Source organism: Barbatula barbatula, assembly GCF_947034865.1.
Source record: "Barbatula barbatula genome assembly, chromosome: 24".
NCBI lineage: Eukaryota > Metazoa > Chordata > Actinopteri > Cypriniformes > Nemacheilidae > Barbatula > Barbatula barbatula.
Genome location: NC_136787.1, coordinates 6,299,972 through 6,402,961, shown reverse-complemented (window position 1 = coordinate 6,402,961; position 102,990 = coordinate 6,299,972). Strand labels below are relative to the sequence as shown.

Genomic DNA, 102,990 nt, shown 5'->3' with positions numbered 1-102,990 from the left:
GTGCATTTATTAGAAAAATTCAACACAGAAACCCCTTAACCTAGCGTCACTGATGCAAAGCAAATTGTACTAAAACGTACGAATAAGATCCCACGAATTCACACTTCATAAAATAGGTATGAATTTCAGTGAGTTGGTAAATTTGACTGATTTGTAATATTTTATAGCTGCAGTTGTGGGGAGCTTGCATTGCAGTTATCCTATTATTTGGATTTTAACGTGATGCTCACTTTATTTATTTTTTTCAATTTATTGTCATTGTACACTAATCCCGCTGTTTGAAAAAATGACTTTTCAATACTATAAGAGAATTGCTAGGAATTGCTGACGTGAATGGTGCTTTGTTTTAGGCAACAAATCGGAAATAAAAATTCTATTGGATTAGTTGACGTAACCGAATAACAATACAAAAAATGAATAAGATAGGTTACTTCCCTACCACCAAAAGTCAAACTCGTTCAACCCTGTATATCTATGGACTATAGAATGTCAATGTTACAATTAACCTCACATACAGTACTAACCCAGAAGTCACAATAGATGCTTTTCCACCGTTAGGCCAAATGGTCCTAAAAACAGTAAGGAACCGTTTACAACAGCACAATTACAAACTGTTACGAGTCTAGAATTACCAACACTGTTGATCTGCATAGAGGCGGTCATACAGCAGGAACACTTTCAATGCGAACGCTCAACGCCATTTGTTGCATCTACTGCGGTGTGAAACAAGCCTTGTTTGGTGCAGCAGCACAAGGTTGCTATTTATTATCTCTGCGTTTTTCTTCAGCGTGTGTGTTGTAGCGCAACTTTAGGCGAACTAATTAAAAACAATCAAAATACTCCCAGTTATCAACCACAGAGCACAGTACCGGCAAAAGAAGTGATTGGAGAAGCGTTTTCACATCCTTCTGAATGTTAAACTATAGTCCGAATGCTTCGCTAAAAGTACAAAAAAATGTATTTTATATACAGTATTTCCTTATACACCTGTGAAATAATGAGTAATTCTTTCACTGGTATTGTATTGATGCGTGTATGTCAAAATAATTTTACTACTGCAATTTCTGAATAATCATCTTAGAACAACAATTTTGGATTTCACTAAGAGATGCAGCTCACCAACTTCAACACCCAGCTCACGTAAATGAATATATATTAAACCCGTCCCCTTACATACGTAAATCTTCCCATGTATTTAGTAATACGTTAGCCGTTGTGTTTGGATGTGAAGTATCGTAGCTTTTAAAATAGGAAAGATGGGATATAATCAATAGTACAGTATAAGTTAGGAACAGCAAGCGTCAATGTCCTTGTTTGTCATAACATGATTTTTTTTCTTCCTGTGCTTCTTAAAATTTCCTTTACAAAAGAAATGAGTTTTTGTCCTTCCCAACCAGACGAGACTTGGGTTATTTTTGAATTAGAGATGGTAAGTCTTGTATGGGTAAGTTTTATGTGGAAATGCAATAGATAGAGACAAGGTTTGTCTTTTTTTAGCTCTTTGAATGGTTGTCAAACACACAAGCTCCTTTCCGTGATCTGCGCTGAACAAGTCAATGCACCGCGTAGCAATAAAAATGCGATAGGGAGTAAGATGGAGGAATTTTAAAGTGTAGCTGATAATACTTCAATTAAAAATCATGTCATAGTTTTCCATGTAGTCGTTTCGTTAAATGTTTATTAAAATGTAGCGCTATAGTTCAGAAAGGATGAGCCGTCTTTTAAAGCCATTCAAATGCTGAAAACGCACATTGTTGCTATATTGCTTTGCATACATAAACAACCTGAAGCTTAAAAAATACGCAACGGTTAATAACTGACTTTTTATTGAACACTGATGTCCTCTATATGATGTTTAGTAATCCACTCAAGACAATGCGTCAAAGCAATGTATCAGATTGTTGTCAACAAGGACAGGGATGTTTCATTAATGTAAAACTACAAAACTAAGCCATATACAGTAGTCTGTCTCTATAAGCATAGGAAGTAGCCCTGTTGTTTTGCTGCGATGCTTTAGAAGCAATAAAATATCTCCTGAAGTGCCAGCCTGCCTCCCCAGGTGGTGTTGGCAAGCAGATGGTCTTCATAAATATGTTGTGAGGAATCATGTTTTAGTTGAGTTTAAGTACGAATTCTGCTCATCAGAGTCTTGCGGAGCTCATCCGCTTGTGTTTGGAATATCGGTGGGGGGAACGCATATGCACAGCTGCTTCAAGTCTGAAGATGACGTCTGAAATGAAACTGCAATAAAAGAACCAGAGGGGTTTGCGATCACATAGGATTCAAATGACATAAGCTTGGTGCAAAAGGTGCGGTCATAAGTCGCAGATACAGCAGACAGGCCCTTCCAAGTAACCGACCGGAAAATAATGTCTGCGTCATTTTGTTATTGAAATAAGAAAAACAGTGCCGAGGTTTTGCGGTTAGCACAGTGGTGTGTTCGTTTTGAGGCTAATGGTGCTTCTGCACGTTATGCGGGTTCGAGTACTCGGTCTCCATTGTGTCAAGAGCCACTTAAGGAAGTTTTGAATGATACGAATACTTTCTCTGACTGTTTAAATTGTGCACCATTGTCCAGTCATTATATTTGGGATTATCAATGTTAGATCCATTATATATTGATATTCCAATGATGAAACAAGCATCATTTTGAAATGGTAGCCGGTGTTGGACAACCAAGCTACACTTAATGAAAAAGTTCACCTTCAAAATACAAATTCTGTTATCATTTACCCACCCTGTCGTCATTTTTAACGTGGGATTTTTCTTTCTTCTGCAAAACACAAATGATTATATTGAAAAATAACGTTGGTCCCCTTTTTGACTTCTATTGTTTGGATAGAAAACCAATGCAAGTCAATTGGTTTTCTGGTAACTACATATCTTCTTTTGTGTTTGCAGAGAGTAGAAAGTCATACAGGTTTGAAATGAGAAGACGGCGTGTAAATAATGACATCATTTTCAATTTGAGTGTGCACTATTCCTTTAATGTGTGATGTCATTACATCTATTCAAATACCAAACCAAATAGCAGCAAAACAAATGATGTTTTTAAACTTTTCGGTGAGCCATTCGTTTTGGCAGATCAGATTGTTGTGGGGTCTGACAAGTGTGGTTCAGCATGTCAGGCCAATAATGGCATATTTTTTATCCTTTACTGTTCCTTACAAGTGAATCAAAGGCGTCAGCAACACTGCTGTGACAGGTCTCCATCCACTTTCATATTATAAGCAAAGATTCTGCTAATCATCACATTTTGAGATTTATGTAAGAGACAAAATTTAAAGTATGATTTGCCCCGAAAGTAAATCATATTTGTATTTATATAGAAAATATCTATATTTATAATTTTGTGTTTTCTGTAGTTTTTGGGGGCTGTCATTTTTACAAGTACATTACAATAATTCCTTGACAAACATTTACTTGTTTTGTCACACTGGTGCTCAAAGCAGCAGGCTTGTACAATATTTCGAAAGTAAAATTGACCTTGTTATGAAGGAAAGGGACTTGTGTGTGGGACTAGAATCAGAAAAAGCTGCTAATCCAGTATGCGAGCTTGCAATCCACTTCCAAAAATAAAGATCCAGTTTGAGCCTAAACAAGCTTTGCGAAATAAATTGCTGAAGCGAATGTTGTTGTTTTTTCCAAGTCTCCGATCTTCTCCCACATATAGCCGGGGCAGATGTGCACAGATGTCATTTGATCTGGTTCATGCGTAAACTGGGATCTTTACTTTCCTGTAGACTGAACCAGCGATAGAGCCATTTTTAGGTTTGGAATGTATTCTGTAGTTGAATGTAGTTTAATAGAAAAGCTGCTGTAACGGATTAATAATCGATCTTTTTTATTTTTGGAGCGGGATTTTATTGCTCTGCCACGACTCTGTAAATACTCCTCTTGAGTTGGACTGCAGGGGAAAGCGGTCCAAGGGAATTTATTTATCAATTTCACAACTTTTATGTAATTTGACAAAATATATAAACAAACGAAACAAAAAATACATATCTACATTTGAGATATTATCGAGTATAATAATATAATGTGAATTGGTGATTGTGCACAACTTCTGTAAGCAAGCAGTGCTTGAACATGACAGCAGTAGATGTTTGCTAGCCGTGGTATCAAATGATGAAATTATAGTGGTTTGTCTGTCATTTTATCGCCACAATTTATGCTTTCCAAATAAAGTGCTGAATCTCTATAAAGTGTAAACCTTTTTAAAAAAATAAATCTATATCTATAAAGAATATGAAACCTTGATGTGTTGTGTTTTTCCTCCTTGTCAATCTTTATCTGTTTAGGCCAAGCACACTCCATCACGACATGCTTTTAGTGTGTACGTCTGTAGCGATAGTAGCGTGAAAGTTCACCCAAACATGTACATCCTGTCGTCATTTACCTCTTACTTTAACGGTATCGACACAACACCAATGCAAGTCAATGGGTAGCGCCGGTTGCTAACATTCTTCAAAATATATTTTTTTGTGTTCTGAATGAAAGATGACGATTCTGTCCTAATTTACTCGACCTCAGATAGTTTAAAACCTGTATAAATGTCTTTGTTCTGCTAAACACAAAGAAAGATATATTAAAGAATGCCAGTAGCCGAACAGATCTCAACCTCTATTGACTCGCATGGTACAGGTGCATCTCAATTTATACGAATATCACGAAAATTGTCAATATTTTTTGTTCCTCATTTCAGAAAGTAAAACCAATATATGATAGATTCATTACACATCAAGTGAAATATTTCAAGCCTTTATTTCTTGAAATTCTGATGATTGTGGCTTACAGATAATGAAAACCCAAAATTCAGTGTCTCAGAAAAAATTATATTTTAAACAGAAATGTCAGGCTTCTGAAAAGTATGTTCATGTCTATGCACTCAATACTCAGTTGGGCTTCCTTTTGCATGAATTACTGCAATAAATATTCACCTTTTTCACAATATTCTAATTATTTGAGATGAACCTGTATTTATTTCCCTACTATGGCAGTAAAAGCGGTATAAGATCTGTTTGGTTACTGACATTCTTCCAAAAATCGCACACAAGACTTGTGAAAAAAACAAGCTAATGATCTGTGCACCATTAATGAGCGTGCAAAGGTCCAACGTCTGTTTCACACACTTCTACTTTTGCATTGTGTGTGCGGTGAATGTTCATCAACTGTTCAAAAACGTTACTACACCTTTAGAAATGAACCAGTTTTATTAAAGTAAAGAGATTTTTTATGGCATTAATTTTGCAACTAGTTTGGCTTTTTTAAATTTTTCATCACAGCATTCAGTTAATATAATTGAAGAAAAGTTCAAGTTATTCTATGTAATTTATGGTGAAATTACTACATTTTCCTGTCCATCAATTTTTGTTGTCATACTGAATTCATCAGATACTGAACTCATCACTGCACTGCACCGTTCCTGCAGTGCACCGACCGCACAGCATCTGTGTGAATGTTCTAACCTAACGCGTCACAGAAAAATACATGCACTGCAGATGGAGTATGTGTAAAATTCACTTTTTTTGTTGAACACATTTCACAATCGTAGCTAACTTCCAGATGAAGATCGCTTATCATTTCACTCACTGCTACACTGCTGTGGACTTTTTGACTACTGTGTTTTTAAATGACAATGTCTTATAAATGACACATCTGGACTAAAAGTACAGTAGTCAAAAATGACATGATTGTCTTGTAGCAGTGAGTGAAGTTAAAAGCGATCTTCAGAAATCGATGATGAGCAAACGGTCTCGTAAATTTAACACCAGTTAGACTGGAGTGTGTGAAACACCATTAGATCAGATGACAATGATATTTTACGACTGCGATGACCGCTCACTGTAAACTGCTGGCTTTGGGTTCATGAGGGGTCAGAATTACAAGAGTAATTGGCACCTTTCAACAATATTAAATGAACGCTGGCATTGAGTTACGATACTCCAGAACAAAGCAGCTACACACAGAACCTGCCAGGCAAATGAGTGCGGTTAGCTACAGTTAGTTGAATATGTATTACTGTATATGGACATGTGTGGTCTCGTGACGTGGTTCAAAGGGTTTAGCCCCTAATCTGTAACACACTTGGATGGGGCAGTTTGGAACGAACATTCTGGGTAATGTTGGTGTTCTATGACTTGCTGTGATGTAGATGGTTAATCCTGCCGGCGACGCCAAGTGTAATCATTTCAACTCGCTGCTACCGTGGCCTACAACTCGAATCTTGTTCATTAATGGCCTTTAAACTAATGGCAGGGAGAGTAAACCAAATCTGATTATTTATATATTTGTAGATGATTTTATCGACACTTTGTATCGCTACTGTTATATTGTCAGATATTATTTGTGTCAGGAGGTGCGGTTTTCTTTGCCTCGATTCCTTTGAATCGATTTGAAACCTTAATGACTGTAGCTTGAGACATTTGTAAAACTTGTCATTTATAATGTTCATTTGTAATCTATAATTTTTATTTAAAATGTGTCTTTCCTGTGGCTCAGTGGTTGGAGCGTGGCGCCAGCAACGCCAAGGTCAAGGTTTGGATCCCAGGGGATCGCACATAGTCAGAAACAAATGTGTAGTACAATGCAATGTAAGTCGCTTTGTATAAAAGCGTCTGCCAAATGCGTAAATATAATTGTATTTTTTTTTTTGCTGTTCACATTTGCTAAATATAATCCGCTTCTATTTGTACATGCACAAAAATAGGCTGCGTTCACACTGACAGCCCAAATCCTAAATGGCCGACTAGACCCACATGACTGCCCTCCTATAGGCTGTTAACAAGCTTTGAGCCGTTAGGTAAGACTAAATATTCTTGAGCATGACAGTCTGCTTTACTGCCAAAATGTAAAAGATCCAAGTTGTTAATTGGACACCTCATCTGGGAAAACCATTACAGGTTTTTAGAGGCAACTGTTCTGGTTATTCATTAAAAGCTATTTTAGATGACTTAGCAAGCACAAGACCTCAGGCCTGTGTCAGCGAAACCTGGAACCCGGAGTCGAGCTGGGTCATCTATACGTGTCCGGTAAGACTCAATGCCTTTAACATTCCACCTGCTCTCTGCCAGTGTGTCTGAAATGCTAGGAAGGTTTGAGCGATCTGTGGGGTTTTATGTTTGACTCCGCACTGATGACAGGTTACTGTGTGTAACAGGATTCCCAAACTTGCTTAACACCTCTCAACATCTCATCCCACGGTGCTATTTAAAGAGTTAAGGTATCGTGTGTACACAGGCATAATTATATTAAGGGTCTTGCTTTAGCGCAACTGTTTCACTTGTGACTGTGTTTATTGACTTTGTTTACCATGACTTGTTTGGCTGTCAGTCGTTTGATGTATTAATGAGAAATAATAAGGGTGACGTCATTGGGACTCCAGGTTGAGGTAAGAGGTTCATATCAATTTTTCCATCGATTTAACCTTCATAGACCTCTTAGTGCAGAGATTATTTCAATGTTTTAAAGTGACGGATCACCAATATCAAAATACATCGTCATATCAAACCTGTTTTTCGTTCTTCTGTAGTACAGAAGATATTTTGAAGAATGTTGGTAGCCATTGACATTCTTCAAAATATCTTCTTTTGTGTTCCAACATAAAGGCGAATAAATTATACCAAATTTTTATTTTGGGCTAAACTATCCCCTCAAAGTATTTAAGACATCTTGGCAGGCACAGAAACTACACAATTTAAAAATGTAAAATCACAATGATCAGGAAATTAATCTGTATATTTAACAATTACAATTCAAGTATTTTAACGTGACCAGAGCTGTAAATGGTGTTTGGACCTACAAATGTTTCAAAATTGTATATCGAATCACATTAATCATATTTTTGGTCAAGGTGTGTAAAGACACTGTGACTATATATAAAGCATCATAAGAGAAATCTGGACATAAATCTTAATATTTCACAACATTTGCAGAAACACTATACACGTGTCTGAAATCGTATACGTACATACACACATACATACATACACAAGACCATGACACATGTTCAGATGTTTATATTGAAATTCATGGAAGTACACAATGTTACCTACACTATTACAATGGTCACACAAATGTAATGCTTGCTAAAGGTACATTTGGCATGTAATAATGAGACAGCAGTTTGAAATTGAAGACAAAAGCAAAATAAGTCATCTCCTATGAACACAGTACAATTCGGCAACATTAGTACAGTTACCAGGTAGTGTTAAAATATAAAATTAATCCAAAAACAAAACATACGCTTATTTACAACCCAGTGCACAGGGCCCCGTTTAACAAAAACTCTAGTAAGCCAGATGTTCATATAAATATGACTGTAAGGTGCAAACACCTTCCCCGCAGAATATTCTTCTTTACACTTACACACGTTTCTCGCACATATACGTGCACACAGTGAATGTCCAAACTCGATGCCTAAGTGCTTCAGAGAGCCTTTCCTGTTACCCATGATGCAAAGTTACAAGTAAAGGACCGTTCACAATCTTTAAGTTACACAATTTCTATATCCCACTGTTCCATACTCATATACACACACACACAGTTAACTTTTGTTCTTGGCAGAAAGGCGCCAGCTTCTGGCCAGAGGAGGAACATGAAAGTTCACTGTACAATCTATGTACAGTGTGCTACCTGTCTACTTCCCTTTTCTAGTCTTCCTCCGCAACCATGATATTTGCCAATAAACACGCTTTGTACAATAAAAGTCGAATGTTTCCGTCATACACGTGCACACACACACATCTGTACGTTTGCCTTCACCTCGCACAGAAAGCCAACCGGCGTTACATAAAAGTTAAACAGCAAGGTTTTTATCAGGGAGCACTCGTACCTTACGTTGAATCCGACTCTGTGTTTGTGCAAGGAAATCTCGAGAAGGACAGTGGTTGAAATGTTAATATTCCCCAGAAGATCAGCTATAACCCCCCAGTCCATTGTTTAATATCAGTAGTAGAAAGACTAGCGTTAAAGCCTCTTTTCAATCAGGGTGGTTGGTACCCTAAATAAAGTTTTTTTATACAAAAGGATAAACGGAAGAGAACATGTTGTTCACTCTGTTCCAGCTTGAAGGTAAGAGCACTGGACATGAACGCGAGGAGTGTTGTCTTAGACGCCCTCTTTGCCTTGAGCTCCTGTGACAGTCTTGATGGAGCTTAACGTCCGGTTGAACCACGTCTTTTTGGCTGCTTGGACTTCGTTCAGTGCCAGACCGAGATGGTGCTCCAGGTCCTGAGGAAAGAAAAGCATTTACTACTTCGTTACTCATGTAATGGGTTTGTAACACGGTTAAGTGTCTTGATCGAAGGCTTTACGGTGTGAGTTGAGCGACCACTAGAAAATATATTAGTCAAATATATAAAGAATGCAAAACACTTCATGTATTTGATGATATCGGGTCGACTATAAAAATTCTGTACCATCAAGGTTAAACATCTTTTACAGACCATTTCATATTTATATTACTGACCTTACAGTTTTCCAAAGTGTCAATTTATTATGCAAATTAAAGTTGTTTTCAGCAAAATGCTCGACTTTTATTTTATATTTGATCATATATTGTATAAAAAATATATTTCACTATTACCTAAGGATTTGTATTAATGTTTGCACTGTAAGCAAGGAGTCAGGAAGGGTTTGGGGCATTGAACGTCTTTTAAAAGGTTTGGAATAACGCATCCTATAAGAAATCAAACCTTTTTGAAAAAAAATGCTTCAGCATCTTCACAGTAGTCAAGTGTTTAATAACATTATAAAATAAAAAATGATTTATTATAAGTTTTTTCAAACCTACAACTAAAGATTTAAAGGTCATGAGAAGTAGTTTGAACGGTACTGTAAATAAATAAAAAGTCTGAGACGGGCAAGTGACTGGGTTCAGGTACCTGGATCTTGCATTCGGCCTCCACCAGCTGTAGTTTGGTCTGAGCGAGCTCCAGCTCCATCTCTCTCAGCTGGTTCTTCAGCGCCTCCTTCTCTTCATCGGTCTCCTCCTCGCTGCCCTCCTTTGAAGCGCTCAGCACCTTCAGACGGCCTTCCTTATTGAAGAGAATGCTGCATTTCTCACAGCCCTCCACCTTCACCTATACAACCCACACACAAACATGTTGACCTGACCTTTTAAACCACAAACTCACAATTGAAGTGTTGCAGTCTGTGAACACTGTGGATTACATGCAACACCCTGTAACGGTATATTATAACAGTACGTGTACAGTCAAGATGGTCATCATTATCATACTCGCACGCCCTTTATGCTGAAAAGCACCTGTCGTCTTTATAAATGCCCTTGGTCTTATGGTTTATGATTTTACCTTATCTGTCTTTATACCCTTATCAAAATGTTAAACAAACCAAATATACGAATTATATTATCATGCACAACATGTTAAACTGTAATAAAAAAAACTTATGAAAGAATGTCCCTATTTCCATCCATTTATTCCTTTTCACAAAATGCTGATCAGAAAAAGAGATTAGTTCTGCATTAACCGATTCACTGAAATGATCAAACTGGCTAGAACAAATCTGACATCAGTACCTCCATATGAACTTTTTAAGCAAAGGTGCGAGAAACAAAAAAGATGATAAACTTATACTGGATGTAAGGACCAGTTTTATGATACAATTCTGTCCTTTTGCATCTTAAAATCGAGTTGTGTTACCCAAAAATTAGGAAAACTCTTTGAAAACATTGGTACCCAGTTAGAACCCAAACTGCTAATGAAACGTGACGTGCTGTTTGTCGAAATGCAGTCTGTGCGTGCGAGAGTCTCACCCGGATCTTCTCTAGTTCTCCTTTGTTGGACGTCTGCTGTTTCTCCAGCCGCTCGCTGAGCTGAGAGCAGATCTGAAACGCAGACACGCAGAGGTAAAGCTAACGCCAGACACTATTCATGTGTTGTGTTCAAGACGGAGACATGGAGAAAACGAAGCTTAAGGAGTACAGAAGGTCCACCATCAATACTGTTACAAGATAACACTCAGGTCAGTAGCACGTCACCAACTATAATAGTGTTTAATTCAAGGAATTATCATTTGTAAATGCTTTTAATGTTTTATTTACAGTAAACCATAATAACCACAAATTGGTTTTACTATAGTAGCAGTAGTTTAATAGTTGATATTTGTAATTTAACTTCTGTATCATTTTTAAGGGTCTTCTAATCCATTTCTGATTGGACGCCTTTCTGAAATATGATACAATGTGACGCGTTTCAAAACTAAGCTGTTCCGTAGACCAGGTATTTTCATACTGGGGTCTTTCAACCACCAGTGGGTCGCAAGAAAAAATGAGGGGAAAAAATGTATAAAATAATTTGCATAAATTGAGTAAAAATAAATTTGATTCAAATAATAAGTTATTAAAATGAACAAAACATTGCTAATATATTAAAAAAGTTATATTCGATTAAATGAACTGATTAAATGATCGATGTCAATACAAATCAGATTAAAATTAAATGAATACAATTAATTACTACATTTAACAATACCAAATAAAATTCATTTAAAATGCATAATATTTATATTCCCGAGTGTTTATATAAGAGTTATGCATTTTATGTCTTATTTTGGGAGGATGAGACCCCTGCTATAAGCAAATTCAAATAAAACACCAAACTAAACCACGTTGCAAGACGTTTGCTCACGTAAAAAGGCACAATTCTAAAATGTTTAAAGCAGAAAATAAATCAGTCATGGAGACATGGGCCACTCGTGTTTATGTATGTTACATTGCTGCTTTAGAAGGGAGCTGCTTATGTAGGCCGCACACCAGCTTCTACTTGAACTAAACTGCACTGTTTAAAGTCCCTTTTCATCGTAGAGAAGAAATCTTTTGTGTTTCAAGGACAAAACAAAGTCATATGGGTTTGTATACAGTATGTTCATTACTGGCTGTTCCGTCCCTTTAAGCTCAAGAGTGACTGTTTTCGGTTCACATCAGGAGATCATCCAGCGTGATGATACCTGCAGACCTCAGTCACTCGTGCGGTGTCTGGCTCACACGAAATAAAAACAGAGCACCAGTAAGTGTGTGAGAGAGGCGCTTGAGCTCAGAGGACACGGTTATCATGCTCAACCATCACTCACGCTGTCAGCTGCCCCATTAAAATGAGCTCCACAGGGACGAGCGCTCAACTATTTTTACAGAGAAGCTCTCATACTGCACCGAACGATCAGCCCTTCTTTACGCATCTTACTGAAATATGCTAAAAATTGTGTGTGTATACTGAACCATTTGGTCTATTTATTGTATTTTCAGCTGTTCTTGAAAAATCGTCCATAACATCCAAAGTAAGAGATAAAAATAAGACCTAGTGGGAAGTAAACACACAACACGGATGCTTGTGTTGATGATTTTAAGTTGGGCTTGTGCAGTTGTTCAACCCTTGTTCATTTTTGTAGCATTAAAAACCCACTGTTTTTTTATTGCTCTTATTTAAAGATCCAGTGTATGAAATTTGCAACCAACAGCTCACTCCAACCCTTACCCGTCTTTTTTGAGACACTACGGTGGCTCACACAGGACCAAAATAATAAAGCTTTAATAGACATCTCTTTAAAAATCGAATGCTGCGTGTGTGCGCGTTTACCTGTTTGTATTCTCCAATGATGGAGCCGTTCTTCTTGATCTCAGACTCTGATTTCTCTAGTTCTCGCCGACACATCTCCTTCAGCTGAGAAAACACAAAGATTTAGACGCAGGTTGAGCTTCTTTCATCCATCTCATTTAGCTCAAGCGTCCCCTCTGGGAGACATCTATCCAGTCTATCCGGGACAACTGTGTCTACTGGCTTTTTAATATAAGAGCCGTCTCTCAGGGGAACCTCAGCAATCGACTGAAACACACGCCAACCACAATGCCAGTCTGCCCTCGCCCGCGGGCCGTTACTTCATATCACTTTCAAAAAAATAACATTAATATAGAATATATGGACATGAAGTCCATCATGAGATACAAAGGCATTGACTAAAGGCTCACTCACACAAAGAACAATGATGACTATAAAGATAACTAAATACAGCTTAAGTGGGCGGAGTCGGTCGTCGCCATTATGTTAGCGTGTCACCGCGCATCACCCCCGGTGTCATGACAAATCAATCTCATCTCGGAATCGGAAAATTACATCGCGATTTATGTCACTAGTCATTTGTTAAAATGACCATTATTTTATTTTTCACTAAATGCTTCTTATAATAGTACAGAAATGAGGCAATGGGTAGTGAAATCAAACAAATCTCATTCTTACCGTTTTACTTATTTAAAACCATGTTAATGTTAAAATATCAGAAGTGATGCTTTTTGTTTGTTAAGCAGATGTTGACCCTGAAATATACTGGTGTGTGCAACATCGAGCTTTTATGCTCAAATGTTTTTCCTAAACTTAAATTTTAACATTTAATTTGAATGCTTTACCTAGCGTATTTAGCTAGCTAAAAGCTAACGCAGCTTCGGTTAGCCATACAACAACATTTCGAGATAAACACTTTGTGATCAGTTATTACACCCACCAACTAGATTGAGAGAGCGAACACAATTCACACGGGGGCCGAATTTCATGCCACCGGATAATAATAAATAGGGAAACATGCGGGATGTGAGTGAAGCTGAGGTGCCTGGTTCCTGAAACCACCTGTCACTCAAGTGACCACGCCCTTCATTATGTAGAATTTTTATAGAGTGTTCACACCAAACGCGGTAAATCACGCTACTCGCATCATTCGCACGTGAAATTCGCTTCATTACAGACGCGAATTCGCTCGATCCACACAGATGGCCGATAACATGAAGAAACTAGGTGCTAGTATCTGTGAGAATCAGGAGGTGGAGGTGCCCAACCTGTGCGGACTCTTCCTCCAACCGTCTCTTCTCGTCCTCAGAGTCCACAAGCTTCTGTTTGGTGATAAGAAGCTCTTTGTTGAGTGCGTCAGCTTTCTCCTCCGCCTGAAGATAAAGCGACAGATTTTTAATACTCATATACAGCAGGGGGGAAAAAATCTCACACTTCCCCACAACTTACATTGTCCAAATCTTTCCTCAGTGCGATCTTACTGCTGACCAGCTCGTGTGCCAAGTCATCATTTTCCTGTTCCAGACGCATGTTGGCTTCCTGTAGCCGCCGGTTCTCTCTCTGCAAAACAGACAAGGATCGGTGTGTTTTTAGTGTGTGTGTCTCGTGACAGTCTGTATAATGGTTAACTGTTCTGGGAATATGAGGAACTTTGGAGATGAGACCTGATTAAAAATTGACCAGCTACAGGGAAATACAGCTATTAACACAATAACTAGACTTGAATTTCTCAGTCATTGTCATGTTACCTTAAAAGCCTATCTAAGCATATATACAAACTCTTAAGTTAAAATAATGCGATATACCTTCTCTGTTTCTGTCTTTCTGAGGTAGTAAACAGACTAGGATAGGCAACTACTCTGCACATCAGATGAGATACAACTGATTTCAATAAGGTCTGAAGTTAGCAACCATGTTGCTCCCTAAATGTTTTATGACATATGATGCCATAAAAAGTTTATTACAGTTTGCATTTGTCAATGCAAGTGAGCAGAATGTGTCATTTATTATTCTAATTGTTCAACGGTTTACATTTGTTTATGCAAATCAAATGATCAATTCCATGCAAATGTCAGTTTATTTAAGCATTGTTTAGTAGCATAGTGAATTGTCACAACCGTAACGGTCCATACTCCTCATAAATGGCACATGAAAACTCAAATAAAGAACTATTTGGTGGTCATCCTTAAAATAAACACCATTCAGTATGTTGGTAATAAAAACATTCTCTGACAATTTGTATTTTAAGTTTTGACTGAAAATGTAACATCCATACCGCTGGAATTGCCCAAATGTGGAAAACCGTTTCATCAGACACATGCCTGGACTGCGGTTAACTTCCGGTCTGTGTTTGGTTAGTGTATAATAATATAACTATACCTGCATATCTCACGGAGGAGATCGGGAGCTTAATAGGACGAGCGGCAGGACTGTTGACGAGAGAGGACCGGGCCTGGACATATGTTAAGTTTGTATTGATGTTCTTGTGTTATTGTTTGTATATTATGATTAAAGTTTGTTGTACGTTTGCCGGTTCCCGCCTCCTCCCTTCCCTTTCATGGATCTTCATTACAAACACATTTTGAGTTGATTTTGTATTGAATAAAAGAATAAAAGTGATTGTAATTTGACTTCTAAAATAGATGGTAGTGGTTGACATGCCAACGCATGACTGACACCTCACATGAGATCATGGTAATTCCTCATGAGCTGGGCTTAGAGCTGCAGCTATCAGAAATCCATCTGGCCATCATTTCCTCATCTGTCTGAGGCTACTGCCGACATCTCGGTTATATCTGCTCATTATAAGCACAAAGCACATATGCTAATGGCAGCATGCACAGAATGAAAATGCATGAGAAGTTATTTGGAAACCGAATTTGGTTCTGACTCGGGGGAGATGGAGATCTTAGCGTAGATTAGACATACACGCCCAAATGCACGCGTGCCCAAATGGATCATGTAAATATTCATACACACATAGCCGTGAATGCAGATGTGTAAATCAAGAAGAGGGATAAAATGACCTCGTATCTCTCGATCGGCGCCTCCTGCTGTTCCTGCTGCTCTCGGATGGTGTGATATTCCTTCTCATACTTCTTTAACTTCTTCTGGCTGATCTGTGACGTATAAAAACAAACATATTATTAGATATTGTTTTTTCAAACTGCTCATTATAAATAACTAGAACTATGGAATGATTTTGCGGACTTTTTAAAAAGGAATTGCCTTTCCTTTCAGAGGGGCCGTTTACACGAGACTGTCAAGTGAAAGCGCAAAACAATTATTGCGATTATGCTGCCGTTTACACGGAAGCTGGGTTTTCGCGGACTGATAATGCAAACTTTTGAAAACGGGTTTGTTTCAAAGTGCAAAAAACCCACGGCGTTCTCATCTCCGTGTAAACCCTGAAGTACGCAAGAATGAGAAAACGACATTGTGCGCATGTGTATTAGGTGGGGGGGGGGCGAGGGGTGGTATGCGCGTGTACACCTAAACACAACGAAGAAGAAACAAATACATCAATGGATTAGCTTTTTAAACAGCGCTTTAATACAACGAAGGGTTTTTAAACAGCGCTTTTGGATCAGACCCGGGAGGACGAGAAGATGGTGGGATAACTGTGTCGATGGTGTTATTGAGGAGCTTCAATGGAAGGAAAACTTTTGAATGTCCAAACTTTTCGCCATCATGTGCGCACGCTTCTCTTCACTATGAATGAGAAGAAATGCGGCGCTTTGTATTGTAAGGTCTCTTTAGCGACGGAAGTCCGCCTTTCAAAAAACCATCAATCGTCAGGGATAATTTTTTCTTTACAAAGTGATGTCGCTTACTACTGGCTAACTTTGTCGTTTTTGCGGATCTGTGTAAACGCGGATTGTTCTGATAACGTTGTCATGTGTACCGTAAACTTTTCAGTTTTTCATCGTGCAAACGTGGCCTGAATTTCAAACCTGAAAAATCGGAGAATCAAAGCATCTTTGAATTAGTTTGCTCAACTACATGGTACAAGACTAACGGCTTATTCATTTAACAGGATTTGTTTTCATGCCCTTCCTACACAGCAGACACACAAGCAGTGCCGCATTTATGCCTGTAGCTCAATACACCGACCCAATTGCTGTAAGACTGAGTGTGTTTTGGGTGTAACACCGGCCCTTTCTCCTCAGAACATGTGCAGGTAGATGCAGGTTTGTAAATGAGCTCAATTTAACACAGAGACAGAAACAGAGTCTGTTCAATATGTGACCTGTATTCCTTCCACAGATGAAACCTTGTCCGGCCGAAATGAGGTCTGAGTAAAACCTCTCAACGTCAAGACAAGTTCATCAGTCAGCGTGTTTTTAGCGACACCCCGGGGATCAATTAGGTTAAGGTGTAGAGAAATGAAAGCGCGTGTGTAGTGCGATGTTGTGGAAGCTGCTTTGAATTATGAGTAGCTTGCAGCCGGGGAAGCTACGGTGGTTTTAGACAAGTATAAATAAATACATAAAACGGTTAGATCATGAGGGCACACGAATTGGTAAAAGAGAATGACACACATTGATGAATTATTAACAATAAACGCTCCAATAAATCATGAAAATTAGTGTATAAAGACCTTAGGAAATAAACCGTTATGTTTGTAATATCATAGAATAAGCTTTTATATCTTAGAATATATCTACATAGGGACTACATGCATTGAATTCGGCTGCCCTAAACGGACAGACAACTCTTCATCGCGGTATACAGCTGAAATGGATCACGTACAGATGGTTCGGAACGATTGTGACCTGAAAACTACACCTTTAAGCTATTCCTTATGCGGGAGACAATGCTTAACGTGAGAATATTCACTTTATCCATGTTTATTACAAGTATTTGACATTTAGACAGAAATTCGTCGTTGTTTAGGTCACGTTAAGTCGTTTTAGAATGGCAATGCGAAAGTAAACCGGAAATCCCGACTTCCAAGTTCGTCACTACACTTGTGCAAAAAAACGTTTCTGGAAAAGCTACACAACATTGCTGTCGCAATATAAGATTTCCACTACACCAACCTCATGGCCAAGAGAATTCACCATTACAACATTATTACGTTTCCGATCTGAAAAATAAATACGTATAAATGTACATACATTTTATTTAGATGATGATTCACACTCAAACTGTATGGAGGCAAAGAGAGTGTTTTAAAGCACTGGAAATAAATGATTTACCATATGTGTACTATTTACACAATATCGATAAATATTGTTATGCATTTGACAGTTATTGTCAATAGCAGTATATTGTCCATCTCAACATTGATCATGTTTGCTTTTAAACTAAAGTGCGTCTGTTAAACTGTGCTGAAGTTCGGATGTGCCCATCATACTAGCACAGGAACCCACCCGAGCTAGGTAGTAAAAGTGAGCTTTCAGTGTTGTGTTTGAATCATGCGAGAATTTGATGTACAGTCATGTTTTGACAGCGATCATGTCCCGATACGAAAACACTGACACAAACTGACAGGTAAAAACATGTATCTGAGTCTGAAAGAGCTGACACCACAACAAAAGACAAGCACGGAAAAGAAAGAAAATACAGAAATTTCAGTTCTCATTTGACAAAAACTACTTCCAAGTCTGCAGCATCTGTCAGACTTGCTAGTTTGACTCTTTATAATGCCCAAATCGTGATAATATTATAAGTGGATCATAGAGACCGTTGTCAAATATAAAGCAGTTTATGACACCTATAAAACAATCAAAATGCTTTTGTGTAATTCACTCCAACAGTGCCCTCTGCTGGTCACTTAAGATAACACACTTCATTCCAGATACTTTAGTCGCTTTAGCAACTTTAGTTTCACACTTACGCTACAACAGAGGTTAAACTAATGGTATAATGCACAATATCTGAGAGAAATAGAGCAGTGTGGGGTAAAAAACATATTATCCAAATGTACTACCCAGTCTAAAGATATATTTTAAACATGCTGGTGATTTGTAAATGTACCTGTAAAACCATCTGAATTATTTATCTTTTATAACCTTAACAATTTTCACCAGAATATAACCTGCAGGGTATGCAGGCGTGGAAGTATGCATTCAAATGCAAGACTGGAATATTTTTTATATGATTTTATAATAGGTCCTATAGTATGTAAATGATAGAAACACACCCAGACCCCCTACTGCAGTCTGCTACAGCTATTTGAAATGTTTGATTTATTTTCATTTAAGTAGGGTGATATTTTGGTAGAATGTGATGACTTTACAACCACTAAATATGTGAAATTGTAGTTTGTAATACATTTCCCTCTCCAAGCTTAGTGTCAGCTTTTATGTTTAGGTAACACATATTTAACACAAAAAAGGCCCAACTTTCACATGCCTGAGAAAGGCCATCTTTGGGGTCTTTAAAAGGATAATTGCTTACCTTAATACTACAAGCTAGCTCCATGAGTTTCTTGGCGTTTTCCTCTGAGCGATAGCGCTTGGGCACAGGCACTCGAAAGAACTTCAACGCACCCTCAAAGTCCGTCTGTAACAGGTCATCTCTTGACGTCTGTGGGGACAGAGAGCTTTAAAATAGTTGAACCGGAAGTTGCGATCGTTTTTACTTCCGTTTTCTGATGAGAAAAACAGTGGCCGTGGCTTTTGTCTTTCTCTGCGATTTGATTGGATGTATAAAAAAAGGCATTGCCTTTTGAAATGGAACGGTAGACTGACAGTAGAAGGGGAGGAGTTAACGGACGCTCCGCCCAAGCCGTCTAAGATACCTCATCTAAGATAGATAGTCATTACTCCTATTAAGATATGAAGTGCATTTTCAGATTTTAACTAAAGATTATGAGGGCAGACGGATTTTCAAAAGAGAATGACCCACATTGATGAACTATTAACAATAAACGCTCAAGAAAATATTTTTTGATTTCACTGGGACTTTAACGACGATCATTCTATTATTTTCTGATGAAAAGACACTTAATCTCATTCCTGGATGAAATGTCAGCAGCGCTTCACTAAGTGTGATCACAATGTGTAGTTGCAAATGATCAAATGGGCCGAATGAGTCCAACATCCTTTCATCAGCAGTAACCATGGCGATGTAGAACAGGTGGTTTGCAGGTTTCTTTTCAGAAAACAATATGAGCTTGTATGTTCACTATGATCTCATGGTGAAACCTGTGTGAAATCAGCAAAAAGTGGCGAAAAACTTCCTCACCTTCAGTAACGCAAGAGCAACATTGAAGATTACACTGATTCCCTGAAAGAAAACAAGAACAAGATTGTGTGAAAACTCCGGGTCACTACAACTATTCAAGCACATTTTCATGCCCCCATGTGCCAATGTATTACACAAAATATATAACTAACAAGTTTTCTTACAATCAATTAGTGTAAAAGTTGTATAATTGAGAATATAACCGTGCGATTCAGATGGAAACCTAGTTTCTAATCAAAATATTTCAAACAAAACATATTAACTTGGTCATTTTAATGGTTTTACTGTATTCTCATTGTCCATTTTTACCATGTTTAACTTGTATTATCCCTTTAACAAACCATTCTGTGGCAATTAATTGAATAAACTGGTATGACAAATGAACAAATGTTGGAAAAATATGAAAAGCATACTCGTGTAGAGTAAAACGAACTTGATGTCTGTTCATATCTAGAAATATGTTACACTTTATTATCCCCCAACAGGGGCCTATACATTGTTTAAGGTGAGAAATACTGTATAACGTGAATGTTTGATTCCTTACATTACATTCAGTCCATTCCCAGTTGTAAATGTGATGTTTGTGTCAAGCAGGTAGGAATAAAACATACCTCACACAGCAGAAGGTCAATGATATGAAAAACCATGTAGAGAGGAAATTTGGCTGTGAAGAGCGTGAGGAACCATTGTGAGGCGTACATGTGCGCTTCCAAACCCAGGTTTAGAAAATGTGCATACAGGTCTGGAATGTATTCCTACAAAAAACATCATTATTTTGATGTCAATTTGTCGTCATTTCAATTAAACAATAAATCAATGATAAACAAATATATACTTTTTGAAGCTGCAATAACTTTCTATTGCAGCCTGCTGCATTTTATCTTTACGTATGTTGAAAAGCGACTGACCATTTACGCAAAATCCAATCAAAAAATGTTTGGTTTATTCTTGCACAAAAAATGCAGTTTTAATAAAACAATCATTTATATATGGGAAAGTTCCAGGATGTGCTAAATAACAGGCTTTACTTCTGATTGCTCTCAAATAATCTGTATGTAACCAAATTCGTGCAAATGATTAATTTCTTGTGGAAATGATGCCTCAATAAAACATCACAAACTGACACTGACCTGCATGAGTCTCTCAAGCTGAAAAAACTTGCAGTGCAGGTCTTCAAAGTTCTGTTTAAAGAGCTCTCTGAGACCATATTCAAACATGATCTTCACCAGCACGCTGAACGCCTGCTCCTCTGGCATCTGCCACACACAAACAATGTCATATAAACATAAAACAAATCATTTACATTATGATTTAAAGGGATAGTTCAACCAAAAATGAATATTCTGCAATGAATTACTTCGTTGTTCCAAATCTGTATACATTTCTTTGTTTGGTTGAACACCGAGAAAGATATTTGGATGAATGATTGTAACCAAACAGATCTCAACACCCATTGACTACAATTGTAGGAAAGATTATTATGGGAGTCAAAAGTGCCCCAGAACTTCAAAATATCTCCTTTTTTGTTCAATAGAACAAAGGTCAAACTCGAAAGTGAGTAAATGATGACAGAATTTCTATTTTTGGGTGAAGTATCCCTTTAATGATTTATTCACACGGACAATATCCAAGCAAGAATGAGGTGTAATTCAGTAATGCAGCTGATGGCCGGAAACCACCACTAGATGGCACTAGCTGTCATCTCATCCAACACATTATCTCAAACCAAGCAGTCGGTTAACCTCCACATGTACTGTGGTTTTCTCTTTTAAACCTACTCTTATGCTACAGAACATGGTCTAGTGTTCAGAAAAAAGTGAAAGACCACGCACAACTTTACTTTAATCGGCGTTTTTACATGTAAGATGGCTATTCCAGCGTTGAAAGAAAAGTTGTGATTAAAAATCTAATTAATGATGAAATATTTATAAAAAATAAAAGACTTATTACATCAATTATCAATAATTCATGAAAAACATTACTATTGGATTGTTTGAAAATAAATGTTATCAATATTAATAAAACATATACATTTAATAATATTTTCTTTCCAGTTTCCCTTTTCAAATAAATAACAATATACATTAGTTCACAGAATAAAACAAAAATTATCATTTTGCTTCAACTACACATAGCTATGAATAGTAAACACAGAAAGACTTTTTTAAGTCGTATACATCTGATCACAAACAATATTGACTGTGTTCTTTGATCTGTGCAACACTCACGTGTAATAGCAGCACAGCGGCAAGGAAAGACTGTCCCTGACAGTAACCAATTTCTTCATCATAAACAGAATACGCCTGCAAGAAATAAGACAAGTGTTACCGTGGAATTATGGGTAATGGCGTTATACATCTAGTAATGAACGCCTTTAAGAAATGCAATAGATTTATTCAGAAATACAACACGCATTATGCATTTAGCAGACACTTTTATTCAACTTGCAGTGCATTTAAGTTACATTTTATCCGAATGTGTGTTTCTTGGGCCGCCCAACACATGACATACTCGCTGCTTACATAATCTCTACCGACTGGACCACAACTACCAAATGACGTTGCAGTCGGCTTGCAGACGTAAGAACGGTGAATTCTGTCCTCACTTCTTATGTCTTCTTTAAAAGAGGAAGAAACAGCAATGTCTTTGCGTCCCACATAAGAAGGAACTCGTGGGAATTCGCAATTTCGGGTGCAAAATTCTATTCCGATTGACCTACAAAGCTCACAAAACTGTGTTAGAAATGTCAGCTCAGATTGCGACAAACACAAATTGGAGTCCTGATAAACTTTGTTGTGCTGGTTTGAGGCCAGCACTGAGAGAACTGGATCACAGTGTGTGGTCGATAGGAGAAATCCATAGTGCTGTATGAATGATGGCAGCACTGAATTATTAAGAGATGGAAACACACCCATCAATCTTCTTATTAAACCCACTGACCCTGTTATTTACCGAAAGTTTGGGAGAAAGTAAGTTTACTAGTATATTGTTCTGTCAAGTGACCTCTCTGTAAGACAGTGTCTGTAAAGTCCATATATCTGTCTGATAGAGCAGCTTTATGCATTAAGCATTTCATACAATAGCATAAAAAACCTTTAAAATTACAGCCAGTCCAATGTCCGAAAGTGCTCATTTAACCTCTCTCAGATATGTATTGATTTGGCAGTGCTGAGGATGAGAAATATACAAAAGAGAATCATCTCTGCTGTGTGCCAATATTCCCATATATTGGGAATATATCTGCTTACCTTACAGATCTTATATAGAGAGTCTTGCCCGTCGCCTCCTGTGTCTTTAAAGTAGTCGTGTGCGGGAAACGTGCGGTTAATGTCTCGTGTGATGGCACTGTCTTGTGGAGATTCCTAAAACGTAAAGAGATCAATATTAGCACGATATACAGCTTGTAGACCATACTGCAGATAAATCCCCAAAATACAGATTGTTGATAGAAGAAATAACAAAAAATGTGTTTAAAAAGTTTGATATTAAAATTGATAGGTGACACACATGGAAACTATAGTAGAAGAACAAGATTCAGATCGGAGAAAATAAGCTGGTTTATCATACTTACACGTTCTGTCTATCAAGATAATCATTACAAATGAACATAACATGTTACTTTTCGAATCAAATCAGAAGTAAAAAGCATATGAGGCTATAAACACAATACACTACGGTTCCTCGATATCAACGTCACCACCACCAAACCTCCGACAACTCTTTTAAACTGAAAAAAAAACGTGTTTTCTAGTAAATGAATACTTTGTGCGTGAATGAATATCCATCCAGATGATTATCAGACATCTTTTTCATGAACTGGTTGATATATAGTTTTGGTCTCACAGGACAAAGCTATCCCATACATACAACTAAGGCGGCACAATAAATAGCCAAAGCAAAAAACATTGGTATCAGCATTGCCAGTATATTTCTCTTCCACAAGGCACAGCTTCCTACAAATACTTAAAATTAGTTTTTAAGTTGCAAACTTAAGCTCTGTCATATATGCCTCCAATATTTAGTGCTGCTGAAAGAACAAATAAGACACTTTTGACTACCAGCCACTAGGATTGTTTTTAGCAGTGTCACAGTATGAAAGACCCCAGTGGCCGACATCATACATACACTGTAGAAGACCTCAGAGCTCAGTCAGTGGATGAATAGTGCGGGTCCTTATAGGAGTTTTGTGATACGGATTGTGTACGAGTGGATTGATGACTTACAGCTGACTTTGAGACCGATAATTCCAGCTGTCTTTTCTAATGCCCTCAGTGCTTGATCTACCAACACCTCCCTAGGATCTACCTTCATGGACACAACACAGATGTTTTCAGTCGAAACACATCTCTTGGCAGCAACTATTACATCCTAAAAATAGAGCTGGGTTAATATCAGCTGGTCTCCGTTTACCTACAGCATATTCCCTATATTATCATCCTCGACCTAATAAAAATAACACTTTCTCAGCCCTCAAATCTTGTTTTTATATACTATCAATATTCATATACATGGTGAGCAAACCGTTTTCAATATTTCGGTTGATCTGATTCTAACACAAATCTATTGAAGGTATTGTTTTTAAAATACTTAAAGGGATAGCTTACCAAAAACATGACATTTTTCATCAGTTATTCACCCTGTAAACCTGTACTGCCTTCTTTCTTCTGCAGAACACAAAATAAGTTATTTCCAAGAACGGCGGTAACCAAAACTCATTCAACCCCGATGACTTTCATTGTATGAAAACAAAACAAAGAAAACATTTCTCAAAATATCTTCTTCTGTTCTGTCCCACAGAAGAAAGAGTCATATACAGGTTATGAGCGACATGAGGGTGAATAAACGGTCTTTTTTACATTTTTATGAATTGCCCTTGAACCATAAAAGGAAATAAGATTTGCACACTGTTCGTTTTAACCACCGCACTTAAACAGCCAATAACAGGCAAAAAAATGCAGTAATTTTGCGAACATCATCACATGACTGAGACGTGGGGACTGAAGAAAGAGAGATGAACAGAGAGATAGACGGAGCCGTGTACAAAACGTCTTTTCACAACACTCCAGAAGCACATGACCAAGGCTCTGAGAAGATACTGTACGTGCCCTGATGATACAAGTCACAATATTTCTTGTATTTTGCTATTCAAATAAATGACATGTATCACGAAGCAATTTAGCAGGTTTAATCGCATTATTATAAACGACTACTAATCTACTACACAACACCACAGTGCGCCACATACAGCAAAATAGTTACATGTAGAGTTACTGTACAGCCTTGTTTAGATTATACAACATCTATTTATAGATGCACTCATTTCAAAGCCCACTTAGAAAGCTTAAGGCCAAACCGCTGTCACATCCTTTTTCCATTTAAATAATAATGCAATATATTACATTACGCCTGCGGATGTCAGACACTTTACAGTAACTGCACTGCAGACGGACTCCCACCTCACTTCCTGCTACAGTGATTTAACACTTCCTGAACATGTCGCATAGTGTGAATGTGTCGGGTTCGTCCATCTGGAAGGGCTCATTTGATATGCAACCACCTTGAATCGTAAAGATGCTTCTAGTGGGAAGATGAAGTTCTGAACTATCCGTCAAAATAAAAGTAATCATTACGGTCATTAATACGAAAGATGGTAGAATGTGAGTAACGGCCTATTAAACCCTGTCTCACACATCCTCAGAATGCTTGTTATTATGAATTTCAACAAATCCCTGACCCCGTTTTCTTGTTTTGGCCAATACTTTCAGTTCGATTTAACACATTTTACCATGTTATAATATACACCAAAGAAAAATGCCTTAGAATTTGAATGGTGGATCAGACTTGGGATAGGACTGGCTAGTGGGCGGAGCCTACATGACGCCACCGAACCCAAAACACAAGAGACATTTTGAAAAATTGTTCATTGGCCCACCGATTGACTTCCATTGAACACAAAACAACTGATAACCAATCTGTGATAAAAAAAACTGACTGAGAAGAAGCAGGATAGTCCATCACATCTGGAACGCATTGTGAAATGCATTTTCCATGTTATTCTGCAATTTTAACACTTGAAACGCACAAGTAAACTGTACGGAAGTCACTGTGCGGCACACAAGACAAATCGTTGTCTCCATAGGGTTTTTCATTTCCCACGGGCGTGCATGTCTGTATGTTGGGTGGAGTTCAGTCTAAATCCAGGACACCGTGTTTTATTCATCCGCTTTCAAGGACAAGACCACAATCTGCAAAAGCACGATTAACATCGGCCGTCACGCCGTCTTTGTTTCACTGAAAACACACACTGACTGTCTTCATCCAAAACTATTTTAATCATTTAGAAAGATGAGTAACGGTGGCATGCCAGCTTCACGAATCTCAAGGATGAATCTCATTGGATCTCGCGTGTCGGCGTGCCACTGTTACACATGTATCTATACATGTTTTAACGCGACATATCTTGGATAAACGAGGTCAAAATAGGAATACTTTATTTACCCCAAGGAGTCTCATTGGATTAAAAAATGGGACACAACCATGCAGGGAAAAGCCGGGAAAGAATTACTCAAATTGTGAAGAAAGTCATATAGACCTAGGATGGCATGAGGGTGAAAAACGTCTCGGTTACGTATGTAACCTCTGTTCCCTGATGGAGGGAACAAGACGTTGTGTCGAAGCCGACAGATGGGGTTCGCCCTTGAGAACCAATCGTCTCTGACTATTTTGAAAAGGCCAATGAAAATTGGCGAATGAAATTTGCATGCCGGGCTCCGCCCCCGGAAATCCGGGTATAAAAGGGGAGCCGGCGTGCCCATTCATTCACCTCTTGTGCTGAGGAGCCTGAGAGCATCTCGTGACTGCTGCAGCGGACGGCTATTGTCGTGGCAAGGAGGACACAACAGTCTTGTTCCCTCCATCAGGGAACAGAGGTTACATACGTAACCGAGACGTTCCCTTTCTGTCGGTCTCTCGACGTTGTGTCGAAGCCGACAGATGGGGTTCCTATGGAAAACGCCACGGCACTAGCCGCGTCACAATCTCTAGCGAAGCGACGTTGACCGGCCTGGGCGAGCCACACGTGAGCGCTATCGCGAAATTTGTAACCTTCCAGTGGGCAGGCAGGGGCTCCCAGAGCTTTTGGCAAAGATGAGTAGCCCCTGCCCTCTGCCAACTCAGACGGCCCCATTGGCAAGGGCCATCCAGTCGTAGGGCTACTGGGTAAGCGCTGTTCCTTCAATGAGGACGTGCGCTACGGAGACCACTTCCCACCCTAGGGGGGGAATACAGTGGAGACACCAACATGGTCTCACCAAATAGGGGAGAACTCATGGGAGGTATGTGCGGAATGCCGCAAGGTGGATGTCCACCTGGGGGAGGTCATGGGTTGCCACGTGGGGAACCATCTCATGACGACATCTCAGACGGAACCACCCTAGTGGGGGGTTACTACGTGTGGGGCACTAGGTCCGGTTAGAGCTATATGTAATAACTCAGCTTGATACCCGGCCATAGGCGGCAGGGCTGCTCCGCCGAGCCCGCCGCCCTGAGTGCTTATTGATGGAAGGACGGACTGCCTATTCTTCACCCTTGGGGAAAGAAGGGAGGCAGCCCATAGCGCACTGATCCACCTAAGAAGGGGAAAGGCGCTATGCGCAGGCGTACGCCCCACGACTGCTGGTCTCACCTGTTGGCAAGACTCGAGCTGCCGACTCCCCACGGAGGTTTGCAAGCCTCTGCGAGGTATAGCGTAGCCCAACCCGCAACTCTACAGATGTCTGCCAGAGAGGCGCACTTAGCCGATGCCCACGAGGAGGCCACACCCCGAGCGGAGTGTACCGTCACTTAAATGGGCATGGGGCTAGGATCGGCACACCGTAGTGACGGCGTGTGCGATCCGGCGCGACAACTCTCCTCGGAGACAGCACTCCCGTTGCTGACCTCCAAAACAGACAAGAGCTGCTCAGGGCCTTGAAGCCCTCTGTGTGGTTCAAGTAGAGGCGCAATGCGCTTACTGGACACCCCACGTACAGGTTGGGTCTTTCTCCCGGTGTGGGAGCGCCTGCAAGTTCACCACCTAGTTCCCAAAAGGGGGGCGGCGGAACTTTGGGCACGTAAGTTGGCCGGGGTCTCAGGATCACGTGAGAGTCACCGGGCCTGAATTTTGGCAGTCGGTGGACACGGAATGCTTGCAGGTGCCTCACCCTCTGGATGGACTCGAGCCCCAGCAGGAGAGCCAACCCCCCTCGCAGAACGAGGAAGGGGCTCTCGGCAGGGCCCGAAAAAAGGGGACCCACAGGTCCACCTTAAGGTCCCAAGAGGGTACGGGGCGCGGACGAGGCGTTAGCCCCTCGCGCCCTAGAGGAACCTAATAATCAGGTCATGCCGCCCCAGAGGCTCACCAGCAACTGGTACGTGATAGCCGCGACAGCGGGTACCCACGTTCCAATGTGGAAGGGGAGATTACTCCCCAGCCTCTCCTGCAATAGGACAGCACGTTCCTGAGCGAGCAATTCCGCGGGTCTTCTCCTCGAGAAGAGCACCAGGACGAGAAGGGGCGCCACTTAAAGGCATCCAGCCTTGTGGGCATGGCCCTTGCCTGAGTGACAGTCTCCACCACTGAGGGGGGTAGGTCATCCAGGAACTCCTCGTCCCATCCAGGAGCCAGACCCAGAGGTCCGGCTCGAACGCCACAACGTGTCCATCCCCTGCGAGTAGGCCCTTCGTCAGGGGATTTGGCCAGGGGGAGTTGTCGTCAGGAGTATCAGCTCCGAGGACCAAGTGTAGTTGGGCCCGTAAGGCGCAACTAGCAGCACTTGATACTCCCTTCCCAGACCTTGCACAGGACCTGCGCAATGAAGCTCACTGGGGGGAAGCGTTGTTCCGCTTGTCCCGCGGCCAGCTGCGCGCTAGGGCCTCCGTGTCGAGGGGGGAGCCTCGACCAGGGAGTGCCCAGCGGCACTGGGGGGTGTTCAGGGAGGCAACAGGTCCACCTGTGCCCGCCCAAACCACACCCAAGCCGGCCGCAGTGGTGGAGTCGTCACTTCGCACGAGGTGTCAACTGATGAGAGAGCGCTTGGCTGTCTGGTTCAGGACACCCGGTGGTTATGTGACCTGCAGGGGCTTTGCCACCTGCTGTCTCCACTGGAGGCTGCGCGCTAGGGCCTCCGTGTCGAGGGGGTCCTCGTCCAAGGAATGCCCAGCGGTACTGGGTGGTGTTCAGGGAGGCGACAGGTCCCCCTGTGCCCGCCCAAACCACACCCAGGCCAGCCCGCAGGGGTGGAGTCATCACTTCCCACGGGGTGTCAACTGACGAGAGAGCGCTTGGCTGTCTGGTTCAGGACACCCGGTGGGCCTGTGACCTGCAGGGGCTTTGCCACCTGCTGTCTCCACGGGAGGAGGCGTTTTGGGCGAGTTGCGATGACTGCAGCGAGCGAGTGCCACCCTGAGGTTTAGTACGCTACGCCGGTCGTGCTGTCCGGGCCAGTATGCTGGCTCTGCACGAGAGGCCGGAGCCTCATCAGTGCAAGCAGGACAGCTAGCAACTTGAAGGCAGTGATCTGCCGACGCAGGCGGGGGCCCGTCCAGCGACCCGACACTGCGCGCCCATTGCACACCGCACCCGCACCCCGTAGGGAGGCGTCTGTCGTTCCACGAGACCTTCCTCAAGACCTGCTCGGGGTTAGGATGCGACGGCAGCAGGCGTAATGACGATACGCCTACTGCCAGTGCGCCACGCTCTCCAGGGAACTCATCTCTGTAGTCAGTGCTGTCGCGGTCCCATGTGCGTCAACCCGAGGGGGACAGGCCACCCCCGAGGACACCATGCCCAGGAGCCTCTGAAACTGATTTCAGGGGACCGCTGGCTGCTGCCTGAAAGTTCAAGCAGCTCAGCACTGACTGTGCGTGCTCGTGAGCGAGCACACCGTCATGGAGACAGTGTTGAGTTCTCTACCAGGAAAAGGGGGAGCTCCGCGCCAGGGAGAGCTGCTCTCTTTTTCCCGGCTGACCCGTTACTGACATGCCAGCCCCTCGACAGTGCCGAGGGAAACTGTACATGAGAGTATGCGGTCAGTTGTCATGAACCACTCCTGGCGTCTGACAGACACCAGGACGCGCTTCTGCGCCTCCCGAACGGCACCCTTGCAAGGTGCTGCTCAAGGTATGCAGCGACCCCTGGTTTTGGGGATGATGAAGTGCGGCTGTCGAAGCCACTGGACATCTCGGCCGAGGGGACGGTTCGATCGCCTTCGCCAGAGGGGTGGCAGCCCCGGCCTGGAGCACAGGAACATCCCTGCCTCTGCTGAGGTAAGAGGATGCCTGAAGTCCGGCGGAGGTCTGGCGAGCTGGATCGAATGCCGAGACGGACCACACTCCCAGCCACCGTGATGGTTTGAAATGCTAACCAAGCACCCAGAGACCTCACAGGGGGGGCTGCGATCTACTTCATCAACCCGCGGGGGTTGGTTCAATGACTAGCAGTGCTGTTCTCCCCGGGGGGAACGGCTCCGCTAAATCACCTGCCAGGCGATGGCGCAGCTCGACGCACCGTCGAAGCGAGAGTGCTGAGGGCTGCTTTATACTCGTCATTGCGTGCCGCCACGACGCAACGTCGAGTTGCCGAACACCATCTTTCAGAGGGTGAGAGCGGCTGCAAGTGGGACCCAGAGAGAGACCTCTCCTTGTGAGAAGGCGGGCACTAGGCCCCCGAAGGGGCCCAGAAGGTGTTTGGGACGCGGCAGGGACCGCCCCAGTCCGACCATCCAGCAACCCAGGCTGGGTCGGGCCCGATGGTTCAATCTCTCTAGGTGGTCCTCCTCTCAACGTCTTCCTCCGGGGGGCCACCTGCGGGGGCACCAGAACCGGAGTCGACGCTGGAGAAGGCCAGGGCTGCTGGGGGCAGACCACGTGCGAGACCTCGACGGCCGAAAGGCGGCCGGGTCACAGCAGGCCGGTCTGTTTCTACACTGTCAAAAGGCTGCTGGAGCAGTCCTTGACAGCGCCACCAATCAGCCGACCTTGCGAGAGGGGAGTCGGGAAAGTGGCCTTTCTCGACATCGCCCCCCTGCGCAAGATTGGGTCCGAGGCATCTTTCCGGGCCACTGATGTGGACATCGTCCGACCCAGCCTGCGCTGCCACCGCGGTCCCCGGAGGGCCAGTCGGCGGCGGCACTACTTGGGTCGGTCTTACCCCGCGGGGCTCTCTTTAGCGCCCTGGCCTGCAGGAAGGCCATGCGTAAGAGTGGAGGCAGCTTGGTCCACGGCACTGCCAGCCTCAACACCAGAGATGTTGAGACCTTACATGCCCTGGACGGTGAGTCTAGGTCAAGCCCCCCAGGTGGCCGCCGTCTGCGGATACCCGCGACTGCATGCTCCACCCAGGGTGCATTGACATAGTCCCTAGCTGCCTCCCCGCCCCGAGGGAAGAGAGGGCGATAGAGTCAGCTAGACGGAAGCGCGCCGAAAGGGACGCTCCAGGTCTTACTGAACTCCTTATGCAGCTCGGTAAAACTTGGCACTTGAGCCGGGCCCAATGTGCGAGTACCCAGCCGCGAGCACCAGGGCTGCACCGCAACCCGACGCTCACGGCGGTCCGAGCGAGCATGGCTGACATCTTGACGTCTGCTCTCACCTGTGCTCGACCTCCCGAGGGAGGGAGCTTCAGGGAATCGCCAGAGTCTGATGCCAGCAGGTCGCGCTCCGATGTTGCAAGAGACACCTCATCTCCATGGCTCGTGTCCGAGCGCGTGGCTGAGGAATAAGATGGCTTAGGACCATCCTTGGGGACCTGCTAAACAAGCGAGACGGGGCGCGAGCGGTCCGCGAGCCGACCGGCTGACGGATTAACGCTCACGATAATCCCCACATCACCCTCGCTGCTCGCCGCCGCTGACGGCAGGGCCGTAGCCGCTGCGGTCACAGAACGGGAAGCAAACGAGGTGGTGGCTTGCTCTTGACAGAACGTAGCCAACGTGACGCAACGTCTGAATAGCCGTCCGCCCGCAGTGACGCAACGTCTGACTAGCCATCCGCGCGCAGTGACGCAACGTCTGAATAGCCATCCGCGCGCCGTGCGGGCAGGACGAATCCACGAGGCTGCCACAGCGATCGGACCCCCGAACACTTGCGGCAACCACCGTGTCCGTCCCCGTCCTCGATGAGTGTACTGCACCCAAGAGATCAGCGGGCAATGCCACGCTGAGGAAATTGCTCTTTTAGAAAAATACCTCAGGAACTGCCAGGACGCCCAGGGGAATCTCCGCTGCACCGCGTCGTAGAAATCGGCAATTCGAAGAATGTCATCAGATGCGAAGGCTCCGAAGAACAAAAGGTGAATGAATGGGCACGCCGGCTCCCCTTTTATACCCGGATTTCCGGGGGCGGAGCCCGGCATGCAAATTTCATTCGCCAATTTTCATTGGCCTTTTCAAAATAGTCAGAGACGATTGGTTCTCAAGGGCGAACCCCATCTGTCGGCTTCGACACAACGTCGAGAGACCGACAGAAAGGGAACTATGGATTAAAATACATTTTTGGGTGAACTATTCCTTTAACTAAACCATTCGACCACTTCAACCCCAAACTCAAACAGCATTCTCCACACATCAATGTGTTTCCATTGAGGTTTTCCAGTAGCTCAACTAAAAGAGCATTGCAATGCCACGGTCATGAGAATGCATCCGCTTGAATGAACTAAAAACCGAACCTATAAATGTGTAAGTAAGTAACGTGAGAGAGACCCAACAACAAGACCAGAAGAAAAGAGTCATAATCTTCTGCTCTTTACCTTCCATTAACACCCCTCACCTGTAATACAAGTCAAGTACTGCAAGTAATGGCCACTAAAGCCCATAAAACAACCCAAAGAAAAGAGTTTAGCAAAAACAAAAAAGGCCAATACGTGCACGGTGCTCACAAGCACTCCCACAACTGGTGCCAATAGCGGATTCCAGCCTTAGTAAGCATACCCCCGTTTCAAAGATTAATGACCACCTTTTTCTATAATTGATGCTCTGTTTATGTGGAAGAGAGAAGGTATTAAATAATGCATCCGCCGCCAGCAGCTCAGCTGACAGACTCAGCGCGAACTCTGAGCAGACTGACCCACTGTACGAGCGAGGCCATGGGCCAGCAAGCCGAGAAGAGGATGGAAATGGCCTGAGGAGAAACTAGGACAGTTACAATGAAACCATTAGACGAGAAGATAAAAATAGGTCAGTCTGAGGCTGGACCGAACTGTAATCGCTTCGACTACACAGACTGTGCTCGACCTAATGCATGTCTGTGAAGAAGATCAGATGGGTGTGTTTGAGACGGCAAGGGGTTTTGTTTCAGGGACACTTTTGCGTTCACATGATGTCAGAATTATCCGACTTTGCTCTTCTGAAGTAATAATGAGGGTGTCGCGTTCGAGTTCTCTGCGGCCGCTGTTGTCCTTTGGAAACACCGTATCTCATTTTGTGATTTTTATTTAAATCATTATTATTTGTCAGCCTTTATGTTTGTCACTGGGCTTTGCAAATATCTCACCAGTATAAAGTATATTAATTGTTCTTATTATTTTGACCCATACAATGGATTATTGTTGGCTATTGCTATAAATATAAGCGTTCGACTTGTGACCGGTTTTGTGGTCCACGGTCACATATGAGATTTAGACAAAACAAAAAACTAATTTGGTGCTTATTTATAGTTAGTATGGTAGGTTTAGGTTTTGGGTAGGATTAGGGATGCAGAACATGTGCTTTATAAGTACTAATAAACAGGTAATATGCTAATAAAATGAATGCTAATCAGCAACTACTCAATTGTGAGAATTGGTCCCTATACTAAAGTGTTACCACAAAAGCATTCAGAAAATAAAACCTACATTGAGTTTAATGTTTGGTAACACTTCAGTATAGGGGGCAATTCTCACTATTAACTAGTTGTTATTAACATGCCTATTATTGGCATTTTGGCTGTTTCTTAGCACTGAAAAAGCACATACATTTTGAATGACCATATTCTACATCCCTAAGTTCACCCAATACCTAAACCTAACAACTACCTTACTAACTATAAATAAGCAACAAAGGCAGAGTTTATTGAGAATTAATGGTTTGTTAATGGCGAGAAGTGTGACCCAATTTTCTTTTATTAATATTTCTCAAGCTTTTCGGAGTTAACAAGTTCGGAGAGATCCATTTAAAAACATGCAATACACTAACAAAAACATACTTTTCCTTGAGGGCCAGATCCTAAAAGTATGAATGGGATGTGGGCCAGTCTTTTTCCATATCCTCTTTTCTTCTTTAATTTAGTATTTCTGTTATTTATTGCACTTTGTTCCTTTTGTACTGTTTTTGTTGCCGTTACGTTTAGATAATATATTAAAACATGCAGTCAGATGTTGCATGAGCTTTTTTAATAGTACTTTATATTCCTTGATGCATTAGTTTACCCAAAGATCAAATTGCTGTTCGTTTACTCACCCCCAGTCCATCCAAGATGTGGGTGGCATTGATTGTTCATGAAGATATTATGGCATATATTTGATTGAAAGTTCATATTTTCAGCACAAAAGTAATCCCTTCCCCTTGTGACATTAAACTGGCGTCTTATAAAAAGATCTGTGCAACAATAAAAACAACACAGTCTGAGACAACCGTTCACGTGGTGTACCCTTCCTGCAGTAAATTTCAAGAGCACAAGATGCGTTTTGGAACGTGACCTATCGCGTGCACTTACCGACTGCCCGTGGCTGTGGATTGTCCATTGTAACGTTGCAAACAAGATACATTTTATGGACAGACCAATCTAATCGCTTTATAAGACGACAAAAGTGTTATGAATATTACTTTTGCATTGAATGTAGCAGCATTTTTCTGGCGTCTCAGGGCATGAATTTCTTAAAGCACACAGCTCTTAAAAGTCTCTCAACTTATTTGAAATGTAAAGGCGGGCCAGGTAAATATGCGGGCCGCCAGTTGACTAGACCAGTTGTGTATATTGTATTCCTTCTATGTAAACTTCGTCCCATGCAGTCACTATTAGACTACGCAGACTAGAGTCATCAACTATTTTAATGGTAGCCAGCCATACCCTGACAAAACATTGATGTTAAAGCATGTCTCGAATATATGCCAACATAAATTCTGAGCAAGACGTCTGATAAATGACAAAGATTGCACTACTTAAGTTGTACATGTGACGCGGCAAAACACAAGCATATTTTGAGCACGAACCCATCATTTCCAGGGCTAAGCACATTTCCATTAAACCCCAAAAAGGAAGCCACGAATTAAAGAAAAGCAAGGCGGAAAAGAATGGCAGGAAGAGATGAATGACAAACAAACTAAAAAATTAATGAATGAAGCAAAAAAAAAATGTTTTTCTTGCTAAAGGTTCCCCAGAAATCACTCTCTCACCGGCTGGTCAGCAACAGGAGCAGGAAGTCTAAGCAGGTTTAGAGTTTGCTCATAGGAAACGGTGCCTGTGTCTTAAATAAGAAACAACATTTATGTCCGGGCAGCATTGTTGATAATCATTCTGGGCCCTGAAAAGAGCAAGGTGATGTAAGAGCACGGAAAAAATCTGTGTGAACGGAGCACAAAACAAGTTGTGCTTTTTTGACTGTACTGGTGATATTGTGTGTATGGGTGCTTCCGCAGGAAAGCGCTGTACTTTTTTCCTGACCATTGTTTACAGTGGTTTATTCTGATCTGCAACAATGGGCGAAAATGGCATTTTGTTTTTTTAAGGGGGAGGCTGATTATAAAATGTGTAGGGAGCTTGATGAAAGGCGAGAGGAGGAGATTGAGTTGGCGGGTTGACTTTTGATCACTCCCTCAATAAAAGGCAGGGAGGGTCCACTTCCTGTTCCCTGAAACACATCACTCACGGGGCACATGACGGGGGCCGTCAGAGTAAATCAGAGCTCTCTTGGGTTTGTTACGTTACTGGTAAGGACACAAGTCGCACCGAAAATCCCATAAGACCCACAAAAATGAATTGTAATTATCATCAAACCGCATGGACAAAATAAAAGCTTACTTAAATTATAATTCAATACAGACTACGAAATTGTGACAGCCTTAACACAAAGCTATTGCCTTAACATACACAGGTACAGGCAACAACAATATAACATTGTCGGTTTCTAAGTTGCTATATTTGTAACATCCCATTGGAAAGATCATCCCCAGAAAATCTTACTGGTCTGAAATCGTGTTTCACACAACTGTACATTCAATATTAAAGGGATATTTCACCCAAAAATGAAAATTCTGCCATTATACTCACCCTCAAGTTGTTCCAAACCCGTATACATTTCTTTGTGTGGTTGAACACAAATATATTTGGAAGAATGTGAACGGAGATTGCTGGGGCTCCATTGACTACCATAGTAGAAAAAATATTGTATCATTTTGTGTTCTGTTTAACACAAGAGAATTCAGTATAACAAACAGTTCTGGGGACCCTTAGACTAACATTTCATTTTTTGATAGTCAATATTACTTTTTCCCTTTCAGAAAAGACACGAAATGTGTGTTTTACTTTGGTAGTCAATGTTGTCCCAGAAATCTCAGTTGCTAACATTCTTCTAAATATTTTCCCTGTGTTTTACAGAACAAAGACATATTTACAGGTTTGGAACAACTTGAGGTTAAGTTGTTAATGACAGAAATGTTCATTTCTGGCTGAACTAACCCTTTAAATGTAGTCTAAACGGCTGTGTTTGTGTCCTCTTGTGCAGCATTTTAGCTGTCATTGTGGTCACAAATTTGTTTTTGTCATGCCTGGTTTTACATTACATGACATAAAATAGAGGTAATAAACTAATAAATAAGTTAAACGTAATAACAACATGTAAACAAATCATCAAGTTTTGCTAAACAAGAAGGTTATCTTAGAAAATTATTATAAGATCATATTCTCTTAGATTTGTAGTCTAATTCTGTAATTTAAACAAAATTAAAGCCATCTTAGGTTGTTTTTAAGATGTTACAGGAGTAACAAAGAAGCAGGAGAATACTTATCTATAGTCACAATTTATTATCAATATTCCACATACACTCGCAACATATCTTTTCCATGTTATTTAGACATTTTGTCCAAACGGTAAGTTCTGTTTGTTTTTTTAAATGTCACTTCTGGTGTGGATGTTATTAATGTTTTCAGATACTCCAAATGTTCAAGGTGCTCAATTGTATTTATACAAAAATATTTTAAAAAATGTTCAAAAATCATGTTTCTCAGTATGTTATGGTGTTTTATTGTGTTTGTCAGCTGTATTTTTTGAGTTATTATTACTCAATCAAAACAACCTAACTGCTGTTTGATTGATACAGCATTCATTGGAATGCACAATAAAAACATGGATTTTTTTATTTGTATTATAATCTGTTTTTGCAAATGAACTCTTCATATACTGTATCATACATGCAAGCAAATTATACCGCGCATGGTTTAAACGGGTTGTCCCATTCCATTCATGAGTAATGGGTGAATTTTGGGCGTAACGTGCAATAAACCAATCAGAGTGTCATCTTCCCTTTAAGTGCCATTTGTGCTGGCGCCATGGCGGATTCGCTATTAATTCGGAAGAGCAGACACTTCTCCAGAAAGGAAACGCGTCTGCTCATGCCAGAGGTTAAAGTGCGCAAGCAGACCATCTACAGGACAAGCCGGATTTGCTCTACATCATAATTGATTTTTATATATATTTGCCATTATTGTGTGCTTCTGCGTGTCCCTCTGTGTCTAATGAGCAGAATCTACGAGCGCTGTGCACCCGCCTATAGGTGCATATTCCTAACACGCTTAAATAACTAAAAAAATATTGCGCCATTGACTTTAGAACAGGTTTGAGGTGGTCTATGGCGCAGTCTTTTTTCAGCTCCTCAAATTAGCAACGCGCCAACAATGCGCCCAAGCACACCTCTTTTTTAGACCAACACGCCCAGGAGAGCACAAATGAGCGCAAATGCATTTGCTATTTAAACAACGCGGCACAGGAAGGGAAAATGAGATCTGCGTCGGGCTGAAACTAGCAAAACCTTGCCCTGCGCCGGGTGTACGATAGGGCCCATTGTGTGTGGGAGAGAGCATGTGAGATGTACAGGTTCTGGTTCAATTATCGGCCAATGCCCGCATGCTAAGAGGAGATTATTAATATGCTCTCATAGGGTGGCACCACGTGCACGGACACGAACACAAACTCACTCAACATGTTTCTTTATACAATAACACACGATAAAAGAGACATTAAGATCACATTTATTTCTTCAGTGCAGATATACCAGAATATAAATATGTTATACAATTATTTTCTAAAACATGACATCTTTACAAAATGTGCGGTACACTACACCAGTACCTCAGCTACAACCATACAACACACCAGATTGTTAATTTGCAACAAATAAATAAAACGGAAGCAGAATCTTCTTTCAGCCCAGCAACTTCTGTCCAAAACAGTGTCAATCATCAACAGTGTTTTCATACCCCTTTGAAAAACGTTCACTTCAGATAAGAAAGAAGAAGCGAAATACAATTCGGGACAGTAAAGTTAAAGGATTAAGGGCAAAAAACGATTCTCTCCAGTTTATCAATTACAAGGCCAAGATCATAAGCAATTCGTGAAGGAGCCAGACTCAACGATTTAACCGACTGCTAGAACATGCATGAATAAATTCAACACAGACCCCCGCTACAATCAAGAGCTGTGTGTTTGTGTGCACGGAGGGGTGTGTGATCCAGCTCAGCCCTCCATTTTCTGAGATGGCAGGGGCCCGCTTGGGTCCGGCATCCTAATATGGCACAGCAGAGAGCAACATCATCATGGGAGATTGATTCTCCTGAGAGCACTAGGCCTTGACTTTGACATCAAGAACATAACCAGTTTCCCACAGGAAAGAAAAAAAACGCTTTGGTATCTTAGAGAGAACAAAAAACATACAAAAAGCTCTCTGGCATCAGTGTTCTACAAATCAAATAACGTTCAAAACCTTTACCCTAATTTTACCCATGACACAAGTACCACCGATTATGACGCAAAACATGCAACGCTGACACTCGTTTGAGTCTCAAAATCAAAAAGTTAATAGTAAATCCACTTGCTACATCCTTCAAATACATATGCAATATACATTATCTACAGAATATGACAATGCACTGATTAGCATGCCGCAAGAAACAGATTTATTTGCAATTCAAGCAAAAAATCCAACAACAGTCGCAATATGTAATGGAACGCACAAAATATTTTATGGAACGGGCAAAATGTAATTTCTGTCGTTTATTCACCCTCATGTAGTTCAAAACCTGTATATGAACAAAGTCCGTTTCCGGAAGTCGTTCCAATCGGCGGCCATGTTTGCGATGCCTCTGGGCACAATCCATCACAAGTCCACAATCTCCACAATCAACAGTTTAATTTCACAATTAAACTGTAAATAAACATGACATGACCTGTCTCACGACTTTGGTTTGCTTAGCTTAAATTGCGTTAAAAAGCACCTTTTTCGATGTCGCCTCATCTATTGCGCCTGTGCACAGGCTTGCAAGTGCCTCACAAGAGCCTCGCCCCAGAGAATCGTCAGCAATTATAGATTGACGATCGGCTAATTTTACTGGAAGGCGGGGTTTCCTTTGCAAGAGCGGCCATATTGAGCGTTCCCTTCCTCGCCATTTATTGTAACAGCAGTGGCGCATCTTGGTAATATTAATATCTTTGATATGACTCTTTCTTCAGTGGAACACTAAACAAGATGTTTTTGTGGGTTTGGTCCAAACAATGGAAGTCAAATCAATGGGGGCCAATGTTCTGTTGTGTTCCACAGAAGAAAGTTAAACAGGTTTGACATTGGCAGAAGGTTTAATAAATGATAAAACAATTTTAGTTTTTGGGTGGTAAAACAGGAATAAAATAAGAATATCAGTCTTTTAAAATTACACCATTTTAATAGTTGTGTGGGTTTGCTTTCAGACCTTTCGCATTTAAAAACCTTTTCAATGTCTAAATTCGTCACTTTAAACTACTGGCACCATAGTCAAACACCACATCAAAAGTAATGTTTTGTCATTCAATGTTTGACCCCTGCATTCGGTTAAATTCTGTTGTGCTCAATCACTATTGCTGAACAAAAAAACGTGTCCGATTGGGGTTAGGTGAACCCAAAACCAGACGAGCCCTTCAATCTACAGACTATTTGGAAATACATCTCTAGTACAACATTTTGGAGGCAGCCACTAAAGCATGGCCATCAAAATCTTGGGCATATATTCTGAATGTTTTTTGGTGAATTAAGCAAACAAGTAGTCCAGAGTGGACTCAGAATAAGCTGTTGAATGGATGAACTGAGCAAAACGTGAAACACGAAATCTTTCAGCTCTAGTTTAAGAACAGTGCAAGGCCAGAGGCAGATCAAGATCTACATTACAGCACACAGCTGGGACACTTCGAGAACATAAAAGCCCTTTTTCCATTGTGTGCGATATGTTTTCCCTCTAATCAACGGTAGTATTGCACAGCGCCCTGTCACGACACGGCAGCTCAGAAGCGGTTTTGACTATCATCACGTCACTTATCGAAGACTCAACACTTTATAGTCTATAGGCAATTCAGTCATTAAGTGATGTAGCATAAAAATAGATCATTTTTAAAGTAAATTGAGTGATAAAATTAGGTCCTTTTTCTCAGTGTCTTAAAAAAGCTTCTATTTTGGGATACAACACACAACCCTCCCCAATGTTCATTTGAAGGGACGGCAATGGTCATAAACAAAATTACATGAAATACAATGAAATATAATTTTCAAAACAAGTATTTTGATTGTGTGGTTCCTGTGTTTCGGAATAAAAAGAATGATGAAAAACATAAATACTGTTACTTTGGTCAGCTATTAGAACAAATCTATCTGCATAAGAACCGATATTTAACAGTACCATTCAAAAAATGTATTCATAATCACAGTCAAAGAATGAAAAAGAGCATAATTTGCCCTCAATTTTCTTGGCACCTCAACATGTGTGTTATACACAGAATTACTTTTTTAAGTGTCATAGACATAAATATCACAGCACAATAACAGTCTTTTTTTGCTAAGCTGTCTTTAAAAACTATGTACAGGCAAGAAGGGTTGACCTCTCCGACATCCGACATCGTTTCAGTAGTTTTCACCCTGACGCATGAATCGTCCAAATCCACCATGAGACCCAATCCAAACAACTTTGAACACTGCAGAGCTGAGCCTCTAAAGGGTCTGTTGACAGCTGTTTGGATCATGTGGTTTCCGTGGTGTGCTGAACTACATAATGTGACATTTTAAGTGAGATTCTCTAAATGCATTTGCACAGATGTTACCCAATCCACTGAAACACCCTGGAACCCATGCGAGTAAACTAAGCACGGGCAGATATTTCCACAGGATTGACATTTCAGAGCAGAGGTCATGTCAAAGAAGCCCCTTCATCCAGTAGGCAAAACAACCAAACTGAGAACCAAGTCAAATCCCCCACAATCCTCAAAGGACTTTTTATCTTTTAGCAAGAAAGTTAATCTCCAGTCCATTCAAGGGTTGAGAAGACGTCGGGCAGAATGGGGCATCTGTTTGTTGTTGTTTTTATGTGTTTTATAAGGATGATGTCCTCTGACCAGCGGCACGGTTATGTAATCCCTCCGTGGCATTAAACAAGCAGAAAACGGGATGGCCGTGTCATTGCGACATCGCTGAAGGGTAGAATTCAGTTCTTTGGGAAAAGAGCTTTTGAGAAATGTTAATTCGGATTGCTGAAGGTCAAGACTCATAGCTGGCCCCGAGACAAAAATCACTGCTGATCTAACAAACACATTCCTCCACTGGGGGCAGGGTCGTGATCGGATTATCCTAGGAAATTACATATATTATAAAAGTCAGTAAAGGAGTCTGAAACCAGGTCAAAGGTTGGGATTCAGATGCATATTATGGAAGATATTTAACATCTTGCTAATAATATTCACGTTTCTAGTCTAGCAGGACTCATTCTTTGTACCTGCATTTAAACAGCTGGGAGGGAAAACACAAGCTATTCATTCCCCCTGTGCTGACCACGTAAGCATAACTAAAAGTCAACAGTGCACAAAGGCCGATAAAATCACACCACAGAATCTACAAATCAGATCAATTAAGCTGGAAAGTCATGAGCTCAACTTCGTCCAGTTTCTAAACAGCACTGTGGCCAAAATGTTACTTTCTTTGGAAACAGAATTTACTCTTGTTTTAAAACATTTTCAGACAAATTCTGTCTCATGGAATGAGATTTTCATCCTTCCACATATCCTATCATCAAAGCAACTCCTGACAACTCTGGAACAATAAGAGCAGCCCACTGTCACATAACTGTCCACTTTATCTCCAGTTACCCAGGCAAGGGGTCGGCTTCTCCCTCGAATGTTATCCTGCAACATACAGGCAAACCAAACTCGTGGTCTTGCCTCATTCAAAACGCCCTGACAAACCGGGTTTGTCCGAGATACGGATGCAGATACAAATCTTCAGTATCCGTTTTAACTTGAGAAAACACTTCATCACTTCTTTTGCCAACAGAAAGAACTACACATGGCAGGCAGGGCGCTGAAGGCCCTGTGGATCTCCCAGAGGCTTCTTGGTGTCCGTACGTTGCAGACAAAGAAGACAGAGGCGCTTGAGGCCCTTGCGGAAGGCGCTGTTGGACAAGCTGTAGATGAGGCAGTTGCAAAAACTATTGCTGATGGCCAGCCATGTGGTTAGAAACGATGCAACAGCATGGTGGTATATCCCAGCACTCTCCAATAAAAAGTAGATGATGTAGGGTAGCCAAAGCAGATAGAACACACTGGTGATGCGGAAGAGCACGGTAGCGTAGCGTTTATCTGTACAAGCTTGCTCACCTGCCTCAGGCTCATGCGGGCCAAAGCGTGCTCTCCGCTCACTGATTTGCCGAGTATGTTGCCGACAGATCCGGAAGATGTGAGCGTAGGTGAAGCAAACAGTAAAAGCAGCCGGTGCATAGAGGGCTGCAACAATAAAGGCGGTAAAGAGGGGCTGAGTGTCCCAGGAGGAACACCACCTGAAGACATCGCCATGGTATCCCGGCTTGCCCCAACCAAAAAAAGTAGGCAAAAAGATGAGCGCGGAGTATAGCCAAATGAGGGCAATGCAGGTGCGAAGTCGGCAAGGTGTGACAAGAGCTGCGTAGGAAAGAGGCCGGGTGATGGCAACGTAACGGTCAACACTAATGCATGCCAGTGAGGCCATGGAGACGCTCTTCAAAACGCAGACCATGTAGCTAAAGACCATGCAGGTGAGTTCCTCATTCAAACCCTCCAGGTGGTACAGGAGAGATAGTGACGGGATGAGACAGCTGACCCCGACCAGGAAGTCTGCGTACGCCATCGTCTGTATGAAAGAGCTAGTGGTATGATGGCTGAGCAACGGAGCGCAATGGAATACAAACATAACCACCAAGTTCCCGGAGATGATGAGCACTGTCAAAAAGAGAATAACCGCTACTTCCAGCAGGCAGGTGTTGAAGATCTGGGAGTAGCCAATGTTCAGTAGGCAAAAGGGTTCTGTGCTTTGGTTCAGCTCAGTTCCGTTCATCTTGTTGAGAGTGCACAGTTAGGGTGGTCGTTCCTAGAGGCCTAACTCAGCAAATGCTGGCCACGTTAAGGCTGCCCCTGATAGAGACAGGGAAGGTGTCCATGCCAGGTGCCTGGCATATCAGCAGCAACATGAGCCACTACTCTACAGAAATCCTTTAAATGGCACGCAAAACATGCGATGACAGTATCCTATGGAGAGTCTAACCGGTGACAGCAGGTAGTGAGAAAAGCTTTAACTCCGGAGAAAACGGCAGCGGTAAAGGACGTACACACACACCCTCCTCTATCAGTCCAGTTTTACTGGGACGAAGCACAGCTGAGCAGCCAGCTGCCTGAAAAGGACGTCCACACAGAAAAAGAAATCCTTCAATAGTCCTGAGTAACGGTTAGTAGTCCGAAGTCAGCAAAGGAGTACCCTCACAAAAACGGAGTCCAGTTGTTTATTCCTCAAAAATCTCCAAAAGGATGAATTCCAGAGTCGGATATCTGTGCAGCAACTTCAATCTTCGCTCGGACGAAAAGTGGGGAATCTCCTCAGCACGTGTCTGCCTCCCAGCTCCCTCACATTCGCACGGAGGAAGTGTGCATGATCGAAGATGAAGGTACAGCCAGTGGTGATTGGCATTTCAAACAGAGAAGGGAGCTCTCCGGAGAGGAGCGAGCGTCTGGAATGTAAATGAGGGATAGAGTGGTGCGATGCAGAAAGCAGCCTCTCTCTCTCCCGTCTGTGGCACTGGTGCATCTGTGTTCCCTCCCTCTGCTGCAGCAGGAGCGCTGAAACTCCTCCCATCCTCCACATGAGCCACTGAGCGAACGGAGACGCAGGAGTGGAGAGAGGCATCCCCTTACAATTACAATCCATTGCGTTTTGTTTAACAGACTAAACAAACACTTTATTCTCTTTTAAATGCTAAAACTCATGTTGCTCGCTCTCACGCGCTGGCCATTTTCCCTATCGCTATTCGAACACCACATTCCTCCCACACATTCCCTTCTGCTCACATGGGGACACGTGCAGAAACAGCGGGAGGTCAGCATGTTATGCTAGCAGTATTTTTTAGCATTTTATTTCGTGATTACCCTTGATCCTCCTTTATAAGTGTATACTATATGTATAATAGTATGTACAGGAGTAATACAATAAAATTACTTGGATCTGGGATCCAACAACTTTCACAATACATACAAATATAAATAAAACCATATGGATGTAAAAATTGTGTACAGTTAGCATGCACGAATTGTTTCATGCACTCCAGACAAACTCAATATGATGTCCAGCAAACAGAAAACAAACAACTGACTTTTGCCATGTAATGTAATTTAAGCACAGTTGAACACCAACATAGGGCTCAAGAATGCACAACAACACGCATTACGTCTAGTTCTAGGATATTCTCTGCCTGTTCTTATTTGAGACTGTTTATCTTCTCATGTGCTGTATCAGCCTAACCCTTGCACTATATAACCTCACAGTCTCTGCCTTCTCACAAGAAAATGATTGATATTTTCTCAAATATGAATATTAACAGATTACTTGGAATTAAATTTTTTTACAGCACAGAGAAATGTTTTAATGGGATATGCTTATACGCTTTTTGTTGTTACGTGCGTGGATGACCTACAATACATTCAGATAAGTCGACTGTTTGTCATTTTTTTCAATGTACCCTGTTTGCATTATATGGCCTTCCGCATCCTTTCTCTATATCAGCTCTTGTAAAATCATAAGACCTCCTCAGTCAGAATCCACAAACATATGTTTTGTCCCCATTTTCACGCATCTCCTCGGCCTGGAAACACGAGGGGCTAAAAATAGGGTCCACGGTAAGGTGGGGAGCAGTCGACATCGGCTCATCCATCAGGAGGACAATGAAGAGGAGAGAAAGGAATAAAGAAGGATGGAGGAGCTGAACGTATGTAAGATGGAGAGACGCAGAGCCTTTCTGAATATGTAGAAAGATATAGATATAACTCGTTTCTAGAAATATATTTTTTCTATCCTTTCATAGTTAACTTCATATCTGTGTTTGGTTATAAAAGAACAATTTATTTTATATTTAACTGATGTTAATAGGAATTTATATAAATATTTTATTGTATATTAATTGTATTGAATTAAAATAAAACTACTCAACAGTTATTGATTCTTTGCGGAGGTGTACCGGAAGTTGTGTTTGAGCCGCATAACGTTTGTTTATGTCGTTGCCAGCTTTTCATGAGCCGTTAAATTCTTCAACGTCTGTCTGATGCATATTGTACATAATGTCCTGAAGTAAGGACACAAAGGTTTGGCGTCAAATAACATAGATATTCATAAAAAAGAAAATCTGTCATTTCTGAATCATCTCTTCTCAATTTGATTTAATTCCACTTCATTTTATAGCCCTTATAAAACATTGTCACTGTTGCAAAGCAGCTTTAGAGTAATTGTTTATTAATACAGACAGTAGTAGAAGCGTCCAAATGTCTAGAATAAGAAATAATAAAAAGCATGAAACATTATGAAATACACAAAATACATATATTATTGCAAAAAAATTATTAACTGTTAATAATTATCCGTAAATTGTCTAGCTAGTAATGCTAATGTTCATATTATCTACATTTGATTGTATTACACAAATTCTTTGTATTATAATTTCGCCTGTTTATATAATATACGTCTCATTTCCTCCATTTGATCACAACAACAAACTGTGGTTAGTTGCTTTATATATCAATCATTCTTTTCTTGCCTTAAAATGTATTACGCACATTATAATAGTATAAATAGTATGCTTACATTTTATCAAATTAGTTTCTTTAAATCTAATGTAGTACTTCTTTTAGTTGTTTTAGTAATGTAGTGATAAATTATACCATGTATTTAAATGTATTTTTACTTTTATTTATTTATAAATGTCTTTGTTCTATTAATCTATTATTATTATGACCTATTAATGATAACGTATGTAAAGCTATAATATGAAATTGAAGTGAATTAAAGGGGCGTTTCTTGACCGAAACAAGCTGCCGTGTGAACAAAACCTTTCACTATTTAGTCAAAGGTCTGGCTACACGAGTCCGTAAAAACACAGCGCACACAAACGGCACGTACTCATCCCATGACAGAGTGAGACAGCAGCTTTTACATCAGCAGTCAGCCAAACTCTCGAACCTGAGCATCACTGCTGCTGCCGCAGAGACCTGCAGAAATCCAGCCATACAGACCACCCACAATCCTCCTCCATCAACCCCCGCATGATGCCCTACGTCCTGAATATTCCATGACATTAACCCCACAGACCAACAATGCTATTTATATATATATATATAGACGTTCTATTGCATTGTGTGTTTTGTTAAAGGAACAAGACACGCAAAGAGACTCGAACCTTCCTTAAGTTCATTTTGATTTCTAATATATATAAACTATCCGTCGAATACAACACCCACCACTGAGGCAGTTATTAATCAAAGCGTGTTAAGAATGCAGCGACGTGATGCGCGAAGACGACTCACTAACAGGCCGGGCTTTGTGTAAGCTGTTTGTTTTCTTTCACCACATGGGGTGGTGTGTAAGGAGCGTCTAGAGAAATCCGTGACTGTATGTCTGACCTCTGTGTCTGTGTTTATGGACACAGGCACATCTGGTAATAGTATGTGGCGTAGAAATGCAGCCCGACATGCGGACGAGGACAGAGCAAACACAATGGCTGTGTAAGATTATACTTGTTAGCATGTCAAATCGCAGACGGTCTAACACAATTCCATTAAGAAAAACAAGGAGGCAGGCGGATGATGGCTGTGTGGGGAACTGGGCTTCGTGCCTGTTTGCTGCGCAGTAATGACTTGATTAGATGTGTAATGCAAACACTGAAAACATCATGCTGCATTAGTTGTTTACAGGATTACACACTTCGAGTTTATAGGAGTTGGTCTATGTGCTTTTGCTGCTGTCAAAAACAGCTAGTTCGAAGTAGTTTAAGATCATCTACCAGCCTGGTTTTTTGGAAGACCAGCTATCACACCACATACAACCAACTGAACAACAGCTTAGCAAGGCTAAAAAAAAGTAGCTTAAACAAGCCAAGACCAGCGAACAATCTTCAGGCTGATTTTTCAGCAAGTGGGTTTCTCATACAGCCATGGAAAAGAATTAAGAGACCATTCCAAAATGTCAATTCTGATTCTCAAATCAGCATTTCTAGATGTATTGCGGACATTCCAGTCCAGTGTTTGTTTAAATTCAACAAAATGAAACCTCAGTGGTGACAAAGTCGTCCAACAGCAATGTAAAAGACTGACAGCGAGACACGTGAAATCCAGATTATCACACGCATTTGTACGTTTTTCTAAAGTTTATGTATAAATATGACTGTTGTATTGCTTAAAAGTGAATATGAACTTGTTTTGTTTGCAAAACAGATCCTATTTTCTGTTTATTTTGACCTGTTTCTCCTGTTTTCATTTTCTGCTAATAAATTCTAAAAGAAGCAGTATTTTTATTTGAGATTTGGGAGAAATGTTGTTAGTAGGTTACAGAATGATCGTAAAACACGTAAATTCAGGAAAAAACTATATGAATATGAAATATTGGTCTGTTAACTATTCAATTTTTGATTCCATCCGTGAGGCTAGTTACAACATTTCTCCCAAATCTCAAATTAAAATTGGTTTTATTTGCTAAATATGAAATGAGACAATGGAAAAAAATGATGCAATGTTTGCAGATCTTCATATTCACGCTCAAACAACACAATACTAATGTTTCATGTTGAATGTTTGCCATTTGAAAGTTATTGTTTATTTATTTATTCAATTAAACAAAAACACGTATATTTTGGTTTATGTACAGTATATAACTGTAGAAACCAGTCTAATCTTTGCTTGTGTCATTTGGTTTAAGCTGGTCTTAAGTTGGACTTCCAGCCTGGACAAGCTGGTTTAGCAAGTCTTTTCTTTTCGAGCTAGTGTTCAATTGGTCCAATACTCGTCGAAAACCAACAAGACCAGCCTAATCAATCTGGAAGACCAGCTAAATCCAGCGTTGGCTAATTTCCACTGTGGTCTCTACCCCGTTCATTGTGGTACTGTACCTGCCTGTCGTCGTTTCCATTTCAACATGCGTAAATAAATGAAGAGGCACTTTTTGATGAATAAATGGAAAAGGTGACACACTCAACAGAACTACATCAAACCTGTCATCACTAAGGCGATGGTGTTAAGACGTGTCCAGTATTAATGACCCCAGACCTGGTGAAAATCAGCACTCGTCATTCTGCCCAAATATATCACAGCGAGGCCTTTCTCTGCAAACTCTGGAAATTCTATATTTCTCTGTAAGACGTTTATTGGAAACGGAGACGGGCCGTTTCATCAAAGTCACTCTGTTGCTTAATTCGCCGTAAGCATTGAACTGTAGAGCAGCCGGCCACCGCAAAAACAACTCAAAATAGAAATGTGGGCCATTCAATGCTTCCATTGAATTATACACAATAGCAAAACTCAGCAAGCTATTCTTTGTGCAACGCTTTTAAGAAATGAATCACCATGGCTCCCAGGGATCAGTCATAAACACACACACATTAACAATTTGCCGTGGGTCGTTTTGTCATTTAAGTTAATGTGAATTATTCTCCTAGTTGACATCTGTTGTTATTGAACGAATGTTAGCATCAACGACACCAGCAATTCGTTTGCTTGTAAGGTTGCGAAAACTAATTAATTTGTCATTACGCAATGGGAGATGAAGCGGTTAAGCTTTCACTCAAACCTCGCATGAGTTCAGCGGTATGGAAGTGTAGTGCGCTACGAGGTGGACGGTAAAGGGAGCAGGTGTGACAACCAGCTAATAGTGGAAATAACCATTCATCAAGTGCTCACTGTTAAGTCAGCCTGGTTACTGCCGGGTCTGGCTTCTATAATCTCAGAACACATTGTGTGAAAGAAATGTAAAGATACTCAAAATAATCGCAGTGCATATAAAAGTTGATTAACGCATGAATCTGGAAAAAGAGGATAGTTCACCCAAATGTCACCCTTACGAGAAATCCAACCTGTTAAAGAGGCCTTAAATGTAATTCAGAACCTGTTTTGCTTACGTTTTTCTGCAGAACACAAAATAAGATATTTTGAAGAACGCTGGTGACTAACTTGAAGACCTAGAAGTAATTGTGACACTGGTTGAAGTGCTCTCAACTTAAAGAGATGCACCCTCAAAATGAAAATTCAGTGTCACGCCAAAAATCCCCGACATGACTACAGTGATGCACTGTTTCCAATTCATTCATAATTTGTCTACCCATTGTTGCAAAGTTTGCAACTCTTTCTCTAGATTAAGCCACTTTTCTGACCCCTTTAGCAGCTTTTGTTCAGAAGATGCGTATAACGACAAACCTAGCCAAAAGACTAGCCTAGCCTACTCTTTTTGAAAAAAATTTATTCAATCAGTGGGAAAATGTCATCAGTATTGCCCTGCTTGCGCAAGGTCTTGCTTTCCTGGAAACAGGAGTGAGTGGCAGACTGCAGGGAGAAGCCAAAGATGCTAAATGGAAAGCCTACAACCTTTAGCCAAAAAAACGTAACGGCTAATGCTAATGCCCTAGCTTCCGCTCTTTCAGGTTTGTGTAGTGATTTTATCAGACAATGCATCTTGGTTATAAAACAGAACTGAGAACTGAAACAGAAAATATCTAAATGGCAACGGCTTTATTGGGCAAAGAGCTGTATGTAATGTTCAGAGAGTAAAATCGGCAACCTTTGCTGCCATCACACGTACTCGGAAATTCTTTCTTTTTAACCTTTTCCAACCTAAATGAATTTCGTTTTTTGTAGTATGAATAGCACACAAATACATCGTCTACAAACCAAACAACCACATATCATTTCAAAGACAGATTTCGTGTTAATGCATATAGTTTATAATGTCACACTACATGCGCAGTGTTCGAACATTTTAATCTTTATTTGAAATGATTAAACTATTTATTATCAGAAATTTACTATGCATTTACTATGCGGAAACTAGCGAGGAAGTAAACAAACTTTACGTGTAGCTTTGGACACGTATGCTATGTGGGTTTAGTGTCGCAACCTTATGTTAGATGTCAAATTTAAGTTCCACGGTTGTTTATATTGTTACAATAGCAACAGACACTCCCGATTTCATGTTCTTGCAAAACAACAATCAGTTCTTAAGATCAGATTAGAAAAACCAATTGGGTTTGTGTGCAAGAATGAAACAACATCAGGTTTGGATAGAGTTTCTTCTGTTCCTCTAAAAGCCTACAGTCATACAAAAGCAGCTTCATTTAAGACTCATTCGATGGTGAGAGACAGACTTATACATTCAGAAGTCCTAACCATCTCACACAAAGTCAGTGTATCAGGTTTATTTGGACTTAGGGGTGGGTGTGCGCAATCGTGGGGAGCGAGGAACATCTTGAAGCCACCTGGGACCTCAGTGCTGCGGGATGTTTTTTTTACGTAATAACAGCTGACGCGGCCGTGCCCAGTGAAATCACTGCGAGCATGAAGCCAAACTAACAAGTAAACAGAGAGGAAACCTCTGCTTGTTTCTGACCCAAACCATGGATATCCAAGGCAATGTGCGTGTGGTCACAAAACTGTAAGCTTTGCTAAATATGTGTGGTGTAAGATAAGGACTAAGCTGAGTTTGGATTTTTTTTAGGCTTGTGAGTGTGTTTTTATTATTAATATTATTATGAAAAGTTATTAAAAAAAATAAAGCAGCTATTCGCACAAACAGAGTCAGTAGCTAAATTACAGTACTTACAATATGTTTAATATTCCTGAGAAATTCATGACAAATTCTATAGAATCGGGGCAATGGTTCAAACTTCTTAAAGGTATATTTCACCCAAAAATGTAAACTTTAATTCAGGTTAAATGTGCCCCAGATTGGTTTGCTTACCCAAATTCTTAAAAATATCTCATTTTGCGTTCAACAGAACACAAAAATACAATAATAAGTGGATGACGTTCCCGAACTGAAAATTGCTAACATTCTTCCAAATATGGCAACTTTGTACGTTCATCGGAACAAAGACATTTTTGGGTGAACTATCCCTTTAAGGTTTTACCCTAATGATCAAGTAACAATGCTGATCCAAGCATGCTTAGATTTTCTGTCCTAGTTCTGTTCTGTGTACAGTGAAAAGTAGCAAAGGAACTATATTCCTACCTTAGTGATGAGTGTGCGATATTCCTCCACCAGATGGTCATTGTTATGACATCCGGCCAGCAGCTGCCATACCTCCCCTCTCAAGGCCTCTGGGACGCCACTGCGGACCAGCGCCGGGAGCTGCTTGGGTCGCACGGCCAAGTTCAGATGCCTGATGAAATATTACAATAATCAACGTGAGCTATGGATATAGCTTGAATTACAATGCAATTACATTTAAGAAAAGGCGTCCATGTTGTGTCTACACAACGATGAATGGATAAAAACTGTATGATGCTTTTCAGGTGGGAGGGATGCAGAACTGTATGAGACACGTCAGATTCAAGATCTCAGAGTTGGAAACAAATATTTGTGAAAATGTCTTATTTAGGATACAAGAACAATATTCTTTTTCTCCTTGATGTCTGAAACATTTAGTCATTTAGCAGACGCATTTATCCAAAGCGACTTACAAAGAGTTCGGGGGGCAATAAGCGATATGTCATACAAGAGCAATAGTACGATAGGTGCTAAATACAAAACTTTTGGTTGGTTGGTTTGTTGTAGAAGGAACGCTTCTGTTTTGTTTTTATTCCATAAGATTGTTTTCAAAAATGTTTTATATTTAACCACATGTCTAAAACCTGTGTGTGATTCTGTGTAACACAAAACATCTTTTGAAAAAGTGTGGTTTTGTGTCCATACACTGAAAATGTATCGGGGGCCGATGATGTTCTTGACCAACATGTGTTCTGCCGAAGAAAAAAAACTCATACAGGTTTAAAATGACATGTGAGTGAGTAAATCATGAAAGAATTGTCATTTTTGGTTGAACTATCCCTTTAAGATCTGTAAGAACATCAGTGGGGATCTTTAATTTGGGAGACGCTCATTTAAATCTGAGACTCTAAGACAATCTCAACCTGCTGGAGGCAAAATGACTCAATGAGTGTTTACAAGCATTTGTTTATGGAATTTTATAACGTTGATGCCCATTTTCCCTGCTGATTCAAGGGACGGTTCATACTCTCACTGTGCTGTAATATGAACAAACCTTTACCTTCAAAGATCCCACCAATCACTTTAATGCCAAATGCTACTGGATGGATCCCAATCATTGTTTCTCTCAATACTAAACACTGTGTGACATTAAATTCTACTGTCATATGCGTGAGAGGCTCACTTAAAGCCAGTGTTGTGCTCGGTCCTCTGAGGAGCTTGCAATGCAAATCGATCTCTGTGGAAGCAAACATGCAAGCAAATGTGTTTATTAAAACATTGTGGCTTCATTTGGATGGCAGTAGCTTCACTATTACTGTTGTTTAAACCTCAGAGAAGTAAACATGGAGCAAAACGTAACCTTCCTGTTTTTGAGGGAATGTTACTTTTCAAAACGCTTGATTTCCATTTGGAAATAAAATAAGAAAAAGGTATGATAAAATATTTGAAAAAGAAATAAAATTAAGAATTAAGGGATTATCCTATTTGCAGCCGTTTCGTGGCGGGTGCTTCTTCGCCTCCACGTCGTGCATACAAATCCTTTATACTATGGTCTGTTGGAATACTTGATTCTGATTGGCTGGAGGGTGTGCATTAAAACCCTCGAGTCAGTTTGATTATATTTGAAATAACCCGTAGTTATTTTCACCTGTTTGATCTAAAATAACACTGCAAACATCAATACAAGCTTTCATTTAGCAAATGACCGTGGTATAAGCGTGATAATCCACAGCTAGCCGTGCATTCAAGGATATTAATGCATTTCGTGGAGGCTTTGTGTCGGGTGGTTCTTGGCCCCCACGTCGTGCATTAAAACCCTTCAACGCACGGCTAGCTGTGGATTACCCCTTACTTATTGCACGGCTAGCCGTAGATTTCTTGCTTTAACCATGATCCTTTGCCAAGTTCAAAAGCTGTACTTGATGTTTACAGCACAATTTTTGATCAGACGGGTAAAAATGGTGGTTATTTTCGTCAGTTAGTTCTAGCACTCCTCCGCTTTAAATGCGAGAGATTAAAAAAAGAGGCGTATTATTGCATTTATTTGAATGAATTATCGCATTTATTTAAGAGAGAGACGCACGGTGCACGTCTCATTGCTGAAGAATAAAGTGATTCTTCAATGGATTAAATGATGTTCCTAAAAACAAGCCTTTCGTTCGCATGCAGCCGAGGGATAAAGGATGTTAGCGTTGTCGATATGGATGTTTCTCTTAAAAAAACGCATCGATTCGCTTCAGAAGACCAGCGTTAAGACCACAGAGCCGTGTCAAGCATTTCTTTGAACGATAAATGCGTTTGGAGCTTCCAAAACTTCCCCCCATTCACTCCCATTCTACCGCTTGGAAGCAAAAGGATACGTGGTAATATAAATCAAACAGCAGGATTCTTCAAGAAGAAAGTCATATTCACCTAGGATGCAAATGGCGAAGAGCGACTGGGGTCGCGTAATATCGCATATCGGCGTCATGCTTGGTCCGGTCAATAAAAACTCCACGCGAAGGGTCAAATGACATCTAACGAAATGTAACTAATTATTAAGTATTTAATTGATAAATAAATGAACTTGTAAAAAGCAACACAGAGATGAACATCAATCTCTATGTACCTACCAAACTAGTCATTTTGTATTTTCTAAAACATTTGATTGAATCATTTCGTGTAATTGTATCTACATGGCATTTTAAACGCTGTACATTGTGTCTTAATTAACAACTGCTGTAAAAGAAAGACTGAATCTCCGTTTCCAAAAAGCGAAGAGGGAAAAAATCCAGAGCTCCAGATGTGAGCACAACACACGCACACGGATACAGCTGTGCTCCTCAGACAGTCGCAGGCCTGTAATTCAATTCCTGAGCTTTTTAATCGAATTCATCTCAAGGTTTTAATTAAGGAACAATGAGAGTGACGAGAGCGGGAAATAATCTTAATAAGAGCCTTATCGGCGTTTCACCATCCCCTCGTCCATTCAGCAGCTCTGGCCCTCTCTCAGTGCTCCACATTAAAATAGCTCTCTCATTTCCCTCCCATCAATGACTTCTCAAATTAGAAACAGTGTGTGCAGGTTTTTCTGGTCTGAGAACGGGAATTTTTGTAAAGAAATTCCCTATGCAGAAGACACACTGGAGCTATTTAACAATGCCAGAGAAGCAAGATGTGCACAAGACAACTTGTAATCTAAATGTAAAGATGCAAATGTGAATCCATTCATCTCTGCGGGAATCTCTTTTAACTTGCTACTTAACCTGTCGCTCGCAAGCCTTCACTGGTGCTTTAATTACAGTGTTGCAGATGTGGGTGTTACTTTGCGGTGCGTGCAGGGGTTGGGGTGACATCATAGAATGGGTTATGACGTTTACAATTATAAACAAATCTTTTAACATGACGGCCAAAAAGCAGGAATGATTTAAGGGATGCAGCTAAGAACGAAACAAATGGCTTGTAAGCCAGGTCAAAATACATCCATGCAAAATGTGGAGGTTTATGAAAATAGAGAAGTGCATAGTTCTCCGGCATCTCTTGTGCCACCTGGTTTCATGTTCCTGGATATTTCTGGATGAGGCTACAAAGGTCTGTCAACATAATGAAGCTGAAACTGTTAAAGAGCAAAGCTTTGAATCACACTTCAGTTATTTCAACATGACCGATGAACCATTGCGATAACAGTGATAACAATGATATATAGCTTAATGATGAAGGTTAGTAAAGTTTGCTGGATTTGTTTGATTTGAGGTCGTATATATAGCTTTACTCTGGATCCTGTAAAGGACTCACCATTTGGATAATAAATCTCCCCAAGTTTCCAAAATTTTTTCGCCACATTCCTTAGACACGTCTCCAGATCCGCTCAATAAGGGCTCATCATTGTCTGCATGGAATAGAAGAGAGCGCAAGTGAGCTTTTCCATATGAACTGATTTTGGCTAACCTAGCAAAAATAGTTAACCACAGATGTTAAAAAAAGTACTGACCCAAGACTATTGTGACGATATAATATCAACTCAAAGTATCCTAAATTATCAGTATCTTAATGTATTTGGTCACCCGTCTTATTTTTAATTAAACAGTTTCCACATTTAAATCCAAGTAGTTTAAAGGAACAATATATTGTGGGACCATTCTGTCGTGAACTACTCAACATGAAGTTGTTTGTTCGGTTGAACACAAAGAGAGATTGTTAGAAAAATGTTAGCAGCTGAGATGTCTGGGGCACCATTGACTACTATAGTAGAAATGTAAAATGGTAGTCAAAAGATGCCCCATAACTGTTTGTTTACCTAAATTCTTCAGAATATCTTTTGTTTTCCACAGAACAAAAAAACTAAACTTTTTTCTACTACGGTAGTCAATGATGTCCTAGAAATCTCAGTTGCCAACATTCTTCTAAGTATCTTTCTTTGTGATAAACCGAACAAAGACATTTATACAGGTTCGGATGACCTTGAGTGCAAGTAATTCATGACAGAACTTTCATTTTTGGGTATACCATCCCTTTAAGTACAAAAATTAAGTACAATTTAAGTATTTTACACGTCATTCACAAGTACGGGGGGGACCGCTCACCTTCCTCCTCATCATCCTCGGGTGGGGAGGGCACCATAGAACCGTGGGAGCCTGTAGACAGTGTGCCGGGGCTCACTGTGGTCTTCTTTCTCTCTCTCTCGGTCTCGCTCTCCAAAATCACAACTTCATACAGCGTGTCTGAGTTACTTTTCCTCTCCTTGTTCTCCATCTGTGAGTGAACAGAGAGGACACAGTACCTTTAAAGTGAATCAGTTTGCTGGCTATACATGTGGGTAGTCCTTACCTATTATGCATTCTTTAACTCTAAACCAATTACTTTTGGTTGTCTAGCATATTCTGAAATACTCTGTAAAAAGTCTGGTTCTGTATTTTGTGTTTCCTCACCGATCTGAGCTTGAGATAGAAGGTTTCGGTGTAACTGCGTTTGCTGAAGGGCCAAAAGAGCCTATCGGTGGGTGAGCACACTCGAACCCGTGTCTCCAGCAGGAACCTCACGGGCTCCTCCACCTCTGTGATCACCAGGTCCACTGCCGTCGTCATGTACATGAACTTATCTGTGTTGTACAGGTAAAGACACGGAGACATTAAACACCATGGCATTTCTTATGAAACAGGAAGTATGGGCGGGACCTATGAGTGGTATTGGGAAAAATGTGTAGAGTGCAGGATGAGTCATAAATATTTTTGTTTGAAACTGCAAGAATCATGTTGGGCAGTCGAGTTAGAATCGCATTAAATCATTTTAAATGGTGTAAAAAATATTATTTGATTTTGATAGATCGTAGGATCTGAATTTCTTAAAAGCAACCTGTTTGTGAAATGACTTGAGAGTACTTCTTATTTCCCTATCATACTTATTCTTTATTATTCTTATTCTTTATTTTGCAATACATTTACTTTATTAGTTATAGATTATGTTCCTTTCTATCTAGTCACTATATACAATATGACTTTTCTTAATGCTATTTTCTACATTCTGTTGGATGCTGCATTTGTATCGTCTTCGCAAGTAGATACGGGTTTGCAGTGGTTTCGTTCTCAAGGTGCATAATCGCGTCACGAGACAATGTTGTGAAGCAGTAATTTTATCACTCTCCATGTTGGTATAATACCACCTGCTTAGAGTTGGACGGAGATAGCTTGAACTCAAGAAAGAGTTTTAGGCAGAGTTCGAATGGGCATCTGAATGCAACCGTGTTTTCTCTCTACTATAAAAGTTGTTCATTAGATTATAACATCACTTCGTCTCGTGCGTGCTGGTTTGCAGGATAGTTAGATCTATCGGTTTTGGCGTATGAACACGATGGAACAACACAACGTAATCATTTTGGATCAATAACAAGACCAAGTAGATCAATTTGGACTGCAAAACTAAGACATTCGGTTACTATTGTGATTCAGATTCTGCTTTTACAAGCCACAATTTTTCTTCTAGTTTTCTGAAACTAGACGGAGGGCAAAAAAGCTATGCGAGACACAAGTGCATGACTCGAAATTGTTTTGCTCAAACGGCGAAAAATATGAACAAACGTTATCGTGATACGGTCACTGAAAGTGGAAGATAGCCTGAAAAGCCCTGATCTACGACGAAGTCAGAGAACGTGTGTGTGCGTACCTTTGGGTGTCTCTTCATTCACAGCCTGAAATTGTGGCGTGTTGGGATTCCAGCTTCCTGTGATGACGTAAGACTTCCCATCTGAACTCTTGCCCATCGATTCCTAACAGACGTGAGGAGAACACAGAGGCTAAGTGAGGTGAACAGATGGGAACGGAAGATAATATAAAGAAAAAAAGGTAACATAGAAAATTAATTTGTGGTTGTAAACCACAAACTTTTGGGAACATGATCATCTCTCAGCCTCGGGGAAACATCCCCTCTGTGGCTTGTAAGGAAGAGCGTATTGTGCCCTCCAGATCAATGTTTATCCTCACCCGATACTAGATTATGAGTCCTTCCCCTGATCTGATCCCCGGATTTGACTGTGGTGTTTTGTTTTGTATGTCCCACAATGAAGGACCTTTAATGTGCATGGAACTGTGCCATTTATTTGTGTGGGGAAAAACGCTGGAACACGTCTGGGCTATTAGGGTGCTTGGGTTATTATTGACATGTTCTTATTTGTTTCGAGTGCCTAGGTTGTTTCTTATGCTGTTTTGGTCTCAATTGTATATATGGCTCATGTCCCTGCCCTAAAATAAGTTTGTGGTATTTATTTTGCCCACAATATCGTGAAGGTGAGGAGCAGGTGCGTCTTAAGTCACCTACCAGGTCAAGCAGGTGCATATCACTGTTCTTAACATTCTTTCCCGGGCTCAACAGCAACCCGAAACATCTGAAATGCGAGCACATTTGTCAGTAAAGAAGAACACTGATACTACATACACTGTAAAAAACAACAACCCTGTAATGAAAAACTTGTCATTTTCCTTTACATAAAAACATTATTTTACGGTATTTTCTGGCCCCCAACAGCCGGAACATTACCATTTTTTACGAGATAACATTTTCAGCAAATATTAAAAACCAAATGACCATTTGTGGGTTCATGAAATAAACAATAAATTCACTCTATGAACATATTTCAAGTTATTGTAATAGAATACTAAATAATAATAACTATTAACTACATATATTTATTGAAATATGTCTATATAAACTGTCTTGCAACAAACAATACAAATATCATTATATTGCACTTCCTTTACTTGTATTTGGGATTTTAGGCATTAAATAAAAAACCCTCCATTGATTCTTCATGATTCCTTCGAAAGAAAAAAAGTGAATCATTTACATGTATGCATTTGGCAAGCACTTTTATCCATAATGCATTCCAGTATACTCCCGGAGACTCAAACTCTTATGACCTTAGTGTACAAAGCTCAGAGATGCTTTACGTGTAAGTCAGAAAACAGTGATTTTCCTTCAACTTTAAGTGCAAAGCAGTTTGCAGAATATTTGTTTATTAGATAAAATAGATTAAAAAGTGGTTTGTCAATCGCACAAGACCATATTGCAAATGTAATATTATTACACTGTGAAAAGCAAGCGAGTGAGTAAACAAAAGAAGCACACAGCTGTGTGTTCGTCCAGGGATGGCTTCAGTTCAAAAAACATCAGTCACCATAAAGAAAAATAACATCATCCATTTTCTCATGCTCTGAAAGCATCGCTTAAGCTCAGAAAAACATAATTCAGCACTTGTTTATCAATAATAAATGAATTATTGGCTGTAATGGGAAATGCTGGATGAGAATGTCCCCTCAGTGGGGCGACCGACCCTAGCTCTGCTCCAATGACTAACAAGGCATTGCAGTGCATTATGGGATTGCCTTCTCTGTGAAGGATGCATACCTCTCGACGGCCAGCTCTTTGTTTGACGTCTGTTGGACGCAAATCACGATCTTCTTGTCCATGCCTGGGCGCAGTTTGAAGCTCTGTCGGTCTTTGTCCTTAGACACGGCACTGACACACAGAGATATTTCAGTAAGTACTTATAATAAGAAAGCTGTCTCTTGCCAAGTGATTTGAATTACTGCAAAGCTACTTCGAATAAATCTGGATTGTATTAAAGAGCCGTATGATTAAAGATGACACAAAATGTATATACAGTATACAAAGACAGTACAAAAAGTACCATGAGAAAAAAACGGACCACACATATTTGCATTTACTATGTATAACAATGACAGAATATTTTTGTCAACTTTTCCTTAAACAGCACACAAAAGTTATGAAAATCATTCAGTTTTTATCATAAATGAGAGTCTGCTCAAATTATGAAGCGGTTCCCTGTTCATTGTTGTAGAGTTTATTCAACTTTCCAAGATGTAAAGCATGATAAATGAGAGGAAGCATGTGTCGACACTTCTGAAATGGGGAGGACTGTTCTATTTTTAACATTTCCTTCACCCAAACTTGTCAGATGACTTCGAAGTCTGGATATAATGAAATGACACCTAATTTTATTATACCGTAAAAGGAGCAGTTCACCCAGAAACGGACAGTTTGGTCATGTTTTATTTACCCTACCGTCATGCCAAGCCTTTGCTTTTTGGGTCAAACACAACTATAGACATTTGGAAGAATGGTCACATGTTGTTCAAGACACTTTCAAGTGATGGCCAAAGTCACTTTATAACAATTACATCATTTACTCACCCTCAAGTTGTTCCAAACCAGTATACATTTCTTTCTTCTGCTGAACACAAAAGAGGATATTTGGATGAACATCAGAAACCAAACAGATCTCATCCCGCATATACTGTCACGTAGTAGGGGAAATAAATACTATGGGAGTCAATGGGGGATGAGATCTGTTTGGCTACAGACATTCTTCCAAATATCTTCCTTTGTGTTAAGCAGAACAAATAATGTATACAGGTTTGGAACAACCTGAAAGTGAGGAAACGATGACAATGCTAGTAAAAAATGAATAATTGACTTATTCCTTTAAACACTGCTGTAAACACTAAACCCTAAAGTGGAAGAAATAAGAAAATGTCTAACCTAAATGTGCCTTTCCCATCATCCTCTTTGATTTCCAGACTGACGGTGAAGGTGAAAACATCACTGTCCGGCGTGAGGGGCGGAGCCTTGGCTGAGAGTGGCGCTTTATTGGCTGACCGTCGGAAGGCTGTGGCAAAGCTGTAGAGTATTCGGCTGACCTACAGAGAAAAACAAACGTGTCTCAGGAACTGCAGACAAAACAGTGTTCAGTGACAAAGGCCGTATTTCGATGACCCACGCTCAGTTTATTCTCAGGTTATCAACACGGCATGCGTCATCTCTAATCCTACACCATTACAGTGAATTTGCGCACCCAAGTGAACATGAAACTGCAATCACAAAGTCCATTTTATTACTGTAATGTGACGCATTGATATTTATTTCAGTTCAATTTCATCAATGCACATTGCATTGAGTACCATGTAATACCATGTAATTAAATTGACTTGACGAAATCAGATACTAATAAAAAATACTTAAATGATATAACAATTTGACAAAGAAAATCATTTCACAGCAAAACAAGTTAATATATTTAAATAAAATAATACATATAACGCAAATATGCTTTTAACCCGCCACTCTCTACGCTGTCTTTCTCTACTTTTCGATAAATGTCACTTTACAAAAACCAATATTGCACTTTTTAAATCATAAACATTTGAAAATAAAATGTTGACAAAAACACCATAATTGTGTAAAAAGAAAGAAAAAGAGTTGATTTGTTTACATTTACTGACTGTGTGTGTGGACTTGGTTTATATGTGATAGTGGGGACCTTAACCCCACTTTTTTTTAATTGTACAGAAATCTAAAAATGCAAAACGTTTTCAACGATCTTTAGGTTTAGGGGTTGGGTTAGGGGATCAAATATACAGTTTGTACAGTATACAACTCATTACGCCTATATGGCCATCCCACATGATGTAGCATAAGAAAAAGAGCAAGTGCCCCCCCTTTTGAGTAAACCATAAAACTACATTAATATTGGAAAAGAACATTTAGATAAATCTCACAAAGATGAAAATATACACAAATGTAGAAATAGCATTTAACAGCTTTTTTGTTTTTGACAAAAACTAACATGGCCAGACTTAAGGGTTTGTGAAATTTACTCATTTACTCATAAGTTCCTTAAAGCAGAAGCAGTCCATCCAGACGTGGAATTCATGTCATCATTTTTTCACCCCCTTGTCAACCCTCAGGGCATTTTTGTTTTGTGCAGAACACAGAAGAACGTTGGTTACCAAACATCTGACCCTTTATTGTGCAGATACAAAATCACTGAGGCATTTCACAAAAGATCTTCTTTTGTGTTTTTAATGAAACAAGGGTGAATAAGTGATGACAGAACTGTTATTTTTGTGTGAACTACTCTTTATTAAAAATAGTGTGAACATGTCTCACCGCTTCCTGGATCTCACAGCGGAAGACGTGAATGCGGAAGATCTCGGCGTTGTAGTGGCTCTCAGTGAAGGCGAAGCAATCGCTCTCTGGCGTTCCGTCGTGGCCGCGAACACAGAAGAGGATCTTGTAAATGGGATAGTTGGCAATCTCAGTGCTGGTCTGAGGGTCCAGCAGCCTGATGAGACAAATTCATAGATTCATTTCCTGTCCCTGTGATTTAAGTCCCACCCCCAGATCCCTGATACTGTCCAGTGTACCTGACGGTTCCCTCGGAGACCCCGGGCACAGACAGGGTCACATCGAGGGGCATCTGGCACTGGTTGCGGAGGATGCTGACCATGCGCAGTGCCTCCACCTCGCTGCGCGGGGCGTTTACAGATGCACAGCCTACATACGTCAGTTTGCTGAACACCACACTGTCCTCGTCTGGGACAGGAGACCCGGGACTCAACTCAGCAGGCTCATCTAAAAGATGACAATTCTATTAAAACATGTCCGCAATTCTAGCTCCATTAAGTTATTTGTCATTTGTTTTCATTAAAATGTTTATACTATGCAACATGTGTATTCAATACAGTGTAACTAGCAAAGATTGTGAAAACATTTTTGTGTGATAGCACAAGGGCTTTTCAATATGCTGAATATTATCAACTGGCTGCTTTTCAAGACTTGTTAAAAAAAACGAGTTTTATTGCTGTTTCAAAATACAAAAGGGACGATAGATCAGTTATACTTACATGCATGCCTTGCATTTTGGAATATGAATAAAATGGATGTTTAATTTGAGATGTTTAGATGTGTTCACAGCATGACATGGAAAACGTCTCAAGGGGAAGTATCATATAGGCTATTTAAGTTTATTTGAAAAACTCCCGCAAGAAAGAAAACCCCAGACCAGACCGCACAATGCCGCCGAGACCATGTTACAGAAAACACTTGTGTGGTGTCCTTCCACCGTTGACCTGATAGCGGCAGAGGTTATTCAAATTCTCGGACATTGTTACGTATGGATTACAGGACAAGGAGAGCTGTAGTTCGTTTTAGTTGTTTTCCTAAAAAACTATTTCTATTTAAGAGATTATCTCCCTTTGCAATGATCTTTGAGATTTGTAGCTTTCTAGACGTTTATTTATATCCAAGAAAGCGACATTATACACTATATATGTAAAAAACGGATTTGCTAAATAGGAACCCTTTAAAACGTCATTTTTCAGCACATATGCTCTATTGGCAGGTCACACTTGCCATGATAAGAAATGACCAACAGGTGGCAGTAAAAGAATATTAATTTCACCTAAATATCGCCTTAAAGGGATATTTAACCCCAAAATTATACATTTCATCATTTACTTACATGTCAGTCAAAACATGTATGACTATTCCTTTGAAAGAACAAAAGATATTTTGGTACCATTAACCCAACTGAATTGCATTTTATGGACACAAAACCACTGAGACATTTCTCAAAATTCCATAGAAGACAGTCAAACATGTTTTAATTGACATGAGAGTGAATATATGATGACAGAATTGTTATTTTTGGCTGAACTTCGCCTTTAAGGTTCATGGATTTTCACATGTATTACCATTTTTGGGCACAAAACACACATGCCAATTTCAAATAAGAAAAATATACTTGTTCTTCAGCAATAATAATTGTTATGCGTCATGTTAACTTGCAACAAACTTGGTGTCAATAGGCTTTAAAAAGTGAAAACGTACACTTTCAAACTACATTATCCTAGGTTTATTGTGCATAATTTACCTGCAATGCATCTAAAAATAAAATAGTACAAAATTTAAAACGGTTTGTCATTGGAATCTTTTATCAAATGACTTCCCTGTCTCTGTATACAGTTATATATTTTACCCCTATATGATCTCTCGTTGAGTTCGCTCTCCTGAGGTCTCTTAACGGGCAGCACCATCTCGAGTTTAGGGGGTGCCTGACAGGACCGTGGCGGAGCAGCAGAGGTGGGGTAGCCATGGTTTCCCCCACCCAGTTGAGCCGTCCCGGCCTGCAGGTCAGTCACAGAAGGGTCCATCAGCACATCTTCCAGCTCCTGCTGTAACTGCTGCTCACTGCCGTTCCCCACGATCTGCGCACAAGCACACAAAACAATCAATATAAAGCATGTCATCATACCTCCACCCAAAAGAAAACAAGCAATACAGATTATCAACCAACGCTGGACAAATGTTTCAAGTTCAGATTTTAAGTTAAGGGTAATGGATGGGATCTGTAACATGCTCATGATCATGTCGATTATCAGAAAAGAAAATCTGGAATCATCTCTTATCATGCAAAAAAACTAATGTTGCGGTTACAGTAATACATGGAGAACACATGGACGTAAACGGAGGAAAACCATTTCGAACAAAAAAACAACTCATTGTTAACTTAGTGGTGGAAAAATGGTTCGAATCCCGCTCGGATATGTGTCCCACAAATGGTTAATGGTAGAATACCAGGAAGGGACAAGAGCTTAGACAATAAAGTTTTCAAGCTGAAAACGTTTTATGTGTTTTGGCTGTTTGTTTACACGACAACTGCGTTTTCGGGGACTGAACGCAAACTTTCAAAATCGGGTAAATGGCGTTGTTGTCTCTGTCTACACTGTAGCGGTGATGTCATGCACATGCATATGCATATTAAGTGGCAGTAGGAACCCTTAAGGAGCGGGTTTACTTGACTTTCCGCCTCAGTCCCACGTGTCCGCACAGCTTCTTGAGCATACTCTTCACGGATTAACGTGTGGACGTACGAGTTCGACACATGCGCAGTGCAAATGAGTATGTTTGCGGAAATTTATGAATTTACAAAAATCTGCACGACGCATGAACGTGGACGGATGGACCATACTCCGGCCATCAGGGCCCTCTGTGGTGACCTAAACGATAGTAAAAACTATTTAAAACATCTAATGTATTTTATTGAAATTAATATTTTAATATGCATATTTGACTTCCTGGATCGATGCGGACTCTATCCACGTTAGATTTTCAAGTCTCATGAGAGTAATTCAAGATCACGGAGCAGTCGCAAATCTGCAATGTCATACGCTGTCTGCGCAGCCTGCGCATGCTGCAAGAAGTCGTACGTGTGCTTACGTCGCGCGCCTTCTATTAGCATACTGCTAGCTAACTACAGTAAATCAATGGGAGAGATTAATTTGGAGTGACAGTAAAACTGACCAATCATATCTCCTTTCTAAACGGGTGCGCTTTGTTTTGTGCTAACTTTCCGCCATCTGGTTCACCAGCAATCTCGTAAAGCGGTTTTCTGTTATTCTGCATAATAGTGACATATTATCAGATAAGTAGATCAGTTCCATACGTTTAGTTCACCGTAACGTTCCCTTTGTAATATTAAGATTTATTACAATCATAGTTTATTCGCTGGTGAATCTGTGTACTGTCTGCTACTGTAGGTTTTCTTTGCTGAGAGCTCTCTCATGAGGTGTCGCTTTTTTAACTGGTATTGTGTATGTTAGTGTGTGTTGGTTTTATGTGAAGTCTGGGAGGCAGTGTCGGTCATGTGTGCGTGCAACCTGGTCCAATTTTTCTGTTGAAGAGCACATACACGCAGCACGCCAATCATAATGCATATGTGTAATAATTTAAAGGGGTCACATGACACGGCTAAACCAAATATTATCATGTGTACACACATTTTCCACATACCGTGCGTGTTCGTATCTCCCCTTTTCCCCTCCTCTCTGAAACCCTCAGATTTTTTAGAAAGCTCATCGCTCTGAAATCCGAGGTGTGCTATGATTGGCCAGTTAACCAGTGTGTAGTGATTGGTCGAATACTGCAAGCGTGCGACGGAAATGTAATGCCCTTACCATATTTGGAACATCAGGTTCCAATGCAATTGTACTGACAGGGAAGCCCACTTTACTTATGTACTCGTATACAGTTTGGCGATCTTAGTAAAATCATACCCCAAACTGACGTAGATTTGTGGGGGTGTGGTTACATGAGGCGTTTCAGTTTGGTCCGGGTGAGCATTCGCTTTTGGATAGAATGCATCTTTTGTTCCGATACTTTAAATTCTCCAGCAAAAAGTATATTTACTATGTCTTCTAAACACACATACAGAACACCAACAAATGGCATTAAAAAACTAAATTTGGGGTAAACATGGATATGCGTATCTGTGCAGACACGCAGTGTTGAAGTGAACTGCTGGCCTGGCATGAATAACGCAGCGTCTTTACTTATTTTTGCCAAAGAAAAAACGTCTTTTCTTCTCCATTGTTGTAGTGTAAACACACTTTTAACTTAAACCAGGAACATGAAACATTCTTTTAAAGACCCAATGAAATAAATTCCTGTGCTTTGAAATCATATATATTTTTTGTTTTCTTTGTTTTGGAAATGTTCCACTTAAAAACCTCATAGCTGTTTTCAATGGAAAAATCTCTCCTTCGGATACCACCAGCTTTTGACTACCAGCTAAAAAGTAGAAAGTCATTTCATTGAGTCTTTATACATTTGCCATTATAACAGTTATTTCTAATCAACTTCATGTGTTCAATATGAACAACATTTTGGGGTTTGACTCGGTTCTTTGTTATTCAGCAGTTGTTTCGGAAGTAGTCAACCTTATCTCAAATTGATTGTAAAAGTATGACATTTTGTTACTTTTGTTACAATATGATTCACAGAAGGAAATAGAAAAATAGTTCTTGTCGAGAAGTACAGTATGGGCCTGAACACTGTCCCAAAAAAAGAGATTAAATAATTGTTTGTGGGTGTTTTGAAATTTTAAAACAGTTTTTAACACAGAGTGTGTCGGTTTTGTGTTGATCCCTAACCCTGAACTAGACACAGATCTGTGTTCAGTTAAAGACAGTTGGTGTTTTTTTAGAATGCATAAGAAGTGCACAGGTCAAGTACAGCAAGAGCAGAAAATACAGAAGACGACTAAGCAACACAGTGGCTTTGAACAACTATTTAACTCCTCTTTAACCATACCGGCAACAATTGAAACTTTCTGTTCGTAAATACCTAGATAAGAGGACAGACTCGCCTAGCAGAGATCGATCACTGACGGGGTTTATTTAACATCTACATGGATACTGGACTAAGATTGATACTCCACCCAAAAGATTCTGTTACGATTTATTCACCTTCAAGTAATTCCAAACCTGTACATTTCTTTGTTCTGTTGAACGCAAAGAACGATATTTAGAAGAATGTTAGCAACTGAGATTTCTGGGCTTGTCAAAAAATGGTTGTCAAAGGTGCCCCACAACTCTTTGCTTTCCGAAATTCTTCAAAATATAAATTTTCAGTTTAACAGAACAAAGAATATACAATAATCTTTTCTACTATGGTGTAAATGAATAACATTATTTTGACCTTCTTTCAATCTGTAGTTTTGTGATGCGCTCCAGCAAAGACCCCATAAACACCAGTCATATACATGTACTCTCATTGTCTGTGCATATATTCTTCATCTTCATACTTAATTGTTACACATATAGTCCATCTTCCCAATGTATACATGATATAGCTTAGAAAAACTAATATCTTCTGAATAATCTGATTTCTTCAGTGTATTTTTCAACTATGGTGAAAATTTAAACGAATCGTAAGAAATAGCCTAAATAAACAAAATCTAAGAAAGATGAAGTATGAGATGTATTATTATAATAGGAGATTGTTACAGTGAAATATAATGACTGAGTGAAATCGATTTTTGGTTATTCCGTCCGCCCCTAAACAGAAACAATAATGTATACAGGTTTGGAACAACTTGACGGTGAGTAAATCATGAGTGAAATTTTTTGGGTGGAGTATCCCTTAAAATGATTGACTGGTATAAAGGAATGGATGATAACACATTGAACAGCAGGCTACAAACACTTAAGCGCTTACACGGTCAAGACTGTTCTGAAGCACCAGGTGTATATGGGCACTGCACAATGCACAACATTGATTTAGTCCCGCCTTTAACCCCACATGAAGCCACTGCACAGGCCGAAGAAGCTGCCAATCAAACTGATCAGCCAATCAGACACAGGGCACAGAGACACAGTATCACCACAGAGGAAGAGACGGATAAAAAGAGGAGGAAGACTGACCTTAAAGCTGACCCCTTCCTCAGATATCACCTGTGTAACAAACAAAGTGTTTAAGGAACTTCCTTACAGATCAGAGGTGTGATGATGAGGAGGAATGGATTTACTGAGCCGCAACGTTCTCGATGGACAGAATGAAAGCAAGCTAATATAAAAGAGCTTAAGTTATGACAACCAAGAGAAACATGGTACAATGTATTGACTCCATCTAGTGGTTTGAAGAAGGCTTCACACCAAAAACTCCAATACCATGAAACTATTAACATAAACTACTGCTTTGCGTGAAATCTATACTAAAAAAAACGACTAAAATACAAATTCATTTTCTTTGTAATACTTTGTAATTTGTTAAAAAAGGTCAGTAACGGATAAGACCAATGACATGGCGAAATGAATACCACTGAAGTCCTCAGTTTCATTTCTGTGATCCAAAGCAAAGATGAACTCTACAAACCAACAAAAAGACCAAGGCCAGGTAGACACTAACAGTGATGGTAACATAACATTCCAGCAAGTCGACCAGGAGGTCCCGAAAAGAGGTGGGAACTGAACAACGTTGTCTAAATCTTCAGAAATTCTGGCGTATGATAGGTGTATATGAATGCAAAAAAACAACAACATACTGTAAGACATGAAGGTTACTAGAAAGCACAGTCTGTGATCTGTCCTTTTTTAACCAGCATCCGCGTCTTAACACTGAATCTGACATTCCTCATTGATGTAAAATCGATCATTTACGAACGGCCGAGGTGATCAAAACCGCACTTGCAAATCAGCAAAAACATATTTTAATACAAGTACTGCAAGTTTCCTAAACAAAGCAATAGTTGGACTCAAAAACAGGTAACAGATTTACACTCAAAAGAAATGTTGTACATTTTAAAGCTGTGAAATCAATACAAGTAAAATCTGAGTTATTCAAATATTTCTATTAGAATTCAACAAAAGTACTAAGAGTATGTAATGAAAAAGATTATATTTGTAATCTAAACTTTTTTCAAAAATTAATTGTTGGATTTTTAATAAAAAATATGTTTTATGTCCCATTGAAAAAAAAACAATGAAATGGTTTTAAAATCTGGCTGTTTATTTTTATGATATTTACTAAGCCACATATTTACTTTTAGACCGTGGCCATGTTCCAAAATCTAGTCCGACACAGAAACTTAAAAGTCATTAATTTGTAAATCAAATGTTTCAGCACGAAAAAGATGAGCTCACGAATGATACCAAAACAGTTTAACTGAAAACGGCATATTGAAATAACCCATAACACAAAGTACAAATAAATATTGGGTAAAGAGTATTCATTTTTTATTAAAGGTCCCATGTAACATTTTGGGAGGATCTATTGAGAAAAATGCAAAATAAAATACATAACACTTCATATGTGTATAAAGACCCTACATGATGAAGTGTAATGTCTATTTCTATCTACACCACATGTCCTCTTTCATGGGACCTTCACCATGTTGTTTCTAAAGTAGCCCTTCCGAGAATTGATTGTACAGTTTTTAATGTTTTACGTTTAGAACCCATATTTCTCACATCCTCACTAAATAAGCTTAACGCATCATCTTGGATGGATTTTTTTCATGAGCAATGCATTTTGGGATTCATTTCTCTTAAAACCTACATCTTCTTCTGCCTTGACCAAAGAAAGACATCTTAACAGGCAACGTCTTAACAAGAGACGCACATATAATACCTTAAAAAAATAAATCACCTACATAGACAGCTCACATGATTTTGGAACATGACCCCTGTCTGTTTATCCGTCTACTCTTACCTTCAGTCCTGTCTTTTCATCATCGCTACCATTATTAGTGGAGGGGGTGTCGTCCCCCAGCCGGGTCACCAGGACAAAGTCCTCACTGTTGAGGGTGGACACTGAGTCGGAGGAAACGCTAATTTTCCCCACCGAGGCCTTGTCATCCATGACTGCTAAACCAACCCAGACGCGCTCATGAATTGCGTTTAATGGGCAAAATTACCTGGAAAAGAAAAGATAAAAACAAAGAGATGAAAGAAAACATGAGAAAAGAAAACTTGAGGGACATACTTTGAGCGTGCCCTTTGTCAACATCAAATATGGTTTGTGGCTCTGTTCTCTATCCGTTCTATAAATGGCAGCAAAACTCATGCAAATGACACTTGGAGAACAAATAAAACATTTAAACGTAATAAAAAAAGCTAAAAAGAAGGAGAAAAACTGCAAGACAACAACAGGAAAAAAAGTTACAAGTTTGGAAAACAGATCCCTGTTTGGTAATCTGGGAAGATGATCTTGAGCTTCCCTCGGGTGCTCTTGTATCTATTCTTTTTTTATAAGCCTGACATTTATTCTAGTGATGTGTGCTGGTCTTGTGTACCTTTGATAAAACTATGACACAATGATCCAGGAAAGGTCTCTATTATATGACATTCAGTTGTAAATCTGATGTAAAATTGCACGTTATCTCCACAGCAACAGTCAAATGACAAACAAAGTCTAAGGTGTTGTAGACTGTGTAAACTGTGCAGCCAAGTTTTGTTTCCATTACCGTGCACATGACTGAGCTTGGTAAAACTTTAATTCAAGTATTAAACAAACGAAAAGATAAGAGTCTGGGTGCATGAAGAAAAGCAGAGGGCTTTTGGCAGAACATCAACACTCAACTATATTTGACTACGGGAGGGAAACATAAAATACAGGTTCAGACATGAAACCACTGTTAAAAGAAGCCCAAAATAACACCTGAACCTTTAAATAAAAACTTTTTATGCCATTTATTTTTGGGGGCCGGAAAGCAACCATGTGCAGTCTCAAGGCATGTGTGAGTACTTAAAGCGATAGTTCGCCCACAAATGAAAACGTTGTCACTACTTAGATTGACATCAACCTGAAGGTTTCAGACAGGCGGGGCAAAGAGGAGATACCAACATGGACGTATGTGGAAAATACAACGTTTTTGAACCAGAAAACCGCTGACTGCTCCAAGAGACCTGCATGCGGGATGGATGTCATTCCCACCCACTTCAGCGGGATTCTGTCACACTCCTGTTATCTTGTCCTGCTTCCGCACGCATCGTTCGTAACGTGACATTCACGATTTGTTCTGACGCCGCATAAGCTCGCATGTAAACCTAGCGTTTCAGTGCGCTGGCTTCTACACTCAGATCTTTTAATATCATCAGCTATTTTTGAACTTGTTCCCCATTTAATAAAACATGAAAGAAACTGATGCTATTGGCTGCTGTGTCACTGAGATGCTGCGTTTGTAAGTCAGCTATGATAAAGACAGTGAGAAGCAAACAAATGCATACCTTTAATACCTTTAATCGTGCAGCTCGTTCAAATTCACGCAAAACAAGCAGACGACATATTTAAAAACAGACCCGCAATTCCTTCCCTGCTTCCACATCGCGGAACTCACAGGGCTCTAAATATGGAAAACGTTTTTGGTTTTGCATATATAATTTGAAGTCTGCTGATAAATCATCAACACGAACTTCTGCTAACTAAAGAAAAACTGAAAGGTCGCAACATAGAAAGACGCATTCTGTTTAAATGGCCATTCATAGTGAAACAGTGAAAAGGGACCCAGCTGAAACGCACCGCGTTCCGCACATTGTACAACGGTAATACGGTCTATTAAAAATACACACCGGTATTTGGAATGAACAAGTATACCACCCAGCACTATGCATCGCAGTTGAGCAATGTTCAGAAAAGGGCTGTTCAAAGATTAATTGCAATTTATCGCACCAAAAATAAAAGTTTGTGTTTAGGATAATAATGTCTGTGCACTGTGCCTAATCATTTTGTATTTGTAAACACACACACATGTATGTATTTAAGAAAAATACAACAATTAATAAATATGTATTTATAACTTAAATTATATATAATTATAAATATCTACATGCAAATATTTCCTAAATAGATACATGTATGTGTGTGTCTTTATGAATACTAAATAAATATTCATAGTGCACAGACATATATTATGTAAACAACAACTTTTATTCGGGATGCAATTAATCGCAAATTATCGATGAACAGCCCGATTTAAAAATGACAACTTTTTTTAAATACACAGTTCTGGCTAAGGGGTGCATCAGGAGTACATTTTGGCGGATAACAATAACCGATAATTATTGAACATTAGAAACCGATAACCTATATATATCGGGCAATATTTAATATAACATTTTTAATATAGAATTTTTCGGAGACTTAAAAAATATTTTTTCACCTGAAAATCATGTCCCTAGAAGGCCTGGGCGATATATATCGCGATTCGTGCTTATTATTCATGTCTAAATCGATTCTGTGTTTTATGCACAGCTCTTCTCTGAACTATGGCTCGTTGATCAGTAGGCTCGATCTAAAATCACTACGAGATTGGAGCCGTTTATAACGTGCATCTGAAAAAGCAACGCTTATCAAACATCATCACTCTAAATATACTTAATTATCATGAAATACCTGAAAAGGTTTGAAGAACAGCAATAGAATATGACCATTGGCATTTCCTTGAACTAATCGTTCTTCTTCCATTTCCCAAAGTAGGAGTTTCTGCGCAAGGGCGCCATCCGGCTTAAGTCATTGAGAAACTGAGAGCATAAGAATCGCACGATATATCGCTCAGCCCTAGTACCAAGCCTACTTTGCTGTGATTAAAGATTCTTTACCGTTTACAATTTGTAATTTTAATAAACAAATTAAAGATGTTCTTCCAGATCAAGCCAGAAAAGTGTTCTCAATAGCCACAAGTCTAACAGGGGTCAAGACAGAAGCATTCAGACAGCTGTCGGCTTCAAACAATATGCTTTTGTTCCTATCCACATTTTTAGATATCTATACTACAGCAACTATGTTTTGCTAACAGCAGTAAGTGACTGATCATAACTGATCATGACAGAAAGATATAACTGTACTGTATTTTAACTGTGTGCAGCTGAAGTTGTTCAACCAGAGGAAATGATATCAACTATAATATATCTGCCTAAATTTCATTATTAGCCGATACGAAAACATTAAAAATTACCATTTAAAGCCGCTACCGATAAGGCCGACATTTTATCGTGCATCCCTAATTTTGGCAATAAAAAATAACTTTTTGTGATTCTTAATTGACACATATTCTTCAAAAAAAATCAAAAAAGGATCTTCTCTATGTGACCACAAACCCTCATTATCCACTATTATCAGAAGTTGTCAATTTGTGCAAAAACTGCTTTCAATGTTTCCCTGTATGTAAATGTAACCATTTGACAGTCACGTCAGCATTTTAAACATGTTTGTCACCAGATTCTATTATTGTTCTTATAAAATTCAGGTAAAAAAACTGTGATAAATTGCTTTTCATGTCAGGCTCAGACATTCTCGTCTCTTTATGTGAAAGTAGGTTGTTCTTGGCCACTGTGGACCGGACCTTTTCCCATTTAGTCAAATTCAACGCAAAACTACAATAAGACAAACATTAGCAGGTTGTTTTAAATATGCGTGTTGAATGACAGGTCAAATGGTTCAGGCTTCAGGGATACACCTAGAGATATTGAATGGCAGGTTGTTCCAGTGTGAATGAGCTTTGGTTTTCTTGACTGGGCATATTGTGCTCTGCCCTAATCGAGACAAGGCTCGGAGCTACACCCTGGAGAGCAATGACCAGAAACCGGCAGCGCACAAGCTTCAAAGAGCGCCTACAATGAGCTGTGTCTATTGTGCAGCTGGTAAAGACAGAGAAGTGGTTCCACACACAGACTGATCTCCAAACGGATTTGTGTGGAATAGACATGGTGTAGGATGCTGTCTCACACTGCCGCTCTGTTGCCCGGCTCCCGTGCTGTTATAATGGCCGCTTTGTCAGATCTTCTCTCTCTGGCCTAGGACGTTACAGCCAAATGGGATGTGAAACACAAGATGATGTTTCACACTCTCTTGGGGAAAAGCAAAGCGGATAAGGAGGGTAGGGAGAGAACGTGGAGAGAGAGAGAGAGAGACAGGCGAACCGAGGCGGAGTAAGAGATGGAAAGAAAATCACAAGTGGACCGAAGCCGACGGAGAGACAGAAAAACAAGCAGACAGTATGAGACAAAAAGAGAGAGGCAGGTGGACTCAGAAACCCAGTATCACGCCAAAGCACGTAACTGACACGCCGATCCACTCGAAAATGCATGTCAGTGTCACGCTTTTACTCCTTTAGGCATGAACATGACACGCATGTATGAAGGTGGAGTTACGTCAGCAGAACTGCTCAATTTCCTAATGTTCTTATAATTATTGACATGTATTGGGTTAACATGGTATTTTGCGTACAATTATTACTTTGTGCCAACACTTTAGATGCATTTTAGCATTTAGTGAAATTGCGTTGGCTCTTGTCTGTTTCGTGACTGCTTAGGTCATTACATTTCCTTACACTATATAACGCCATCGTTGCTATAATTTGTCAGTTACCTGCCTATTCGTGTTTTTTAATGCTACAACGGTCTGGCCTCTGTAGCACCGGTGCAATGTGCAAAAAAAAGTTAACATACAGCCCTGACACTAAACATAATTACTGCTTGCCTTTGTTTAGCAATCATGGAGTATTAACACATTAAGGTGGCCGCAGCGGAAACTAGGTAAAACGCTTAGAAGCTTACTTTATGAATCAGGATCCGAAACAATTATATTGAAATAAGATTTTTATCTTTTAACCCCGTTTATGTGGAAATGGTACTTCTTCTGTGTCCCATATTTGGACTTTCTGCGCTAGAGCGCCCTCTGGATTTCGGATGTGGTGGCATTAAAAATAATTCATTGAGAAACGAAGCATAAGAATCGCACGATATATCGTCACAAGCCTAATTATTGGTGGTAAATAAAATATTTAGTAGCGAGTTGGTTCTAACTTGGTGCCCCTTTACATCAAAACTAGCTTCTTACGCACAACTGGTGAAACCGGCCTGAGAATTTCATCAATATCAGTGGACCGTACAGGAGAAACAGAGAATTATAACATTTGTACAAAAACACAGATCGAAGGTATCGAGATTGCTTCCTCCGTATTAAGATGCGACTGAAGATTTGCATTTCTCTGAAGTGACAGCTTGCATTGTTTACAAAGAATCTATGTATTTAATGAATATAAACCACAGCTATCACTTTATAATACATTTTAATCATCATTACGTTACGTTGTTTAATGCTTAACAGATCAATAAATTGGCAAAGGTGGTTAGTGTCAACACTAAAAGCTGCTTGTGTGAAGAACCAGGAAGCTTGATCTGTCACGTCACATGAACTCTGGGTCTCTGCATGCGCTGTTAAGCACAAATCCATGATCTCTCTATAAACAGATGAGTAGAATGAGCCGCTTAAGGGTGAGAAAGACCAATAATCTAGTTATGTGCTCAGTGTGTGATATCCAGGTATGCGTGAAAGCTTAAACAATATTGTAATCCTCTCCAGCCAGGCAAATAAACATTTGTTAGCATGCAGGAAATACAGAATGGGAGGGGCTGGCGGTGTTCAACACAAGGACACAAGAGCTACTGATCCAACTGAGCGAGCGTGAACGTCTCTTTCAAATTTCTTTGGAAACCTCAAAACTGCAATGACCAATAGTGTAAAAGTACCTGGCAACATAACAAATCAGTACAGGACACAGAGACACACATACCAAACTGGCAAAAAATGATGATAAACCATTTTCTATAGATAATAGAGTGTTGTTGTTTGTAAATCTAAATGTTGGAAGAATTTTCAATTTTGGTGGGAACTCTACCTTTAAAGACAACGGGGTTCCTAAGCACTAACAAAACAACGTGATGCAAACTATCAAATTATACAATCATTTGGGTTTAGAGTAGGTAGTTGAAATGTCCAAAACAAGCATGTGGACTACGCTGAGCTGCTCCTTGCCACTGATATAGTATCAGGGTGTGGTTGCACATGGTCCAGCTGTCTCGCATACCCAGGAGACCTGAAGCATCTGTCATTGTGCCATCAAACACATGGTTGACCAAAGGGCCTCCTTCTCTTGTTCCAGACCGGCCTCAACTCGTAAGCGAACCACAGGTATTGCCAAAACTCACACCCTCCCGTGATCCTTTTCAGCCGTCATTCATCTACCCGATGTCCAACAAAGTACCGCACAGACGGTTACCTTCCCCAGATGAAGACACGGACCCTTGAGCAACCTGCGGCGGCTGCTGCTGCCTAGGCAACATAACATTCACAGAGGGGCATGTTTATTATCGAAAGACAACAAGCACGTAGGGAATTACAGTATGACCGACTTTGTTCATTGAGAGAGAGTGAGAGACGGGTGGACGCCTATTTGTTATTTAAGCCCACACTGTCAGCAGCAACTTGTTCTTACATCCGTTGAGCAATGGACATGAATGAGCGTAAAGGGACAGTTCGCCCAAAATGCAAAGAATGTCATTTATCACACTCATCTGTGGAACACAACACGTTTATCCGAGCACTAAAAGGCCAGTATTACGTCATGAGCGCTCACAACATTCAACAAAATGAGCGTGTGACGTCACAGCACACGCTCGCCTCCTACGCGGGTACAACATGACGTCACTTGAACAACAAACGACGCGTAACTTTTCAAAACGCGGAATAAAACGGAGATATGCACCAGTATGTTTGCGAGCATTTGAATCAAAATGTGCTGCTCGTGTCATTTTCTCGTTGCCACCTGATCTAAAAGAAAGCAGCGAACGCGCCGCGTGTGTTGCACACGAATAACGTTACAACAAACAGATCTGCGGATTGTTTGCAGATCTGCGCATATTCCAAACAACGCATGGATACTGTCACCAGAAAAGACAAAGCAACCAAATCCCGCTTTGAAGGATTTCTGATAGTCATGCATAGAGTCCTGGTTGTATTTAGCGTATTGTCATTTGCGTTCCGTCGGTTTTACGCTTGTTTTGTGTTATGCATTGAAGCAGATAAGCACACGGCCTTTAACGGGCTAACATACTATAGCATGCTAGCCTCACATCCACTTCTGAATGTTACTGTGTCGTATTTTCCTCTAACAACCGGTAAACTGGTGAATCGCGCAAAGGACGTGTACGTGATATACATGCGCTGAGATGTGCAGAGATGACACGCTTCCTACCTGTTTCCGCGAAAGCTTTTAATTCCAGAGATGCTTGACATAACAGCGATGAACATTAGCCACCGACAGCACTGCTGCTGTAAACACAAACCAAACCCCGCTCGCACTGCGCATGCGCGCCGCACTACCGCACTTCCGCGGATACCAGTGCAGCGAGCGTTAAACTGCATGCTGCTTACTATTTATTATGGGTCGAAAAAAGTGACAGAAGAACCCCCTTTAAAATAAAACGAGTAAACTTTACTGATTATTACTTATTTGCGGACACATTCTTTTCAGTAGGTGTTGAAAATAACGACTTTTCTTATTTGTTTTGAATGTTATTTGAATGATAAATAGATAATAGTTCACCAAAAAACGATCGTTATGTTTTTTTCTTTAAGATATAGTTTTCTCACTTTTATACAGTTCTCGGTGTAGGACCTGTAGGATAAAGGCCCCAAAATGTTAGACACAAACATCTAACGTGGCTTAATAATTGTCTTCTGGAGCGAAAATGTAGAAAAAAACATATTTTTAGAAAGCAAAGGAAAACTTTAATATACAAAACTTGTACTCTTGTTAAATTGGCGCTGTACTTGAATTAAAAACGTCATTATTCTGTCAAATACACCTGCCGCAGTACCGCAGTTGACCGGCAGATGTCGTGCTCACTCACAAAACTGCATCCTCAGGGAAAGAAAGACACAAACACTTGAGATGATGTAACTGTGTTTATTTTCTTGCCATGCAGCTATGTGTCATGACCTTTAACTTCATCTCACAAGCTTGCCCTACATATCGGAGCCAAGATACAAGAGCAATAACAAACAACCAAAAACAGTGCATTGGCTACATTTCTATATTTAGTCTTTCTTGCCTTGCCACAAGGAAAACCTTTGCCTAGTGGTATTTTAAAAGAAAAGTGATATAAATAATTTCAATAATTTCATCAAAAGATATTCCTAAATTTAAAAATCTCTCTCTTTGACCATAAATAGCCTTATATATTTTAATATAGCTGATTATATATCATAAAAATGTGCAGTATGTCCATCTAATGATGGCCCTGGCTATAAAAAAGGAAGGATGCCCATCTCGTATTCATTTACAATTGAATCGAACAATAGATTTGCAAGTAAAATGTCTAATACAGACGTAAAAATATCCAACACATCATTTGTTTTGGCGGTTGCGCACAGACAAGCAGCTCATCACAACCAAAAATGTCCTGCCCCATTGTAACATCGAAGCAAATTTTTAAAATTTAGATGCAAACAAAATCGACATTTCCAAGGGAAAAAAACGATACAACTATGATGTAAAATAACAATCATAATCCTGACATTAATCCATAAGAGCAGACAGTGAGTGCAATAAGAAGTGTGTAGGATGCAAGATACAGCCACAAGTGCAAGACACTCACAGCGCTGGGGTGTTGTGTGACACAGCTACACAATCATACCTCCTTTGCCAAACAATGGCTTTGCCAAAGGCAGCGTGCATCATACAGAGCTAAGCTAGGCTGACAGACACTCGTAAAACACGTACTAATAAGGCGTTGTTGCATTGCATTGGGTGATTAAAAAGTAAAACGCCATTGTAAAGGCAATTTGACATCTAATTGTATAACTAGCAACCCAGTTTCATTAAAACTATGAAAACGAACTTAAAAGAGAAAAACTGTTGGATTGAAAGTTCTTCATTGATGAAGCATGAGCTGAACACTGTGTTTTACGAGTTGAGATTTACACTAATATGGTTTTGCTGTCATTTCGACTACAGGTGGCAAATTGAGATTTAATAAGATTGCTTAAGCCAAGACCAGAAAAAAATACTTCCAAATACTACATTTTCTATAATAGCACAGAATTTAACAGTCTTAAGTGATAATGCATTCTGTTCATACTCAACCAAGACGTACGTTTGCTCATTCGTACACATACACTGCATAAACATATTACAGATACTGGTCCAGGCAAAAGATTTAACAAATGAGAAACCAGTTACCGGTTTTATAGAGCAAAAACCGTCCCATCATAAACGATTGATGGAAAAATAAATGATATTTAAATCAGCGAGTGTTTAATATGCGATGGCATCAAACGTATCATCTCTTTACACATTCTCAGCTCTCTTAGAAAAACGTTTCATTGCACAAATCTAATTCTTATTATGGAAGTCAGATGTTTCTGAATTGTCTATCAGATATGAACTCATCCTGAAACTCGTGTGTTGATACTGTGGATAGGATCTTGACCAAATAAACGGATGCACAACATTTTGATAGCAACTTCATGGAAGTTAGAAATGTTTTCCAATAAATAAGGCTAAACGCTAGTTCTGAACCATAACTAGAACTCAGTCTGCTGAAATTTTCAAAGGAAAGCAATGAAAACTGACGTTACTTTTTTGTCCACTACAAGCAAAAATCCAGAAGTGAAGCGCAAAACATTAAAGAGAAACGGTATTCTATGTTTAAACACACTGAATATCTGTACGTGTATTTCATCTTTGAGCAAAATGACACTGTTTTCATAACAGCTGTGAAACTCTTGTGCTTTTTATATCTATTAAAGGAACAGCACACCAAAAAATCTGAACAAAATATGAAAGAGACTAAATTAACGTGGAAAATAAAACGTTCTCTCTCATCTGATTTTTTGGCAATATTGTCAAAAGTCAATGGTGCCTCATCGATGACCACCAACAATGTCCAATGGCACAACATGTCTAGAGATCTTGAGCAGAGTGACCCCAGTACTCTTTTACTTCCATTGCGTGTGGTAATTACAATTTTTGTGTGAACTATTCCTTTAAGGAAATAACGATTGCCTATGAAATGTGTATAACACGTGATACACAGGTACATTTAAACAATAATGAATGATTGTTTCCAACAATGACGCCCAACAAACATTTCATGCACATTTCAGCGGCCAACACGGCAGTAATAAAGCAAGTAATGTGAATTCCCGAGCACCTTGGTTATTCTTGACATGTATTTGACTCTATAATGTAAACATTGATATATCTATAGATCCCCCATTATATGATCATTTTACAGCAGATTTTGATTTATTCAGCTGGCAAGAACCTCTGCACAGAGTTATTGGATGCGGGTAACTGGTTCCTAGCTTGGGGTGAGTTTTGATTGGCTGACATCAACAGTTACCTGAGGTGGAGTGTGTGAGTCAACGTGAACATTCATCCACAGGCGGTGATTCAAAACAACAAACAAACTGGGAATAGATGTCAAGTGATTACAATTAGAGGGCATAGCTAGCTCTTATGAAGAGAACACGTAACTACAGAAGGCTCCCGGCTGCGTCTCGCCGCCTCGTTTGACTCCTATAAGGACAACTCTACCTTCTACCTAAGGAGTATGGTGGATTCTTGGCATGACCTTGTGGAATTGGAACATGAGGGGTGTTGTGTCCGGCCCCTTTAGTTCCCGTTAAGCAGCACCTCGGGTCCCGGACTGGGTCGTGGTGGGCCTCCGGGCCTGGGCGAGCGCATTGGTATCTTCCCCATAGTAAAACCTCCAGGAGAGAAGGTCTTCCTGTGAGCCGCCACAAGACAATACAGCTTAAAATAAAAAGTCTCAAGTCGCAACAAGAATATGGGCATAATTATTTTCTGGTAGGTTGTTTTAAACGCAAAATATAAAATGCAAATAAATATTACTAAATAAAAGTTACATAGTCAGAACCTTCATACATTAAAGTCCCGGTGAACGGGAAGTCGCGATCGTTTTTACTTACATATTTTGACGCATTTACGAGTGAAATTGGAATTTCGAATGAGAAAACAGTGGGCGTGGCTTTCGTCTTTCTCTGCGATTTGATGGGATGTATAAAACAGCCGTTGCACTTTAAAATGGAACTGGCAGCAGACTGACAGTTGAAGGGGAGGAGTTAACGGATGCTCCGCCCAAGCCGTCTAACATACGTCATTTAAGATGGATAGTCATTACAGAAAGGAAGTGCATTTTCAGATTTTAACACAATTTTAAAAAAGAGAATGACCCACATTGATAAACTCTTTACAATAAACGCTGCAGTATTTCATGAAAAAATAGGCATTGTGATTTTTTTTCATTGGGACTTTAAATGTTTTGGCAGTCAAAATCCATACAAATTGTTTATTTAATATTTTACCATTTTGATTGAAGTAGCCTATGCCATGATAATCCCTGTTACTAACCTGAATGCCATCTTCTTCATAAAATGGGCGTCCATTCTGTCCGGCAGCTGGGAACCGGCCGCCGGTTCACCGAAAGCCGTAGAGAGATGACTCTTCTGTGAGCGACTCTGTGTGTAAAGAGCCTCCTTTAGACAACACAAGACAACGCTTAACAACCCCAAACCTAAATGCAATTTAACAGACCAGGCTTCGGAGTTCCTACCTCAGGTTTACAGTCATGTGTCTCAATATCCTTCATATCCAGAGCAGACAGCTCTAACTCGATGTCTCTGTCCGGCTCGCTGTCTGCCCCATCTTTCCCCAGCAGATCGGAGTCTCGCTTTGACCCGCTGCTGAAGGAATCACGTCTGACGTGCAGACCCGACGCTGGCAGATGTTCGCTGTAAATCCACAGAACACACACACGCGCGCTCTGAGTCAATCTCGACCTACGGACACAACTGACTGTAGCTCTGTTTTTTGATGTTCTCAGACTAGAAACTCAAAATCAGGCGAGAGAAACGTGTTCTCCCATTCATAATCTGACCTATGAGCATCATCATCGAAACATCACTGGTATGTGCATATTAGAGAAATGTCTTTAGGCCCGTTTACACGATAACTATAATTGACAATAACTTTAAGTTTAAAAATGCATAATTTTCAATACCACAGAAAATCTTTTCATGTCAAATGTATTTTCTTTATATTATTGTTCGTTGTATATTAAAAGCAAATATTATTGCATTCTTTTGGATTATTTATCACATCACTATAAATTACTAGTTAGCCAGTTATATGAGATATACAGCCACAGAAAAACTTAAGAGACCGTTTCAAAATTATTATGACTATTTATAGGTATATGTTTAAGTAAAATTGTAGAAAACAGGTCACAATTACAAAAAAAGATGCTCTGTACTTTTTCAGACCGCAAATATTCACTTTTAAGCAATATATCAGTAATATTTGTAAACAATTTGCATTTTTTATGCGATAACCTAAATAAGATTAATGTGTCTTGCATTGCTGTCAGTCTTTCACATTGCTGTTGGATGACTTTGTCACTCCTGAGGTTTGGTTTTGTTGAAATTGCTCAGACACTGGACTGGAATGGACACAATACATCTTCAAATCTGGAATGATCTCTTATTTTTTCTGTGTCTGTATATATAATTCTTACAGTATGTATCAAAGAGATGGTCCCTGCTGTGGATTGTACCTATTGTACAATGTCTACAGCTTTCTAAATACAAACGAGGAGCTATTTTCCGGCTGCTTTTAGAATGTAGAGAGGACAACAACGCGACAACAGCAGAAAGGGGGGGTCAACAGGAGGAAACATGAAGACTATGTTTCCAAAAATCTGCAAAATCGTATATGTACCTGTATACAATCACTAATGAACTATACATGCAATACATGATAAATGAACGTGTAACGGGGCCATGAGAAATAAGTGACATCTCTGCGTTCTGAGATTTTTAGTTGAAACTCTAACCTCTCTAGAAAGCTGGGGTGACTGGTGGAATCAGATCCGCGTGGGCCCCATCTGAGGTCACTGTGACCGATATGAGAGCCGTAGTCTGTAAAGAGAACATGCTTCATAAAAACCAAAGAATATGGTGCTCCACACAGCAAAATTGCCAGTGTTAAAAAGGGTCGAATTAACTCTCACAGTGTATATATAATCCACACATTGAGAGTGTGGATTATATCACTGTGAGTGTTCATTTGACCATTTGTTACACTGGCGATTTAACTTTGCGACACAGAAATAACAACTAAGTTTGCAAAATATTTGAGCTTTTAAATGACGTTTTTTTATCCTGACATGCTGGTTAAATATGTGGATCATGGTTGGCAACTTAAAGAAGAAATATGGCCTAAGAGGGCATTTGAAAATGGAAAATGTTAATGCCCTGTTTATCTAATAATTAGCTTTTGGGTCAATAATCTATTACATTTTCAAAAATACATCAAAAACAAATTCACAAAAAACACTTTAACATTTGATTTGAAATTTTAAAATAGAGATATTTTTGTGATACTAGTAAAAAATGTCTAGGTGGTGCAACTGTCTGGAGGTTTTGAGAAAACAGGTTAAAGCTCAAGGTACAATAACTTTTAACTTCATTTAAGGCATAAGAAAAAATATTTTGTTAAAAAAAATGATTCATATTTGATCTTGTTTTGTTTGTCAAAGTCAATGTGGGGAAATAACATATCATTTTGTTTGTCAATATTCATGACTTTAAAATGAATTCAAACGATTGAAAATCGTAAATTTTGAATTAGCCTGACAATTATTTATATTTTCAATTGATTCCCATTAATGCAAGATAATAGTTTTACAGTATGTCTCTTTAAAACTACATTTTGACTGAGGCTTTCTTTAACCGTGCAAAACGCAAATATGAATGACATTTTCGGCCTTCAAAGCTACTTGAAAATAAATTCAACATGACACATTAATCTTGTTTTTATAGCTTGCATGTCACCATTTTCCAACCAGTTTGTTGCTTATCACACTTTTCCTCCGTATCACACAAGGCCTAGTAAAAAGACCTTCGGATCCTGGATTCCTTGCTTCAATTGCAGTTATAACATGCATTCACTCTGTCAATTTCTTAGTCGAGCGCAGATGCAGATACTAACCTCTGAAATTGACTGATGTTGTACCGACGCTTCCCTGTGAGGCGGTGGCTTGGATCGGGTCCGTGGTGTGATAGCCAATGCGAGAGGCTCGAGAAATGGCTCCCCATTTGGAAATGATGGGCCCCTTTCCGAAAGGAATGATGGGATCTTCATCTTTCAGTCTCCTGTAAGGCTCTAACATGTGAAGCCATTGTTTGCATCCGCTCTCCCCTTCCTACGAACATGCCATTGTGAATTAGTTTGAACCATAAAAACAGAAAATGTAAATTTAAGATTGAATTAGTGTGAATGTGATCTGAAGTGGCTCCACTTACTGGCTGTTTGGAACAGGAGTGGGTTGACAAATGGTGGGTCTCTGACTCAAAAGGGCCGATGGTGCAGCAAGACCAGGGAGAGTAGTGGGCAAGACTCTTTTCTTCACCGTGACACTTACAAGTCGTACACCCACCACCCACACCCTCAGGATTCTAAAGGAGAAAGAGGACAACATTTTATCTCATGCCCACCAGTGTGCAACAGGCCGGCAGTTTTTCAAAAATGGGGGTGGAAAGAAACAATGTAGTGACTCAGCCTCTTTTCTGCCGAATCTTTTTTTGCAAGGTTAGGCGTTTCAAAGCGTCGTACATGCACGAGATTTCAGAGCAGCATCTCTTGATCTGCTTTGGATTTATTACAGTTGCTGAGCAACAGTCCCACTTATAAATTAGCTTCACACTCCTCAGAAGGGGTCGACGTGCCAAAGTTATTACTCGGAAATATAACAAATTTGATTTGACGCCACCCCGGCACGACGCATCCACGTGACGAAGCTCTCCCTTGACACACACTTTCACGTTATTGGGTCGTACCTCTGGGCACAAGTCCACAGTGAAAACAGGAGATGATTGGGAAGGTCTGATCATGTTGCCGTGGTGATGTGCCCACTGTTCCTGTTTGTGGCGATACAGTTCCTCATACCCGAGCGGAACACGAGAGTCCTACGCAAAGAGACAGAATATGAGATATAGATATTTCGTTCTCATACTAATAAAAAACAGCTTCATGAGCTATTTAAGATTTAAAGGTGAAATGCAATTTTCACACCACCAGTAGCGCCAAACAGTTCTCACTGGAAATGCACCAAAGTATTGGCCGCCAACGTTTGTCGGTTGATTTTTGATCAATATAAACCCATCCATCATGAAAAAAACTGATTTTCATTCATTATTAATTTAATTACATGGTGTCTCTTTTAATATTGGACTGTTTAATGTTAAATGGATTCAGCGCATGTTTAACGCAAATTATTTGATGAGGCAGCAAACAAATAGGAAGTATGTCTTCAATCTGCAATACGTAACTTTTGCCTCAGTACCATCACAATCCCAGGGTACTTTACGTAATTACGTGCATGTACGTCAAATAACGTCAAACTGACCTTTCCCGGCAAATCAATGGCTCAAATTGAATAAATCCTTATAATACATTTATGGTTCAGAATCTGGGAAGTTTTAAACACTGATTTTTAACATACTTGCTTATAATGCATGTGTTTTGATCTTTTCTCTTTAAAAACATGATCAGCAAATGACAAATACGGGTATCAGAATCGTTTTGAATTGTCGAAATTCATATTGCATTAGCAAAAAAGCTACGTCTTTTAAAAAGTTGTTACATCGCAAACAAATTTTAATGCCGCCATTACTAGGACTATTTCTAAAAAGACATGAATGACACTTGCCCTGTGCATCGCTGCCCGCTGATCCATTGTGCTGCAGTAGGGGTTGTCCAGCGAGTTGTAGCGCTCCCGGATTGGCGGCTGGTAGACCGAGGAATGGAAAACTTCCGGAGGGAGCGAGTTGCTCCGGCCTCCCTCCCTGGGATACAGCGGCGGTCTCCACCCGCGTCTGCTGTCGTAGACGGGCGTGTACATGCCGTGCGGGTGGGACACAGAGTAAGGACAGGAAGGACCAATAGGGGCGGGGCCTAATCTGTCTGGACGGGAGATTGAGAGGTTGTGATCCGGGTACAGGGAACCCACTGAAGGTGGTAACGTGGAATCGGCTACGTTGTTGGAACGAGGGAAACGCGTGCTACATGACTTGTGAGGAGGAACTGTGGAAGAAATGCGGAGAAAAGGTAAACGGAATGGATGCAATCTAGATATAATATCTACAGCTCAATTAATACGAAATGAAAAACTATTAGGATTATGGATACCAAAAGAGCACTGTAACCATGCCTGCTTTGTCATCGTTCCATGAAATGACATTGTAGCTACAACTTAAAGATAAATGAACAAAATGATCGCACTCGTGTGGTCCTAGTCCTACTTATACTCTCTGTACAAACAAAATAAGTCACTCACTGGGATTCTGGTGGAACGGTGGGAGGTCATACAGTGGTCTCACGTCCTGAGAGTGGTAAAGCTCATGATGAGGTCTCGCGAGAACAGACCTGTGTTCATGAGGACCACAGTAATCCTCTACAGCCATCACAGAAGACTGTCTGCGGCTGAGACAAACGTTCAAACTGTCAGCTAACGCCATTTCCAACAAATTCTGTCATCCAAGCACATTAAAACAAAACTCTTACTTTTCTTGCCTGGTAGTAGGCAGTCCATTGAAGAGCATTTCGTCTTGGTTGTCTCCTCCTCTAGGGATGAGCTGAGTGGGAGATGATTCTCCTGACGTCCCTTCTGTCTCATAGTTCTTCAGCTCACCCGTGCCCACTTCTGACCCTGGAGTTACCCCTTTGGGCATTACTGTTGAAACTGGGAGAAAGGGTCTCAACGCCCCACTGGCTTTCCTATTTCTTATTCTGTACCTGCGGTAGAAAGAGAGATCACGTGAGACAGGGAAGAAATGGGGTTACTGGAGTCTGATCCTGTTCTGTAGTACGTATTGATGTAATTGTGGGTAAACCAGAATAAGAAAGAACAAGGTTCATGTGTGTCAGGGTGTGCATTACAGTATGAGAAAGACTGAGTGTGGTTATTATAACGTAAGTGTGAGTGAGTATGAGTGTGGGGGTAATTCACTAAAAATGCATTGCACCCACTGAAAGTTTGTTGGCATGCGCACGCTGGCAGTTTTTTGTGTGCCCAGTTGGCTACATGAATTATGGAAATTACATAACTGTAAACACAAAGTCAACATGCTGAATTTAGTATTTTTGATCTTGTGCATTGGTTGTGGACAAAGCAACAGGCTGCTGCAATCCAGCAAACTTTGAAGAAGCTTTATGAGTCAAGATCTGCTTTGGGGTAGTAATGGAACCACGGTTTTAAAGGAATTGTTCACCTTCATAATGAAAATGAGTTCATTATTTACTCGCCCTCATGTCATTTGGAACCAGTATGACTCTTTTTTTCTAAAAATAAAACTGTTGGTCGCCATTGACCTGCATTGGTTTTCTGTCCACACAATAGAAGTCAATGGGGACCAACGGTTTTTGCTTACCAACAATATCTTGTTTTGTGTTCTGCAGAAGAAAGTCATCAGGATCTGCATTTAGATTTTTTGTAAGAGACAATAAAAATAACTCAATCAATATTCGTTCTATTAAATAGTAGAAGGAACTATGCAAAATCAACCATATGTTATCACGTCTGTCTTTAGAACTTTATAAGAAGCAGGGGTCCAGGTCCATTACTAGCTTTGTTAATTAGTTGGTTAAGAGTTTAATTAAACGTTTAATTTGTTAATAAATAATAATACATTTTGATTTGTTCAATTTTTTTCACCCCTTAGCTGACATAGCCTTGCTTGCCCTTTAACTTACTGTATACAGTATGTGCCATAATACTGTACAGAGTGCACTTGAGCACACTAAATGTAATTCCAGTTAAAATCATTTGATGAATTGCTGCTTTCACGAGCAATCGAAAATGTACATAATTATCTCACAATGTAGCAATGCATTTTGGGTAGAAGGCACAACCCATGACAATAACACTACATGCAAACGTGGCTGAGTTAATATTGCGGGATGTTCTCACTTCTCCAGTTCCTCTTGTGTGTGAGCGAAAGTGCAACTGGCTCCTCTCGGACACCCGCCCTGCTGCCGTAAGTCTCTGCACATACTGGTCTTGTACTTGCTGTTTGGTTGAGCCTGTACAAAGACATGGACGACAAATATTAGCTCAACAGTAATATGAATAGAATGTATTCAGGAGATCTGACACATGAACATTTTCGCGAGTGCCCGGGCTGTACCTGAGAGCTTTCGTGGCTCTTTTTGCTGAAGTTTTGGATGAATTCCACCAGCCCGTGGACAATCACCTTCACGGCCAATAACACACTTTCCAGTTCCCCCCAGGACGGAGCAGCCTCATCTACAGTACAAACACACACACAAATGTTATTTATAAGAGGTGGTTGCTGAGAAAAGCATATTTCTGCTCACGCTTGATGGGATGCCTGAAAACAAAAATGTTGATCATTATTTATTCATTCTGTTGTCCATTGAAACCCGCATGAGTCTTTCATACAGTATGTGGGACACAAAAGAAGATAAACCGAGAAATGTCTCAGTTGTTTTGTATCCATACAATGGAGGTCAATGGGGACTAAGTTGTTTGGTTACCAACGTTCTTCAAAATATGTTACAGAGGAAACACCCTACCACAACACGCTACAAACCTTTCAGAACCAGCCAATATGGACAATCGACCCACAACACCCAATAACATCCTAGCAGCAACATTTGCATTTTCCAGTTTCTAATCTGATAGCATTCACACTTCCTCTATACGTTCTCACCAGGGTTGTGGTCGATGGCGGCGAGCAGCTCCAGAGGAGCTCTGAGGCTGTTGAGGTTGGCTGGGTCTCCTGTTCTCTGCAGGATTATAGTGATCTCCTGCACACTCTTCGCAAAGGATTCTGGAGACTGGAGCTGTGACAGAGGACAAATGCGTTCAGATTTTTAGCACAAGTCTTGACTTCAGGTTATTCCAGACAGCTGTAACTAGGGGTGCACGATAGATATGACGATAGATACGATGTCAGCCATATCGGTATCGTCCGATAAACGGCAAAAAAGTTATCGGCCGATTATTAAAGCAGATAAATTATGATAACAATTTCAGGTGCTCACGGTTAAAAAACACTTTTTGCATTTAGTTTCAGGCTTGGAAAATGTATATTAATATTTAGTTGCTGAATATCAGTCAATATATTGGTTATCGGCTTCCAATGTCAAAGAAGTATCAGTTATCGGTCAAAATGTACACCTATGCACCTATGAAGCATTTACACGATGGGGGACGCTCGGTAGTGTCTAGTATAGACTATATGAGACATTGTACCTTGTCTATGATTGACTGCATATGGGATTTGTGCAAGAGGTCTCCGTACAGCAGAGAGGACCACTGCTCGGGTGAGATACGCAGACCCGCTTCCATGGCGATGTGAACGATCTGCGCATCGTGTTCGCGACGAAGAGCCTCGTAAGTGCGAAACTCCTCCTTCAGCTGCATGAGGGAGGAGTCTTCATCACGTTTGGTCACCTGTGGCGAGAGATGCATGAAGATGCTGCCATAGTTTTCACAAAAATAACCATTTTGTCATCATTTATTCGCCAGGTTTCATTCCAATTCTGTAAATGACTTTACTTTTATGTATTTTGAAAAATGTCTGAAAAATGAAATACAATTTGTGTCAATAATATGGAAGTCAATGGGGGCCAACGTTGTTGTTTTTGTGTTCAAAATATCTTCTTTTGTGTTCTGCAGGTGAAGTAAAGTCGAACAGGTTTTGTTTGACATGAGGGATGAACTTTCCATTTAATGATGGCACACCTGGCTCACGCTACAAATAGAGTGGCTCAATTGATCAACGTTTCTTATTTTGTGTTCTGCAAAATAAAGAAGACAATGCAGGTCGAGCATGACATAAAGCTATGGACATGATGATTTTGAGGTGAACTAGGTCAGTCGTGCTTTTCCTGGCTAATATCAGATACAGTATTAGGTTCAAATCCCTGAAAAACGGATGCTCGGATTAAAATAGCTTTTTAACATTGTGCCCTTGACTAAAAGCCCTTGCCCCATGCTGATCCAGAGAGGCCATGCCTACTGTAAATGAACTGTAAATTGACTTGGACTAAAAACCACTGTATCCACAAACAGAAAGCTGATACTGCAAATTACACAACCCAACAGAAACCATAATGCCTCCTTTACACAAATTCACATTTAATGTTGTAGGGTGTGGTAGTGATCCGTAAACAATGTGGGGTGTCGGGACGCAAGATTCAATCTTTTCGTCCTGTATAGTTTGTCGTTCCTTAAATGAAAACCACAACAGAATGACAAAAGATAAATGCTGCACATTGTAAAAAACGAACATTGTTTCTTGTTCACGACGTGATAAGAATTAATCTTAGCATAATGTGTCAAAGTGACTAAAAGACAAACAAACACAAGATACGTAGTAAACCCATGTGTGGAGTAATGTTGGTTCAGTATGATTGATTCATATTATTGATAGTATGGTTGTTTCTTTAACTATTGAGGCTTTTGGCCAGGTGGACTCCATTTCCAGACCATATATATATTATTTATATTATTTTAAAAAAGCCAAATGAAACGATACAAAACTTTCCACGTGTGACTTTCATATATCATCTAACAATTTGAAATCAACCCCATGTATGTGTATGTACCTTAAAGCAAGAGGCGCGGTACAGCAGCTGAACTACATGACCGATGCTGGTCTTTGAGGCCTGAGGGAACCGCGCTTCCAGTTTTTGCACCACGAACAGAACCAGAACCTTCCGTGACAGAGCCGAGCCGTCCTCGAGGGCCAGCAGCACAAGCTTCAAAGCGTCTTCCTGCATGGCTGCGAAATATACAGAGAAAAATACACAGACAGTAGTCTGAGACTAATATGCCATTGGTGAGGAATGAAATTATGTAGAATGTTCTCAGACGGCAAAACTCAACATCAGACCAGATGAAAAATATGCCGTCGATGACAACCGAACACATTTGAGCGTCCTCATCAAGTTATAATGGAATTCGAGCAAGACTCACCAGGTCCGAGGAATTGACAGCCGCGTGCCCGCACAGCAGCCCACAGGTTGGCAGAGAGCTGCTGTGGGTTCTGGTGCTGTAGGATGAGTTCTGTGACTGTGCGCTCACCCAGAGATCTGCACGCCCGAATCGCCCGCATGCGCCCCTCCTCCTCAACCAGCTGACAGTTCACAAGAGTCACCAGCTTCCTCTGCATGGGTCTACTGAGAACGCTCTGACTGAGCGCGACAACACCTGTGTGCCAGAGGTACGTCAGTCATTTAGTACAAGGGTTTTCAATCCATGCTATAAGTTTGTGAATGACATAGAAACAGTGTAGATTAGTTTAGTTTATGACTAGAAAGTGCTTTTGATACGTTCCGTAATGTTATTTTGTGTTGCCATTACACACTTCTATTTCAATAACACAATGACCTTGATAATAAAACCTAAACAAGAAGGTGCGATGTTTAACGTGGGTCTTGAGAAAGACTTTACCTTTCTAGGTGGTTCCAGGAACGAAAAGGTTTGGAAAGCCCTGGTTTAATACATTTATGCCAACATTAAGAACAGCAGACTGTATGAATCCAGCTGGCTACAATACGCAAAATGGCACTGTAGTTTATGTAAAAAGGCTTCTTCAACCATTATTCCAGCACCATATTCATACACAGTACAGTGGCATTTACATTGTATCATTTCAAAAATGACTACAAAGGTACATGTCTAAAAACATGATATTATTGTGGTAGATGTCCAAAGAAACACGAATATACCAAAAGTACTTTATTGGTGCTAAAGTCAAATTACCATTAATGTGCCAAACTAACTGATGAAAGCCAGAATTATGCCAGAAGCATACTTTCTTAAAAAGGTCTAATACTTAACCAATCCAAATGTATTTATAAAACACGTTTGAAATGAAATAATGCTTATTGAACTCCAAACAAAACATGACAAAAGTTACGACGATCAAACATCAGAAAAATAAGAATTGAGGTTGCAATGTTGTATAACTGAATATGTTTTTGGTTTAAGTTTAAGATTATAATTCCTTATTTGGGGGCCCGCAAAGCGATGCTCTCCACACAAAGGGGGCCCTTACAACAAAAAAGACGTCATATACCGTATCTAAATATATTCATACTTACAATATAATATAAAGTCATTTTATATTTTACTTCAATATATTTCTTGACTTCTGACTTATTTTAACAAGACATGTACGCATTGAGAAATACGCAGTGGTGTTTGATAGTGTAAAATAGTTTTTTGTATTTTGTCGATTTAATTTGTGCTTGATCTTTTCTAAGTAAAGTATTATATAGAAAAAGTGAATCATCCGAGTTCTGGGATGACAGACTCTCAGGCGATCCTAATCGACTTGGTTTTACAAATCTTGGTTTATTAATGTTTCCACGATTTGATAAATACCCTGAGGGTAAAAATCCCATAAGTCTTATGACTACATAATAGCAGAAGAGCTGTTATAAACTCAGAGCTCATCAATGAGGACCTTTTTCTTCCCGCTAGTCTGCTGTGAAGGGAAACTTTTATTGTTACTCCTATAAAACAGGCAATTGATTCCTCAAGTATTTTCCTTTAACAGGAGCAGGAACATGATTGGCCTGAAGGTTTACTGCCCATGCAAAACAAGCATTATATCGGCCTACAAAGAGGCCTCTTGTGGTTAATGGTCACCACAGCGAGAAATGAGATTCACCGAAAAATACAACCATTTGAGGTGTGTAATAATGTATGATTTCAAAATGCATAGCCTGTTTTAATGTGCACTTGCTTTGAGCTTTATTTAGCATTGTAACATTAGCGCTTATTGTAAACGTGTAGGGCGGATTTACTAAAAACGATCATTTAATTTGTCATTATTTACTCGACCTCTTGTCCTTTCAAACCTGTATGACTTTCTTTCTTCAAAAATGTTGGTAAGCGAACACCGGCAGTACCCATTCACATCTATTGTTGGCACACAAAATGTCAATGGGTGCCGCCGTCGGTTACATTTTTCCAAATACCTTCTTTTGTGTTTTGCCAAAAAAAGAAACAAGGGTGAGTAAATGATGAGAGAATTGTGGCGTGAACTATCCCTTTAATAGAGCATCTGCATAGTTTGAATCTTGGTTTCAGAAGTGACCTTCAAGTGTTTTTGTTTGACGCACAAATCTGCAGCCACAAACAAATCAAACAAGCTTGCCCGCACATAAACACTTAGAACAACAGGAAATGTTTGCGCTCCTCCAACCCGAGCTCACGCAGCCACAAACCCGAACAATGAAGCAGCTTCACCAGTGATGTTGCTCATCACATCAGAGCAATGATGCACCTGTGTGACTCACGTATGTCTCACACACTCACCTTTCCCTTCGCTTATGGGTTTGAGATACAGTGCCAGCTCCTCTACACACATCCTGCTCACTTCATAATGTCTTGTGTCTTCAGCACTGCCCACATTTACAATCTCTCGCTTTGGAACCTGCAGCAAAAACAGATGTTGCCATCTATGAGTTCAAAGATTTATCCTGTATATATTTGCATAGGTACCAACTAAACGGCACTCCGGCACCAAAACCTTTACAAAACCCAAAGCATATACATGAACCAACAGCCATATTTGGATGTTTATTGGAAAAAGTCAATCTCCCAGCGTGCCCCACTCACCGACGCCCCCACCAGCTGCAGTAAAGCACAGTTGACCGGCAGCGCATCGATGTCGGTGCTAATAGCCATCTGGTCAAAAGGACAGGCCTTGCGGTGCAGTTTCTGCAGGCAGGTCTTGCAGACGGTGTGCGAGCAGCCCAGGCTGATGGGCTTGTGCTGGCTGCCGTCAAACTCATTGTAGCAGATGGGGCAAGATAGAAACTCAGTCCATTGTGCCGCCTGCACCGGCATCCTGTCACCTCCAGGTGGAGCCCACACGCTCAGGTAGATTGCATGCCGCCACGCCCCAGCGCCTTAAACACACCTGGAGCGGAGAAGAACATGTGCGTAAGAACAGTTAATGCCTCATCTGAAACAAAACCGCAACATGAAACATGTCCGTTCAACTACATCTGATTTCTTTCTTCGCCGAAGGTTTGTTTTTCTCTCTAATGTAATTTTGTGTTTTGTCACATCCCAGCTCCAGAAATAAACACATTCCCTTCCTCTCATCTCCATTCGCTCAACCCCTCCCTCTCTCTCTTTCTCTTTATCAGTCCTGTCTCGCTCTTTATCAGCGACTTCCTGCAGGGACAGGAAGTGGAGAAGATAAGTTATTTACAAACAGGCTTCTTCAGTGTGATGCATTTAAGTTTCACATTAAACACGTTTCACACATAAAAACGAGTATATACAAATATTTGAAACTATCTTGTGGGGATTTTTTCGCAGCTGTTGTTGAAACATTTAAATAGCAATGAAAGAATTGATTTATTCTTCAACGGCTGGAGGCTCAGCTGTCATGTAACTGCCGTATTAGCACCTGCTAACCAAAGCCCTCGGTTCCTGTCGGTTCCCATCAAATCTACCATGACATGCAAAGTTATCTTTGTTAACTGCTGTTAAGAATCAATCACTTGTCAGGGAGAGAAAGAGAGAGAGAGAGAGAGAGAGAGAGAGAGAGAGAGACTCATGAAAGTGGAGTCACACACTCCACATTTCATTCATCAAACTACATTTACAAAAAAAACATTTTCGCACAGGATGGCACTTACTGTTAGTATTAGATATAAGGTTTTTTTAGTAACTCGACCAAGAGACTTCTATGACTTTAATCACTAAATGTAAACTTTAAATGTACTTTGTGATTTACACTACGCTGTTTTTATGTAGTAAAACACTATTATATCAAATTAAATGCACAATACAAACACAGCGCATGCAAAATACTGCACAATGCATTAACAGCACAGACTCGGTAAGAATAAAGTATAAGCCGAAGTACATATTTCATTACACTTACAGTAAAAATGTCATGCAATTACGCACCATGAAAGTGACCGTGCGTGTAAAACATACACGGACCGGCCGGGTTCTGCTCACGTGAATCATATTTCCACGCTGATGCTGAATTTAACGCCGCGTGCGACCAAACGTGTTCACGGGGAAAGTTTGCTCGGGTCTGAAGATAGTTGCGGTGTGGGGTTCGGGGTATATGGGGGCGTGATCCTGTGATTCATGGTCACGCTGGGTGGAATCTCCTCTAGGAAATCCTGTTACGTGCACGTGCACCCTCAAGAGTCATGCGTGTGATATCGGATATGTTTTAATAAACGACGTGAATAGGAACTATTTTTAATGTTTTTAATCATAACAGCGTGTTACACAGATCACATACATAGTAAACTTTTGTAGTAACACAAACATAGTGTTGCAATGTGATTACATGTATGTTACGACACTGATGAAAATTGTGGGGTTACGAATCATTCGAAGGTGCCGTTCAAATGTGCAGCACAAATAAGATCAGGAAATCAATGTTCGCTGTCTTGCCACCGTAAATGAGTCAGACAGGAAACCTGTTTGTATACTGTAACTATTATTAACCCTATAAAAAAGATTTACTGTCAATCTGCATTATGAAATCACATGCGGTAAGTTTGCATGTGAATGACATTTCAATATTTCAATAACGTTTATGACACATAACTATACAAAGCCAAAAATCAACCCAGGACATTAACTTGACACCTTGCACCTGGCACGGCTACCAGGGGTCACTGCGTGTCTCTTGGGTTTCACAGAAAGCACTTGCTCCAACATATCAACAGACCCACAATCTGAACCGTAGGAATGCTGCGGGTGTAACGGGTGCAAGTGTGAGTGCATGTGTGTAGTGAGACGGGGGTTTCAAAGGCTGCCTGTGATTGGCTCTTTAAGTGCCTTTCTGTAAGACTGTGACCCCAGTGTTGGAACATCCAGTTCCCCGTCACCCCCTTTCCTTCCTACACGCTTTGCTCCGACCAACAGCTACACATACTTATGGATATTATACATTGGAAAACTGCAAGAATTGTAATGCTATAAGTTATAGAGACTTAAGTCATAGATTATTAGAAAAGGCATTTTGAGTTCTTTAGTGAGAGTGTATTGTGTATGCGCTTTCAAGTTCAACTGCTACACAATTGTGCATAACAGATAAGAAAAGGCTGCTGTTTACTGTAAAAATAGGAAATGTGTCCTTGTTACCTCATATAACCGACGTATCTAAGTTTATTTAAATACGTCAGTGCCATTGTTTTGTCTCAAGATGCACACAAGTAATGTTTTATCTAATGTATCTATCCTAATGTTACCAAGACAAGCTTATATCATTATCTTATATCATTAAGGACTGTACTCATCCCTCTCGTGATCTGTTTGCACTACTGCCATCGGGAAGACGTTACAGAGCTTTAAAGACTCGCACTTCCAGATTTAGAAATAGTTTTTACCCAATAGTTTTTTGTTTTTTTAACTGAAGTGCCTCTGTCCTCCCACAGCTGCTTTAATAACTCACAGCGGACATGTATGCAATATTGTTTAAACAACATGCACAAGACGCTTTAAGCTATTTTTATTGTTTTTATTGTTCTTAAATTATTTATTTTGTTTGTTTTTCTATGAGAGATGTGAAACTTCGTTGTATACCATGCAATGACAATAGAGGTCAAACTAAAACTAAAACACTAAGCAGTGAAACAGGGCCTTTAAGTATTAAGTTATAAAAAAAGTAATTTCTGTCAATTACGACATTAACTTTTAATTTAAGAAGCACATCTGCTTTAACCAAACTGAATACACATTCATGTATGGATTATTTTGTGCTGGCTGGCTGTCTGCCAACACGGTTACTGCCTAAACATGAAACTGAAACTTTTTTATTGAACTCAATGAAATTGAAAATTTTCCCCGATGTCCTTGCCAGCAACCATAAAGCCTTACTGCTGTGATAAAAAACGAGTAAGACAAAAGTGCGGGTCGTTGTGGACAATTGTTCTTAAAACACGGAAGCCTGTTTGAGCGCCAATTGCGCTTCGTGGTTCTTGTGCGACTTCGGTGACTTTTGCGCACCCGTTTAAAACTTGTCTCGTGCAGGTGAACTCAAGCATTAGATGGACGGACTCTATGCAAGTGTGCGGTCTTACGAAAAACAACACTTAAAAGTGTTAACTGTTCCCGATGAAGCATTCATTTCGACAGTGAAATAAAAACACGGGGTTTTAATTCCACTCCACATTCGCTCACTAACTTAACGTACGCTGATTCGAAATACAACTGCGTCTATGTTGTTTGTTTGTTTGTTTGTTTGTTTGTTTGTTTGAATAAGAAAACAAGTTTAAAATACGTTATTAAAGGGATTTTACGTCTCAAAAGCAGCGCGCGCCTAACGCGACTTACGTGTGCTCCATTTCATCAATAGCGTAAAAGACGCGCGTCTCGTGCTTACCGTAGGCGAGTGTCATCATAACCGTCCATAGTTTATGTGCACTTCGCCGTCAAGATCAAATTCTTCATCGCACGCAGTTATCACAACTTGCTTTTTCCAGTCTTTTCATCTCCCCAGACATCACACAAAATCACGCATGTCATTTCCAGAAATTTGGGAGCGCGTTCCCTGACAGCGCGACATGTTCGGGAGGCAGGTACACTCCCACGATCCGTCAACGGATTTACGAATCCCACTATGATCACGTCTTGTCCTCTTAATATTCATGAGCCTTGCACGTAGCATCGGAAGACGGCGATCTGACGTAGGCTTGATCTAATTCATATTCATGAGCCGTGCACGTACCATCGGAAAACGGCGGTCTGACGTAGACTTGATCTAATTCATATTCATGAGCCCTGCACGTAGCATTAAAAACAGCGATCTGACGTAGGCTTGATCTAATTCATATTCATGAGCCGTGCACGAGCATCGGAAAACGGCGGTCTGACGTAGGCTTGATCTAATTCATATTCATGAGCCCTGCACGTAGCATTAAAAACAGCGATCTGACGTAGGCTTGATCTAATTCATATTCATGAGCCGTGCACGTGCATCGGAAAACGGCGGTCTGACGTAGGCTTGATCTAATTCATATTCATGAGCCGTGCACGTAGCATTAAAAACAGCGATCTGACGTAGGCTTGATTTAATTCTTATTCACGAGCCCTGCACGTAGCATTAAAAACAGCGATCTGACGTAGGCTTGATCTAAATTCATATTCATGAGCCCTGCACGTAGCATCGGAAGACGGCGATCTGACGTAGGCTTGATCTAATTTATATTCATGAGCCAAGCCCTCTGTATTGGGAGGTTTCCAAGCAACGTTCTCATTACCTAAATAATATTCATTGCCGCCGCCTTCGGTATAGTATGTTTCGTAATTTCACGATCCGTCCACTGGTGAGATCGACACCCGAAATCACTCCGCCGCGTATTCACGCAGACTGATAAGAGCTTCGCGTGCGCTTGTTTGCACTTAAACGTGTCGGATAGATACGTCGTGCCGTTTTGACGTAGCAGGACGTAGGTTGTTGTTGGCGCATACTTTGCACGGTACTATTTTAATCTAGGGGGCAAGGATACAGTTGTAAAGGGGCAAAGCCGGAACGAGCCGCTTTTCGAGGCGTGGGCTGCATTGTGTTTTAAAGAGACAGCGATTATTCTTTAAGTGAATGATCGGAACACATCTGCACACGGTGCAATGCAAACTTGAATGGGATGATGCATAGGTTAATTCACCTCCGTTATACTGTATGCATCCTCGTGGTAGTCTATTTTTACTTTTGCCAATGAGAGATCAGCCAAAATGCAGTTTGCAACCCAGATGTAAGGGATGGTTTCTTGTGATTCCTCTAGAACCACGCTGATGTTATTCTAGTGCACATGTCTAGTGCTTTCAGGTCATTATTGAGGAGCACTGGCTACAGAAGCACGGGGGGTCTCACCAGACCCCCCATAACCTTTTGTAGCAGGGAAACAATTCAGACTTCTCTTTACAGACGCCTCTTTCATTTTGAGGTTCAATCTAGCCAAATACACATTTATTTGTATATTTATTGTAGGTATTCAACATTACTGTTCTAGTTCAGAAGAAAAGGCAAAGGAGTCACACAGCTTGCACATCGCTATGTTAACAAGTTTACCCCATTCGGTCACTTTTCATTTCTATGCAAACAGACACTTGAAAGGGATGTTAACGACATCTTCTGGTCACGAAACGACACTGCGGTTATTTTCTGCACATTTATTCGCTCGCCTATACAACACATCATTTTCATGCGCAATAGGTTCAGGTTTCCATCATTTCAGATAATAAAGTTTACTTTGCCATGCAGCATTATTACTCTTTAATCTTAACAATGCGAACACTTTAGATGCAAAAACCTCTAAGTGATTTCTAAAATGATCATTTTTTTATCAGGCTCCGATGTTTGAAAAGTTATTTCACTTTAATAGCAAATAGGATGTGTGCATTGCAAAGTTAAAACACTGAACCTAAACACAGGTGTCTGATAAAATCTCAAACTGCACTTTTAGGCTTTGCATCTGAGGTCTTCCTGTGTTTTCTTTTTATGAAATAACAAATCAGTGCTTTTATCATTTATTACACATTTAGTCATTTTACATTTACATGTAGTCATTTGGCAGACGCTTTTATCCAAAGCGACTTACAGATGAGGAAACATTGGAAGCAATTATAACAACATAGGCAACAAAATACATAAGTTCATCCAAACTAGTCCATTAAAGCCTAGCACAGTATACAAAGCTAAGAATAGTGAGGTAAGTTTTATTTATTTTTTTAAGAAGGAAAGGGAATAAAGAGATTTTAGGATCATTTATCCATGTCACTGCACAACTACACCATATGAAAAATTGTTAATACGTTGAATGACTAATCTAAGATTCAAATAAGTACACAAGCGCGTTAATACGTTTGAAAAAACATGTGTTGACAGAAGGAGGCGCTGTTCGTCCGCGTTTATCATCAACTGACTGCAGCTTTATTTTCCAGAGATGATGTTATGCGGAGCTCACAGACTAATACACACTGTTTCTTAGCTAATGAACTATTTTTAAGGGTTTGTTTCAAGCTATTCTTTGGCTTCTCAAATGCGTCTCTTGTTTGTGGAGGTTTGTTGTGTCTAAATTCCAATAGACTGACCAGACCTCCATGTTAGTTTGCATTTAATTTCTTTTAAATGCCCTTTGGGTTTCATTTTCAGACTCAAAACCAAACAAACTACTACAAATGTACGTCAGGCCATTATCTTAGAAATCTGTGCAGGCTATCTTTAAACTAATACTGACTAATAAATGATTTCTTGATTATTTTTAGGCTATTTATTGACACGCTTGGCTAAGAATGTTTACGAAAACGCTGTAACGGTGAATGTTTCGGGCCCATAAGAATTAAATGAGCTGTGTTAGTAGATAGATAAAAAGTATCTGTGCTACGTTTCAGTGCGGGATTTGTAATTGAATAAGTACATTTAGGCTAAGGATTTTGTTTGTCCTGCTCTTGTGACCACATTCGCTTTCCCTATCCGGCAATTTCCACCACAATGTGTCATTAACTAGCAGAATTTCTCAGAGCTGGAAAAGAGAAAATTACAGAGCTCTTGAAATCAGTCCGAGGATTGAATGTCTCCAGAATGTTAATGACACACGTTTTGAAGAGAGAATTAGAGGAAGTGTGCAATACAACTTGATCGGAAGGTTGTGCAGTGACATGGATAAATGATCCTAAAATCTCTTTATTCCCTTGCATGCATTTAATGACATTTATCTGTAATCTTAGTGATGGCCGTCAGTGAGACTGGTGAGTGGTGCTTTTTGTTTATGGGAGTAGTTTTGGGTTCCCGATGTCTGTAATGCCTGTCCCCTCAGCCCACCAGGACAGGTTTTTCAAGTGGGAAAGCATCTGAGTATTTTAGAAACCCAAATAAATCCATTTCTGGACGTCTAAGTGAATGAGGGAAGACAGATACGTCAAAATAGACTAAAATCCCAATTAAATAACATCTTTCAGACCCTCAACTAAACCTGACACCAACTGTACCATAACTTTAGTTTCTTAAGCTCAAATTAGGCTAAAAACACCCTTTTCCCACAAATTGGCAGGCGCCTCGCAAGACCGTGAAGGGCTCCACCCCAAGAGAATCATCAGTCTTCAGTCTTTAGCTTTGATTTTGGATCTGAGCCATTCGTGATACTTCTGATAGTGATAGATCCAACCATGGGAAATGACTTGCAGATCATACAGATCTAACAATTTTGATCTCTCTCTGTCAGGAACTTATTCAACCCGGAAATATAAACTCTATTTTATTTATATAGCGCTTTTCACAGTGTGCATTGTTCCAAAGCAGCTTTACAGGGGAAAATAGAAACCTTAAAACACAAAAAAGGTAAAACACACAACATGGTGTTTTATATAATAAGTTCAATTATTCTAGTAAATAATAGCTAATAAATGCAGTCGTTTATTTAGCATATTTTGCATTTAAGTGAATATTTTGCTGAAAAGATGTGTCTTCAATCTAGATATAAATTGGAAGAGTGTGTCTGACCCTTGAATAATATCAGGAAGGCTTTACCAGAGTTTAGGTGCTACGTATGAGAAAGCTCGACCCCCTTTGGTGGATTTAGTTATTCTAGGTGTTATCAAAAGTCCTGCGTTTTGAGATCTTAGAGAGCGCGACGGCTTGTAGTGTGATAGAAGCTCTGTTAGGGGCTAAACTGTTAAAGGCTTCATAAGTGATGAAAATAACTTTAAAGTCAATACGATACTTAACGTTGTGAGTCATTCCTTAAACCCAACCACAGATACAGAGCTGATGGGAAGAACAGCAGGCAGGAGACGAAGTGATGTTAAAAAAACTGATTTGTTGATGTTGTGCTCTAATGCTCAGTCTAGCTCCGTCAAACATCGTCTGACTAGAAACAGATTCAATAGGTGTTGTTAACCGTACAAGATGACAGCATCAAAACATTGTCTCCTGACGTTATTATGAACCTTGAGATGGAGACCATCAGAGACTCATATCAGCATAAGAGACAATACAACTCCCAACAAGGTTAGACAATATTGAAAATAGGGACGAAATGTAACAACTAATACGAATAAAAGTGCATAATAAAATAAATGAATGAATACATATGAGTAAATATACATTGGAAATAATAATAAAGGGAATAATGTAATATATGAGATCAATGAAATAGAATAATGCAATAAAATAAAACAAGAAACAACTGAATGTTTCTATCCAGATCTATAGTCAGGTACTGTAAGTATATAATGCTGTCTAGCGTGGGTGCTCACTAGGTTTTAAGAAAGGTATAATGTACAGGCAGCCGGTTGTTATAGCAGAAATAAGCCACGACAGTGTGATCTTGTTATACACTGAAGGGGCTTATTTCGCGATAACAGCCGGCTGCTTGTACATGTTTGGCTTATTACACGGCTACTTACCAAATGAAATGTTTTTTTGTTTTCGTTTTTACCGAATGCAGACCTCCCGTGAGGAAAGGACGTTCAGGCTACTTTCACTTTTAAGGTAAGAAAGGACGTTCAGATGTCACGAACAGACAATATGGTTTATTCATTTGTAAATATAATATCATATATGTCATTAAAAGACATATTTGTATTTAAAAAACTGTCAAAATGATTTGCTGCATCCGGGTTAGCGTCATCTGGGAATAAAGAACCTGCAAATGTTGCGACTGGCCAATCAGAATCAAGCATTCCAACGAGTAATAAAACAGAGTTATCAAATACAGACCCATGATTTTCTTGACAAAGTGAAATAATGGTTTAGCCCACACATGTAGACATGCTGTATGTCTAGACTGTGCGTATGTACGTCTAATATTTGTTTTCAGAGAGTAAGCCTGTGCTAATCTTACTGGTGGGGCGAAAAACCCCAATGGTTTTTAAGGGCTTAAATGCCCCTCAGCAATAATTTGCGGGTTTTGTGTGTTATTCAAATGCTGCAAGTCGCATTTCATGACTTTC

The 102,990-nt window shown here is 40.2% G+C and overlaps 3 protein-coding genes across 5 annotated transcripts; all 3 read right to left on the bottom strand.

Annotated features, from left to right (window-relative positions):
* Positions 1-8,003: 8,003 nt before the first annotated feature.
* On the bottom strand, positions 8,004-77,341 carry rabgap1 (RAB GTPase activating protein 1). Of its 2 annotated transcripts, XM_079448255.1 has the most exons (27): positions 77,184-77,322; positions 69,860-70,064; positions 68,074-68,103; positions 63,849-64,077; positions 62,236-62,443; positions 61,979-62,153; positions 60,572-60,729; positions 59,417-59,527; positions 58,331-58,397; positions 57,680-57,782; positions 56,449-56,618; positions 56,104-56,272; positions 55,316-55,409; positions 51,563-51,713; positions 23,018-23,131; positions 21,998-22,072; positions 20,900-21,025; positions 20,381-20,524; positions 19,770-19,811; positions 18,981-19,109; positions 15,602-15,694; positions 14,025-14,135; positions 13,844-13,948; positions 12,597-12,680; positions 10,778-10,849; positions 9,885-10,082; positions 8,004-9,231 (listed from the first exon to the last, which is right to left on the bottom strand). In XM_079448255.1, the coding sequence occupies exons 2-27, from the start codon at positions 70,007-70,009 to the stop codon at positions 9,109-9,111; spliced, it is 3,231 nt and encodes a 1,076-aa protein (XP_079304381.1). In that variant the 5' UTR covers positions 70,010-70,064; positions 77,184-77,322; the 3' UTR covers positions 8,004-9,108. The 2 variants fall into 2 exon arrangements, with proteins under 2 accessions (XP_079304381.1, XP_079304382.1); XM_079448256.1 differs by lacking the exon at positions 68,074-68,103 and having other exon boundaries at positions 77,184-77,341.
* On the bottom strand, positions 42,344-43,989 carry LOC306889465 (putative G-protein coupled receptor 21; the record flags this gene model as incomplete). The annotated part of the gene is made up of 1 exon (XM_079448445.1): positions 42,344-43,989. The coding sequence occupies exon 1, from the start codon at positions 43,370-43,372 to the stop codon at positions 42,344-42,346; it is 1,029 nt and encodes a 342-aa protein (XP_079304571.1). The 5' UTR covers positions 43,373-43,989.
* Positions 77,342-77,883: 542 nt separating the features above from the next.
* rc3h2 (ring finger and CCCH-type domains 2) lies at positions 77,884-97,662 on the bottom strand. Of its 2 annotated transcripts, none has more exons than XM_079449428.1 (19): positions 97,424-97,662; positions 93,676-93,979; positions 93,373-93,490; positions 91,021-91,254; positions 90,651-90,826; positions 89,293-89,493; positions 88,748-88,880; positions 88,202-88,320; positions 87,985-88,097; positions 86,580-86,810; positions 86,353-86,498; positions 85,726-86,099; positions 84,854-84,982; positions 84,320-84,472; positions 84,006-84,219; positions 82,849-82,933; positions 81,571-81,748; positions 81,369-81,493; positions 77,884-80,724 (listed from the first exon to the last, which is right to left on the bottom strand). In XM_079449428.1, the coding sequence occupies exons 2-19, from the start codon at positions 93,904-93,906 to the stop codon at positions 80,610-80,612; spliced, it is 3,075 nt and encodes a 1,024-aa protein (XP_079305554.1). In that variant the 5' UTR covers positions 93,907-93,979; positions 97,424-97,662; the 3' UTR covers positions 77,884-80,609. The 2 variants fall into 2 exon arrangements, with proteins under 2 accessions (XP_079305554.1, XP_079305555.1); XM_079449429.1 differs by having other exon boundaries at positions 81,369-81,475.
* Positions 97,663-102,990: the final 5,328 nt, after the last annotated feature.

What these genes read in the sequence shown, in the direction of transcription:
- rabgap1 (XM_079448255.1), bottom strand. Translation starts at nt 70,009, where the DNA reads ATGGATGACAAGGCCTCGGTGGGGAAAATTAGCGTTTCCTCCGACTCA. An exon ending in ATATGCACCTGCTTGACCTG is followed by an intron (nt 57,783 to 58,330) that starts GTAGGTGACTTA and finishes CACGTCTGTTAG; the next exon opens with GAATCGATGGGCAAGAGTTC. An exon ending in CGCCGATCGAGAGATACGAG is followed by an intron (nt 14,136 to 15,601) that starts GTCATTTTATCC and finishes TCTGTTTTGCAG; the next exon opens with AGAGAGAACCGGCGGCTACA.
- rc3h2 (XM_079449428.1), bottom strand. Translation starts at nt 93,906, where the DNA reads ATGCCGGTGCAGGCGGCACAATGGACTGAGTTTCTATCTTGCCCCATC. An exon ending in ACCCATAAGCGAAGGGAAAG is followed by an intron (nt 91,255 to 93,372) that starts GTGAGTGTGTGA and finishes TCTGGCACACAG; the next exon opens with GTGTTGTCGCGCTCAGTCAG. An exon ending in CACCCCAGCTTTCTAGAGAG is followed by an intron (nt 81,749 to 82,848) that starts GTTAGAGTTTCA and finishes GTGGATTTACAG; the next exon opens with CGAACATCTGCCAGCGTCGG.